Source organism: Callospermophilus lateralis, chromosome 6 (genome assembly GCF_048772815.1).
Source record: "Callospermophilus lateralis isolate mCalLat2 chromosome 6, mCalLat2.hap1, whole genome shotgun sequence".
NCBI classification, from domain to species: domain Eukaryota; kingdom Metazoa; phylum Chordata; class Mammalia; order Rodentia; family Sciuridae; genus Callospermophilus; species Callospermophilus lateralis.
In genome coordinates this window covers 120,277,908-120,416,318 of record NC_135310.1, presented here as the reverse complement: position 1 = coordinate 120,416,318, position 138,411 = coordinate 120,277,908, and the positions used below count along the sequence as shown (strand labels likewise).

General features: G+C 52.3%; 5 protein-coding genes and 1 non-coding gene across 9 annotated transcripts in view; 3 read left to right on the top strand and 3 right to left on the bottom strand.

Annotated features, from left to right (window-relative positions):
- Nucleotides 1–1,633: 1,633 nt before the first annotated feature.
- LOC143641844 (U6 spliceosomal RNA) lies at nt 1,634–1,743 on the top strand. Its single transcript, XR_013155528.1, has one exon. It is a non-coding gene; the product is annotated as a U6 spliceosomal RNA (small nuclear RNA).
- An 8,211-nt stretch (nt 1,744–9,954) lies between these two features.
- Nucleotides 9,955–17,262, bottom strand: Bak1 (BCL2 antagonist/killer 1). The gene is made up of 6 exons (XM_077109570.1): nt 17,051–17,262; nt 14,910–15,004; nt 13,679–13,814; nt 13,226–13,369; nt 11,415–11,595; nt 9,955–11,319 (listed from the first exon to the last, which is right to left on the bottom strand). Exons 2-6 carry the CDS (start codon nt 14,971–14,973, stop codon nt 11,215–11,217), a joined length of 630 nt encoding a protein of 209 aa, XP_076965685.1. The 5' UTR covers nt 14,974–15,004; nt 17,051–17,262; the 3' UTR covers nt 9,955–11,214.
- A 1,125-nt stretch (nt 17,263–18,387) lies between these two features.
- Nucleotides 18,388–25,527, top strand: LOC143641841 (gametogenetin-binding protein 1-like). Its single transcript, XM_077109735.1, has 6 exons — nt 18,388–18,875; nt 20,097–20,218; nt 20,555–20,646; nt 20,860–20,977; nt 23,699–23,838; nt 25,474–25,527. Exons 1-6 carry the CDS (start codon nt 18,388–18,390, stop codon nt 25,525–25,527), a joined length of 1,014 nt encoding a protein of 337 aa, XP_076965850.1.
- A 21,290-nt stretch (nt 25,528–46,817) lies between these two features.
- Nucleotides 46,818–109,864, top strand: Itpr3 (inositol 1,4,5-trisphosphate receptor type 3). Of its 3 annotated transcripts, none has more exons than XM_077109671.1 (58): nt 46,818–47,187; nt 62,056–62,126; nt 73,214–73,335; nt 74,949–75,035; nt 75,569–75,727; nt 75,894–75,992; nt 76,287–76,370; nt 78,788–78,934; nt 79,124–79,219; nt 79,706–79,756; nt 79,905–80,047; nt 81,026–81,125; nt 81,207–81,367; nt 81,597–81,738; nt 82,849–83,010; nt 83,594–83,766; nt 84,216–84,335; nt 84,651–84,833; nt 85,969–86,220; nt 86,306–86,450; nt 86,806–86,947; nt 87,161–87,360; nt 88,389–88,518; nt 88,973–89,030; nt 90,138–90,303; nt 91,203–91,367; nt 91,449–91,523; nt 91,931–92,056; nt 92,863–92,985; nt 93,065–93,265; nt 93,985–94,236; nt 94,360–94,485; nt 94,577–94,702; nt 95,439–95,559; nt 95,995–96,185; nt 96,631–96,779; nt 96,911–97,019; nt 97,129–97,219; nt 97,331–97,500; nt 98,502–98,676; nt 98,798–98,982; nt 99,200–99,400; nt 99,551–99,661; nt 100,090–100,185; nt 100,269–100,370; nt 100,449–100,535; nt 101,270–101,380; nt 101,457–101,649; nt 101,868–101,993; nt 102,438–102,610; nt 103,255–103,419; nt 104,091–104,283; nt 104,774–104,878; nt 104,963–105,090; nt 106,043–106,208; nt 106,849–107,009; nt 108,348–108,509; nt 109,029–109,864. In XM_077109671.1, the coding sequence occupies exons 1-58, from the start codon at nt 47,099–47,101 to the stop codon at nt 109,095–109,097; spliced, it is 8,016 nt and encodes a 2,671-aa protein (XP_076965786.1). In that variant the 5' UTR covers nt 46,818–47,098; the 3' UTR covers nt 109,098–109,864. The 3 variants fall into 3 exon arrangements, with proteins under 3 accessions (XP_076965786.1, XP_076965785.1, XP_076965787.1); XM_077109670.1 differs by having other exon boundaries at nt 104,774–104,887; XM_077109672.1 differs by lacking the exon at nt 62,056–62,126 and having other exon boundaries at nt 47,088–47,187; nt 104,774–104,887.
- An 893-nt stretch (nt 109,865–110,757) lies between these two features.
- On the bottom strand, nt 110,758–123,889 carry Uqcc2 (ubiquinol-cytochrome c reductase complex assembly factor 2). Its single transcript, XM_077109569.1, has 4 exons — nt 123,729–123,889; nt 114,281–114,355; nt 113,409–113,478; nt 110,758–110,943 (listed from the first exon to the last, which is right to left on the bottom strand). Exons 1-4 carry the CDS (start codon nt 123,864–123,866, stop codon nt 110,816–110,818), a joined length of 411 nt encoding a protein of 136 aa, XP_076965684.1. The 5' UTR covers nt 123,867–123,889; the 3' UTR covers nt 110,758–110,815.
- Nucleotides 123,890–133,927: 10,038 nt separating this feature from the next.
- Ip6k3 (inositol hexakisphosphate kinase 3) overlaps nt 133,928–138,411 on the bottom strand; it is a 22,686-nt gene continuing 18,202 nt past the window's right edge. For both annotated transcript variants that reach the window (XM_077109568.1, XM_077109567.1), the window contains exons 5-6: nt 137,543–137,718; nt 133,928–135,543 (exon numbers count right to left, since the gene is read on the bottom strand). In XM_077109568.1, the coding sequence (XP_076965683.1) occupies nt 135,076–135,543; nt 137,543–137,718 (644 nt within the window). In that variant the 3' untranslated portion in view covers nt 133,928–135,075. The remainder of the gene's footprint in view (nt 135,544–137,542; nt 137,719–138,411) is intronic.

The window sequence follows — 138,411 nt, the reverse complement described above, 5'->3', positions numbered from 1 at the left end:
TCTTCCCCAAGTTTATTGCCCTTGATAAACACCCACTATGAGAAGGAGAAGCCTGCAGAGGATCTGCAAGTGAATTCCTCCCAAATTAACAAGTGAATTCTAACTCGCCATCAAGGTGCCCAGGGACCCCCTACCAGAGCACACCTGGAAAGTAAACTTTGAAGAGTTCCTTTAAACACTCCACCTCCACCCCCCAGTCCCTCCAGATTGGGAGAGTTACAGCCTTTGGGACTGGAGTCCCCTGTGTTTCTCCTTTGCTAGCAAAGCAACAAATTTTCTTTTTTCCTTTTTCTCAAATCTGTACCCTCATTATTAAATTGTCATTGATTCTCATTGGGGACAGGAACCCAGCTTTCAGTTACAGGGACAGGAAATTTTAGCATGAGTGACTCCATTTGATTTTCAGCCTAGTTTATAGGGCCCTGTGCAGGAGCCCAGTCCAAAACCAATTTTTCCTGAAATGTTATTTAACATGATAAAAGACAGAGCCAGGTGAAAGAGTTCTCAGGAAGGAAAACATTTGACAACAGAATAGTCATGTCTAGGTGGGTGAACATCCTAGGACAGATATTTGAGAGCAAAAAGGACTATTCACAGTTGCTTATGTTGAAATTAATTTTCAATTTCTTAAGTTTGTAAATTTTAAAGCGGATTTTCCTAAATTCTTTTTTTTTTTTTTGAGAGAGAGAGAGAAAGAGAGAATTTTTTTAAAAAATATTTATTTTTTTGTTTTTTTAGGTGGACACAATATCTTTATTTATTTATATATGGTGCTGAGAATCGAACCCAGTGCCTCGCGCATGCCAGGCCAGCACGCTACCACTTGAGCCACATCCCCAGCCCCGAGAGAGAATTTTTAATATTTATTTTTTTAGTTTTCGGCAGACACAACATCTTTGTATGTGGTGCTGAGGATCGAACCCGGGCTGCACGCATGCCAGGCGAGCGCCCTACAGCTTGAGCCACATCCCCAGCCCAGATTTTCCTAAATTCGTAAGGTTAATTTGCATACCCTGATTTATTTAGAAATCTTATAAATTTTGTATAAAAATAAGAGCAATAACTTGTTCCCTGATTAATGTTCAATTAGCCCATGGGCTTGACATATTAAATTTGGCTGAACATTTTTCATACTATTTACAAACCTAGTTAATTAAATTCTCTTAAATATTTAAACTACATTTACAAATTTAACATACTTGATTTTTTTCCCAAGCACTTCAAATTCCTCAAAGGACAGATTTACAAGTCAAACGAGAAACAAAAAAATGTTAAACGTGTAAATAATTCTCATAAACCTAATAATTCAAGCTTTCAAATGTGGCAAATCAAGTCATCTTAAAGATTCCAATATTGTTTACAAACATAATCAAAATATCTTCAACGTTCAGCTTCCAGTCACAAGTCTAAAATAAATTACTAAATTCAATTTGATATCACAAGACTCATCTGTCAGATTCTTCAATATACAAATTAAGAAATAGGCACCTTAAGCTGGATCATGGTGGTGCATGCCTGTAATCCTATGAATTCTGGAAACTGAGGCACAAGGACTGCAAATTCAAGGGTAGCCTCAGCAATTTAGCAAGGCCCTAAACAAGTTAGCAAGACCCTATCTCAAAATAAAAAATAAGTGTTTCCTCCGGCAGCACATATACTAAAATTGGAATGATACAGAGAAGATTAGCATAGTCCCTGTGCAAGGATGACATGCAAATACTTCTGGTGGGGTGAGCTGAGTTGGGTGGGCCCTTTACCAAAATCTGGAACACTGAGAATACACCTCTGGGTTGGGGTATTGGGGTATAGTTTACTAGTAGAGCATTTGCTTAGCATGTGTGAGGACCTGGGTTCTATTCCTAGTATTATTAAAAAAAAAAAAAAAAAAAAAAAAAAAGCTTTTTTTTTTTTTGCTGCTGAGGATTAAACCCAGGGGTACTTGAACACCGAGTTACATCCTTTTTATTTTTTCTGTTTTGATACACATCTCACTAAATTGCTGAGGCTGGCCTTGAACTTGCAATCCTCCTACCTCAGCCTTGTCAGTAGCTGGTATTAGAACTGTGTGCCACTGCACCCAGTCAGGTATACCTTATTTTGTAGTATAGAGGATTAAACCCAGGGTTTAACCAGGGCCTGGTGGATGTTAGGCAAGAGCTCTACCATTGAGCTACATCCCCAGCCCAAGCTGGGATTGAACTCATGGTTTCAAGTGACCCTCCTGTCTCAGCCTCCTGCATAACTGGGGTTACAGGTATGCTCCACCACACCCGGCATAAAACAGGCATAAAACATTTAACTTAAAAGCCAGGTGTGGTGGCACATGCTAAACATGCCTGTGGTTCCAGCTACTCAGGAGGATCATTTGAGTCTACAGATCTAAGATCAGCTGGGGCAACAGAGCAAAATCCCCTTCTCCAAAAAAAATAAAATAAAATAAAAAAACAGAGAATACACCCCAAGGCCTTTGCAGTAGAAAAGTGGAAATGAGAAGTCAGAGATAGAAAGATGAGTAAGGAACGTATATCTGCCTCAGGGAGGCCAGAAGCGGAAGAGGCACAATGACAAGAAGCCTTGGTGCCAGGGCGGCCCCTGAGAAGCTAGGAGTCCGATGTAATAGGAGATCCCATCCTCCCACTGACCCCCTTTGCTCCAGCTCTCTCCATCATCTTCTACAAGTGACTTTTCACTTAGAATAAACTGTTCTAGGTCTCTCCCTGTCCCACACTGGATTTGACACAAATTATGCAGCATCACACAACCTGGTAATAGGCTATATTGGGTAAAGAGAAAACAAGTGGTCAGCCAAGTGTGATGATGCATGCCTGCAATCCCAGCAACTCTGGAGGCTGAGGCAGGAGGACCACAAGTTCACACCAGCTTCAGCAATTTGGTGAGACCCATCTCAAAATAAAGAAAAAAAAGGGCTGGGAATGTAGCTTAGTGGTACAGTGCCCTGGGTTTAACCCTCTCTCTCTCTCACACACATATACATATACATACACAAAAGTGCCCCTGGGTTTAATCCTCTGAGATGCGCGCGCGCGCGCGCGCGCGCGCGCACACACACACACACACACACACACACACACACACACACGGTGTCAGGAGGAAGGGGGGCTGCATGGGTTCCTGACCCTGCTCTCTTCCTGTGGGAGGCCACCAACACAGCAGCAGCTGGGTCCACAAAGGGCCTTCCTACCATCCCTCTACCTGTGAATAGGGCCAGCCTGAGAGAGTGACCTTGTAAACCTAGGAACATCAGGCTGCTTGGCACCCCACTGCCCACAGTCTGGGGTAGGGTGCCAGCCCACTACGAGAACTGTCTGAGACTATTGTCATTGAGCAAGGCTCACTGTCAGATGCACACAGGAGTCAATACCATGGCACACTGGTTTTTCTTTTTTGCAAAAATGTTTTTCTTTTTTCTTTTAAGTTTTTACAGTGCTGGGGATTGAATCCAGGGCCTTGTACATACTAGGTAGGTGCTGTATGTCCAGCCCAAAGAGGGATTGTGTGGCTTACTGGCAAGGAGAGCAGGAGCTATAAACTCAACTCTCCCTCCTAGATTGGATTAGTCAGTAGTGGGGGAATTTATAGGAAGGGAGGGAGGATAAGCAGCTTATTGGTTGAATGACAAGAAGGTACATATTTCTTGGGAAGGTTATGTTCAGCATGAAGGATTTCTTTTTTTTTTTTCACCTTTTTGTGGTGCTGGGGATTGAACCCAGGGCCTTGTGCATGCGAGGCAAGCACTCTACCAACTGAGCTGTATCCCCAACCCTGCATGAGGGATTTTGAATTTGTGATGTCATTAAATAGGACAAACTGGCATCTGCTCACGTCCATTTTTGAAAGGCTAATTTCAAACCCCTAAGAATTTTTTTTTTTTTTTTCCTTTGCAGTGCTGGAGACTTAACCCAGAACCTTGTACTTGCTAGGTAAGCACTCTATCACTGTGCTACATCCCTAGCCACAAACCCTAAGAATCCTTAGTAAGAGCCTGGAGGCTTTTCCTGGAAGACAACTTAAGAACTTTGTTATTGAAGGAATTTATGTCAAATGTGTCTAGGCCTCAGCTGATTTCCATGCCAGCCTGGACACTGTAGGCCTGTGCATATTATAGTGTTCCATGAGGGTAGGGATGATTCTCAGGGAAGGCAAAGCCATGTGTGGGATACTCAGAACAGTTTCCAGTCCTGTGGTAAGCTGAGTTTGGGAGTCTAGGTGTGGCTCCTCTCACTAGGAGAGTTAGGCCCTTGTTCAGGCCACCCAGAATGAAAGTCCAAGGTCATGTTAAGACAGTCTTGTTGTGTGTGATGGTGCACACCTGTAATTCCAGTGGCTCAGGAGGCTGAGGCAGGAGGATCGTAAATTCAAGGCCAGCCTCACACATTAAGCAAGGCCCTAAGCAACTTAGTTCAAAATAAAAAAAATTAAAAGGACTGGGGACTGGTTCAGTGTTGAGAGCCACAGCCGAAGGGGCCCCAGCAAACTTCCAGCTGCCAGCTGATGATTGGCTCACAGCCGCCCCAGCAACTTCTAGCTGATTGGCTCCTCTGTGGTGATGCTCATTGGGCTGTTTCCCCGCCCTTTCAGACTATGGAGCTGCTCATTGGGGGACTTTTTTGGCTCCGCCCATGTGACCCAGCCAATCGGCCTCAAGAGCAAGAGGAGTGGGGGAGGTGGAGAGGCTTGTGGGAAGCTGGTGGTGGCAGTTGGGCTCTGAAGGTTTTTCCTGAGGAGCTGTTTTGTTTGGAGCTTGTGGTTCTAAAAATAAAGTTCGTTTCTTTTGACAAGTGGCTCCTGAATTGTGCCCAGCCAGACTGTGGCAGTTCAATGGTTAAATGCCCTTGGCTTCGGGCCCTAGTACCAAAAAAAAAAAAAAAAAATCTTTCCCATTACACATTATTCTACACATATCACCAGGGTAATTCTCATAGTCCCTTACTAGGGAATCACTTGGATTTTAGTGCTCTCTATAGCCCTTCTTTACATTTTGTTGTTATTTTCTTTTTGCAGTACTGAGGATTGAACTGAGGGGTGAATTACCACTGAGCTACAACCCTAGTCCTTTTTTTATGTTGAGGTTAATCTAAGTTGCCAAGTTGGTTTCAAACTTGAGATCTTCCTTGCCTCAGCCTCTGGAGTTGCTGGGATAACAGGTATGTGTTACAACACCGGGCTCTTGTGTTTGTGTATGAGAGAGAGAGAGAGAGAGAGAAAGAGGGGAGAGATGGGGATTGAACCCAGGGCCTTGTGAATGTTAGGTAAGTGCTCTACCACAGAGCTACCTGCCCAGCCCAGTGTTCATATTCTTGAGGAAGCCCAACCATCCACTAGAAATAAATTGGAAAAGATGCCTTCTGCTGGGTTTTCTTCGTGACTAAAACACTTAGGGGTTATTCCAGGAGAACTGGGCTAACTGGGCTGCACGAAATAACCACACAAGAGACACAAATACCTGTTTCTTTGGGGTTGCTGTAACGGCTCCTCTGACCTTAAGGGTCCTCAGAAAAAGAGAGCCTGTACGTGCTGACCCCTTTTATTGAGGAGAAGCCATTCAAATGAGGCAAGGGGTCGTTTCAGGGGGCTGAGTCTAGATGATGTTCACTGTTAGCAGGTTGACTGACATCTAGGTAGGCCACACCCAAGGGCACAGTAAGAGAAGGGGACACTCAAAGGGTGTTTTCATGGAACATTCTATCCCAAACAGGGAAAGGAGTGATATTACAAAGGAACAGGTGAGCGTAGCTCCACCCATGGGGCTGTAGGAAGGCACGCCCACCATGCACAAGACACTGTCACTGGAACCCAAGAAGGACGGGGCAGTCTAGCAGCAGTTGCTGCCTGAAGCCTCATCACCCAGGCAGGGAGTGACTCAGTCATGTTAAAGTTTGGTCTCCCACAGCCTTCAATGGGATTAGAGGTCAGGTTAGAGAGAATTAGGTCAAAACATGAGAAAGTTGGTGAGTCCAGCTTCCATGTCACCAGTTATCACATAAGTCTGTGCCATGAACTTCACAGAATAGGTTCACCTGGTGATGTCTTGGAGCACACAGCTTTGAGCTGTCTTTATGCTGTGTCCTTAGCCAAAGCTGACTGGAAAAGGTTGAGGCACTGGGAACCAGGGGTAGTTCCAAGATTGCAAAGAAAGTGTTGAGAAAAATGGGGCTAAGAGTTGAATTGATTCCCACGTTGATTCTAACCATCAGTCCCTACTCCTTTTACTCACCAAATGTCACACACTCACTTTCACGCCCTCACATGCATACACTTGGTGCCTACCCCATCCATTGCAAAGTCACATACTCCAGGTGTAGGGAGATTCTGTGGTTTCAATATTTGTGTCAACCATTACCATTATATGACTTCATCTTGACATGACTGCAGCCATCTTGAGTCATAGCCATCAATCCCCCAAGTAACCCTACCTGGTTTTTCCTGCATAGTTTCTCAGCAAACCATAAATAGATAAAACCATTAGGGTCATATGTGGGACTTGATAATCGGACCCTAACTCTAGGTATGAGACTGCTTAAGATACACCAGGTTCATTCCAACCTAGATGAAGTTACCTTTTGTCCTAATGCAAATATGCCTCTCTTTCTAACCCAAATTGTGTGGCTCCAACTAGTCTCTCTGCTGCCCAGGGCCACACTTTCATCAGTAAGTCCCCCAAGAACTATGCAATCCAGGAACTGTCTGCCTTTCTTGGTCTCAGAGCACTCTGAGGCCAGTTCTCATAGTTATGAAGGGACTTTTCTCAAGTCTGGGTTTTGCCTGTTATACTCCATCACCTGATCTTGGTCATGCGAAATCCCCCCTCTAATGCATCATTCATCAAAATTTCCAGGGGATCTGCTTCTACTCACAGCTCTCTCAGTAGGTTAGTTCATTACTTTTTGTTCTATTACCCGGTGAACTGAATCCTCCTGGTGTCCACATCTTACTTTTATATCCCAGGAGCCTTGTGTTCATCTTTCCCCCTTATGTTTATTTTTAACATGTCCCAGCAGTTGGTGAGCACACCCCAGAAACTGGATTTTGCTGGTCTTCTGATCCCTGACTTTGAACACCTCCAGCAATCTTTGGTAACTCCATACACACACATCACACACACACACACACACCAGATGATGAGTATCTGTTTTGCTCAAACTGAATATGCATTTTATAAGTGTCTGGAATCAGGGGCCTTTGCATTTGATGTGTGTATAATTGGAACAGGATATGGTGTTTCCATTTATTTTAATTAACTAAATAATTCATTTTAATTTATTTTTATGGTATCCAGGTGGCTAGGATAAAAACTTGTTCAAATAAACTGAGTGGTTTTAGAAAAAGGATTTTTTCAAATTAAAGGATTTGAGTGGACATTCAGTGACTTAAAATCTACTTTCTTCAGAGCAGATAAAATAAATACATGCCTGGCGCAGTGGCATGAGGATCCCAAGTTCAAAGCCAGCCTTAGCAGTTTAGTGAGGCTCTAAGAAACTCAGCAAGACTGTTTCTAAATAAAATATATAAAAAGCTGGAGATGTTGCTCAGTGGTAAGCACCCCTGGGTTCAATCCCTGGTACAAAAAACAAAAACAAACAAAAAAACACATGAAGGTGAAACTTTGGGGGTGGGAGTTAGGAGAATGCAAGGCTGCTGTCAACAAGGAGAGATATTTATACTGAAACTGTAGAACTGAGCAGATGACAGCTAAACACTGCTCCTTTCCCATGGCTTCCCTGTGAGCTCAAGGGTACCAAACTACAAGGAATCAGACATATTGGTGGAAATAAGTCCCAATTTCAGAACAACTACAACTTTTGAGGAATAAAGTAAGTTCACTTGGGTTTTTTTTGAGGGGGGTGGGGGGTTATTGTTGCAATGTTGATTGAACATCCCCAGATATTTTTCATTTTTAGTTTGGAGACAGGTTTGGCTAAGTTACCCAGCTGGCCTCAAACTTGTGATTTTCCTGCCTCAGTCTCCTGAGTCACTCAGATCACAGTCGTGCCTCACTGGGTTCCCAACCCACAAGTTTCGTGATTCAATAGCCTTAATTCCTGCTCCCTTCTGTCCCCTAGCCCTTGGCTTATTCTGGCTAACCTAACTTTAACCCCCTTGTTTTTCACAACTCCAGAATGCATTGGATTTAGGTTTTTGAAACTTTATCTTGGTAGCAGAATAAAGGGTGTGGAGGGTGCCAGGCTAGGCAAAGACAAAAGCAAAAATAAATAAATAAATAAGTAAATAAATAAATAAAATGGTAGGGTGGGGGTTAGAGATGGAACTCAGAGGAAGAGTCCCAAGAAGCATGAGCATGGTTTCCGCCCACCAGCACCACAGGAAAAAAAATCCAACCCAATTAGGTGAAGGCCAAAAGGCAAAAATCTTTTGAGGCTCTCCAAGCCTTTCAGGATAGTGTTCCAAGTCCTTTCTTAAAGAAGCAGAGAAGACCACACAGTTCCTGCCACTGCCCACCTGGCTACATTCCCACCGGAAGTCATCCGCAGCTGTTCCCTCAGTGCCTCACGCTGTTATCATCCCCCCAAACGCAAAAGCAAGCGGAAAGGGACACGTCTTCGGAGACCCCGCCCACAAAAGGGTACGCTTGCGTGCTCGACCCAGCGGCGGCCATTTTGGCCTCGGGCAGCCGCGCACCCTGAGCCTCACTCTTTGAGATCGAGTGTGGCTCCGCGGCTGCACAGGGATAGCTAGAGGCCACCTGGCACCCTTTGCCACGGCGGGTGCAGGCCCGCGAGACCATGGGCTTCCTTGCCCTTCTGTCTCCAAGTAAAACCTATAGCCATTATTCAGATGGCCTATGTTAGCTGCCTGTCCTTTCCTTCCTGGGTGACTCTGGGGAGGCACCTGTTTCCTGATCTGTCAAGTGGACACTGGAGAACACATGCGTGCACCCTGTCCCATACCTTTTTAAAAATATATTTTTATTAATTATTGATGGACCTTTATTTACTTATATGTGGTGCCGAGAATCCAACCCAGTGCCTTGCACATGCTAGGCAAGTGCTCTACCACTGAGTCACAACCCCAGACCCCCTGCCCCCCATAACTTTAATTTTGGGCATTGATAATAAATTCTCAGCATAAAGCCTGGCACATAGTAACATAAATGTTGTGTATGAGCTCTTCCTGGTTGTAGCAGGTCTTGCAGCAACCATCCTTTCAGCCACTACTTTCCCAGCCTCTGCTTTTTCCTTTTTACCACTGATCGTACAGACTATTTAAGCCCTCATGGAGAGGAAAGGGGCTTGGCAAGCCAGCGCCAAGAGACAAAGAGAAGCAAGTGAAGGTCATGGGTCCTTTTGGACTCACATGTGACAGTTTTGGAAGGGTGTCAGAAACACAGACCAGGGTGCCCAGGACTGAAAAGACTTGGTAGATTTTGGAACATTTCAACGCCCCCATGCTTGTTATTTTTATCACCTCTGACTGCCTCCCTTTAGGGACTCCCATGCAGAATCAAGACTCCTAGAATGAAAAAAGCCCTGTGTGTGTGTGCGGTGTGTCTGTGGCGACATCAGGAAGGGGGAGCTGGGACATTGTGTCCCAGGCAGAACTAACATGGGGGAGAAGAGCCTTTTGAGCCAGCATAGGCAGCAGGCCCAGGGAGGGAGAGGAATTCAGGCCAGACTTGGGGTGGCCTAGGGAGTCCTCAGTCTTGTGTAGCTGCTGTACCTACTCAGTAGTCAAAGGGTCCCTGGCTTCTTAAAGGGTTGAGAAATGACCTGGAACCCAAAGGAATGGGAAGTCCATGGAGAAGGGCCTAGAGTTGGTGGGGAGGGACCAAGGTCTTCTAGTCCACGGGGTGGAGAATAAGGCAGAATTCTGGAGGCTTTCTGAGATCTTTTTCAATAATAAGACAGGAACCCGTCAGCATGCTCAGCTTCCTGCACCCCAGCCTGATGGAGAGAGGTAGCAGAGGATACAGAAATACCAGGTGGGGGATTGCACAGTTTATTTCCAAACACAGTCAGAGGACAGGGTGTCAGGTGGCCAGCAGTCTCCATCTGCATCCCCTCTCTGCATTTGGCTTAATCAACAACTTCCCTCCCCTTGTCCCCAAGTCCCTAGGCTGTGCAAGATAGAGAAGGTACTGCCACTGCCTCCAGGAGGAGCCTAGGCAGGCAAGGAGCATGGAGTGTGGGGTGGGGGTGGAGTTCAAGTATTCACAGTTCTCCCATTCAGATTACACTATGCCCAGGCCATGAGGCAATTCCAGCTTCAGGATGGCTCCTGATGATAAAGACCCCCTCCCACTCAGACACTGCCTCTGAGCTCTCCTTTTTCTTAAAATAAACCAAGCCCTAGGCCCTGCAACTGGCAAGTAGGGGCCTCAGCACACCTGCTTACCCAAGAACCCCAGGGAGGGTCTTTACCTGTAGTGACTGGATTAGAAGCAAGTGGTTTCAGGTGAGGGGAGGGGGAAGAACTGAGAGGACCTGGGGGTGGGTGGGTGGCAGGCTTGGAGGGTCCTGATGGATATGTTCAGAACATTCTAGTCTGCACTGCCACCTCCAATCCCACCTCTGCCTCACACCCCAGGCCCAGAATCCCTGAGAGTCCAACCACAAGGCCAACATGGAGTGGGGGAGTGGGGGAGTGGGAGCAGGAGGGGAGCTGAGCAGGTCCTTGACCCCCTACACCAACCAGTCCTGCTCCTGGGAGCCATGTTTAGGGAGGGCCAGGACTGTGCTCAAGTCCCACCTCTCACGCTCTGATCTTCCAGAAGAGCTGAGTCCTGGGGGCACAGGGCTGATCCACTGACCAGCATACCTTAGATATCCTGACCCTGGACAGAGTGGTGGGAAAGGGGATGGGTCCTCCCAAGGGTATGTAAAAAGCTAAAACCATTAGAACTTCCTGGGAAGAAGTGGTTCCCAGCCTCTTGCCTCCCTAAGGTATCAATCTCCCCAGCCCCCTAAAGACAGGACTAAGGGGGTCCCAGAGAACTGAGGAAAGAGGCTACAGCCTCTCTCTGACAGGATAGTGCCCAGAGAAGGGGCCCATTAGCACCATGCAATGTTGGGGCATCTGTGTAGCCTGAATGACCGCTGGACGGGGTCCACTGCTGGAATGCCCACTTGCTAAAGCTTCTGTACTCTTGGGGGGAACCCCTGCAGGGGAGAAGGGAGGGAGTTTTGGCTAAAATCCAATCAGGGGTCCCCACTTGAACCCCAAAGGGCCCCCCAGGAGTCATGACTTGAAGAATCTTCGTACCACAAACTGGCCCAGCAGAACCACAGCCAGAACCACCAGCACATTCCGGATTGGGCCGTTGCCCAAGTCCAGGGCGGCCACCTGCCAGAAGAGACAAGGTGGTTAAAGAGAGGCTGATACCGGGCCCCAGGGCAATCCCAGCAGCAGGAAGGATTGGGTGACCCCCAGGCACTCACCCAGCCTCCTCTCTGTGCGATCCACCGGGCAATGCAGCGATGCAACATGAAGTCGGCCACAAAGTGGGTCACCTGGCCCAGGAAGCCTGTCAGGCCATGCCGGTAGACGTGTAAGGCCAGGCGATAGCCAAAGCCCAGGAGAGCCACCACACGGCCCCAGTTGATGCCACTCTCAAACAGGCTGTGAGCAGAGCATGCCACAGGTCAGTGGAGAGCTCCTGGGGGCCCCTTCCACCTGCCCTCCCTCTCCTGCCTCCTTGTACCCCACCCCTCTCCCAGATGGGAAGCTAAATGGCTTAGCTAGTCTGGCCTTGATTTGGGAAGGGCCTGGGTCTCTGTGAAAGGAGAAATCTCAGAGGGCATAGGAGTTACTACTGGAGTGTAGCTTCCCAAGGCCACAGGCCAACAAGGCACAGAAAGGGCAGAGGGTAGATGAGCGGACAGAGGAAGCAGGGAGATTACCTGTGGGTGTTGCTGCTGGCCTGGCAGCCCGAGGGGACAGCAGAGAGAAAACGACAGAAGAGAGATTAGGACAGGTCCCAGAATTACAGCAGCATGGGGGCATGGGGGCTAGACATTTTAGCTCTGAGCACTAATTGTAAGTCTATGACCTACTCGCACCTTTACCACCTTTACATTTCCCTGACACTCCAGGTGCAGTGCGGTGGTGCACTCCTGTAATCCCAGCGGCTTGGGAGGCTGGGACAGAAGGATTGCAAGTTCAAAGCCAGCTTCGGCAACAGTGAGGTTCTAAGCAACTCAGTGAGACCCTGTCTCTAAATAAAATATAAAGTAGGGCTGGGGATATGGCTCAGTGGTTGAGTTTCCCCGAGTTCAATCTCCGGTACTAAAACCAAACCAAACCAAAACAAAAAAACCAAATTTCCCTGACACTGTTTCCCTACCTCATGTGGAAATGATGGCTGACACTTTGCAAAAGAGGACACTGTTCTAAGTATATTTTTCCTACTTCAAAGATCAAGAGACTGAGGGGTAGAAGTTTCACAACTGCAGTTAGAGACAAAGCTAGGATGAGGTTGGGTGTGGTGGCACATGCCTGTGATCCTATCAACTCAGGAGGTTGACGTTGGAGAATCACAAGTTCAAGGCCAGCCTTAGCAATTTAGTGAGGCCCTCAGCAACTTAGCAAGACCCTGCTTCAAAATAAAAAATAAAAAAGGGCTGGGATGTGGCTCAGTGGTAAAGCTTCCTGGGTTCAATCTCCAGTACCAAAAACAAAACAAAACAAACAAAAAACCACCACCAACAACAAAAAAACTGAGAGTTGAATCAGGATTTTTTTCTTTTTTTGAGGTTCTAAGAATTAAACCCAGGGCCTCACACATACTAAGCAAGCACTCTTCCACTGAGCTTTTGGTGGCTTTGCTCCCTATATGAGATTGCCTCTGAGGTACCAGATTATTGGGAGCCATTTCCAGGTCCTGGGGGGGGGGGTTAGTACCTTTAGCATCTCTGGGCCATCCTTAGGTGGCCCATCTTACCCTCCCAACCCAGGGCCCCCCACAGTGTCCTGATCTAACTGGTCAAGTCCTTGGTGTCGGAACTCATAAGAGCTGTGAGCTTATGCCCAAAAGACAAATCTGGAACCGAGAGAGAGAGAGAGAGAGAGAGAGAGAGAGAGAGAGAGAGGCAGGCCAAGACCACATGTGAGCTAACAGACACCAGGGACTGCACACATGTCCCCTGACACTGACAAGAAAGAGTGTGCCTGTCCATGCTGGGGAGACCATCACATATGCAGGGTGCAGCACAGTGGTGATGGGACGGCAGAACAGAGTGACAGCGGGTACCTGGAGGCGATCTTGGTGAAGAGTTCATAGGCATTCGCAGCTGTAGGTTGTAGTTGTTCAAGCATGCTCTGGAACTCAGAGTCGTAGCGCCGGTTGATGTCGTCACCAATCACAGCGAGCTGCCGACCCACCTGTCCCATGGTACTGCAGGAGTAGGAAGCAGTGGGACATGGGCTTATAGCAGAGGGGTTCTGCCCAAGGGGCCCCGGCCTTGTGTACCTCTCCTTGGAGGTCCCTGACAGTGTTAGCTGACATGAGGGCGGAGCTCAGGGACAAGGGGAAGGCATGTGTCAAAAAGGGTGCATGATCTTTTATGGGAGTGGGAACCCAAATGAGAAAGGAGTGGTAATGGGAGGAGAGAAGCCCCCCAGGCCTCCTGGCTCCCAGGACCCACACATAGCCCCATATGAGCCTCTGTCCCCTTAAAGATGTCCCTATGGGGCTAGGGCTTACCTGGTAGGTTCTAGGGCCAAGGCAACCATCTCTGGGTCAGCAGGGCCAGCTGCCCCCTCAGCCTCCTGCTCCTGCCGGTGACGGTAATAAACGTAGCTACGGAAAACCTCCTCCGTGTCCCGGGCTACCTGCTGCTCTGAGATCAAAGCTGGGAGTCAGCAAGGGAAGACTGGACCCTAGCAGTGCATCCTTTGTGGGGGGCTCTGTGTTCCTCAAAGCCATGACTGTCCTCATCCAAGATAGGAATGTTCCCACTCCGGCCCCGTGGTGGACACCTAGTGCTCACTCTGGGGTCCTCTGCTGGGATATTCACTCAGTCCTCACAATCAGCTGGGAAGGGGGAGAGTTCTAGTTTATAGAAACCACAGCAGAGGGTGACCAAGTAATGCACACAAGGTCACACAACTGGGACAAGCAGTGGAGCCAGGGAATAATTCCAGGCATGTGGGCTCCGGAGTTTACCTCTGTGTGCATGAGGCACCCAGGCCTTGGGGAGAAACAGAATTCCAAGTGGTAGCTTTGGGCCAAGAAAAGTCACAAAGGGAGATAGAGACATGAGACCTGAACCCCAAGTCCAAGGAACAGCCTCTAGTGAGCCTTAAGCTTGGCCTCCCTGCCATCCACTTGGTAGTTTGGTGTTTTTTGTTTTGTTTTGGTTTGGTTTTGGTTTTGGTGCTGGGGATTGAACCCAGGACCTTGTGCATGCAAGGCAAGCACTCTACCAACTGAGCTATATCCCCAGCCCCTGCCATCCACTTGGAAGAGAGAAGGCAGGCGGCCATATTACTTCCTCCCCCAAGTCACAACAATTGCGTTTTTGGCGGACTCCGCTCAGTGATAAGCCAGTTCACTTCCTTATTTCTCCTACTACAGGGATACAACAGCCAGGCCCCATCCTCCTGCCCTCCTCCCTCACCTTCAATCCCGCCCTCTGCGCAGGGAGGGCATTGTGCCCTCTTGCATGCTGGCTCCTGGGCCTCTCCCAACCTCTGGACCTTCCCAGCCCAGGCTCCACCCACTCAAGCTTGACTCAAGCTCCAACTCCAGCTCCCGCTTCTGAGCCCAAGGGGCCACCAGCCTTGGGCTGGGAGATGCTTTCCTCCTTTATTCAAGGAGCTGAGCTGAGGTAGGACCTCAGCCCTTAGTCCTCTCGGCCCTACCCACATCGGCTCCCTCCAGCCTCCAGATAACCCTTGTGTCTATGGGAGTTCATGGTCAAGAAGACCCTTACCAGAATCGGAGGTTGGCTCTCCACATTCCTCACTGGGAGGACCTGGGCCTTGCCCGGATGCCATTTTTCAGGTCTTAGTAGAGGACAGTGTCAGCCTGTGGGAATGGGTGAGAAAAAGCAGAGATAGTTATGGGCTCTGACCAGGGACCCGAGAGAGGCTGCCTCTACCTTGGGTCCCAGCGGTATCTTCCAAGAGGAAAGAGAACTCACTGAATGACTCACTGGCCATCTTTCTAAGGAGATGGGGTCAGAAAGGTGAGGCAGTTGGGGCTGGGAATACAGCTCAACTGGTAGAGTGCCTGCCTCACATGCCCAAGGCCCGGGGTCCAACCTCCAGCACCACCAAGAAAAAAAAAAAAAGAAAAGAAAGGTGAGGCATTAGGGAGAGACCAAGGTATCTAGGTATCTGTACTGGCAATCAGGACCTTTTGGAGGGGTAAGGTCACAGCCATGCCCTGGTGGCTCTTGTGTCCCATTTCACATCACTAGTTTCAGAGGTTGAGGTTTCTTTCAGTTACTCCTAGGGCCACCTGCAGGCTCTCCAGCCCACACTACCACAGGTTGACCCCTCCCAGCCAGTGACCCTTGAAGGCCCTCCTCAAGGGCCCACTTCCCCCTGGCTGGCAGAAACATACTTTTTTTCCAACTCAGGCCTTTCAGCAAATACCTCCCGAGAACTTGCTGTGTAGTCCTACCACTTATGTATTGAAAACCCACCTACCCCAGTGAGATAAAGCATCACCACCCTCATGGACAGGTGGGAAAAGGAAGGCGAGGTGAGGATAGTGCCTGAGGCCATACAGCTAGTCCGGGCAGGTCAGGTCAGGAGGGTTATCTGATCTCCAGGAGTGCACACATCTTCTCTTCCAGTTTTCGGATTTGGGATTTCAGAGGGTGTCCTGTTCCCCGGGGCAGCTCTCTCCATCTGGCAACTCCCCGTCTGTGCCCTCCCCACTCCTGCCTTCAGAAGGACCTCAGGAGTCAGCGTGACACAGCCCCCAACCTGCCTCACACCACGCAGCTCTGCCACACACCTGTGCTCCGGTTCCCAGCCCCAGTTTTCCTCTTTGCCCAGCCCGGGCATGGCCTCGATTCCGGCTGAGGGAGTATTTCCTGATTTCAACGGTTTCACTTTCAGTTTGCGCCCCTTCCAGAGCCCCACTTCTTTCCAAGTGTCCTCCATCACCCTGGCAGGAAGCGCCCCTCTTCCCGTCCTTGAAGAGGACTCAGCCCCACCCTGTACCCAGGGCTGCAGACCCCTACCTGGCCCCAGGCCCACATTCCCTCGCTCACCCTCCTTCCTCTTAGGCCTGGGATCATTTTTGAAAGTTACCTAAGAGCTCCCTGAGAAGAGGTAGCGGAGCGCTGACCCACCTGTACACTCAGTTTTTCCTACCTCTACCCTCTTAGGGCCAAGGATGAGGCAAAGGCAGACCCTCCCCTCCCCCACCCCTGGGCGCCAGGCCTTGTACAGCTCTTTGCCTGCACACCTCACCCCCCAGCTCCTTCCTAAGATGCCCTTTCCTCTTCTCTGGTCTCCAAAATCTGGTCCCCCTGGGACAGCACTGCCAGGGGATGCTGATGGAATCACCAACTCCCTCTAACTTCTTCCTCCCCAGGGGCTCACTGCTGGAGAGCAGACGGAGTCTCAGAACAGCCCCCAAAGCCGGCGGCCTGTGCTCACCAGGGCCTCTGCCTACCCCCACCATCCCAGTGGCCTAACTTCCCATTCCACCCCCTTCTCCTTGGCTTGCTGGGCCTACGAAAGATGTTCCCCAGGAAGATACGCGTGGCCTGGCCCCAGACCCAGTCTAGAGATCCCGGGGCAGCAGAAAGCTCTGTGAAAGTATTATTCCCTACCCTTGACCTTGGCTCTGATCTCCTCTCCCAACCCCCCAGATTGCTAAATTGCCTGGTTCTCTGGCATTCAGGGCCATCCAGGGCCGGGGCTAGAGGGGGAGCTATCTGGGAGAGGGGAGCCAGAGGTAGCCTGTCGCGACCAGACCCCCAGCGGGGCATGGGGACCTGCCTGGGCAAGTCTCGAGACTTCTCCTCCCTAGCCGGCTCTCGGTGGGCTCTCTGCCCCACGCTGGGGCTGAAACTGGCAGGATTAGGGAAGATGGAGGGAACTGCCGGCTTACCTGTCCAGTTTCTGGTCCAGAGCCGGAGAGCTCGGCAGGGCCAAGGCCGAAGATCCCCAAGGGCTGGTGGCTGCTCCCAGCGGCAGGGTTTTGGGCTCAGCTTCCAGGAACCGGCGTCAGTGCATTCCTGGTGTCAGGATGCAGCCCTTGCTTGTCCTGGTGCGGCCCCGGGGACCCGCGCGGCTCCACCGGTCCTAGAGGTGCCGGCAGCACCCAGCTGCAATCAGCTCCCTCTAGAGGAAGTTGCTTGGTGGCCACCGGATGCGGATGCACAGGCCTACAGCCTGGAGGCACGGGCTGGGCGGGCTGGGGGGAAGCTGGTCCTCACCCTCTCCCCCTCCTCTCCCCCCTCCCCCCACCCACTTCCCAGCCAGGCCGAGAGGCTTCCTGGGGCTCACTGCTTTTCCCATCCCTTATTCCACTCCTCCTTGATTTTCCCTCTCTTCCCTCAGTTAACACTAATAAAAAAACACGATTGAGAAGTTTCTTAAGCGCCTCAGCTTAGCAGTGCAGTTTAGAAACCATTCTTTCCTTGTATCTTCTCTGCACCTTTGGAAGTCGGGATGGTTGACTAGGCCCATTTTACAAATGGACAAAGCGAGGCTGGCTCTACTGGTTTGAGGAACTCTCCCAAGGTCACCGACCTGGGTTCATGGTCAGATTCGTGGGTGCTGCGGGGAACACTACTACTAAACTGGGATTCAATATGCAATCAAATCTGGGCAACGAGGCACCTTGGAAATCTCTGGGATCTCAAATCTTGAAGGTGACCTGCAGGGAAGCAGAGATGTAGACCCTGGAGTCTGTGCTACCACCTAGACCTGGGCAGGCCAGTGGGGACAAGAGGGAGGACAGAAACTGTGTGGCTTCAGGAATGTTCCCAAGCACAGAATAAACTACAGAAGGACAGAAGTGTGTGCAGAGTCCCCAACAGCCCCCCCCCCTCCTCCTTAGGGTCCCTTCCCTCACAGTCTTCCTGTCCATCCCCTGCCAGGCCTTCTGGGCTCTCAAAAACCTCTTCTCCTTCCAGTCTTGACCTGGACTCCAGCCCCATTGCCACCCCCAGCTTGTCCCCATGCTCCCTGGAGCCTGGTCAACCTGGAGCTCAGCTAGACTGCGCCCACTCCTCTGCTCGTCCACCCCGTCCTCTCTGTCTCCAGTGAACACATCCCCCTCTGTGTCCCCCACCCCATACTGAGCCCCCACCCCCGCCTCATCTTTGCCTTCTAGAACTCCTGGAAGTCTCCAACTGGAGGTTTTAATTTGAAAACTCCCTGTTCTTAAGCAGTTGGTCCTGGGCTGCTGCAACTCTTCCTTGAGTCAGGGTCCCTCTCAGGATGGAGGCCCCAGCTCGAACCTCGAGATCACGGTCACGGACTTTGGGCCGTTCTCCTATGTTCCGCTTTTTCCAAAGCTTGGTGGGCAGCAAGGGCAACCCAAAGAGCTCGGACAAGGCCCTGGCCAGGGGCCAGTTGTGCCTGCTACAAGAACAGGACACCACCTCCCCGAAGACGGGCCTCCAGGGGGACTCCGGGTGGAGGGAGCCAGGGCCCCTTGCCTCGCTGCCCTGTACCCTCTCAGTGGCCGTGCCCAGGGCCTCCGCACACCTGTTACAGCACGAGGCCTTTGGGCTGGGCATGGGGGACAGGGGCTCCCAGACCACTAACCCCAAGGAGGTCCTGAGGCTTACAGCCCAGTGCGTAGAAGTGAAGCCATTCCTTCCCGGAAGAAGCCTGGAGGTGCTGGGCAACATGTCAGAGAAGAAAGAGAACCGAGAGGAGGAAGAGGAGCCAGCAGGGGAGGCCTCGGGGGATTCAGGGGAGAGGTGAGGTGCTGGGGTCAAGGAGGGTGGTTGTGTTGGGGACCCGGATGGGGCGGGAGCCTAAGGTAGAGGTACTGGGAAGAGGCCTGAACATAATGCCTGGCATGGTGGCTCAGGCCTGTAATCCCAGTGATTTAGGAGGCCGAGGCAGGAGGATTGAAAGTTTGAGGCCAGCCTCAACAACTTAGAAAGAACTTACCTCAAAAGAAAAAATTAAAAAAGGGACTGGAATATAGATCAGTGGTGAAGTTCCCTGGGTTCAGTCCCCAGTACAAAAAACAAAACAAAACAAAACAAAACAAAGGTGGGGGAAGTACATAGGCCTGAGATGAGGGAACCCAAGTTGGGGAGGGTCTGTGAGCAGAGTCAGTGGATGGATAAAGGGTCTAGAAGAACACTAAGGTGTGAAGGCAGAGATGGAGTAGGACTAAGGGATGGGAGCATCAGGAGCTGGGGAGTCTGCGCTGGGCCTGGAGGCACATGCCTGTGATCCCAGCCACTCAGGAGACTGAGAAGGGAGGATGGCCAGTTTGAGAGCAGCCTCAGAAATGTATGGAGGCCCTAAGTAACTTAGTGAGATCCTGTCTCAAAATAAAAAATAAAAGGGGCTGAGGATGAACTCAGTGGTAAATGACTTCAATCCCTGGTACCAAAAAAAAAGAAAGAGTGGGGAGGTCTATAGATGACGGTTTGGAGGGGAGACCCATGGGGTCCTCCACAAGTACAGGGTTGTGGATGAAAGGGTGATGAAGGGTGCGGTTGGGGGTGTGGCTTTGTAGTGGAGGGCTTGCCTAGCACTTGAGGCCTGGACTTGGACCCCAGCATTGCTAGGGAAACCATGAGAGAGGGGGAGGGGCTAAGGGCTGGAGGGAGTACCCAGGTGGGCTCAGCTCCCTCCGCCTCCCTCTCCTATTCAGGCCCTCCTCCCCGCTGCCTGCCCTCCAGACTCTCTCCTTCTGGTTCCCCACTCCCCCTGGGCCCGGGCCTTCTGTGTGACAAAGGGGGACCGCCTCTCAGTCTCCTTCTTTCCTCAACACTGACTTTCTTGGGGTGGGGGGAAAGCTCCTTCCATGACGAAGACCCCAGGGGGCCCACAGGAGAGGGCCAATGGAGGGGGCCAGGCAGGCCTGTGGGAAAGCCTTGCCCGGAGGTTTGGGGTGGGAAGGTCACTGCCCCTTCTCTGGGCCCACCTGCCTCCCCTAGCTGACTGTGCTTTGGGATTAGGAGCCACCTTGCCCAGGCCCTGGAGGAGGAGCAAGGATGCCTGAGGTACAGGGAGCTGCTGGAAGTCAGCCCCCAGGCCTTCAGCAGGGAGGAGGAGGAGGAGGAGACGTGCCTACTTGATGGTGAGTAATGGTGGCCCTGGGCAGAGGGGTGCAGGGCCTGGCAGCCCACAGGACCCGTTCTGAGGAACGCTGAAGTCAGACTGCTTGGGTTCGAAGCCCGCTTCCGTCAGGCTGTGGGATGGTGGCGTGTTGTTAACCTCAGCAGTTTCCTCATCTATAAAAGGAGAATCAATCAGTTGCAAGGATTGACCAAGGTGGCTTCCTCGGGGGCCTAAAACTGGGCCTGGCACACAGCAAGGGTTTGGTAACCCTGCCCTCAGCTCAGCCTGCCCCACCTCCTTGGCCCGGGACCCCTCCTTCCTCCCAGCCTCCTGCTCATCATCTGTCCTTTCACAGGAGACCTCAGGCTGGCCTCTTCCAAGGCAGGAACTCCCTGGAACCGCCTCCTTGGTTTGTACAAGCAGCTCCAGAAATCAGCCATTGTCAAGGTCTGTGGGGGGTGGGGTCCTGGCTGAGCCCAGGCTATGTGGCTTGGTCCCTTGGGAACAGTCCCCTTTCTTCACCTTCGGGGACTGTTCTCTCCTACTTTCTGTGTTCTTGAGGGAGGGTGGGGGCTGCAGGCCCGGGGTCCTGGCCCTCCGCACCTGCTCAGAGACTTGGCGGGCCATCAGTTTCCTCTCAAGGAAGGCTTGCCCCTCCAGGAGAAAGGGGAGGAAGAGGAAACGGAGGAAGAGGACAATTCATTCAAGCTCTGTGTCCCAAGAATTATTGGCTTCCAGTCACCACTGCACAAAACTTTTAGGTCCACAGATACCGTGGGTAAGACTCTCCACCCGACCCCTCGCCTCCCAGATTGTTCCCAGACCCCGGAAGCCCCCCTTATATTGCACTCAGTCCTAGAGTACAATGTAAGCATTGACCACCAGATGGCATCAGAGGACCTAAGATGACCAACAGGGATGGGGGACCTGTGTGTTATGGGGCTGGAGGTCTCTAGGTCCAACAAGGGTCCCTCAGGGTTTCTGAGGCTGCAGGGTTGGGGTGGGGCCACTCGAGCACCGTACTTTCTCCAGCCCAGAGGTTTTATTTCTTTGGGAGGAGTCCCTGGTTCATGCACTGCTGTGTCTGAGCCCTAGAGAGTCCTCTCTCCTACTACAGCCCCAAACATGAAGGACAGTTGGTTCAGAATTGGTAAGAATGTATGGCAGGGGCTGGGGATCTACTCAGTTGGTAGAGTACTTGCCTTGCATGCCCAAGGCCCTGGGTTCAATCCCCAGCACCAAAACCAAAAAAGAATATATGACAGAAATCATTGTTGGTCTGTAATCCCAGCTGCTTGGAAGCCTGAGGTAGGAGGATCGACTGAAAGAAGGATTGACCACAAGTTCAAGGCCATCCTGGACAACTTATGGAGCCCCTTTCTCAAAATAAAATTTAAACAAAGCACTGGGATTAGAGATACAGCTCGATGGTAGAGGGCTTATCTAGCATGCATGAAGCCCTGCATTCAACACCCAGGGCCACAAAAAGAAAACAAATGAAAGAAAAAATTGTTGAGCCAGGGTGTAGCTCAGTGGTAGAGGGAGTACTTAGCATGTATGAGGCCTCTGGGTTCAATTTCCAGCACCAATGTTCACCTCCCAAACCCCCGCCCCAAAAAACCCAAAAAGTCATTGTTGACATTTACTTAGCCATCACTGGGTGACCAGACCCTCACATAAGCACTTTTCATAAAATGGTAGATTACAACTCTGAAGTAGGTCCTGTTATCATCATCACTTATAGCAGGGAAGCACAGAGACATTAGATAATATGTCCAAGGTCACACAGCTAGTAATGAGCAGAGCTGGAATTGAACTAACAGATTCAGGCTTTTTTTTGTGTGTGTGTGTGGTACCTGGGCACTTGACCACTGAGCCACATCCCCAGCCCTTTTTATTTTATTTTTATTTATTTATTTATTTATTTTTAAAGAGAGAGAGAAAATTTTAATATTTATTATTTCTTAGTTTTCGGCGGACACAACATCTTTGTTTATATGTGGTGCTGAGGATTGAACCCGGGCCGCATGCACGCTTGAGCCACATCCCCAGCCCCACCCCAGCCCTTTTTAATATTTTATTTAGACAGGGTCTCACTAAATTGCTTAGGGCCTTATTAAGTTGCTGAGGCTGGCTTTGAACTTCTGATCCTTCTGCCTCAGCCTCCTGAGCCTCTGGGATTACAGGCTCCTGTCACGGGGGCTGGGTCCAAGCTCTTTAGTATGTGGGTGAAGAGATCTACCCCTGCCTCATGCTCTGCCCAGGAGCAGCCTCACATCTCTGCTTTGCAGGAGGAGCCCCCCTTCCTGGAGTAGGAGGGCCTGGCTGGTTCCCAGTAACTGAAGAGCTTTGAGGGGGCGTTCTTGGGTGGCCGAGCTGGAGTGAGGTTAGAAAAGCAGCCTCCCCCTCTTGGTCCTTGGGTCCCTGGCACCTGGTTCCACTCTGCTCCTGCATTCTCACGCTCTGGGAATATTGGAATAGCAAACTCGGTTTCTCCTACGCTGTCATAACACAAAATACTGTGATACAGATGTGTGGCAGTACATCCCCACACTCGAAGCCATCTAGCAGCTCCCTAGGTTCTGCAGGGGAAACCACCCAGGGTCCTCCAGTCTATTTGGCTCTAACACTGTTTACCTAGAGAGAGCATCAGATCCCACGGGTTGAGGACTTAGTGCCACAAGACTGTCCTCCACATTATTTATTTGCGATACTGGAGATTGAACCCAGGGGTACTCTACTACTGCACTATACCCCCAGCTCTTTTGATTTTTTTACTTCAGCCACTGGCTAAATTGCCAAGGCTGGCCTGGAACATCTGATCCTCCTCCCTTAGGCTCCTGGGTTGCTAGAATTATAGGCACAGGCCACCGTACCTGGCACGTCCCCCAATTTAAATGCCAATCTCAAGTGCCAGGTTGTTTTATCTGTGCTTCTGACCAACCAGCTACCAGTCAGGGTTCCTGTGACCCCCTCCCCAAGCTCAACTTGCTTGAGCAGCTCACAGAACAGAGGAGACATTTGACTTACCTTTACCTGTTTATTATGAAGGATATCACAAAGGGTACAGGTGAAGCCTAGGGCAGGGCATGGGGGTTTCACACCCTCTCCTGGCCACCGGCCACTGCACCCCAGCTACCCAGCAGTTCAGCCACCCGGAAGTTCTCCAAGATCCATCCTTTTTCTTTTTCATAGGTATGATTGACTAAATCTTTGGCCACTGGTGATCCATTTAACCCTCATCCCCTCTCCCCTCCCTGGAGGCTGGATTTGCAGAGGTCAAAGTCCCAACCCTCTGAAACCACCTTGGTCTCTCAGGTGACAGCTGGCATCCCCAAGCTGCAGAAGGGCTGTCGGCTCTCAGTCATCCATCCGCATACCCAAAGACACTTACCACTTTGAAGATGCCAAGGATTTCAGGAGTTGCACGCCAGGAAACAGGATGAAGACCAAATATATATTTCACAATCTCACATATGCCCATCTCTCTGACTCTCAGGTTTTGTGGAGTCGGAGTTGAAGAAACTTCTGGCAGTACAGCGAGAGGCTCGCCTCTGGAAGATGGGCAGCCTAGAGGGCCGGGAGCTGCTGACCCAGCCAGAGATCACCCTGGAGGAGGCTGGCATGGTGGATGGCCAGGTATGCCTGGCCACCCCAGACCGCCAAGGCCCCTGCCTGAGGGCGTTGGTGAAAGAGGCTTCCCACCTCCTCAGGGCTCAGCCCCCACTGCCTGGGTAGGGTTGGGGAAGACCCCTTTTTAGTTGTAGCATTTCTGAATTCAGGACCCTGCGACCCTGAACTCACATGCACAGGCACAGACGCACATATGTGTGCATCCTCACCCACCCCCACACACTTCCTCAGTCATCTCTCACTTGAACCAGAGTCATGAACAATGAGGGGATGTGTCTAGACAGGCTGAAATCATGTTAGAGCGCGATATTGCTCTTCTTCTATTCTCTCCCCTGTTCTCACCCACTCTCACAAGCACCCAGAGGCTCTAGGGAGCAACCCCACTGGGCAGACCAAGGACCAGCCACTGCTCACCCTCCTTGACACCCACCATGAAAGCTTAGTCCTGTCTCAGCTCCCCTGCGAGCCTGGATGGATCTCTTGTTGGAACACCTGTCAGTGCTCTTTTGAGTTGATTTCTCCCCTGCCATGTCCATGTGGCTTCCAGAAGGAATGAGCCCAAGGTTGAGAGGCCAACATCTCTAAGCAAAGTCTCAACTCTGGCATTGACTTGCTCTATGACATTGACTCTAAGCCTTCAAGGGTCTACAGTTAAAGGCCCTGCCGCCCTGGGGACAGTGGCATATGCCTCGCCTCCTGGGGTGGTGATTACCATAAACACTGGGCACTGGGGTCACTCTCCCATTGTCCTGAACCTCCCTGAATGCCTAGGTCATGGGAGGCCCCATGTCCCCTCATCCCTAACACACAAGTTTGCCAGGAGCGTTGGCTCACGCCTGTAATCCCAGTGGCTTGGGAGACTGAGGCAGGAGGATCAAGCATTCAAAGCCAGCCTCAGCAATGGCGAGGCGCTAAGCAACTCAGTGAGACCCTACTCTAAATAAAATACAAAATAGGGCTGGGGATGGGGCTTAGTACTTGAGTGTCCCGGATTCAATCCCTGGTACCCGCCCCCCCCCAAAAAAAGAACAAAGAACACACAAGTTCCCCTTTTAAAGGGCAGGCCCCTCATTTTTTTCCCTTTCATGCTAAAGGGCTCTACTCTTGGGACTCCCCTTCACCTTCCTTCCCTCTTCTTCTGAACTGTCCCTTGAGCCAGGCTGTCCTGTCCCAGGGCTCCCGGTCCTGGGGTAGGCTGAGCAGCAGAGCAGCATGGAAGGACCCTGAGGAGATTCTGGGTGATATAAGTGGGGTCCCAGCCAGTCCTTGCTTTGGGGCCAGAGTTGCATCCACAATGTTTCAGGGTCCCATCCTCACCACCCCCACTTTCTCCTTCTCTGCCCTTAGGGACACCAAGCTGAGGGGGAACGAATCCACCTCCTGGCCTTTGGAGAATGCTGGGGGCCTGGGGGAGGGAAGGGTGCAGAGTACCTGGGTCCTGGGGTTTGCAGGGACCCCCCCCCCAAGTTGAAGGGAGAATGGAGTCTCCATTTTATGGCAAGGAGGTAGCTGGGGTTGGTGGCACCCAGCCAGCCTTGGGATTCTGGAACAGGTGGCTCTGGGGTGCTTCTTTCCTGAGCAGGGGAGGGAAGGAGCCCACAGGTGCGGAGGCATCTCCTTTTCTCCGTTTCTGCCCCTCAGCATCTGCTCCTGGAGGAGATCGATGAGATGGGAAACTGGCCTCCTCCGGAGTGAGGCCCCCGCTGGCCAGAGTCTGTCCTGTCTCACCCCCTGGGCCCACATGTAGTAGGAACACGTCGCTCTTCCAGGACACATCCGAGAAGCCCCTAGAGCCTGGGGGGGCTTTGGAATGAACAGTGTCCACGCATCTGGAGGGTGGCTCAACATACTGTCCCCACCCGTAAGACTCGGGCCTATGATGTTATTAATAAAAACCTGGTTTGCCTTTGGCCTCCGTGGCTTTTGTCTCTGGACCTTGCCCCTCATCCCTGACCAGTCTACTGGGGTCTCACTTGGGTGCCCAGTCTGTGCCCAGAGATGCTAGCACAGTGCTGACTGCAGAGCCTCTGGGTGGGGAGAGCGGGGAGGCCTGTCCTGGGGTGGGGAAGAACCCCCAGCCCTGGGCTCCTCGCTGCCTGCAAGTTCTGCCCTGTTAGGAGGAATATCTCTGAATTCCCTCCCTCGCTGCTCCCAGCCATGCTGTGGCCTCACAGGGAGGATCCGGGAATTCTCCAACAGGAAGTTCCTGCCCAGCCAGCTCAGGGACAAAGCCAGGAAAGGGGCCCTGGAACTGTGGGGACCAGCCTTAGGAGGACTGGGCTGGGGGGCAGGCGAGGGAGGGGGTCCCTGGGTTTGTTTTTTTGTTTTTTTTTTTTTTGTTTTTTGTCCTGGGGATTGAACCCAGGGGCACTTAACCACTGAGCCATGTCTGCAGCCCCTTTTTGTGTTTCATTTAGAGACAGGGTCTCAGTTGCTTAGGGCCTTGCTAAGTTGCCAAGGCTGGCTTTCAACTCACGATCCTCCTGCCTCCACCTCATGAGCTTCTGGGATTACAGGCGTGCCCCCACTGCACCTGGCTAGTCCCTGGGTTTGATGTAGGAGGGGTGACTCCTCAGGCTGCAAGTCCATGGTATGGGGTTAGGGCAGGGCCCACGCTGTGCCAGGCTCACGGCTGGGCACCTCTGGGTATTCCAGGCAGGACAGGTCAAAGGGGTGTGGCATGGCCTCAGGAGAGGTCCAGATTGCTGGAGGGCCCAGTGCTGCCTAATTCCAGAAGTGAGGGGAGGCTTGGGATGAGGGTGCATAATCATGTGTCCTTATGGTCTATGGAAGGGTCAGGCCTGGCTTTCCTGGATCTGATGGGCAGGAAGGCCAGGCCTCTTTTGGACACCAGGGGGTGCTGTTCTCCAGGAGGTCTTGCTGATCCCAGAGGGGCCCCTAATTCTTCCTTTTCCACAGTCCCAGGCTCTGAGCAGCCCCAATATATGTATAAGAAAGCTCAGTTGCCTGCATTCTTTCCAGAGTGACAGCTATCCAAGGAAGCTGGTCTGGTGTTTCCCGTGTGTCCCCACTGTGTCCAGTCTGGGGCCTGGTGTGGAACTGAAGTTCAACATAGAACTAGGTGACCACTGTTTTTTTTTTTTTTTTTTGTTGTTGTTGTTGTTGTTTTTTGTACTGGGGATTGAGTCCAGGGATATTCTACCACTGAGCTGTATCCCCAGTCCTTTTTATTTTTTGAGACCGCATTCACTAAATTGCTGTGGCTTTCCTTGAATTTGTCATCCTCCTGACTCAGCCTCCTGAGTTGCTGGAATTATAGGCCTGTGCCACTGCCTTCAGGCCACCCTTAATAATCACTGTGATTGAGAACAACAGCTGTTAGGTGACTGGCCCTGTGGCCACATGTTAGGGTAGAGGGAAGGAAACTGCAGCAGCTGATGTCCTGGCCCAACCCAACCTGCTGAAAGTCCAAAATCCCGCTTCCCATCCGCAACCTGCAGAGGGCTGGGGATGTTAGCAAGGGTTAGTTTCTCATGGGTTGTAGTGTGTGGGGGTCTCTCTCCTGGGCTTCTTGGCCAGGAACCCTGGAGCCCTTGACTCAGAGTGGAGCAGGGCTGGTGGAAGGGCATCTGCAGCCTCTGAGTCAGCCAGGAGGCTGCCTTGTGACCAGATGACTCACCTGTGCCCTAATGGCCCTGCTAATCATTTCCTCCCAGAGTGCAGGCTCTCGGGAAGGGTGGGGGCCTGGAGGGCAGATGGTGGGTCCTCTGGATCCTTGAAGCCCGTTTCCTCTCTGCTCCTTGTCTCCCAGTCTGTGGTGCAGACTGTGGCACATCCTCTCAGTTCCTGGGATTCCCAGCTGTGGCACGCTGGTGCTGTCCCTGCCGCAGGACAAGGATCTGTGTGCTGGTGCAGGAGCGAGGGCCTCCTCCCCGCCCCACAGTCCTGGGCAGTTTTCTGTGAATGACCTGGCTTGGCACTCGTGGGGACCATGGCAGGGGTGACCTGGTGCAAGGACTTACTCTGGGGGAAGACCCCATGGGTGAGTGCAGAGGTTCAAGGTCAGTTTCAAAGTTGCCTTCCCCCGGTGCGTCTTCCGGGCACACCATGTAGGTTGGGCCCTGGGCCAGGGTCTTGGCTGAAGGTCCAGGGGGCTCTGAAACCCAGCCCACCAGGCTCAGCTCACCACGTCCTGCTCCCTGGCACAGGGCGGTGTCCTCCAGAGTGGTGCCTTTCTGATTTGCTCATCAGGGCCATCTGGGTTGGCAGTGGCTCTGGCCAGGTCCATGAGGACAGGAATGTCCTCCTCGCTCTCCTTGTTCCTCCCTTCTCTTCCATCGTCCCCTACTCTCTCTGTTGGTCTACGTGAATCTGTGTGTTCCTGTCTGTTTCTCTCTGTTGCCAAATGTCACCCTCTCTCACTGCCTCACCCCTGATGTATTGTGGAATGAGGGCAGAAAAGCCGCCCCCCACCCCAGTCCACTCAGAGGATATTTTTGGGATTCAGTGGAAGCTGAAAGAAAGGCTGAAAGGATATTTTGGGATGCATTTGGAATTGGGGGCCAGGGTGGGTCTTAATGGGGAAATATGGATGGGATCAAAGGTGGGCCTGTTGACCTCAGGAGATGCATGAGAACTCTCTTTGTGGACCCGGGATCTACAAGGGAGACGGTGCCTCTGGCCCTGTGTGGGAGCCCAGCCAAGGGTCAGCCTTGCCTGTCCTGGAGTGAGGGAGGGCAAAGCCACCTGCATTATTCCACAGCTGGACAATGAGTTAGATGGAGAGTAGAAAGGCAGGGGAGAGACTCAATGGAGGCTCTAGACCAGTCTCTGAATCTGTTTCCACATCTGCAAAATGGGTGAATCACAGGCTTCTCATGTAGGCCGAATGAAGAGTTCTTGGCTCTTTAATCCTCAGCACCAAAACCAAACAAATCAAAAACAAAACAAACAAAAATTGCTGCTTGGCTTAGAATGTTCCCAAAGAATCCATGGAACCAAAAAAAAAAAAAAAATGTTTTTCCTTAAGCGTCTGCTATATCTGATCTTATTCTGGGCACTAAACAAAGCATAAGAAACCTCTACTTTTGGGTTGGAGATTTAGCTTTGTGGCAAAGTGCTTGCCTAGCACGTCTGAATTCCGACCTCAGCCTTGGGTAGGGGGCGGGGAGGAAAACCTCCACTTTTCAGGGCCTTGTTATTGCTGGTGGAACAAACAATAAACTAATATGTCAGAGGGTGACTAGGAGGAAAGACAGGTGACTAGGAGGAAAGATGAGGTGGGACAGTGGGATAGGGCTTTAGAGATGGTGTTTTAGAGAGGGTGACAGGATGGGAGGGTCTCTTTGAGGAGGTTGTATGTAGGGAGGGATCTGTAGGAAGCAATGGAGGGAGCCCTGGGAATATCCAGGAGAAGGGCATTACAGGTAAAGGGGGGGGGGGAAGCAAGTGCAAATGCCCTGAGGTAGGAGGGGGGAATGGATGTCTTTGAGAAGCCTGAAGGAGATCCCTGTGGCTCAAAGGGAGTGAATGGGAGAGGGAGGAATCAGGGGTGAGGTTGGAAGGAAAGTGAGGAGGTGATTGATGTACTTTGCTAATCAGTGATTTGGGAGTTTCTTTTATCAGAGTAGGGCAGTGTGGTTTACACTTTGAAAGCCTCCCTTGCCAGAGGCGGGGCCTGGATAGGGAAACCAGTTAGGGTGGCATGGCTGGCCCTCTCCATTGTGGTTGCTACTGTATGGAAAAGGGATTGGGGGTGCAAGCCGTCCCTGAGGTCTTCATCGCTAGGGGGCAGCCCTGGGTCCGCACCTCTCAAGTGACAATCTGGTCCCCTCGCGGTGGTACCTCCCACCCAGAGGGTGGGGCGGGGAGGTCCGGGGCGTGGAGTCCAGGAAGGGCTGGTTCAAGGCCTGTGGGCTGCCGGGTCACGCGTGGGTGCCCGCGGTGGGAGGCCGGGACCAGGCGGTTGGCACCCGCAGGCGGGCTGGGTGTGTGTGCGCCCAAGCGCAGCAAATGAGTCCTGGCCACGCCAGTCGGTCCGCGAGGCTCCCACGGAGCGTGCGCACCTGGGACTCGCTGAACTGTGCGCAGTTTCCGCTCCCCCCCCCCGCCCCCCCCAGCCTCGCTCTCCGCCCGCGGCGGGGCTCCGCGCCTCCGCGGCTTAATGGAACCTGCCAGGATCCCAGGGAGGAGATCCGGGAGGGACCGTGCAGGGGACCCCAGCCGGGGATGTTGCTAGAGCATAAGCTGGGGGAGCGCAGAGGAGGGAGCAGGGAGGAATCCAGACGGCTTCCAGGAGGAGGCGCCTTTGCCATGTGGACTTGCAGCAGATCCTTTGACAGGCGAAGCCCAGGGGAGCAGGGCCAGCCTGCCAGGGGAGCGGTATGATATGGGAAAGCCCCCAGTCTGCGCCAGGACCCCACTTCGCATCTTCTTGGCCAAGGCAGAGCCAGCCCTGAGTCGGCTCTCAACCCGGGCCTCCTTGCTTGGTCCACCTATTTGTTTACCAATCCCGCTCCACACCCCACTCCCTGCCCTCCCTGGGGCCTTAAATCACCTGCAGAGCTTCCCTGTCCTCCCATACATCCGCCCTGCCCGGTGCCAGGATGCCCTTTGCTCTCTTCTGGGCTCCCCCTCCATCACCCCATCCTATGCAGCTCAGCTGCAGCAGCGCCCCCACCCTGGGTGTCCTTAAGCTCCCTGGCACCAGGGCTAACAGGACCCACAGCATGTGTTTACTTGCTCTCCCCCGGTGTGGACAAACAGCAGGAAGGCAGGTTTGCTCCTTCGTGCATAGCCCTGTCCAGCACAGTGGCAGGTCCGATGGATGGTACTAGAATGAGTGAGCAGAGTGGCTAGCAGGAGGAGGGGGCTCAAGGAAAAGTGTGAGTGGTGAGAATTAGGCAGGGACTGGATTTCATGGGGCCACTTCCTCCCATCTGAGTGGCTTGGCAGTTATCCTCAGGGCAGTGGGAGCCACAGAGGGCTGTAAATCGTAGCATGGTATGGTAAGGTGTACAGTGGAGGACGGAGGAGCCTGACTTGGGACAGTGGCAGATGGGGTGGACAGGACACTTGAACAGTCCTGTTCAAATGGTGGGGGAGGCACATTTTGTCTCTTGGGAAACATTTAGCATTGTCTGGGGACATGTCTGGGGTCACAGCTGGAAGAGTCCTGCTGACATTTACTGGTAGAAGCCTGGGATGCGGCTCACCATCCTACAGTGATAGGACAGCCCCCCCTCTGACCCCCGCAAAGGGTCATCTAGCTCAACGTGTCAACAGTGCTGAGACATGCCACCCTGGAGGAAATCTGGTCCTCTGACTCTCCTTACCCCTTCAACCCTGTCTCCTATTGGCACTCCTTCTTACTCCACGCACTCTGTGCACACTGGTTTCTGGGCTGTCTCCTGGGCATACTTCACTCACTCCTGCCTCTGGGCCTTTGCACTTGCTCTTCTCTCTGCCTTGGAGACTCTTCCTGTAGGAATCAGTGTCACCCACTACCACCCCCCTGGACTGCTCAGCTGTCACCTTCTCAGGAGGATATTTCTTTTCTTTATTCTTTCTTTCCTTTTTTTTTGGTACTGGGGATTGATCCCAGGAGTGCTTTATCACTGAGCTATATTGCTAGCCCCCCCCTTTTTTTTTTTTATTTTGAGACAGGGTCTTGCTACGTTGTTGGGGCTGACCTGGAACCTGCGATTCCCTTGCCTTAGCCTCCTCAATTGCTGGGATTACAGGTGTGCACCACCACGCCCAGCTAGGATATTTCTTAACCACTTTTGAGGAAGGAAAGCAAGCAAGCACCTGTTTTTTTTTTTTTTTCTGCTCTATTTTTAATTTTAATTAATTTATTTTTGGGGTATTGGCAATTCATTTTGGAATCCAGGGGCACTCTACCACTGAGTTAGATCCCAAGCCCTTTACATTTTTTTTTTTTTTTTTTTTTTTAGAGACAGGGTCTCACTAGGTTGCCCAGGCTGGCCTCGAACTTGCCATCCTCCTGCCTTGGCCTCCTGAGTTCCTGGGGGTAACCAGAGGAGCTCCACTGTGCCCTGCAATTTTTATTTTTGTATTTTATTTTCCCTGCTTTATCGTTCCTTGGATCACTTTTGTTATCTCACATGGTGTTTGTTACTCGTGTGCTTTCTTTCTGTCTCTCTCAACTGGAACAAAAGCTTCCTGGGGGCAAGTGTTGTGGCCTGCTTTGTTTGCTACTGTGGGCCCAGAGCCAAGAGCTTGACCTGGCACCTACAAGTCATTCCTGAAACATTGCTTGAATGGCTGGGCATAGTCAGGAGGTTGAGGCAGGAGGATGACAAGTTTGGGATAATGCATGTTTATGTGTCTTGAAAAGCTCCACCAGGAGTCCCAGGTGGGAGGGGATGGAGAAGGTGGGATTGTAGAAAGGAGGGGCAGGGTCCTCATGTGACCTGGGGCACAGCTTTGCTCACCCCCCCCCAGGGGCTCTGTTCCCTGGGGTTCCCTTGCCAGGGCTTGGACATGGCTCCTCCACCAGAGGCAGTGGCCGGGCCTGAACAAAGTGTCCTTTTCTCTTGGATAAGTTGCTCCTTTCGGGGCCTGAAGGACAGGATGTGTTCTGCTGCTCAGGAAGTACCCAGAGGGCCTGGGCGGGCCTCGGGCATGGGCTTGGAGCTGGGCATTTGTTACCTTGGCAGCTACTCTGCATGGAGGCCAGTCACAAGGAAGCCAGGGGCAGGGGCTGGAACACATCCTGGCTGCCCCCCCCCATTCATAAACAAATCTTTCTTGAGAGCTCTTGTGTGTACCTGAACAGGTCACTGTTGTGGGAGGGCTGGAGGGTCAGGGGTGACTGGCTGCCGCTCACTGGGACACTGGCCTGCCTTGGGCTCTTTGGCCCTGGGCTAAGGTGGTTGGGGGTTGGGCTGGCTGGGAGGTTAGAGCAGTTGGGAGACAGCTGGACAGGCTGAATTCTGTGAAGGGCATGCAGAATGCCCCCGGACCTCAAGGAGGGGACTGCAGACCATGTGTTACCAGGGCTTTCTGGTCCTCCAAGTCCCCCACGGGAAGTCTCTGAGGTGCTTCCATGCCCACCACGGGCTGCCAGGAAGATTGGCTGCGGCTTGGCCTCTCTTGAACCCAAGACCAGGTGCAGAGTCCCAGTCCCTCCCCTCACTTCCTTCCAGACACATACTTCCGATTCTCCATGGCCCTCACTGTCCCCGACAGGTAGGGCAGGGCAGGGACAGGTGCTGGAGCCAGGCCTGGCCCTGTGGGCTCTGGCACCCAAATTGGAACCTGGAAGGACCTTGGAGGGAGACCTAAGGTCTCTTAGTGTCCTCTAAGCCACCAGGAAGGCTGTTTGCCAATGTGTTTGGCAATCTCTGCCTGAAGGCCTTTGATCTGGCTATGGCAAGTCCATTGGTCACAGCCATTAGGTTTGATGAAGGACAAGGGATGAGTTAAATCTCTAGAAGCAGCCCTCGAGCAGTGACCGGTCACCAGGAGTTGGTGAACAAACACCTGGGCTGCCTGGCTGACGGCAGAGGCTGTGGTGACCCTGCTCCCCAGGTCCCAGAGAAGCGGGCTCTCTTGGCCACCATGATGACGGCTTAGGCAGCAAGACTGTTCTGGTGTCTTCCCTCGAGTCCTCCACCTTTGCATCTGGGGAAACTTAAACCAAGACCGAGCTGATGAGATTAAGTCTTCAGTGCACTTATACTCGGGTGGGGAGGGGAAATCCATACAGCTATGATAAGGAGGGACCCATGAGAGTATATGTAAGGGGCTGGGGCTGGGGCTTAGAGACAGAGCACTTGCCTTGCATAGGTGAGGCCCTGGGTTCGATCCTCAGCAACACAAAATAAATAAACAAAGATACTGGGCCCAGGTATAAATAAAAAAATATAAAAAAAAAGAATATATGTAAGAAATTAGCAATGGTGACCCTCTGTTAAGGGCCAGCCCTGTGCGAGGGTGGGGTTTGATGTCTGCTGTCTCACTGAATACGCATCACATCTCCACACTTGCTACTTCCTCTCCCCACTTGGTAGATAAGGAAGCTGAGGTTTAAGGAAGTTGTGTGTTCAAGATTAGGAGGTAGGAAGTGGCAGGGTGGCCTGTTGATCCCTGTGCTAACCATCTTGTGGGGAACAGAAAAGAGGTAGGCCTGAGGTCCTTGACCTCTCAGGAGGTGGGGCATTAAGCCAAGCCTTGAAGAATGAACAAACATCAGGGAGATGGAGAGTCCTGGGAGACTCTTGGGCCTAGTTTTCCCATCTGCCAAGTGGGTACAACAGCACCCCTCCCATAGGGCGTTTGGGGAGTAACTGAGTTGATACAGACATAAAGAACCTGTGGTAAGTGTTCAGTAAATGCTCATTGTTGTTGGGCATGGTGGTGCATCTATATTCCCAGCAACTTGGATTGTGAGTTAAGGCCAACTGGGTAATTTAGAACTGATCTCTAAAAAAAAAGACCCAAAACAAAACAAAGTAATTGTTATTGACCTTGAATGGGAACAGTGTGAGCTGTGGGGTGTGGTCCTGATTGGAGGTCTAAACAAGTTCTACAGGTGACCTTGCAGCTTGTGTTCCCACACCAAGGCTCTGAAAGCAGAGATCTGGAAAAAACAGAAGTTATAGTCTGGAGCCCCTAAATTTGGGATTTTACACAGGCAGCCGGGCATAGTCCTCTTTTAAAGAACTGCACAACCTCTGCCACCCAAGCCTTCATCTCCGTTTCTGACAACTTGAAAGAACTTCTTGCTGTCTAACCTCCTTTCCTACTGCTGTGCATTTTGTCTCTGGGGATAAAAGAAGAGATATAAACTGCAGGGATTGGTGTTGGAATCTGCTGGAATCGTGCAGGTGGAACCTGTGTGTGGTTCCCAGACTGTGCCCAGAGAGCCCACCGCTGAGTGCCGAGGCCAAGACGGAGGGAGTGTGCCAGGCACCCCCCCTGGGAGGTGGAGCCCTGGAGGATGGAGACACAGGCCTTGACTGAATCCCTGTCCCAACTTTGGGGCTCCTCCCAGCCACTGCTAAGGAGGTGTTTGGAGCAGGACCTTGAAGGGCAGGAGAACCATGCTCTGCCTTGCCTTTGGGAATAACCCCTGAGTGTGTGAGACTCTCTCCTCGATTTCCTGTCTGCCACCCTTCTGCAATGCGGAGATGAAACTTGCGGGCTCTGCCGTTAGGCGGATCCAAGTTTGATTCCCACTTCTGTCACTAATCTATTTGAAACATTGAATGAATCCCTTTACCTCAGTGAGCTTTCCTTATGTGAAAAGCAAGAACACCTTACGAGCTGCCCAAACTTCACCAACCCGTTAAGTAGCTGAGTTCCCACCCCCATCTATGGAATGTCATGATTCATTAGCTGGTTTGCTTTCAATTCCGAGTGACTCTGAGTGCCTCAGTTTCCTTATCTGTAAAATGGGACTAGGGTGAGTGAAGACTGGTGCTCTAACATAGCCATAGGAGTGGCCACAGGGTTGGCCATGGGTGGTTCCTCCTTTCTGAATCCCTGCAGGCACCTGGCCTTGGGCAGCCTCCCTCTGCTCTCCAGGCAACCCTGGACAACTCCAGAGGGCCCACTGATGTGCCTGGGGCCACTCCTGGGAGTAGCCATGCTTAGCAATAGAGCACAGGACCAGGGCAGTGCCACCCAAAGGAAGGAGCCACTAGGTTCACTGGGTGCCCACCCCAGGTCTGTGAAAGGCCTTCAGGGGGTCAGGAGCTGAGTGGGAACTAGGGGCCAAGTAACCAGGGGCACGTCGGTCCTTGGGAAGACCTCACCCTCATGTCCCTGCTTTAGCTGGGAAGAAGTGGGGAGATGTGGCAAGAGGGTCCCAATGTCCTTTAGGGATAGGTTCATCCCTGGTCACACCTGAGCAGGGCAGTACTTGGTGGGAATCCACCTCCAGGAACACACCCCTTGGGCCTCGAGGAGGCTGATCACAGGTCCTCCCAGCCCCAGGACTCCCCTTCTGGGGACCCTGGGGTTCTATGCTCTAGAGCTTTCTGTAGCAGCATGTTGCCTGTCACACACTGGGCTGGCACCCAGCAAGCACCCAAAAGGGTTTGAAGGATGAATGATTGAGGAAAAAGCAGAGGACCTAGGCTGCCCTCGCCTACCTCTGACTTCTACAGGCCCTTGCAGCGTTCTGTGCTCTGGGCCTCCTCACTCTCCGCAGGGAGATAAACATACTGGGAGTAAAATCCCTAGGATGGTCCCGAGCCACAGAGAGGGCAGGAGTTAGTGGGTGAATACCTGCTCCCCACAGAGTGTCGCCAGCAGGTAAGTCACAGGTACCCGTGGGGCTTCCACTTGCTGGGATCTTCCCCTAAGCCCTGGCCTCAGGGTCTGCTTTAAGGGAACCCAAAGGAAGCCAGGGTCTCAGCTTGGTCACTACCGCCATGTGACCTTGAGCAGATTAAATGACTAATCTCTCTGAGACTTGATTTCCTCATCCATCAAGCGTCTCCATGGTGACCATTCTCAATGGTGGTGAGGATAACATCTCCCAAGAGGTGAAGAGCGCTCTGGGGGCTGCAGAGCACTGGCTGGAACTTGCTTGGAGTCGCTCTCCCAGGGCGGTGAAAGCCTTCGGTGGGATACTGTGATGGCGAACGCAGGGCCTTCAGCATTTGTCCCGACCCCTGGAATGTGCACCATTCAGAGGGGAGCCTGAGGATGGATGAAGTCCAAATCTAGAATTTTAGTTTTATTTTATTTTCTAAAATTAAGACAAGAGGGGCTGGGGCTGGGTCTGGGGTTCAGTGGCAGAGTGCTTGCCTAGCATGGGGAGGCACTGGCTTCGATTCTCAGCACTACATAAATAAAACAAAGGTCCATCAACAACTAAAAAATAAAAATTTAAAAATTTAAAACAAGAGTAATCTACACAATGCCTTTATTTTTATGTGGTGCTGAGGATCGAACCCAGGTCCTGCTTGTGCTAGGTGAGTGCTCTACCGCTGAGCCACAATCCCAGCCCCAAAGCAAGGGTAATCTGTAGAAGTAATATATATAATAAGCAATTGACTTTTCCCATGCATGTAATGGAATAAAACTCTAAACCTGAAAAAAAAAAGAGGGGCACCTGATGTAAATTATGAGCTTCAGTGAGTTAGTAATCTATCAATATTGCTTCATCACTGTAACCAATGTGCCACATGCATGCAGGACGGCAACAATAGGGAAAACCGAGAGCTGAGGTATATGGGAACCTTCTACATTATCTGCTCAATTATTCTATAAACAAACCGTTCTCCCAAAATGAAGTCCATTAGTGGAAAAAGAAAAAGAGCAACCTATGGGCTAGAAAGCAGAGCTGGAACTTTCTGTGGAATTGCCCGCCCAGGGGCTCCACCCACCATGGGATGAGGTCAGGACTGAGAGGACGTCAGCAGGGCAATGATTCAACCCCTGGACTCTCCCCACCCCCGGGGCTCAGGATTCCAAAAGAGACGAGTTAGGCCAAAGCAGGGACCCAGAAGCTTAGAATCTTCCTGTGAAGCAGGTGGACACCTTGTGAGATGCCAGGCCCCCGGAGGCTGGAGCGGGGAAAGCCAATGTGGAAGGGGATGGAAGCTCCCTCCCCACTCACAATGGCCTGTCTGGTTGTCATCTCCCATGTTGAGACATGTCCCAGGACACCCTCAGGTTGGGGGACCCTGAGGGCAGAGAAGTCGTCTTCATCTTCCATAACTTGTTAAATCCAAGGACATCTGTCACTTGCTCTGGACTCTTGCTGCTGTTTCTCTCTACTCCTGTTTCCCTCCCTCCCACCCAGCACCTCCTGCCTGGACCCGGCTGCAGCTCCTGTAAGCAGTGCTGCATTCAGATGCTGAGCGGTGGGTTTCAAAACCCAGGTGCCAGTCAGTCAGCTAGCCCTCCCAGGGAAAGCCCTCAACGGTGTCTTGCTTCTTCTCTTTCTTCTTTTCTTTTTTTTGTGGTGCTAGGGATCAATGCCTCACATGTTCTAGGCAAATCCCTCTATCACTGAACTATATCCCAGGCCCTTTTTATTTTATTTTGAGACAGGGTCTTGCTAAGTTGCCCAGGTTGGCCTCGACCTCCCATCTTCCTGCCTCAGCCTTCCCAGTAACTGGGGTTACAGGTTTGCACCACCATGCCCAGCACCCAAAGTCTGAGGCCAGACAGTACCTTCTAAAAAAAAAAAAAAAAAAGCTGGTGCAGACCTGGAGAGGTTTTGCAGCATCTGGGCCTCAGCAAGGCAGCACTTGGCTGAGCACATAGAGATGCCTGCGCACCCTGGCTGCCCCAGCTGTCCTGGTAGGCTGAGGTGGGGGCTGCACTCCACCAGGCCTCAGGAAGGCCCCCTCTGTTCCTCTTAGACTGTCCCAAGGGCCGGTGGGGGTGTGGGAGGAAGAAGCAGACTCTCAATCCAGGCCGGCTGCTCTCCATCTGGCCAGCAGCCTCCCCCGCTGCCCCAGGACAAGGGCCCCAGTGTCTGCTCCACTCTTGTGCAAACAGCAGTCCTTTCTCTCTCTCCCTGCTCCAGAGTGCCTCAGCTGTGACCCCGTCCTGCCCCCTTAGAAGGGCATGGCACACCCATCCATGCACAACCTCTTCCTTCTGAATGATCCAGAAACAGCCTGACCCTCCCAGCGTGAGAGCCGGTCACGCTTGGTGGGTGAACCCCCATGTTTTAGCTGTTCCAAGCTCCGGCCAGGCAGCCTGGGCAAGGACTGGCTGACCAGGCTTCAGGCCTGCCGAGGTGGGTGTGGGTGTGACTGGAGGCCAAGGTCCCGCCCAGGTAGACTTGACGTCATCCTCTTCATCTCCCATCAGACAGCCGGCTCCCGCCTGGCCCTGCCCCGGGGAGGTTTTTCACACTCTCCCTCTTTCCCACAAAATTGTGGGGTTGTGCTCCCCACCTTCTAACCCCTCCTTCTTGTTAATAGGTGAGGCACCGGCCTGGGCACACACGCAGAGGCCTGCACAGCTTTCCTCCAGGGGCAAGGCCTCCCTTAGCCGGGAGCCCCCTGTCCTGGAGCTCCTGCCAAGCTGCTGACCTGGGCATCTGGCTGAGGTGACCTCAGAGGGGGACAGAACAGCACTCAGCCTTCACTGCAGCCTGTGCCCCTCCCCCTCTGGAAATGGGGACAGGGATTCAGCTCAACCCAGCCTCCCAGCCAGTGGTGGGAGAGCCTCTCAGGAACTGATGGTGGGGAGGGGACTTGGAGGCCTGATTTGTGGAAAAACTTGATAATCTTCTGCCTGGGCGGATTGCTTGAGCCCAAGGGTTCAAGGCCAGAGTGAGTAATATCTCGAGACCCCATCTTAAAAAAAAAAAAAAAAAATCTTGTTATACATGCCCTATCCTTGGTCATCCACATAAACCCAAATCCCACCATTAGATTGCCATTTCTTCAGATCTACTAGTACTTAGTACTTTTTCAGAAGTACTCAGGACCAGGCAATAAGGACAATCACGGAGAATATTTACTGACCAGGCCAAGTGCTTTGCAAAGTAGTTCCTGAGGCTACGTGTTTCCATTCTGCCCTGCAGACCCACTGCCCTCTTCTGTTCTTGCTCTGTACCTCAGGAGGCTGGCCTGTGTGGCCTGAGTCACAGAGCTCCTTTGCCACGGGTTTCCCATTAGATTTTGCCAACCAGAGGCACTGGTAGGAAACCAGAGGGCTGGAGGAGAGAGGTAGTGACGTTGGTTCCATGAGTGTCCTCACCAGGGTGGCAGTGGGTGGGGCTTGCTCTTTGGAGACCTTACTGCCCTTTTTGACCTTTCCAGGCCTGAGTGGGGACGTCTCCCTACAGTTGCCAGCTCTGGGCACTGCACCATCCTTGCTGGTTCTGACCCTGCCCACACCACTCCAAGTTGGGCCGGTCCTTGGCCTGCCCCTCTTCAGTCACTCACTAGGGAGGTGTGGCCAGTTTCCTGCCAGGACCTGACAGGGCTGCTCTGTATTCTCATTTCACACATAATAAAACTGAGACCCAGAGAGATTGGGAGCTTTTCCATCCAATCAGTAAGTGGTCAGAGCCGGGTCTCCAGAGGTTCTGCTCCGGGACTTGGGAAGGTGTTCTGGGTGGGAAATGTCACAGGGTACCTACCAGCTCCTCAGCAGAGGGGAGGAGGTGATGCCTGGTGATGGGATGTCATCTGGAGAAGCCCCGGGGTAGAGTCCCTTTGGTTTCAGGCCCCTTGTTTCCAGAACCAGGGGCTTCACTCCAAGAAGGCCCACGTGTGAAGGCGAGGAAGCCAGGCCTTTTTCTGTGAGCCGTGGAATCTCCGTGGCAGATTGCTTTCATCTCTTGCTTTACTAGACCAGGACCATGTGGTCGGGTTGTCTGGCTGCTTTCCAACAGTCTGTTTCCCCTCCTTGCATATGGTAGGTGGTCAACAAATGTCTGAAATAAATAGATACGGCATCGCCGATGGGTGGGTGTGGGTGCGGGCCTAAAGAAAACATGGCAGTTCCGGCTCCTTTTTAGGCTTCCCAGAGGCTGAGAGGGCGTCTCAGTGTGTGGTAAGAGGACAAGGGAAAGTGTCTGCGCTGAGCCGGGCGTGTGTGAGGGAGGGTGTGAGAGGGCTCCTGGGCCAGGCATCCCTGCAGCCTTCCCGGCTGAGGCTAAGTGGCTGCTGTGGGCTGGGGTGCCCGCCCAGGGCAGCTGATGGCATGGGGAAGGAATTCACTGGGAACCCCAGCGGGCCTGGGCTGGCACCCCACCCACAGTAGTGACCCGGCTGGGTGGCGGTGACACTGAGTCAGCCTTTCTGCCTGACTCCACCCCACCCATCCTGGCCCTGTTGTCGTCAGGAGTGAGGGGCAGAGGAAGCCCTTGGGAACTGTCTCTCTCTCTCCTCTGCCCCCAAGCACAAGACTGTCACAGCTAACATGAGGAGATGTTCCTGTCCTCCCCAGCCCCAGTCTGAGGGGGTCCGTGGAGAGGGTCAGTCAGAGCCTAAAGAACACTCAGAGCCAATGGTGAACTAGGACTGGGATGTGAACCCCACTTATAAGGAGGACCCTGAGACCCAGAGAGGTCTGTGCTTTGTGTAAGTCACACAGCAGACCTGTCCCCAGGTTGAGGCTGAGGCAGTAGAGGAAGCCTAGGGTTCAGAGCTGGTGGCCCTTCTGCATATATCACCCTCCCATCCCCGTGTACCCTCCCAAGTCCTGGGAGAAGTCTGAGCACCACCCTCCTCCTTCCCTTGCCTCCCCAGGCCTGGGCTGGGTGCAGAGTGCAGGGCTGGTTTCTTGGGGGGTCTTTCTGATGGTATTTAGAGCTTGGGGTTGATGCTTTGAACATCTTTATTTTTATAGTTATATATCACATTGTCTGAATTCAAAATTTGAATAAGGATATGGTGAGCTGGGCATGGCGACCCACACCAGTTATCCTAGCTACTTGGGAGGCTGAGGCAGGAGGATTCTGACTTGGAGGCTAGCCTGGGAAATTGAGTGTTCCAAAATAAAAAGGGCTGGTTAGTGGTAGACTGCTTGCCTAGCATGTGCGAATCCTTGGGTTCAACCCCTAGGACTGAGCGAGAAGGAGAGAGAGTGAACAGTAATCTCCTCACCCAGTCACTGCCCCTCAGTTCCCCTATGAGAAGTCCCTGAAGCCTCTGTTTTCTGGGGGATCCTGAGTTGGGGGTTTCTGGTCTGAGCTTCCCATCCTCTCTGTTCTCTCTCTGGGAGAGGCTTCCCTGGAGATGGGGTTAGTGGGTGCTAGGAGACACCCAGCCATTGAGGTTAGGGCCTGGGCCAGGCACACCAGTTGCTACAGGGAGGGTGGTGACCTCCTTCCTGGGCCTGAACTTGGCCTCAGCCTAACAGTGTCCCATTCAAGCCCCTCAGGAGAGGTGGGTCCTCCTTAGAGCATCCTCAGAAGCTCTTCACTTCCTACCTGGGGGACTCAGGCACCTGACACCTCAAGCCGGGGTTCCTGCAGTCTCCCTGTGTATTTATTTCCTGGTGGAATGTATATACTTTCCCACTCTTTCTTCTTCACATAGATTTACTAAACACTTACTATGTGCCTTCCTGGTCTGGGGATACAGTGAAGTAGACACAACCTCCTTCATCCAGGAGCTCACAGTCAACCGAAGTGCGGGAAAGAAGATAGATCATGATGATCCACGACTTGTACTCTAATAGTGGGGGAATAAAGAAATTGCATGTTCAGCTGGTCACAGTGCACCTGTCTATAACCCCAGTGGCTCAGGAGGCTGAAACAGGAGGATCTTAAGTTCAAAGCCAGCCTCAGCAATTTAACAAGACCCTGTCTCTAAATAAAATATAAAAAGGGCTGGGGATGTGGCTCAGTGGTTAAGTGGATTCAAATCTCTGGTACCAGGGGGAAAAAATAAAAATAAAAAAAGAAATTGCATGTTCAAAAACTGGAAAATAGCCAGGTACAGTGGCAGACACTGTAATCCCAGAAACTGGGAAGGCTGAGAAGGAGGATTGCAAGTTTGAGGCCAGCTTCAAATTTGCCATCAAGGTAGTTGACAATACTCTGTCCTTATGACCCAACAATTCCATTCTCTAAGATTTTACTCTAGATTAGGGGTTTTTGAACTTTTTGACAAGTATCCTTGGTAAGATATAATAACTGTGACCCAGAATATACACACAATACACCCACGACAGACAACTTTCACCTTAATAGTGACTTTAATAATGCCTGACACATGCTGATATTTTCTAATCAATTTTGAGTTTTAAAAATGCTGATCTTCACCCACTCAATTAATTTCATAACCCATAAACTAGGCTTCAGTCCATAGTCTGAACAAAAGGACCCTTGGGACACTTATGAATGTACACAAGGACAAAAGAATGTTTACTCCAACATTGTTGAGTAGCAAAAACTTGAATAGGTCTTTTTTCTTTTGGGGTGCTGGGGACTGAACCCAGGACCTTGAGCATGCTGGGCAAATACTCTACCACTGAGGTACATCTGCAGCCCTTAAATAAGTCTTTATCACCAGTGGAACTAATAAACAGTAATGTGGTCAGGAAAGGGACTATCACATGGAGAGACACGTATCAAAGGCCGTACACAGGGTGATAGTGTTTATGTGAAAGGTAGCCACTACAAAGTGATAGCAAGCATTGTTTCTGGTATATTGGTATGCGGGACAAGCATAAAAACCTACACCAACTGCTACTCAGCCAAATCAGGACAATGGCTACCTCTTGGGGGAGAGGGAGGGGAGGGAATGTAGCTGGAGAAGGGTACGCAAGGATCTGCAGCTGAACTGAAAAGGTTTAGTTCTTAAAAAAACAACAACAACAACAAAAAAAAAAAACATTGGAACTAAATTCTGCAAAATGCAAGCATTTGGACAAAGTTGGAGGAAAGGTACAAGAATATATATTCATGCAACACATATACATATGCACATACATATGTACATATATGGGTATACATATATATAACATTTACTTATTTATTTTTGAGGTTTTGGGGAGTTGAACCCAGGGTCTCACACATATTAGGCAAGTGCTCTACCAGTGAGTTACACCCTCAGCCCAAAAAATATATATAAAATTTTTTTCCTACTGTACCCATCCTGGGGACTGGACCCAAGATGTCATAGATGCTAGGCAAGTGCTCTGCCACTGAGGTACATTCCCAGCCCCCAATGTATTGTATCTTAAAATATTCATGATAATACTTACAGATTGGTGTCCAGCGCTTCAGGAAAGGAGGCTTTGTTCTGACCGTGGGGAGTAGAAAGGGGTGATGGTAGAGAGAGAACAGAAGCCCCAGGGCAGAGGTATGTGTGCAACTTGAGCCGATCTTTCCTGGGACTGCTGTGTTGGTGTGAGGCTCTCCCCATTCAACAGAGGGGGAAGCCTGGGTTCAAAGAACTGCCACTAGAACACAGCAGGACTTGCCTGCACTATTTTTTTTTTTTTTTTTTTTTTTTTACTGTGCATTATTGGGGATCAAACCCAGGGCACTCCACCACTGAGCTACATGTCCAGCCCTTTTTATTTTGAAACAGACTCTTACTAAGTTGTACGGGTTGGCCTTGAACTTGAGATCCTCCTGCTTCAGCTTCCTGAAGAGCTGGGATTACAGGATTGTGCCATGCGCCTGGCTTCATGCCTGCACTCTTGATCTGCCACAGCATGGTTCCTCCTCGAGGGACACACTTGTTGTCTGTAGAGGGGAGGGGGGTGGGAGGGGTGGGGACAGACAGGCAGACTGTGAGGGTCTGGTGTGCTGGGGTAGGGCCTGCAGACTCCTTCTGTGGGCAGCAAGGCAATGCAGGAGATCTTCAAGTAGCAGAGCAAGAGAATGAACTCACTAGAGTTGCACCATCTGTTTCTTTCTTCAAAAAAAATCCTTTTGGTTTTGGGATTGAACCTAGGGCTTCACACATGCTAAGCACGTGCTACACCCCCAGCCTTACCATCTGTTTCTTAAACTTTTTTTTTTTTTAATCAACTAAACTTTTCTTTAAACAAACTCTAACTCAGAACCCAGATATATAAAGAGCTTACAGTGGAGTTGACTTGGCAGAAGCAGGTGACTGGGGCCTAGAACACAGGGGTGGCTCCTTATGTTTCTGAAAAATTCCTAGAAGAAGGAGGCTGGCTTCTCAGTCGGCGAGGAGGGAAGCCATACTCTCCATCTCTGAGTCCTTCTGATGGGCCTGGTGGGCACAAACACAGAGACTGGGGTAGGAAGAACCAGGGAAGGTGCTTTGGGCACATACACCCAGAGTGGCGTGACCTCTGCTTCCTGGCTTGAGACCTTGAGTGAATATGGAAACATCTACTTGAATCTCAGGAGAGGAAGGACATGGACCCAGGAGACATTGGGGACACAAAGGAGGCACAAGTCTGAGTATGGCCACTGAGTGTTTTTGACTCATCTCTCTTCATCTCATTGTGAAGGAGATAAGGCGGTGAGGCTCAGGCTAGCACCTTGATCAGAGCCTGGTGCCCAAGAGAGGTCTGAAGCGTGGAAGGCCTTCAATAGATGCTGACATGAGTGAATGCATACCTTCCCTTTCTAACCCCAGGGAAAGAAGGGGTGGCTTGAATTCTGGGAGCAAGGGAAACCACCTTCCCAGTGAGGCTCCAAAGATGAACAGGGGCAGGTGAGGCAGCTCAATCAGTGTTGGATAGTGGAGAGTCCTGGGCCAAGAGAGGAACTTTGAGTCTGCCTCCAGTTGGGAGGAACCTTCTGTGAACTCCATAGTTGACACTCCTTCTCTGGGCTTTGGTCATCCCTTTTTGGTAGAGTAGAATGTGTAAAGTTTTTCAAACTGCAGTTTGCAGCTCTTTGAAACATTTTTTTTTTTTGGTAGAGTAGAATGTGTAAAGTTTTTCAAACTGCAGTTTGCAGCTCTTTAAACATTTTTTTTTTTTTTTTTTTTTTTGGTAGAGTAGAATGTGTAAAGTTTTTCAAACTGCAGTTTGCAGCTCTTTGAAACATTTTTTTTTTTTAATAAGTAAGTTTTTGCCCTATTGGGGATTGAATCCAGTGGTGCTCTACCACTGAGTCTTATTCCCAGCACTTTTTATTTTTCATGTTGAGACAGGGTCTCCCTAAGTTGCTCAGGCTGGACTCAAACCTGCTGTTCTCCTTACTCAGCCTCCAGAATCATTGGGATTACAGGCCTGGGACACTTGGCCTGCTTCTTTGATACATTTTTTTTTTAAAAAAAGCAATTTATCGGATTACAACCAACATTTAAAACAATTGAAAAAGACTAGAAAATATCGGACTGCATCACAGGTCATAAGGGTAAGTATTGTTTTGTGAAACTATTGTTTTTTATATACACAGATTTGGTTATTGTGGGCCCTGGTGGAAAAGCTATGAAACACCGGACTCAGCGATTCTGGAGGTGTGCTGCCTGCCTACATTTTAAGTTTTTTATTAGAAAAAATACACACCCAAGGGGCTTTTCTCCTCCAGCCGGGGTCAGCAGCGGGCTCTCGGCTCTGAGTTGTCTCCACCCTCCCTGGGTCTCTGTTCTTCCTGCTTCAGTCTCCGAGTTCCCACCTCCCTTTCTCCCAGGGACAAACGTCCCCCTCCCACCCCTCAGGAAATGGGGGGGGGTGTCGGAAGGGAGTAAATGTGATCGAATGGGGGTGGCAGTGGGCACTCTATCTCGGGAGTTCAGATAAAAGCACTAGGAAGCAAACACCCCAGCATCCGCACCACAGAACAGAAAGTAGGCGAGCTGGGGACGACAGTTTGAGGGCAGGACCTCTGGCGGAGGCGCCGCAGCCGGTCACTTCCAGAGGGCCGGCAGCCGGACTTGTCAGTTCAGCGCTTGGGTGCGCTATTAACTAGCCAAGGTAATTTTCTCCCCCTCAACTCCATTTTTTTTTTTTTTTTTTTAAAGGAAAGACAGAAGAAGCCAACAGTTTTGGAGCCAACTCCTGGAGAGGGAGCGGCTGAACTGATTCGGAAGTTGGATCCCTTTGTACACAGGAATGCGGAGAGAAAAAACAAAACCCACCCCATTGCTTCATTTCCCCTCCAAGTCCGAGCACTTTATATTGTGCAATGAAAAGTCTTTTCACACTGAGAAAAACGAATCCCGATTTTCGCTGCAAAGGGATGAGCGCACCCGTAGGCGCTAGACGCCCCTCAGCTGGGCGCTCTGCGGCGCGTCCTTCGCGAGCCGCTCGCGGCAGCGCCCGCGGGAGCGCTGGACTCCCCCTCCCGGGGGCGCCTGCACTGGTTCTCCGCGACCCGCGGGCCGAAGAGTAGTCAGTTCGGGAAACTCCGAGGGCGGAGAAGCCCCTACAACTGCTGGGCTTCCCGGGGACGGAGGTTCCTCGAGCCTGCAGGAGCTCCGGGACTCCCCAGAGTCTCTGGAGCGTCTTTGGGGGTCAGGAGGCAGGCGGTGCGGTCCTGGAGGCCGGGCCCGGACGCGCGAGGGACGCGGAGCCCGGGAGGCGGGCCGGTGCACATGGGTGCTGGCGGGCGGGCCGCGGCGGGGCGCGGGGGGGCCGGGGTGTGGTCTCCCCGCCTCCCGGGCGGGATTTGCATGTGTGTGTGACGGCCCTAGACTTCCTGCTCCTTCTACGCCGCAGGTACGAGCGGGCCGGGCCGGGCTGGCGGGCGGCGGGCGCGCCAAGACGCGGGCACCTCCTCACCCGGACCCGGGGCCGCGCGGCGCCTCCTCCCGCTCCCGTGGCCCCCAGCCCGCCCCGGCCGCCCGGAGTGCCGGGCTCTGAGGTGGGAGTGCGCCCCTGGTAGCTCCCCGGACGCCTCCGTCCTCGGCACACAGCCTGGCCGCACGCCCCTGGGCAGTCTTGCTGCCCCGGGCCCCGGAGGGCTGCAGCCATGAGCGAAATGTCCAGCTTTCTCCACATCGGGGACATCGTCTCTCTGTACGCCGAGGGCTCGGTCAATGGCTTCATCAGCACTTTGGGGTGAGTGAGCTGAGCTGAAGTGGGGCGCGGGCAGGGAGGGGACGCCGAGGGCCCGGGTGCCAGCTGCGAGTGTCCTGCCGCCGCGGCCCGCTACCTCTCAACAGAGGACCTGGACTCCCCCAGACTTAAGGAGCGAGGGAAGGGCTCGCCTCCTTTTATATAAAGGAAGTGAAATGTTTGTTCAGGTAGGAGTCGGGCGCCCGGCGGGAGTTGGCAGGAGGCGGCCGGTCGGCGGAGCTTCCACCCGCGGGCGCACGCCTTTCTTCCGAGGGGCCAAGGTTTGCTCTCAGGTGGACCCGCTGGCGAGCAGGTGGGTGGCTGGGACGGGAGGTGGGGAAGGCATTGGGCCTGGACGTGCTCGGCTCGGGGGTGGGGCCCAGCTGTGGGGGGTGCGCAGGCTCCCCCTGGAAACAGGAATCCTCTAGCTACCCACCCAGTGGCGCCTTTGAGGGGTCGCACCTTCTCCTCCCCGCTCTCTCCCGTCCCGCCTCTTTCAGTAGGACCGTTCTCAGCCCTCCCCTTCCAGGCGACCCAGGTTCTGGCCGGCTGCCCACCTTCTCCCCGCCTCTACTCGTCAATTTCCTGTTCGGCTCATCTGGCGCCCCTGGGTCCCTGATCCCAGGTTCTCTAGAGCGCTTTACAAACATTAATTAATTCAGGTCGCCACCCCCTAGGGTCCCGGATAAACAGGGAATCAATTCTTGCCCCTGGAGACATGTAGCAGGGATGATGCAGGGGCAGAATTAGGCAGAGAGAATGGGTTTATCTTTAGAGCAGTTGGTCCACTGTAGCCTTGGGTCGGGTAGAGCAGTTTGTCCCCCTCTCCTTCCAGGCTCCAGGGCAGGGCCTGCTCCTTTTGTCCCATTTGCAGTCTGGGGGCCTGTGTTCAATTCTCTCATCCTACCAGCCACACCCACCTATCCTTTACAGTCAACCCATTCTACTCTGCTGACCCCACTCTGCTGGACACCAGCCAGCCCCCAGGAGGTGTCTCCTCTTTGGGGGCTTTGAAGTCAGTGCTGGCACCCTTAGTCCAGGGGTGGCTCTGGACTGGGCTTGGGTCAACCTGCTGTTGGGAGGTGGGAGGCACCTAGCTCCCTTGGTATTTTCCAGGGTTGATGGGAGTTTAGCTTTAGCTGCTGGAAAGGGAATCCTCGAGGGCCTGCTCTGCCCGCAGTGAATTCCGACTGGGAATTCCTGCACATCCTGCTCCTTTATCTCTGCATTACCCAGGCTCTCCTAGTCCGCTCCTGGGTCAGGTGTGATCTACCCACTACCCACTCAGTTGGATTCCTCCTGTTCAATTTCATGGAGAATAGGGGTGGAGCCACATCTGGGCCAGCATTTGTGCAGGCCTCCCCCAAAGAGCACCGCCAGGCCCTGACTGCCCCTAGGCTAGGGCCTACACATATTAGGTACACAGTTGACACCTCAGAGAATGCTGAGGGAAGGACAGTGCATGGGAGGTGAGGGGGAGAATGGTCGCCAGAGGTGGAAGATCCCCCCTTCTTGCATCTGAAGGACTCTGAGGACCTCTGGAGACTTTTGGGAATTCACTGTCTCTTCTGTTGCTTAGTGCCTAACTCAGGGCAGACCACACAGTGGGTGTTTTTTAAGTTTCTTGAGGATACCCTCCCCTTATGTATTTTGCAGTACTGGGGCCTGCATGAACAGTACATGAATCTAAAGGCTCATGCATGCTGGGTAGGAGCTCTAACACTGAGCTACATTCCCCAACTCTTTTTATTTTGAGACGGGGTCTCACCAAGTTGTTCAGGTTGGGCTTGAACTCTCAATCCTCTTGCCTCAGCCTCCTGAGGGATTACATATGTACCACTGAGCCCAATACCCATGAGACTTAACAGAGACAAAGAAAACATCTTATTTTCCTCTCATATGGGGTTCCCTCTGTTATCTCTGTAACCCTCTGTTACCTCCTGATTTAACTTCCTCCTACCGTGACCCTTCATGCACCAGGAACAGCTTTTTCCAGTCCACCTCTATCCCAAGGCAGGTACTGTGACCTGAGAGCCCTTCTATTCCAGGACCCCTCCCTCTGCAAACACCTTCAACATTGATGGACATCCACTCTACCAGCCTGGCCCTCTTTCACCAGAACGTGCAGGCCCCAACTTACTCTTGGGTTTTTCCTCTTCTCCCTCTGCATATACCTGAGAGTCCAGGTGCAGTTCCTGGAACCTATCCCTGTACTCTTCTCTTTACCTTTGCTCCTGTGATGCCCTGCCATGTCATTCAGCTGCTAGTTTCCACCTGAGTAAGTCTGTCCCACCCTCTAAGACCTACTGCAAAGTGGCCTCTTGAAAGATCAGCTTCCTCACCCATTCCAGGGAAGAATTAACCCTTTTTCCTCTATGTTTTCAAACTGTTCTGTACACTGCTCTCTGGTGTTATTCAGATTTTGTCTGAGGGTTCCCTGTAGGCTCATCTAATGATGGGCACTTTGCCAGAATTAACTTATTAATTACACCATCCATTTGGCACCTGTTATGGGACAGGCAGAGTACTGGGTGCCAGAGACTTGGTGGTGAATAGGAAGCTGTGCTTCCCACCTTTTTCAAACTTAGAGTCAATGAAGGCATGGTTTGTAAGTGGTGTAAATCATGGACACCTTGCAGTTTTACCATCACTGAGAAACTTGGGGGAAATACTGAATCTCAGACCCTGCACTCAAGTCCTACTGAATCAAAGCCTGCATTTTAATAAGATTCCCAGGGGACTGGTGGACCACAGTGTGAAGAGCATGCTGTAGATGATTCTTTGCTCTGTTCCCTCCACAATCTTTCTGCCTCCATTCCTAACTCTAGCCCCTGCTGCCTTTCCTGGGGCTATTCATGGGTCTTGAACCCAGGAAACTGATATGACTGAGGTCCTGGGCTGGTGCGGTGCCCAGTGCCTGCTGTCTGGGAGATTGCATAAGAGTTGGGTGAGATGGATTTGTTGAGGACAAGGGTGACCTTAGTGGATAGAGGGCTGGGTCAATTGGTGACCTTCGGTGGGGTAGGGAAGCTGAGGCAGCCTTCAGATTCCCACCAGAACTCTTCAGGGTAAAGTGAAGGTGACCAGTTACATTCTCCTGGATAATTTGAGCTCCGTGAAGATTGTACATTAACTCTGGAGGGAGGGTGGGAGGGGTCTGGGGAGTGGATCCTGCAGTGGGCTGATACTGCTGGCCGGCAGGGAAAGCAGGCCCACACCTGTTCTTGGCAGGAACGTGTGGTCAAGGCTCTGCCTCGTCCCTCACCTAGGTGGAGGCAGTGGAGGCAGGGCTGGAACAGCTAATCAGGTCCAGCAAGTGGTGGAGGATTTGATGTGGCTCCAGGCCAGCAGCTAAGGAGAACTGGTCATAGGAATATAGAGTGGACCCTTCAGTATCTCATGTCCAGTCCCCTGAAGATCTCTGTTGAGTGGCTAGAGGGGTAGCCCCAGACCCTCAAGGAGTGAGCTGGGGGAGTGCAGGTGAACTTGGTCTTGAAGGTAAGTGCCCAGCACTTATCAAGGAGCTTCTGCCCACCCAGGGCTGGCCTGGAACACCACTGGGGCACTCTCAGGGCCTCTGGACCTGGATCACCTAGACTGGGTGACTAATGAGTAGGGTCAGAAGGGTCCCTGCCTCCTTCCATGGGGTTCCCTGTCCCTCTTCCATCCTGACCTGCTTCCTAGGAAGGTGGGTGCTAGAGATCAGGACCCAAGAAATGTGGGAGTTAATGTGGAGAAGCCCCAGGGTCCCCAGGGTTGGGATACCCACAGAGGGAGCCCCAGGGCTTGGTTCTCGCAAGGGGGTCTATTTCAGTTCTATCACTAACTTGCTGGATGTTTTTGACAAGGCCCTGCCTCCTCAGAATATGTTTCTGTCATCCTGTATATCCTCTAAGGTGCTCCGGCTGTACCTGAGAAACTGCTGGGGATCTTTCAGAAAATTTTAGCTTTCAAGTCCCATGCCATATCAGCTGTATCAGCATCTCTAGGGGTAGGATCTGGGTGTTGGATTCTTTAAAAATTCCCCAGGTGATTTTAATGTGTACCCAGGTCTTGGATCCCTGAATGGAAAGTCTTCCCAGACTGACAGGCTATGACAAAGCCAGCCTGCTGGGTCTCCTGCCCTTTGAGTCCAGAGAGCCACTCTGTCCTCATCAGATTTCATTAAGCTATTCAGTGATCAGTTATGGAGCACCTACTATTGCCAGACATTGTTTTAGGCACTGGGGAATCAGTAGTAATCAACCTGAGTGCCAGATTGTTGCATTCTGTGCAGTGGGGAGAGTTAGAGGATTCACAAGGGCCTTTGAGCCTAAAGTCTCTGAGACACATGTAATTCCACGAGGAGGGACTGCCCCTCCCAAGCTGACCGCATTCCCCAGGCAGATTTCAGACCTGCCTTGGCTTTCATTTAATTGTGATTTCACTGGAACAAGATGTTAGACTTCTGTTCTATAGCTCGAGGCAGGGGCTTGGCCTTCGTTAGCCTGATCCATGCAACTCGTTTTATGAAAATATGTATTTTTTTCTGATTAAAAAATAATTCATGTTTCATGGAGAAAACTTGAAAAGCTCAAATAAAAAAAATTACCTAGAATACCACTGTGACTTACAGTAATTAATATCCTATATAGATCTTCTAGTCTTTTATATAACCAAATAAACATTTGCAAACATATCAAGCTGCACATACGGCTTCGTATCCTGGCTTTTTTTGGATACAGCAATCTGTCTCTTCCCATGCCAACTCACCATTGTATGGCTGCGTAGCATCCATGATATGACGTTCCTTAATTGATTTAAGCAACTCTCGCATTCAGAGTAGGTTTGTGTTGTTGTAGACAATTCGCCCTGAACATCCTGGTGCACATGTGTTTAGACACTGTTCAGTTATCCTCTGAGGGTAACATCTCAGGATGGAGATCAAGGAGGAGGCACATCTTTTGCCTCACAGGCTCCAGAGCTGCGTGTTTCTCTGGTAGTGGAGGGGGTGCGGAGAAGGAACTCTGTGCCACCGAGGGTCTGACCCATTTCATGTCAGCGTTTGTGAGTGTTGCATTAGGGGGTGGGGAGAGAGAGAGACCAGCCTTCACCCTGGGGGTTGGGTGTGGTGGAGGTTCCAGACAGCAGGATGGAGAGATGGGGAGAAGGAGGGCATGGGGTTGGCTGAGGATAAAAATGGTCCCAAGCTTCCACCTGGGACTCCTTGCCTTAAAGAATCCTGTTCTAGTCACTTGCCCACACTCTGCCCTGCCCTACATTCCTGACCCCACATCCCTTCCCTGGTTTGGCCCATGGGGCGGTGGCTTGGGTTGGGGGTGGGGAGAAACATGCTGGGTTAGGGTGGGGACACAGCAGCTTTTGGCTCTCAGCTTGAGGGGAGGTTTCTGGGTTTCACAGTGCTCTCGCACACTCTGGAATCCTTGCATGGCCACCTCCAGCCCTGCTCTCTACACCTTATCCAGGTTAGGGTTAGGGTGGGAGTGGAGTTGAGAGGGGAGGGGAGGAATCCTGGGGAAGGGAGCAGAGCAAAGCCCGACTCTTCACTAAGTTCATTTCAAGCCTCTGAATGTGAGCTCTGAGCCCCCCTCCCTCCCTCCAGCCCCCAGTATCAGGCTGGTTAAGCACCCAGGGATGCTTAACCACTGAGCCATATCCTCAGCCCTTTTTTGTATTTTATTTAGAGACAGGGGCTCACTGAGTTGCTTAGGGTCTTACTAAGTTGCTGAGACTGTCTTTGAACTCATGATTCCTCCTGCCTCAGCCTCCTGAGTTACTGGGATTACAGCATGCACTACCATGCCTGACCGTTCTGAACTTTAAGCTTTCTGGGGCCAATGGTACCCAGCATCAGTGCTTGAAGTCACACTTCCCTGCAGTCAGGACCCCTGGGGTTACATAGCTGGGGTTCAGGGAGAGGAGGTTATAGGGTCTTTCAGATCAGGGCAGGTGGGAGAGAAGTGGTCTGAGCAGAAATGAGACTGGGCTTCACCACAGCTAGCTCCAGATGTGGGGTGGGGATGGGATCCAGTGGCGCCACATTGCAGGGGGGCTTCTCTTTGGGGAGACAGGCAGGAAGAACTCATTGCAGGTGCTTCATTGAGGAAATCAGATGGTCACAGGGACCAGGTGAGCAGAGCCAGAATGGGCAGCAAACATAAATCTCAGCTCAGGGCCAGCTGCAGGTGCTGGAGGCAGACACCTGTGCATATTTGGTTAGCAAATACCTTTCCTAGCCTCCGTCAGCCAACCCATGGCCCGTCCTCCAGCCTGCAGGAGAGCCAGCATGTGAGTCTCCAGCATCTGAGTCCAGACCTTGATGACAGGAATGATATGGGTCATGGCAAGGAGAATTAAGTCCATCTCAGAGAAGATGACGATGATGATGATGGTGACTGCCGTTGGAGTTTACAGATCATTTACAGGTGGCTCTGGCCTTCACCTATGCTGTCCCTTGGACTTCTTACCACCAGCTGAGGCCTAAGTATGATTCAGGAAAAGGACAGAGACCCACTTAGAACACTCATTTTTCCACCACCTAGTCTTAATAATTGTCCCCATTTCCCCATAGTTGCTACATTTTTTTTTTGTAGTACTGGGGATTGAACCCAGAATATTCTACCACTGAGCCTTATCACTAGCCCTTTATATTTTCAAGGTTGCTAAGTTGCTCAGATTTGTGATCCTTTTGGCATTGTGCGTGCACCCACTACACTTGGTTGTTATACTTCTTTTTTGCTGAAGTATTTTATAGTAAATTATACACATTCCATCTTTTCACCTCCAAATACTTCATTCAAAGGTATGCTTCTATTTAACCACAGTGCTGTGACTATACCAGTCATTTCCTAATAGCATCTGGTGCACAATCCATGGTAAAATTGTCCCCAGTCTGTTTTTGATCACTGGTTTCTTTAAATCAGCGCCCTGTCAAGGTCCATTTGTTACATTTGGCACTTAAAACCTCTAGAGTCTCTTTTCATATAAAACAGCTCCCCCCACCAGCTCCCCTACCATGATTCTGAGTTCCTGATGAGGTGGGAACTACCCAGGCTGCTTCACTCTCTGGATCTGTCAGGTCACTTTGCTGCTTTGCTTCCCAGAGAGCTCTGTGGAGGTCTAGAGCCAGGTGGCCTGGGCCAGAGGGTCTGCCCTGCTGAGGCTCATACAATCTTGGTTCATCCATCAAGTGGCACAGGTTGAGTGTCCAGTTCTGGGTGGAGAGGCCTGGACCTCGTAGGCCAGTATGTGAGGCAAGGGTAGGCTGAGTGGCCCATGGTCACTTCTTTTTCCTGTCTCTTCTCAGCATTCCCTCTTGCCTCCTGTTCCTTCTCCTTTGCCCTTATGGATATGTCTTCCTGTGCCCCTAGCAGCACTGTAGAAACCCTAGGAGTTGCCATAGCCCACCTAATCTTGAGCCAGAGGCCCAGACTTGGCTGGTACACTTGCTGGGGACCTTTATTTCTGTTGGGCCAAATTTGGTTGTTGTTGCTGTCCTTGGGGTTCTCTGGTATGCAATTTACTGTATCTTCTGGGCTTTAAGCATTTTTCTTTTTCTTTCTTTCTTTTTTTTTTTTTTTTTTCAGTACCAGGGATTAAACCAATGGGGTGCTTAACCACTGAGCCACCTCCCCAGCCCTTTTTGTATTTTATTTAGAGACAGGGCTCACTGAGTTGCTTAGGGCTTACTAAGTTGCTGAGGTAGTCTTTGAACTTGTGATCCCCCTGCCTCAGCCTCCTGAGTCGCTAGGATTACAGCATGCACCACCATGCCTGGCCCTTCTGAGCTTTAAGCTTTCTGAAAGCATGAGCCATGCCTTTGTTTAAATTCCATATATTCCCTCTGGTGGCACAGGATGGATGCTGGGTAAAGATTCGTAGAGGTAAAGGGTGCTTTTATTGGGATGTAGAAATTAATTTCTTTTCTCTTGTGATCCAGAGAGAGACACCAGCCAGTGCATATGTTTCCTTTTCCCAATACTCTGAGTATCTGGAGAGAGTCCCTTGGGCCCCCTCTATCTACCACCAGCCCATTAGTGCACTTCTGTTGGAAATGGCCTTCCTCAGGGCTGGTCTAGATGTGTGGGAGGTGGCTGGTATCTCTGGGAAGTGGCCAGTGGCCCAGGCTGGTAGTCAGGAGACCTGGATCTGGAATAGCTATTCCATCAACCCATATGACCACAGCTGGTCAGTACCTCCATGTCCCAGTTTCTACAGCTGGATGGAGGAGGGGGCTTTTCAGGGTCCCTCGGGATTTCCCCAGTCTGTGATTTCCCCTCCCTTGGCTGCTGTGATGGTGGCCAAGCTGGTAGGTGCAGGTTTTGAGTCAGGCTCTGTGATAGTCACCTATCCCACTTCTATATGGCTCCCTTCTTCCTCCTCCTTATCTAATCTTTCCAGACACACTGACCTGCCCCACTTCCTTTCCCAGGCTTTTACCTGGATATCAAAGTCCACCCTGGGCATTTGTCTTCCTTTCTTCCTTCAGATCAAGGTCTTGGGGAGTGGACCATTTCAGGGACAGCACCCTCTTCCACACCCTTCTAGAGCATGCTATCAGCCAGCTCCTCTCCTTACCATTTAGACTGGTCCTGCTCCCAGGTGATCTTCCAGGACCTCACTCACACCCCACCTCCATGCCCTAGCAGGGCCTGGACAGGTCAGACTCCAACTGGTCTTGTGCCTCCCAGTAGATGAAGGACTCACAATAGGGACTATCCTCAGGATTCTGAGTGGCTGATGTCCTCGAGTTTGGAAAATCTGATGCACAGATATAGACCTGTGGCTCATGTTCTCTGAGCATTCAGCCTGGTGGGCATTAGCTTTCTGAGGGTGGGAACCCCACCCAGCGCCCCAGGATTGCTGACTTGGAATAAGGGTTTTTTGAATAGATGGAGTCTGGGTTGTTTAAGTGCCATCATCCAGCCCTCTGTGTGGCCCAGGTGGATCCTTCCACTTTGTGGGATTCACATGGGACTATCATAAGAATAGAATGAGATATTGGATGTAAAATTGATTTATAGGGTTCCACACATAAGGGCGTGGGTTTTTCCTAAGCGATCTTGGTGGGGTGCCTACGGCCAGTAAACAGGAGCATACCTGTGGAGGGAATGGCCAGAAAACCCTGCAGGAACCTAGCTGGAGGCCTTGAAGAGAGCAGGATGCATCTGGGGTTTTCAGCATGAGTGAAAGGCTAGAGGCAGAGGGTGAGACTGGTGGGCGTTGGCCTTCTCTGGGACTTTGAGCCTAGGGACCCTGCAGGGGTGAATAAAGCATGTGCCACTTCACCCTGGAGATCTCAGCTCTGGTTACAGCCCCAGAGCCAGGTGCGCGCCTGTGGCAGGGCTATTTTAATAAACACAGATGCTCCCTAGGAGGCGAAATGTCCGGGGTAGGGGGAGGGATTACGACGGGAGGGGTTGTGCCACCCCGTGGGGAGGGGTCCCCTGGGGCCTCCCTCCGCGAGTATCCGGGTATCCGAGGAAAGCGCGGGCGCGGGCAGCTCGACACCGCCCCTCCCGGGGCGCGCCTGGCGGAGGCCCAGCGTCCCGGCGGCGGCTGGCAGTCGGAGGCAGGCCGGGGCGAGGCCGCGCTCGCCCTCCCTCGGCGGCGGCTACACGTGGGGCGGCAAGTTTCGCTCCGCCGCGGGGGCGAGGGCGGGCCGAGAAGAGCGCGCGAGGGCAGCGCCGGGGCGCGGGCGGGAGGGACGCCCGGCCCCATTAGGGCTCCGCCACCGGCGCCCCGGACGCTCTGACTGCGACCTTGCCCTCCCAGAACTCACCTGTCTGGAGTCTTAGGGCCTCCTGGTCCGGGGTCTGGCAGCCCAACTGATGAGGGCTTCCCTGTTTATCTGCCTTTGGCTTTATGCTAGTCCCTTTCCACCCTCGCTCACCAGGGCGCACCTACAGGGTATGCATTGGTCTTAAAGAGTGCACAGAAGAATGGGTGCAAGGCTTGTGGAGGGCGCTTGGGCCACTCTGGGACCCTGCAAGCATCTCTTGAATGGCCACCTTCTTTGGCCACAACTAGGTGGGGGTAGGAGGACTGTGCCAAGTCCCACGTGGAGAATAAAAATAGGAAGGCAAGTTGCCACTCTGAGAGGGTCTTGGGAGGAGTACAGATTGGAGCCCCGTGTGGCCAGGTGGTAGTGACTTTGCTCAGAAGGCAGCTCTGATGGTTAGGTGGTCCTTTCTCTGGCCTTTCAAGCCTTCACTACTGGGCTCAGGGTAGAATGCTTGCCTAGCATGTATGAGACCCTGGGTTCCAGCCCTGGCACTGCAAAGAAGAAGAAGAAGAAGAAAAAAAAAAAAAGAATCAAGAAATCAAGTCTTCACTACTGACCTCCATACTCTCGGGGTCCTATCTACCCCTGCGCATTGCTTGCAGCTTGCTTTGCTTTTTGACCCTGCTCCCTCATACAGCCATGCCTGACTCTTGCAGCTGCAAGCTTGGCATTTTTCTTCCCAGCCTTGTCTGCACACTCTGGAGGCCTCACTCCTCTTTCCACACCTTTCCCTTCTCTAAGTGAGTTCACTTTGCACTCTTTCACTGGATATGGAAGAGGGGACTTCAGAAGCTCTGCCAATCTGGGCAGTGGCAGATGAACATCCACCTAACCACCAGGTGGGTTTGTGCCAGGGAGGTAGGAAAAGCAGGTGAATATCCACATTTGCATGTCTTTTCCTAGGAGGAGTGATCCAGACAAGGGGCAACAGGAGCAGGCATGGAGGGGTCCTGGATTAGGATGGGTTTTCCAAAGACAGAACATCTCTGTGGAAGAGGACTATGGCCTCTTTCTCTTTCCTCCTCCACAAGACCTAGTGCAATGGCCAAGTGGGGGGCTTGTGGGGATGCCCCCATCTCCCCTCAGAGACAGGATTTCCACCCCTGGCAGGGCTCAGTCCCAGGCCCTGGCCAGTGCTTTCTCTCCTCCACCAAGATGGATTCATCTTGTGTCCTCTCCTCTTAGATTTTGCCAAGAGAAAACTGATTCACTAATGTCTTACAGGAAATTCTATGCATTATTCAAGGCCCTGAGCTGCTGCCGCTTCTGTGCCTTGTCTGATTGGCCATACTCTGACCTCTCCCACCCCCAAACCTGGACAAAACCTACAGCGGTACTGCCAGTTGGCACCAATGCATATTCCTGATATCATTATTCTTCTGAGTATGTGACTTGTCTTCCCAATGAGATTTTCGGCTCCCTGAGGCAGGGACCTTATCTTTTGCTTCTCATGTACTTCCCTCCACAGCTAATAAAATGAATTAATTTACTCACTCAATATGTATTTCGTGTTGGCCGCTCGGCTCTGCTGGTCTGGGTGCTGCGGATACAGCAGGGAGCAAAACACACATCCCTGTCCTTGTGGAACTTACATCCCATGGGGCGGGAGTGAGGGACAGTAAGCAAAATAAGGACAATTCTATAGAGCTGGCTGAGTGGTGATGTAGATGCGGTGGGAGAACAAGAGAGCAAGAGGGGCCTGAGGAGTGTGGAGGAAGGAGTGCACAATTTTAAAAGCGATGGAGAGGGAGTGTTCACATGGGTAGGGGTATCTGAGTTGAGATGTGCAGGAAGTGAGGGGGTCTAGAGGAAGAGGTTCCAAGCAGAGGAAAGAGCCAGTCCAAGCCACCTGGGAGGCTTGAGGAGCCTGGGGGAAGCTGTGGGGCTAGGGCATGGTGGACCGGGGAGGAGAGGAGATGAGGTCACTGAGATGAGGGGGAGGATCACGTGCCATCTTTGGTGTCACTCTCAGATGGGTGGTTTCTGAGCAGAGTGCTGTCCTTATTTTTTTTTTTTTAATGTTTATGTTTTGGATCTGAGGATCAAATCCCAGTGGTCCCGGGAATTAAACCCAGGGGTGCTTTACCACTGAGCTACATCCCAGCCCTTTTTATTTATTTATTTTTTATTTTGAGACAGGGTTTCACTAATTTGTTTAGGGCCTCATTACGTTACTGAGACTGTTCTTGATTTTGTGATCCTCCTGCCTCAGCCTCCTGAATTGCTGGGATTACAGGCGTGTGCCACTTTAAAATTTGACTTTTAAAGGGATCCCTGTGTTACTTTGTGGAGTTCAGGGTTAGGGGGCAAAGAGGAAGCCCAGAGACCAGTGAGGAGGCAGTTATTGCAGTGCAGGTGAGAGTGTGGGGCCTGGCCCAGGAGGGTGGTGGAAGTGACAGGAAGTTGTTCTCATGTATTTTGAAGCCAGATCCCACAGGGTTTCCCAGCAGGTTGAACGTGAGGTGTGGGTGGTAGAGGATTGGTCTGAGGTTTCTGACCCAAGCCCTTGGAGGGATGGAGTTGCCAGACAGAGACGGGGACATCTTCAGGAGAAACACTTTTAGGTGGAAGATTAGGAGTTTGGTTTTGAGCTGCTAGTGGATTCCTGAGCAGAGATGTCCAGTAAGCAGTTTAGGGGAGGATGGACTTGGGAGTCATCAATGGGAATATTAGTAATACTTCTAAGCCCGTGAGTGTGGCCAAGATGTGCTGGAATGTGAGTGCAGATGAAGGGAAGAGTGCTGGAAGGGGAAAGGAGTTTGAGGGCCCTCACCTCCCACCCCTCCTCGTGAGGTCCCCACAGTACCTGCTGTCGCTGGCTAGCCTGGCTTCAGAGCCCAGCTCTGCAGTCTATCCTTTAACCTCTCCATGCTCTACTTTCCCTGCCTTTCAAATGAAAGTAATAACTAAGTAGATTTAGAAAATTAAGCAGCAATATATGAAAACATTAGGTAACTTTCCAGTTCTCCGCAGACACCAACTGGATGTTCCACATTCAATTTAATTCTGACACTGTCTGCCAGGAGTTGGTGCCAGATCCCAACTGCATCCCAGGATGCCACTCAGGTCAGCCAGATGGAGGAGGTGCCTAGGATGAGGCAAGGGACGGGGTAGAGCTTCCACCCCTTCTGGGCCTTACCACCCTCTGGCATCTCTCTGTGGTCATTGGGAAGTGCTCTGAACTTGTCTTTTGGATTTTCCTGGAGCTTCATTGCCCGTTGGTGATGAAGTCAACCTCCTGTCAATCTCCAGCTCCTTCTTCCACTTCAGAGGAGGTTGTAATGGCTGGTGGGGCTAAAGTTTCCACCTCTCCAATCATGTGGTTAGTTCCACTGGCAATCAGCACCTCACCCCCATCCTTAGGGGCTTTCCAAAAGGCCCCTCATTAACATAAATTTAGGTGTAGTTGAAAGAGACTTGAGATGAACAAAATTTATACCATTTCACCCTTATTGCTCTGGAACTATTCCAAGAAAGGGAAACAGAAAATTCAAATGTTATAACAAAAGATAATCTTATCTGTCTTATCACTTAAGAAGTTAAAAGGGTCTTAGGAGCTGTGGCCAGGAGCTGGGATGAAGCCCAAATGTCTATTTTTTATTGTATCATTATTCCCCAGGACTGTATTGTGCAAAAGATTCCAGATGGAAAAATACAGTGGTCCCAGCTGCATGGAACTCAATAGCCAGTGTAGAAAAGTAGAGAGGCCAGGACCAAGTGCCGAGGGAACAGGGGAGCGAGCGGTGCCCGCCAGGAGGGGAAAGGACACCTTCACATAGTAGGAGGGAGGAATTGAGGGGGAAGGAAGGAGATCTTCTAGGCTTAGGCTCTGGGGTTAGAGGGTTGGGGTGGGCATGAAGGCCTTGTAGGCTGTCAGAACTGCCTGTGGCGACATGAGAGATCCCAGGAAGGGGACTTGGGATGACTTGAAGGTTTAGAACAGCTGTATCAGGAAGTAGACCAGCTAAGAAGTGGAAGGAGGTTAGATCAGAAAAGACCTTGTTAGCCAACCCAAGGGGGAGGTGTGGGAGGAACATGGGCTATCAGCCTGGTCTCAGCTCTGTGATTTCAGGCAAATTATTTTATATATATATATATATATATATATATATATATATATATATATATATATATATATATTTTTTTTTTTTTTTTTTTTTTTTTTTGGTACTGGGATTGAACCCAATACAGGCCGTCCTGGCACCCTACAAGGCCTTCAAGTAAAATGGTGCTAATGACTAGCCCCTTGCAGGGAAGTTGCTGAGAATGTAGGGGCAATGGATATGAAGTGCTGAGATAGAGTGGGCCTTGGAGATGACTATCACATTATCCTGGAGATGCATTGAAGAATTTTAAATGCAGAAGTGGAATAGATGAATGGGTAGATGGAGGGAAGGATGGATAGAAGGATGCAGAGATGGGTGCGTGGATGGACGGATAGAGGGATGGATAAGTTTTTGGATGGATGGGTGCCCTCAGGGACTGTGGGATTAACCCCAGCCACAGCTGTAACGGGGAAATTTCTGGCCTTAGGGTAGATAGAAGAGGACAGTCTGGAAAGGGACCCTGGGCTGGGGAGGCATGAGGCTCCTTGTCCTGTCTTGGAGACTGCAAGGCTCACGCCCCTGGCTTGGAGTCTCGTAGACTTCTCTCATTGGTTGTCTCCGGTCCCTTGCAGCTCCTGGGTCTTGTCTCTGTTTCTCTCTGTCTTGCTCTAATTCTCCTTCCTCTCTCTCTTTGTCTCCCTTCGCCTTTGTCTCCCCGTTCTTTTGGTCAGGGCAGTAGGGTCTCGGGGATAAGGTCTGCAGTGTGTGACAGCCCAGACAGGTGTCCTGTGAGGACAGGAGAGCTCCAGTGCCAGTCAGGGAGTTGGGGTGGGCTGGGGTCTCTGCGTGCTTCCTGGAGGGTCTCTGTTCCAACCCAGGGGATCTTGCCTTTTACAGTGGTTCCAGACAGGGAATGACGTGGTGCAGGGGATGGAGGGAGTTTCAAGGAGCCCTCACTGTTGCCCTGGAATCCCCCATTCCTAAGGGAAGGGTGCTGTGGAACCTCTTCTTTCCCACTGACTGAGCTGCCTTGTCCCCCAGGCTGGTGGACGACCGCTGTGTGGTGGAACCTGCAGCTGGGGACCTGGACAACCCCCCTAAGAAGTTCCGAGGTAAGACCACCTCTCCCACTGTCCTTGTCCCTCCAGGCTCCTGAGTCCTGGACCTGGGTTTGAATTTATTCAGCCTTATTTGGCCTCAGTGGCCAGATTAGACTGGACCCTTTGCTCTGGGGGGTCCCCCTCGGCCTGCGTGCTGCCATCTTGGCCCAGTACCTTCTCCCTTTCTGCGGCCACGCCCCCTTCTCAGGCACACCCACTTCTGGACAGGGGCCCATTCTTTCCCTAAGTCCCTGCCGGCCACAGGGCTTTCTTTGTCTATGTGAGTGAACTTTTTCTGAGGGATTAGAGGTGGAAGAGAGTCGCCTTGGGCGGTAGGAGATCCGGGAGACAGCGCTTCCCTGTGCCTCAGTTTCCCATCTGTGGGGTAAAGGGATTGGACCTGATGGTTTCCAGGAAATGCTGACCCTGACTGTATCCTCGGGCCTTGGCCCTGAGCTCTATGGGCGACTCCTGCTGGAGGGGCCTCCTGAACCCTGACCTGGCTCAGTGCTGTGACCTGAGCCAGTGGCTGCCTGCCTGGGGCCTCCATGACCCTCACCGTCAGTGGTCTTCTCAGGCCAGCCCAGCAGGCCCCAGGGCTTTGTGAGGATGGAAGGATGTCCTGCCAAACTGTTATTGTTGTGATTACCTGTGAGTTGGGACAGAAAGAGAGACAGACAGACAAATCCTGGGCGTGGTGGGCAGGGTGGGAGCAGGCAAGAACACGCCTGCCGGTTGCTGCCACCAGTCGGCCCTGTGGTTGCTCCTCTCCCCTTGGGGGAGGCTAGCTGGGATGCCCTCAAGGGGACTGCAGGGGATGGAGGGGACGTGCTGCAGCCTTGGCTGGCGTGTGCTGGGGGCTTTGCCCATCTGTTGGGGTGTAGGGAGAGACGGAGGGGCTCCTCCAGCTCGCAGTGGGCCCCACGTCTGCTCTTCTGTTCCTACTATCATGGGATTCTGAGCGGGGGCTGTGCCTCGGGTGGGGTCCTGGGTGGAGATGTGGCTGGACCGGGTATGTGGGAACTGCTGTGGGCTCGGCTCCCTCCTCACCATCCGGCCCCGCTGCCCCCCACATCTGGCTCCACTGCCTTCTGCCTCACCCCCTACACCTTCCCCTGTCCCTCCAGCTGTGCCAGCCTCCTGCAGCCTTGCACTCCGTTCCCCACCTCTCCCGCTGGGCTCTCTGTCAGCCGCCTCAGGTCTCATGGCTTCAGCGAGTCCTTCCCCCACCCGCCGCAGGAGACTGCGCCCCAACCTGTCTTTTTCACCTCCTTTGTTTTGGTCCATAGCTTGAGTCTGACATGCTGCATGTATTTGACTAATTTTTAAGTCAGGGGTCTTCTTCGCTGGAGTGGAGCTCCACGGGGCAGGGATCTCTGTGTTTTTCTTGTTCCCAGTTTCATTCAAGGGCTGCTGCCTCGTTCTCTCTGAACAACTCAGAGGCTGTGTGGTGAGGGTCCCCAGGGGGCCTCTGCCAGTCTGGAGGGGACTGGGCTGAGAGGGGCAGGTGGTGCGTGAGTTGAGGAGTGACAGGCTGGCGGCAGGGAGGTGGGTGTGGCAGGGGAAGATTTGCCCTAGGCTTCCAGTGGGAAGAGTTTGGGGCCAATTTTTGACAACAAAAAGCCACTTAGCAGAACAAATGCTCCTTTGATTTCTTTCTTTCCTCCCTTATTGCTTCTTCCCACACCCCCTGTCTCTTCCTCTCCATTTTCTCAAAGCCTGTGAGGTTCTCCCCCACCCTCAGCCTCTGCCAAGGATCCCTGGGCCCTGTCAAGGTCTCCGTGGCCTCTGTGGGCCCATCCCTCAGAGTGAGGTAGAAGAGATGGATTCACACTGTCCCGGCCTCCCTCTTGTCTGCCCCAGGCTTTGGTGTCTTGATGAGGTGCAGAGGCCACTCCAGACTCCCCGAGGTCCTCTTTGGTCCTGAGAGGAGCTGAGGTTGGGCAGGTTCCTGTCCTAGCACTTGCAGCTGGTGGGTACAAGTTCTAGCGCCTGACTTGGGGCCAGAGAGAGATGTGGATCTCAACGTCCTGTTCCCAGCCTGGAGGCCTCATTTTCATTGTTTCTGTGTCTTTCCCATAAACACCCTGACCCTGGAGGGGAGGACCCAGAAAGGGTATGGAGGCTGAGCAGGCATTTTAGAAGTTGGCTGGTGATCATCAAAGATGGCCTTGCCCTGAGACAAGAAGTTCTGTCCCTGCTGTCTTGGGGGTAAGTCTGCCATTGCAGGGGACTCCACAGCTCACCATTCAATGCCCTGCCAGATCCCCCTGTACCTGCTGTCCCTGGAGGTCCCCAGCAGGGTTGGCAAAGCCTCCATCAGTCCCTATTTAGTTTCTGGCATGTGGTTTCAGTTCTGTCCCCTTCTGATGCCACCTCAAGCTCCATCATGTTCAGGGAGTTCTTTCCAGACCTGGCAAGGCCCTGGGAAGCCCAGGCTGCTGGTGCCTGAGTGTGTGGCACCCCATGCCAGCCCAGCCTCCTAACTCTGCTTTGCTGCAGGTTTTGGGGTATGGCTGCTGTGAGTCCTGCATGCTGACTGGGTCTGGGGTGGGGGCACACTGCCTTCCTTGGCCCTTTCTCTTCCCCTCCATGCTGGGGCAAGGGGAGACCCAGTGGAGGGACTTGGCAGCCCTCACTTCCAAATGTACCTTGGGGAAGGTGATGAGGTGGCCTCCCTCTGTGTGCACAGCTGGGCACCTCTTCTCCAGCCTCCTCCTCTGCTTAACAGAGCATCTTCCAAACCCAGCTTATTGCTGTTATAATTATTATTAAGACACATTCCAACTGCATACAAAAGTAAAGAGGGACTGGGCTTGTAGCTCAATGCTAGAGTGCTTGCCTAGCACATGGGAAGCATTGGGTTTGATCCTGAGCACCACATAAAAATAAATCGATGAAATAAAGGTATCGTGTCCATCTACAACTAAAAAATATTTGAAAAAAAAAGTAAAGAGAAAAGTAACACACACCCCATGGACCCACTACCGAGCCACGTAAACCCTTTTTTGCCACATTTATTTCAGATCTTTTTACTTTTAAAGAAATAACATAGCTGTAGTGGAAGTGCACTGTGCCTTCCTCCTTCCCCTTCTCCCCCACCCTCTCCAGAGGAAAGTAATGCTCAGGAATCGTGGGCCTGTTTCAAGGCATTTGCCATTAGCACAGAGGGAAATATCCATGAACAATGTAGGGTAGTTTCAGTTTTTCGAACTCTGCCTGTTAAAGATAGTCTTCTTTCTACAGTGGTTTTTGAGATTTATCATGTTGATACATGCGGCTGTGGTTCATCTGTTTAATTGCTGGGTGACTCTCCACTGGGTGAGTCAACTTCAGTCCATGGATAGGTGCTCCTGGTGATGATGGGCATTTAGCACATTTCCAGTTCTTGGCAATCGCCCACGTTGCTGCATGGAGTGTTCTTGTACGGGGCTCCTCAGGCTTGTTTCTCTGGTATGTTCCCATGAGGGTCGTGCTGGGTGGCAGGAAGGCTCCTCCATCTAGTGAGAAATGACCTCATTGCCTTCTGCAGGGGCTGTCACCTTCACACTCCACAGGCCGTGGGTGGAGCTCCCAGGCTCCACCTGCATCCTCGGCAGGATTGCTTTTGTCCCACCCGACTTTCTTTCAACCTGCTGGGTGTGAAATGACATCTTATTCTGGGTTTTTAAAAAAATAGTTTAATTTTTTTCAGTGCTGGGGATGGAAGATTCATGTATTAATGGCTAACTTATGGGAATAACCCAGAAATCAGACAAAACAAGTACTTGTCCTTAGGGCAGGGCAGAAAAATCTATAGCGTGAATGGAATCTCCTGTGGGGTAAAAGTGCTCCAGACGCCCTCCAGTTGCCATCAGTAAGAAATATACTTGTTAAAAAAAAAAAAAAGAAAAAGAAAAAAAAAAAATCCAGGCACTAGCATTGTCCAGAAAAATCTAACAGATTAATTTACAGTTGTTATAAAGTTGAACTGCTGAAACTTGTTCATGGAAACATTTTGGCTTGCATGAATGGTTTACGTCCTTGCATTTATAGTTTTTAAAAATTCACATGTGGTCGTCCAGGGAGGTGGTAGTAGCCTGTGCTCTAAGCTACTTTGAGGCAGGAGGATCACTTGAGCCCAGGAGTTTGAGGACAGCCTGGGCAATACAGTGAGACCTGTCTCATCCCCACCCCACCCCCCCAAAAAAAATTCACCCATGAATGAAAATGGAAAAAATGCCAGCACCTGAATTTTAAAAAATATTTATTTTTCAGTTGTAGTTGGACGCAATAGATTTACTTATTTTCTTTTTTAAATTTTTATGTGGTGCTGAGGATTGAACCTAGGGCCTCACACGTGGTAGGCGAATGCTCTTCCACTGAGCCGCAACCCCAGACCCTCCCAATACCTGCTTTCTGTCACTTATTTGATTTGTTCACTCACATCATACATTTAGGTATCTTTAGGCTCCATGGAGTGGCAGGGGGCTATGAATCTAATGTTCAGAACTATCAAGAAGAGCAAGAAGAGAATTTGTAAATTTTTTGAGAATGAAATATTTCCCATCATAGTGAATTTTTGTGTGTGTATTGGGAATTGAACCCAGGGCTTTACGCTTGCTAAGCAAGAGCTGTACCACTGGGCCACACCTCTGGTCTGATAGTGCATTCTTTTTTGTTATTGTTGTTGCTGGAGATTGAACCCAGGGGCACTTTACCACTGAGCTATATCTCCAGCCCTTATATATATTTTATATATATATTGTCAATGGACCTTTATTTAATTTATTTATTTGCAGTGCTGAGGATAGAACCCAGTTCCTCACACATGCTAGGCAAGTGCTTTACCACTGAGCCCCAGCTCTAGCCCCAGCCCCAGCTGTTTTCATTTTTTATTTTAATACAGGGTCCTGCTAAGTTGCTAAGGCTGGCTTCCAACTTTGGATTCTCCTGCCTCAGACTTCAAGTTGCTGGGATTACAGGTGTGCGCCACGGTGCCCAGTCAAATATAATTCCTATTGTGGTTTAATTTGAATTTATGAGGCCAATAGTGAGGTTGAGCATCTTTTTACATGTGTACTGGCCACTTATATTTTTGTTCTCTGGTTGGGATTGTAGACTCAGTGGTAGAGCATATGCTTTGCATATGTGATCCCAGCTCTGCAAGACAAAAACAGAAAAACAAAACAAAAGCCCTGTTTTGATTCGTTTTATAAAAGCCATATTAACATATGCTGTAAGATCAAGATGAAAGCATTGTCCCCAACCTCAACCTGTTCCCATCCTCAGTGGCCCCCTATTAGAAAATGTGACTAGGTAGTTTATTTATATGATTAAAACATCAAAATGTTATGCAGCCAGGCATAGTGGTACCAGCGACTCAGGAAGCTGAGGCAGGAGGATCACAGGTTCAAGGCCAGCCTGGGAAACTTAGTGAGCTCTTGTCTTGAAATAAAACAATAAAAAAATAAAAAGGGCTGGGGATGTGGCTTCATGGTAGAGCACTTGCCCTGCACATGTGAGGTCCTAGTTCCAATCCCCAATACCACAAAAGAACAAAAGCATTTATATAAATATACATTGAAAATCTTGTTCCCACTCTGTCCCTGCTCACCCCCACTGCCCCTTCAGGGAATTATTTTAGTTTCTTATGTGTCTTCTAGTGTTTATTTTCCCTTTTTGGTACTGGGGATTGAAACCAGAGGTGCTTCCACTGAGCTATATCCCCAACCCTTTTTATTTCTTTTTAAATTTTGAAACAGGGCTTCACTAAGCTGTTTAGGGCCTTGATAAATTGCGGAGGCTGGTCTTGAACTTGCAGTCTTCTTGCCTCAGCCTCCCAAGTTGTTGGGATTACAGCTTCGTGCCACTGTGCCCCGCTTCCGTATTTCACATTTCTTCTCTTTCTCGCACAAAGGCCCTGTTCTGTATCACTGTCCGGTTCTTCACTGCTTTCCCTTTGTCTGTCATACTATGGCTAAAGGGTGGGAGTGGAGATTCAAGATTCCCATCAGTACTACCACTAGCTGCCCCCACCTCCGCCCAAAGAGCTTGTGCCATCTTATACCCTGACAGCTTTGCAACAGAACAACCCCTCTGAACTCTTTTCATTGTTCTGCTAGCTAACCCCACATCTTCAAATGTTATACTCATTCCACTATTTCCTGATTTATCAATTTTAAATAGCATCCATTCATTCATGTCTTTTTTTTTTTTTTTTTGGTAGCAGGAATTGAACCCAGGAGTGCTTAACCACTGAGTCACATCCTCAGTAGGCCCCAATATTTTTTTTTTTGAGTCAGGATCTCACTAAGTTGCTTAGGGCCTTGCTAAGACACTGAGGCTGGCTTTGAACTCTCGATCCTCCTGCCTCAGCCTTCCGAGTGGCTGGGATTACAGGTGTGCACCAGCATGCCTGGCCTGTTTGTGTCCTTCTAAGATAGATGAAGATTTAGCTTGTGTGGCCCACTTCTCCATCCCCACTCCTGCATCCTCCCCAAAGTATCCTGATTCGTCCTTGTCACCTTTATAAATCCAAGTATCCCATTTACCCCTCTTTAAAATGGCCCGTTCCCATAGGCTGGGAATGTATATAGCTCTGTGGTCGAGTGCCTATGGCATACCCAAGGCCCTGGCTTCAATCCCAGCACAGGTAGAGAGAGAAGCACATGCCTAGTCACCCCTCAGCTACCCCTAGCCAGTCCCCCACACTAGGGAGTTTGCGTTGTTTGCCATACCCCAGGCCAGGGATGGTTCTGTGTGGTAGGCATGGGCTTTTGGTTGAACGCATCTTGTTTAGTTTCGGGTGATTGTGGATCCTGCCGCAGCCTCACAAGCTGTGCTTCTCACTCACAGGCACACGCAGTCCTCAGCCGTTTCTCTTGGCCTGATGCTGCGGCTCCTGCCTGCCCAATCTCCTGGCTTCCCTTCCCCCTTTCCTCTGTCTGCCCTTCAGCCCTGCAGTTTGATGAGAAAGAAGCTTCTGGGGTTCTGACAGAGCTGCCTGTGGGCAAAGCACACAGCCCAGTAGAAGAGTGGAGATATTCGTTTGCTTATTTATTCCATGAGCATCTTCTGACATGTACCGTGGGTGGGCAGGGCTCTGAGCGAGGACCTGTGCAGAGGCCAAGATGGAGCTGACAGCTTTCAGGCAGTGAATTTCCATGCGAGTGCAGAGAGGTGGGGAGCAGGAGGGGTCCCTTCTGGCTTCAGCCCTCTCCCTGGCATGCTGTGGGGCAAGTCTCTGCGTGCAAACACAGGCTCCGACCCTTCAGTGGCTTATAAAGTCCCTTTAACAGGGCTCAACTGGCCTTTAAAGTATCGGGTAGGATGGATTTAGAATGTGCAGATCATACTCGGCGTTGCCGTTGCTTCATTAATTGTTCTCTTCGTCTCTGGCTATTCTCCTTAAATATGTTCAGTGAGTTTTCAATCTTGGTTATTGGAGCTTTTTTATTTCTAGAAACTCCATTTGGTTCTTTTTTAGTCTGTGGTGTTACTTTTACAGTGCCCTGTGCTCTGCAGGGATCTTCAAGCTCTTCATTTATTGATGGAGTGGAGAAGGCCTCTCTGCTCCACAGGACGTCTTGTCTGAAGTCTCTGCACGTCTGTTTCTGGGTCTACTTTGCGGATTGTCTCCCTGATGGAGTTGGCTTCCAGGGGCTCTGGTTGTCTGATTGTTGTTATTGCATTTGAAGTCGGCTGTGGGTGGTGGCGGACCAGGACAAGGGAGCTGTCCTCCAGAGAGGTCTGTCAGGCCGCCCACTGCCACACACCTGGAGGCATCACGGATCTAAGCCCACCTGAAACCCAGCTCCAGTGTAGGGTTTCTTGAGCCATCCAGGAGATTCCACCTGGGCTGGTAGAGGCTGTTGGACTCTGGGCTCAGCCTTGCTTGTGAGCACAGCCCCCTAGGGTCTCGGTCTCCTGTTAGAACCTGGTCCTTCTCCCTGATGAAAGCTGTCAAAATGTATGTTTTCTGGCAGGGTCCTGGGAGGTTGAGGCAGGAGGATCCGTGATCAGCAAGGGTGAGGCACTAAGTAACTCAGTGACACCCTGTCTCTAAATAAAACACAAAATAGGGCTGGGGATGTGGCTCAGTGGTCGAGTGCCCCTGAGTTCAATCCCTGGTACCAAAAAAAAAGTATGTTTTCTGGAATCTGCAGGTATCCTCAGGGTGTTTTCTCTGTCTGGTTTCCTACTTCAACCCACTGCCCTCCATACTGAGGATTGAACCCAGGGGCGCCCTCCCACTAAGCTACATCCCCGGCCCTTTTTACTTTTATTTTGAGACAGGGTCTTGCTAAGTTGTCCAGGCTGACCTTGGACTTGGGATTCTCCTGCCTCAGCTCTGGAGTGGCTGGATTCGGGTGTGTGCCACTGCTCCTGGTTTTGGTTCCCTTTTGATTGTCACTTCTGTCTGGAGAGTTCCCCACTAACTTGTCAATCCAGGAATTCTTAAGATAACATATATTTTAAAAATCCAGTGGTTTTAGTGATCTGGTTGGGTTGGTCCAGACAGATCGTGACCATGGATCTTAGCCCTTTCAGACTTGGACCCCATGCAACCAGGACAGGGAATCGCACGCTGTTCTGTGGCAAGGTGATCTCAAGTGTGTTTCTTAGGTGGGACAAAGTCAAAGAGCTTGAGACCCCTGCTCTGGAGCCTCACCTGTCTCTGCCCCTTCTCTCCTCTCTGGATCAGAGGTGATGGGGGGATGCGTGTGTGCAGACCAAGGAGGGATGATTGATGGTCAAGGCCTTGGGCTCCTGGCTCTGCCTTCCCCTGGCTCCAGGTTCACCCAGACTCAGGGCCTGAACCTCTCCCACCGCCTTAGCCTAGGTCATCAATCTGATGGATGACCAGCAGGAGTTTCACAGTTTCTGCCACTTCCCCTGCCTGACCCCTGTTCCCATATGTGCTCCCTGCTCCTGCCAGGAGGGCCCTGTCCTGTTCCTAGACACGCCATGTTCTTCCCTACCTTTGGCTCTTATTCCAGTTGTAGAATCCATCCCTCTTCCTGCCCCCCCCCTCTCTCCCTCTTTTTTTTTTTTTTTTTAGTACCGGGGATTGAACCCAGTGGCGCTTGACTGCTGAGCCACGTGCCCAGCCCTTTTGTATATTTTATTTAGAGACAGGGTCTCACTGAGTTGTTTAGAACCTTGCTAACTTGCTGAGTCTGGCTTTGACAATCCTCCTGTCTCAGCCTCCTCAGCTTCTGGGATTACAGGCATGTACCACTGTGCCCAGCCCATCTTTCTCTCTTAAAAGCTAACTTCAAGCCAGGTCCAGTGTACACATCTGTAATCCCAGCACCTTGGGAGGTGAGGCAGGAAGATCTCGAGTTCAAACCTAGCCTCAGCTACTTAGTGAGGCCTTAAGCAACTAAGCAAGACCCTGTCTCTAAATAAAATGTAAAAAAGGGCTGGGGATGTGGCTCAGTGGTTAAGTGCCCCTTGGTTCAATTCCTGGTACAAAAAAAAAAGCTTACTTCAGGCTTGCCTCATCCACGAGGGCTTCGTTTCTAGATTTATCTATTAATCTGGCAGACATTTACTGAGCCCCAGGCTCAGCAGTTCAGTAAGGACCTGTCTGGCTGCCCCTGAGTCTGATGAGGGCATCAAAGAACACAGATCAGCCTGTCAGAACCAGAGCTCCCTTTAAAATTATGGAGTGGAATTCATAAATGATAAAAGATGTCCATGCTTATGTAATATGAAATGATATCAGTCCAGGGCCAGTGCGCTTAGAGCCAGAGGAGAAATGAGGCCAGAATAATGCCCTAGATGTGAAAGAGGAGAAAAATAAAATAAAGAAAAAGCAATTTATAATAATATAACATTCCCCCATCCCAGGTACTGGGGATTGAACCCAGGGGCACTTTACCACATTCCCAAGGTCGCACTAAGTTGCTGAGGGTCTGGCTAAGTTGCCCAGGCTGACCTTGCCCAGGCTGACCTTGAACTTGCCATCTTCCTGTCATGGTGCCTGGCAGGATAACATTTATTTAAAAAATAAACGTTGAAGGGCTGGGGCTGCTGCACAGTGGCTTGCCTGGCATGGGTGAGAGCCCTGGGTTCAATCCCCATCATTGGCTGCGTGTGTGCCCCGGGAAAAAAAACCAAAGAAGTAAATGTTGGGCACAACTAGAAGCCCCAGCGAAGCAGTCACACCCCTGCCTGAGTCATGAATGTGGGTGGCACCCACAAATGCACATGTGTAAAAATGTTCTAAACAGCAAAAAACGACATTCAAACAATGCAAAGGACAGTCTCCCCTCGTTTATAGCCAAGCCACCTTCCTGGAAAATTCAGTGTTTGTTTCTGTGTATCACTCCAGGCCCAGAGCCCCGCCCACTGGTACCCCCCTGCAGGTGTCTGGGGCAGGACATTCATAGGCAGGACAACCTCGTGGCGCAGGTGTCCAGCATCCTCGCCCTGCCCATTAGGTGCCAGCTGTGACCATTGTTAGGACAACCAAAAACCCTCTGCACAATTACCAGGGACCTGCTCACAGCCGAGCCGGGCTGCGTCAGGTCTGCGTATGGCCTGGGCCAGCTCGTCACCAGCACCTAGAGTCCTTCCTCTCTTCCACCACACTTGAGGATTGTCCAACTGTGGTTCCTATTGATGAGCAGGAAAATCTGACATTCTTTCTGGAGGTTGGGATTATGAGAATGATATGCATTTCGTCTCTTGGCCACAATAAAAGTTGTCAGAATGGATGAGTTTATGGAATTTTGATTTGCCCTGCTGTGGTCAAGAGCCTAAGAAGCTGAGTTGCTGCAGGGTCTAGAGACCAGAGTGGGATGCATCTTACTCTCTCATGTAGGCTCAGGCCGGGATCTGGTTTCAGGGGAGGACAAGCCCAGTCTGACCCCATCCCCCCGGGAGCTCTGGAGTGTGACCTGTCCTTCAGAGAGTCCCCTCCAGGGGCTGGGCAACTGTTATATTCAGCAGAATCCAGGATACTCCATATTCTATGGGATTCTCCCAACCACTTCTCTAGTCCCAGGGGGCAGGAGGGTGGGAAGGGCTGGGAGAACAGGGCTGCAGGCTGGGGGTTCTTCAAGGAGGCTTGGAGCCCCAGATGAACCCTGTGACCCCCATCCCCGCAGACTGCCTCTTCAAGGTGTGCCCCATGAACCGCTACTCGGCCCAAAAGCAGTACTGGAAGGCCAAGCAGACCAAGCAGGACAAGGAGAAGATCGCCGACGTGGTGTTGCTGCAGAAGCTGCAGGTATGTGCGCCCCTGTGGGCACCAGGAGTATGGGTGCGCACGTAGGACCTTTGATTGTCAGAGCCAGTGGGGGCCCTGGGATGCAGAGTGGCTTTTAAAACCCCAGTGAAAGAGACTGGTGTGAATGAGGGAAGGCTGGGGAGCAGAGTGCCCTTCTGGTGACCAGTAGTGTGTATAGCTCCTTTGTACCAATTAGAAGGTGCCCTTTCCTCCGGGCTGGCGTAGTCCTGTGCCAGGGCACATGGCTCAGATAGTGGGTGCGGACACCACAGTGCAGTGAGCAACGTGTACAGCTGTACGTGGACTTACCAGTGGCTCCTGGAGATGTAGCTCCAGAGAATCCTGTGTCTGGTCTTAACCTCCCACTATGTTTTATAGAGCTGGATCTTGGCCCTTAGATGGGACCTGTCTGTCCTCAGCCATCTATGAATTTTCAGTAGATCCAAGAGTGTCTCCAGGTCTCTGACTCACCTTGGGTTTCTTGGACGCATGGACAGTGTCACCGTGCTGGGTCCTGATGGGCTCAGTTCACACCCTGGGCAGGCTTCTTGGGACAATGCTCAGTCCCCAGTCCCCCAAGTGCTGATGGCTGTGATTGGAGCTTTGTGGCTCTTCTGAGACCCTCCCTTGGCCTGGCGTCATGTAGACTTTGTTTTCCTCTGTCCCCTTCTCCTGAGGCCCCTGCTCCTGGCTCCTCAAGCAGCCCTTCTGTGACCTGGGCTGGCAAGAGGGCCACAGAGGGGCTGCCTGAGCTCTGGTCCAAGTGACCCATCTCTCTTCTGGGAGCAGGATTGTCACAGACGCTGGGGCTGGCCTGGGGTCTGGCCAGGGCAGGGCATTCACACCTGCACAGCCACATACTCAGTCACACGTGCTCGCAGACACACTGCGGCTATGTGCAATGTCACAGGGTGTGTGGCGTGGCTCCCACTGAGTGGGAGGAGGGGACAGAGGGACTCTGCTCTCAGAGAGTGCCAGTCTGATGGAGACGAGCACCTATCCTCAGGCAGCTTTCCCTTTAATGGGACAGAAGTGCTTAAAAAGGCATCCCTAGGGCTGACACGACTCAGCTGGTAGAGAGCTCACTCCCATGCACAGGACTGGGTTCAATCCCGGCACCACAAAAAAGAAAAAAAAAGAAAAAGAAAAAAAAAGGCATCACTAATGGGAGGTCAGACAAATCCCTCTGGCCACCAGAGCTGAACACATTGGAGTTGCATGTGGCCAGTTGGGGACACTCCCTGGAGGCAGTGTCCTCGAAGCCACTCAGCCTCCAGGGCCTTGGCGGAGTGAAAGCGGGAGGTGAGGGGGCAGGAAATAGCACCAAACATGCCCCTGCCAGGGTCAAGTCTGGTGAGATGGGGGTGGTGGTGAGGTAGAGTTTAAGTTGCTGGGGGTGTCAGGGGACATGAGGGGATCAAGGGCCTGCTGGCGTGGCCCCTTCAGGGGTGGCGCAGGTGAGGGCTGTGGCTCCTGAGCTGGGTGTGCTCTGGGGCCTTGGGCTGCCCCTCTGCCCTCTGAGCCCCAAGTCCTCATCAATCACGAGTTAGGGGAGGAGTCTCAAGGGGTCCTGGGTGAACGTGCCCCCTTCACCTCCCTGTGTGTCTGTCCAGCACGCGGCCCAGATGGAGCAGAAGCAAAACGACACTGAGAACAAGAAGGTGCACGGGGACGTGGTGAAGTACGGCAGCGTGATCCAGGTGCGGCTGCGGGGGGGCCTCCCTCCCTCCCTCCCTCCCTCCCTCCGAGCTCAAGAGGCAGGGCTGGGGCTGGGGACTGGTGCCAGCAGACAGTGTCCTCTGGGTGTGTGTGTGCCCTAGTGGGTGGCTCCGGGACTGCACCTGAGGCTGTGTGTGGCCTGAGCTCTGTGCCCAGGGAGCACATCTGGGGCTCCCTTGTCTGCTCTCAAATCTTGGCTCTGCCACCTTAATGGTGTGACCTCAGGCAAGTGGCTTATCTTCCTGGTGCCTCTGTTTCCCCGTCTGCCTGGGGCTGCCGTAAGACTGCAAGTGCCATTGCCTGTCAGCTTTCCAGAACAGCCGCTTTTCTGTGCTCACCTGGCTGCCCTGCGGGATGCGCACGTTTGTGGCCTCGGTCTGTGTTAGTGACAGTGTCTGACTCTACATGCATTGAGGCTGTGACCCAGGGTCCAGTGGCCCCCCCAGCGCCCTCCTTTCTGAGGGGCTGGCCTCCTGGGGCCCGGTGGCCTCACTGCTGCCTCACCTGCCCCCAGCTCCTGCACATGAAGAGCAACAAGTACCTGACCGTGAACAAGCGGCTGCCCGCCCTGCTGGAGAAGAACGCGATGCGCGTGACCCTGGACGCCACGGGCAACGAGGGCTCCTGGCTCTTCATCCAGCCCTTCTGGAAGCTGCGGAGCAATGGGGACAACGTGAGCACAGGGCTGGGACAGCAGGATCCTGGGCCACACCAGAGGGGCTGAGGAGGCTGTGCCCATTTCTTAGACGGACAGACTGAGGTCCCGAGGGAGGTCTGGGGGCCTGGCATTGAGAGATGCCCCTGCCCTTTCCACCCTCACCCTCTGCCTGTCCCCCAAGGTGGTCGTGGGGGACAAGGTGATCCTGAATCCTGTCAACGCCGGGCAACCTCTGCATGCCAGCAATTATGAGCTCAGTGACAATGCAGGCTGCAAGGAGGTGAGTGGGGCAGGGCAGCAGAGGGACCCCACAACCCTGGCTCTCCACCCCTCCCACCTCCACTCTGCCTCCTGGCTGGCCGCTGGAGGGGTCTCACTGTGCCCCCACCTGTCTCCCAGTCTTGGCTCTGTCCTCCACCCCACAGGCTGGGCCCTGGGGGACTCTGGCTGGAGAAGCCACCCTGACCTTGTGCTGTAGAGGGGGCTGGCTTGTTCCTCCCTGCAGCCTGGCTGGGTCCTCAGCATTGGCCACTGCTGGGTCTGGCCCGCTGTCATGTGCCTCTGTGCTCCCCAGGTCAACTCCGTGAACTGCAACACCAGCTGGAAGATCAACCTGTTCATGCAGTTCCGGGACCACCTGGAGGAGGTGTTGAAGGGGGTAAGGATGCAGACCCCCACATCCTGCTGCCTGGCCCCTCCCTGTCCATCCCCTTCTTCCTTCTTTCTGCACCCGCAGGCCCCAGGCCCCTGACCACCCTGACTTTGCACCCCTCCAGCCTCCCTGCACCCACCCAGTGTCCCAGCTGAAGCCCTTCCCTGGTCTCTGGCCACAGCTCTCCTCACCTCCTCTCCTCCCTGGCTGACCTCAGTCTTCTGTTAAAGCTGAGTCAGTGGACTGCAGTCCTTCTCCTCCACCTTGGGGCAGCCCAGATACTTTGTCCCCTCCTCTTCCCTTGCTCCACTATTCATTCTGGTTCCCACCTGTGTCCCTCTTTGGCAAGGAGGAGGGGCTGCTGGTCCCCTGGTCCCAGACAGGCTGGTTGGGCTCTAGGAGAGGAGGGGCTTGCCAGGCCCCAGGGGGATGGGCCTGCAGGGTCAGGGCGACCTGGGACATTCAGCATACAAAGACCAGGTGGGGCCAGCTCTGAGGGCGGAGAAACCCTGAAAATGAGATGTGGGGGAGGGAGGGGAGTGCAGAGGGTCTCAGTAGTTGCAGGGGTGCAGCCAACCTGTGGGCGGCAGATGGGAGGAGCTGATTTGGGGAACAGCAGAGTGTGGGGGCCCAGCTAGGGAATCAGGCAGGTACTCCTGGCTAACACCTATTAAAGGGACAAGCGACAGTCTTGAGAGCATGCCCATGGTGGCTCCCCTCGCCCTCCTCGGCCAGGATGCTCTTTTGGACTTCCTGGCACTGCAGCCACTTGCCTGCCCTCCTCACCCTCCCAGGCTGTCCCTGTCCACCTGTGCTCTGCCCAGATGCCGCCTCCCTCCCTCCCTCCTTTGAGTCTGCACAGTCTGCCCTTCAGTCAGAACCCGTCCCCTGCACCCCTCTCCCCAGAGCCCCTCTGCTGACACCCGCCAGCGCCAGCCCTGACCACAGCCTCAGGAGGTGGAGCAGCGCTCAGCCTCACCTCCTCCTGAGCCGCTTCCAGTGTGTGGGGGGGGGGTCGTCAGGACCCTGTGACTAGATTCCAGGCAACTCAGAGACTTTCCCGCCCCTGCACTCACCCTGCACTGCCTGGGCAAGGGTGTCACTAGATTCTGCCCCAGTGACTGTCACCATTACTCACCCCTTCCCTCCCGTGGCCACTCACAGGGTTTCACTGAGTATTTTGTGTTTAGTGCCACCTTCAGTGGAGGGGAGGCTGCTAATGCCATGGTGGCCATCATCCAGAACCTTGGGTGGCAGGCTCATGGGAAGAGGAAGTGTGCAGGAGGATGGAGGTGTGAGCCCGGGAACCCAGGAGGGAAAATCATGTCTCATTTGCCACTAGCTGGGGGGCCCTTGGCAGGGCATTTATCTTCTCTGAACCGAATTTCCCTACCCATAAAATGGGGAGAATGATGTCCTACTACCCAGTAGTTGTATAGACTCAGGCTAGGAAGTCCTCAACAGTGTTTGCACAGGGACTGCATGGTAAGGGACAGTGCTATTTCATTAAACATCTAATCCTCACAATTTCTGCAAGGAGGGCAGAATAATCCCATTTTACACAAGAGGCAGGTGAGGTTCAGAGAGGTTAAGCTGCTGGGTGCAGTTGGTACACGTGTGAAATCCCAGCAACTCAGGGAGGCTGAGGTAGGAGGATCGCAAGTTTGAGGCCAGCCTGGGCAACTTAGTGAGACCCCGTCTCAAAATAAAAAATAAAAAGTGTTGGGGATGTAGCTCAGAGATAGAGCACCCTGGGTTCAGTCCTCAGTACTTAGGAAAAACAAACAAACATACAAACAAAAAACAAAACAGAGGTTTAAGGAGGTCACACAGCTTTTATAAAAACAGAGCCAGGGTCTAAGCTTTGGTCTCTTTCCAAAGCTATTGAGATGAACAGGCCACACCCCCTGCCTTCTAGCAGCTCAGGGGAGGAGGAAACAATGGGCATGAACTGCCCAGATGCCGCCTCCCTCCTTCCCTCTCTCCCTCCCTTGAGTCTGCACACAGTCCACAGTTCAGTCGGAGCCCGTCCCCTGCACCCCTCTCCCCAGAGCCCCTCTGATAACATGGCTGCCCTCTCCTAGGGCCTTTGCTGCCCTAGGAGAGGGCAGCAAAGGCCCTAGGAGAGGGCAGCCATGGCCTGGGGTCACCAGGGGGTGGGATTCCGCCTGCCTTCTTGGAGAGGTGACTGGAGATGGCTGTTAGAGGCCAGACAGAGCGTCTAGGGGGACAGATAGGGAGGGATGTGGTCAGGGGTGAGTTTAAACATGGCTTGGGGGTTTTGGGGGGCTGTGGACAGTGCTGGCTGTGTGGTGCTGGGCTCCGGCGGTCTGGCGCTGGCCCTGGAAGCAGGAAGAAGGGCCCTGAGTCACTGAGAAGGCAGGGGCTGTGTCTATCCTAAAGCCACACCGCCCCGCCTGCAGGGAGACGTGGTGCGGCTGTTCCACGCAGAGCAGGAGAAGTTCCTGACGTGTGACGAGTACAAGGGCAAGCTGCAGGTGTTCCTGCGCACCACCCTGCGCCAGTCCGCCACTTCGGCCACCAGCTCCAACGCCCTCTGGGAGGTGGAGGTCAGAGCCCTGCACCCGGACCCTCCCCTCCCCTCCCCTCCCCTCTGCATGCTGGAGGCTGGGCTGCTCACCCTACCCCTCCTCTGAGTCCCTCTGGAGCAAGAGGCACCCACTTGCCCAGCAACCTCCAGGCCTCCTGGGGTCTGGGCTCCCCTCCCTGGTCAGCCTCTCATCCCTGCATGTCCCCAGGTGGTCCACCACGACCCCTGCCGAGGAGGAGCTGGCCACTGGAACGGCCTGTATCGCTTCAAGCATCTGGCCACGGGCAACTACCTGGCTGCTGAGGTGAGCGGGGAGGCAGGGGCGTTCTGGGAGCTCTGGCTGTGTGTGTGCCCCGGGTGCATGCGGGAGTGCATGTGCACACCTCTGCATGCACAGATGCCTGTGCCTGTGGGCCCTGGCTTGGCTGCATCATGCATTTATTTATCAAATATGATCAAAGAGATGTACAACTACAGGTGAGCCGGTGTGCGCCGGCCACGAACCAGGCACCATTCTAGACCCTGGGGCTACCGCAGGGAGCAAAAGTAACTGTCTGTCCATATGCTTGTGTGTAGGGGACACTGGTGTGTGCTGGTTGTCTGTGTGTGTGTTCACATGTGTCTGTGGAGAGGGGCCATGAAGAGATCCCAGGGTGGCTCCTCAGGAGTGACATGGGCTTTGGGGCTGCAGTGGGCATTGTCTGCCCTCTGGGGATGACCTTGTTTTGGGTGAGGTCCTGGGAGTATAGCCTGGTGACCCGTAGCTCCCCAATCTTATACTTGTGTCCAGGAGAACCCCAGCTACAAAGGCGATGCCTCAGACCCCAAGGCAGCGGGAATGGTGAGGACCAAGACGGGGCTGCCGAGCCCGGCAAGCGTGAGCCTGTCCTGGGGGTGGACGGGGGCAGGAGAGGCCATGGAGCCTGGGTGACAGGCTGCAGGGAGGTCTCTCAGGTGGGTTCCCAGGTGACACGGAGTCCTCACCCCAGGGGCCCCAGGGTCGCGCAGGCCGCAGGAATGCGGGGGAGAAGATCAAGTACCGCCTGGTAGCTGTCCCCCACGGCAACGACATCGCCTCGCTCTTTGAGCTGGACCCCACCACATTGCAGAAAACTGACTCCTTTGTGCCCCGGTGGGTGCGCGCCATGTGCTTGGGGGCTGGCTGGGCCATCCTGTCCCTAGGACTCTCTGAATGTCCTGAGGTCTTTGGGGCCTCTGGGGTCCCGGCAGGTCGTGCCTCTCTGGGGGTGCACCTCTGACCGCCATTGCTTGCCATGTGCCCAACCCTGGGCTCTGCACACAGTGGGTGCTGCCCTGGGCTGGTTCCATTATCACCAAGCCTCCTCTCCAGTGTCACTTATCCATGGCCTGCCCCAGCCAGTCTGGGTGATCAATCACAGGCTGCACCATAGTTCATCCGAGGCCCAGAAGCACTGGAAACCCAAATACTGTCTGGGGAGGTCAGGCTTCCGACCTGCAAGATTCTGCCACCTCTGAGATGACAGGACATAACATTAAGAAACTTCCAGAGCACCAGTTCAGGCCTTAGTATTTCCTAGCTCTATGCCCTCAGGCAGCTGACACATCACTCTTCCTCAGTCTTCTCATCTGTGAAGTGGGACTGTCAGGTTTACCTGTCAACCAGGCTGCTGAGAGAATTAATTAAGTCACTTAATTAAGTGATTAGTTAATTAATTAAGTCACAATTAAGTAGTCTCACATCCTTTACCTGAAACTTTTGGGGCTTGGTGCATTTTGAAATTTAAATTATATTTCATCTCAGAAGCATGACCTTACATTTCATAATCAGAGACAAGAGTAGTTATATGAATCAAATGCATCTTACATTAAATGGGATAAATAGTCGCAATAGCCTCCTTTGTCCAAGTGAGTTCCGGTCCCAGGTTTACCAGAAGGCTTGGTTGGGGAGTGCAGTGAGGCCTGCGGGCCTGGGGGTGGACAGAGGCAGGAGAGGCTGTTAGCTTGCTCCTCTCTCCCCGGGCCTCAGGCGCCCCCAGGGTCACTGGTGGGACCTGCCCCATGGCTGTTGAGGTGTGGAGTGAGGTGGGAGGTGATTGTCACACACTCCCGCCCTCCCTCCTGCCTGCAGGAACTCCTACGTGCGTCTGCGGCACCTCTGCACCAACACGTGGATCCAGAGCACCAACGTGCCCATCGACATCGAGGAGGAGCGGCCCATCAGGCTCATGGTGCGGGTCACCCGGGGCTGGGGGGATGGGGACAGGGCTGGAGCTTGTCCCCAGCTGCCCTGCTGATCCCTGTCCTTGCAGCTTGGCACTTGCCCCACCAAGGAGGACAAGGAGGCTTTTGCCATCGTGTCAGTGCCCGTGTCTGAGATCCGAGACCTGGACTTTGCCAATGACGCCAGCTCCATGCTGGCCAGTGCTGTGGAGAAGCTCAACGAGGGCTTTATCAGCCAGAATGACCGCAGGTGGGTCGCAGGGGAGGGTCTGGGAGCGCTGGGAGTCCAGGGTGGGTGGGTCCTGGGTGTTGGGGAGAGCCAGGGAGAGAGGCTGTAGGCTGATAAGGGCTCTGTACTTGGGGCAGCAGGGCTGGCAGGTGACTCCAGGCCTTGGGCAGGGCTGGTTGCCTGCAGGTGGGCCCTGGGAAAGCTGCCTAGACTCCCCACAGCACTTGTCATCCCTCTTGTCTCTCACCAGGTTTGTCATCCAGCTGCTGGAGGACCTGGTGTTTTTTGTTAGCGATGTCCCCAACAATGGGCAGAATGTCCTGGACATTATGGTCACCAAGCCCAACCGGGAACGGCAGAAGCTGATGAGAGAGCAGAACATCCTCAAACAGGTGCTGTGTGCATCCGACCGACAGGGAGGGGCTGGGTGGTGGGGACAGGATGCCTGCTTCATGCTGAGTTTGCCTTTTCCTGTTTCCACCTGTGGTTTCTCAGCACCCACTTTTAAAATTGATTATCAGGCCGGAGATGTGGCTCAGTGGTGGAGGCTTTGGTTGGGGAGTGCACAAGGCTTGGGGCCTGCACCAGGCACCAGGCACATGCCAGGTGCTTCCCCAAGTGCCCTCCTGTATGGACTTACTTGGTCCTCCCTGCCTGGAGGAGGCGCTATTTTCATTACCCCCATTTTACTGATGAGGAATTTGAAGCACACAGGCTGTAACTTGACCTGAGCACATAGCTTGGCAGCAGGGCCAGGATTTGAACTTAATGGATGTTGGATCCAGAACTTGTGCTTTAAAATATTTTTCTAAATTTTTACTATGAGAATTTTTAAATACTGAGGAAGTATAGTACAACGTACAATATAATGAGTATATAGTACATAGTACAATGAGCATGGTACGTCCACTCCTGGCTCTCGTTGCATTTCCAGTTTGACTTTATGTGCCTCTGCTGTGCATCCTGCCCCCTTTCCATCCATGCATTTCCAGACAGATTGCTCTTTACCCCAAAATTGTGCACCGTGCATCTCCTGATGATGACGTGGTTCTCCATCACAGAACCATCATCACACCTGAGACAGTTAGCAGCGATTTCTAGTCCACATCAAATGTCTTGTCTTTCCCAAAAGCGTGTTGTTGTTTTACCCAGAATCCAACTATGGCCTTTTGCATTCCCTTTAGCTGCGTTGTCTCCTTCATTTCTCTTCTAGAAGTGGTTTTCATCCACCCAGCCCCCAACTTTTAAAATTTTTTTTATAATTGCATTAGTTTTCTTTTTGGCAAGGAGGCGGGGGGCTGAGGTTGGCACTGGGATTCTGGCCAGGAGTAGGGAGAGTTAAGGTGATGGCGGGGGGATGGGATTGTGGTTCAGTTTGGAATCATTTGGGGTTAACGTCAAGGGTGCCTTTGAGGACTGTCTGTTGGGGCTTGGGGTTCTTGGGGTGACTAGGGGTGTGAGCCCATGTGGGAGAATCCCTCCTCATATTCTGTGTCCCCCAGATCTTTGGCATCCTGAAGGCCCCTTTCCGGGACAAGGGGGGTGAGGGCCCCTTGGTGCGGCTGGAGGAGCTGTCAGACCAGAAGAATGCCCCCTACCAGCACATGTTCCGCCTCTGCTACCGTGTGCTGCGGCACTCCCAGGAGGACTACCGTAAGAACCAGGTGCGTCCCACCCCCACCTGGGTGCTCATTCACTCTGTGTTCACCTGGTGCACACATGTGTGCTAGGCAGGCCTGGCTTCATGGGCATATGACTTGGCAGGTGATCAAAGGGCCTTGCTCTGGCTTTAGCGATATGTTGTCTTGAAGTTCTTCTTTTTTTAAAAAATTTTTAAGTTGTCAGTGGCTCTCTTATTTTGTTCACTTATTTATATGCATCGCTGAGGATTGAACCCAGGGCCTCATGCATGCCAGGCAAGCGCTCTACCACTGAGCCACAACTCCCATCTTGAGATTCTTAATTTTTGAACAGAGTATTTACTATTTCCTTTTGCACTGGGCACCACAAATTGTGTGCTGGTCCTGCCCTCCCGGAGGTTTCCCTCAGGCTGGGAGACAGACGATGAGCTGAATAACAGTACAGTAGAAAGCCACCCTTCTGCCTGGGCTGGCTGTTTCCGACACACCACCCCCTCCTGAGGTACAGGTCCCCTGCCTGTTGGGTCCCTATCTCTGGGTCCAGGCAGTGTTTTTACCCCATGCCTTTCTGGTGGCTCCCCGTGACCCCTAGCTCATCTGTCCCCAGGAGCACATCGCCAAGCAGTTTGGGATGATGCAGTCCCAGATTGGCTATGACATCCTGGCGGAGGACACCATCACGGCCCTGCTGCACAACAACCGCAAGCTGCTGGAGAAGCACATCACCAAGACCGAAGTGGAGACCTTCGTCAGCCTTGTGCGGAAGAACCGGGAGCCCAGGTGGGACCCCCTCCCCTCCACTCCTGCTGCCCTCTCTCCCTTCCCCGCCCAGTGTGGAAAGTCGGCTGGTGCTGGTTGTTAAAATACTGAAACATTCCTGCACTGTTGGTAAATCACGTCCTCCCCAGCCCCTCTCTGGGTTTCTCCCAAATTTGGCCCAATCTAGCCACAGGAGGAGTGCCTCCTGGTGCAGCAGGAGGCCCCTACCTTCTCCGGTGACACCAGTGCCTATACTGAGCTAATGGTTAAACATTTTGAATATTGCCACTGCCTTTGTGCCTCCCCCTGCCCCTCTAGACCCCCATGTCATCTTCCCTCTGCCCCAGGGTGATGCTCATGGGCTGTGGTCTGCTGGCTCCAGAGAGGCTGCTGCTTCCAGCTGGGGAAGGGGAAAGTTTTCTCTCTGTGGCCACTAAGCCCCCTTCCTCGTCCTGCTGTCACCACCCCAGGTTCCTGGACTACCTCTCAGACCTGTGTGTGTCCAACCACATTGCTATCCCCGTCACCCAGGAGCTCATCTGTAAGTGCGTGCTGGACCCCAAGAACAGCGACATTCTCATCCAGACTGAGTGAGTGGCTGCGCTGCCCTGTCCACAGCCCTTGCAGCCCACCCAGCGGCCTTAGAGCTTGGGCCCCGCTGGGGTGCAGGCGAGAGCTGGCCCCTTGCTCTCTGTGGCTCTGCCACACCCAGCTCTGTGCCTGGCACTGTGGGAGGTGGAATTCGGGCACAGAGGCGAACGAGCCACGGTCCCTGCCCTCGAGGAGCTCACAGGCTGTGCTGGGCACGGAGGTGGCATGGGCGCCTGAGCTGGTACTCAGGAGAGAGAGCTCCGTGTGGCTCAGGAGCCCCGCTTGGCTCTGCAAGATGGTGTGTTGGTCTGCAGGCTCCGGCCGGTGAAGGAGATGGCCCAGTCGCACGAGTACCTGAGCATCGAGTACTCTGAGGAGGAAGTGTGGCTCACGTGGACCGACAAGAACAACGAGCACCATGAGAAGAGCGTGAGGCAGCTGGCGCAGGAGGCGCGGGCCGGCAATGCCCACGATGAGAATGTGCTCAGTTACTACAGGTGCTCTGGCCCTCTGCTCGTCCTGCACCCGTGGGCGATGGCTGCGGGAGGTGGTGGGGTTCTCCTGCCTCCACAGCAGTGCCCTCACTGCTCACTACCCTCACGCCCCTGCCCTGCACACAGCCTTCCTCCCAGGACAGTGACAGAAGGACCGCTGTCTTCTTGAATAGCCCTGGGTGGCCTCGAGGCCAGGCTTGGCACAGCGGCCAGGCTTCAGGGAAACCACATCTGTCTCCAAACATATGCACTTCATTATTATTATTTATAAAATTGTTTTTTGTAGTTGTAGATGGACAGCATGCCTTTATTTTATTTGTGCTGAGGATCAAACCCAGTGCCTCACGTGCATGCTAGGCAAGCGCTCTACCACCGAGCTACAGCCCCAGCCCATGTACTTCATTATTTTTTTAAAATATTTTTAGTTGTATCAATACCTTTCTTTTATTTTATTGTACCCAGTGCCTCACACATGCTAGGCAGTCGCTCTACCACTGAGCCACATCCCCAGCCCACACATGTGGACTTTAAGTCATGGTGCTGGTGGCCCTCTGAGTGGCTGTTTGCAGCCCAGGCACTGTTCTGAGCACTTCCCTGAGCACACATTTATGCCTCACAGCACAGGAAGTAGGTGCCGTCATTGCGCTCAGTGTACAGTGGGGAAATGAAAGAGCAGAGAGGTAAAGGAACTCTCCAGAGCTTACATAGCTGTTAAGTGGGGAGCCTCGGTTCACACCAGGCTGCTGCCTCCATGGGAGGAAGTGTGGTCTCTGAGGAGGATGCAGAGGCCATGACCTCACCCACTGCAGGGCAGAGCCAAGCCTCCTACAGTGCTGCCCTGATCTCTCCCCAGCTGGTTCCTCCCACCGCACTTCCTCACCCTCTCCAGCCTTCCCCTCATCTCTCAGCCACTCATTTCCTGTAAGCACCTCTCCTGGCTGAGCCAGAAAGTCTTTTTCCTCCTCAGCCAAGAAGGAATTGCAAATCCTCATCATCACAGATGGGGTTCCTTCCATCTTAAGTTGTGTCCTTTCTATACAGTGGCCAATGTCCCTTAGCCACTTTACGGAGTCCTCACCAAGCCCGAGTGCTAGCAGCCCCAGTCCCCGCTGTCCTCACCATCTTCCCTGTCCCGTAGGTACCAGCTGAAGCTCTTTGCTCGCATGTGCCTGGACCGGCAGTACCTGGCCATTGACGAAATCTCCCAGCAGCTGGGTGTGGACCTGATCTTCCTGTGCATGGCTGATGAGATGCTGCCCTTCGACCTGCGCGCCTCCTTCTGTCATCTGATGCTGCACGTGCACGTGGACCGCGACCCCCAGGAGCTGGTCACGCCTGTCAAGTTCGCTCGCCTCTGGACCGAGATCCCCACAGCCATCACCATCAAGGAGTGAGAGAGAGTGGCTGGGGCAGGCAAGGGCAGAGGCCGGGGTGGGCGGGTCAGGGATCCTGATGCCTCTGCCCTCCACCCCCAGCTATGATTCCAACCTCAACGCTTCCCGGGACGACAAGAAGAACAAGTTCGCCAGCACCATGGAGTTCGTGGAGGACTACCTCAACAATGTGGTCAGCGAGGCTGTGCCCTTTGCCAACGAGGAGAAGAACAAGCTGACCTATGAGGTGGGCTGGGGGCGCCCAGGGTTGGGGGTTACTGGGGCTCTGGCTTGCACCCTCACTGGGTCTCAGTCTGCACCCAGGGGTGGGTTGTAGAATCTTTGATCCCACTTTCCTCAGTGCCCCAGTAGATGGCTGGGACTCCCACAGCGGGAGCCTTCCGCTCTGATGCCTGGGGGAGGGCTGTCTCTTCCTGGTCCACTCACCTCAGCAGCTTAGGGTCTGCCTTTCCCAAGAACCCACCCTCCTGGGAACCCGACTCTCATTATAACCTTTTCCTGCCTTGGCCACACCCTCCATGAAACCACGCCTCTGCATGCATTAGCCCCGCCCACCCTCACTCAGCCACACCCCTTCACAGGTGGTCAGCCTGGCGCACAATCTCATCTACTTCGGCTTCTACAGCTTCAGCGAGCTGCTGAGGCTCACGCGCACCCTGCTCGGCATCATCGACTGTGTGCAGGGGCCCCCGGCCATGCTGCAGGCCTACGAGGACTCAGGCGGTGAGGCTTTGCCTGCGGGCCACCCGCTGCCCTTGGGTTCCTCAGCCCCCTCTGAGCGTGGAAAGTTCTCTCCAATCACCCTCAGCTGCCACCTGCTTCCTGTCTTTGTGAGGGGTGTCATAAACAGTGTGTGTGCTCTGCCTCTCCTGTCACATGGGGACCCTGCTGTGCACACCCTGTGACTTCCTCCTGGGCACCCTCTGTAACCCACAGGCAAGAATGTGCGGAGGTCCATCCAGGGCGTGGGACACATGATGTCCACCATGGTGCTGAGCCGGAAGCAGTCTGTCTTTGGCACTCCCAACCTGCCTGCTGGGGCCGGGGCCACTGAACCTCTGGACAGAAGCAAGTTTGAGGAGAATGAAGACATTGTGGTGATGGAGACCAAGCTGAAGATTCTGGAAATCCTGCAGGTGGCTGAGCCAAGACCATGGTGGGAGGTGTTGGGAATAGGGACAGATGCAGGGGAACCCTTTTGATCTCAGTATTTCATGCTGGAAGGTTCTACAGTGATTGCTGACTAGCCTGGTAGTCCTCAGGGCTAATCCCCTGGACCAGCAGCATCACCATCAGCAGGGGATGTTCCTAGGCCCCACTCCAGACCTACTGAATCAGGGTCACTGGAGGTGTGGCCATGTCTATTGTGACAAGCCCTTCCGGGGACTCCAATGGGAGTCTAGGTCAATCCTCCCATTTTATGGATGAGGAAAGTAAAGGGGAAGGCGACCTTCCCAAGGTCACAGGGATTTTTGGAGCAGAGGTAGAGGTGGGAGAGCCTGTTTCTCTGTGAGGTAGATATGGTCATGCCTGTTCTGGGTCTTGCCTGAGAATCCCTACCACCCCAGGGGAAGGGGCTTGTGGGTTTCTGAGTTGGGCTGAGGTCCTGAGGTCCCCAGAAGACAGGAGGGTAATGCAGTCATTGGCATGGGGGACCTATTCTGGCCAGGATCTGATTGGGGGAATCAGAGGAGGGGCTTCTGACTCATTCTGGAAGCTGGGGCTGTCTGTATTAGGGGTGTGGCCAGAGACTCTTCATCTTGGGGATAGAGTCCAGTCAGGTGAACCTTCAAATCTTGTCTTCGTGCCTCAGTTTCTCCTCTGCTTGGGAGCCCCAGGTCTGCTTGGCTGAGCGGGATGGGAGTGCAGGAGTCGGCCCTGGACCTGGGGAGCTTCATTCGCTTTCCCGTCAGTGTCCAGCCTGGCAGGAGGGCCTGGGTGGGCTGGTCGGGCACTCGCCTCGTGCTGGAGAGGCACCAACCGTCTCACATGCCTGTGCACTTGGGCAAGAGCATCCCTGAGAGAGGGATCTTGATTTTTTTGTTGTGACATCCGAGAAGCCCTGGAGTGCTAGAGGCCAGTCAGGGTCGCCCTCACCCCTCATGGAGCAGGCAGGCCTCCTGACCCCAGGCCGGCCCTCTCTCCATCCTCTGCCCGTCTCCAGTTCATCCTCAACGTGCGCCTGGATTACCGCATCTCCTACCTGCTGTCGGTCTTCAAGAAGGAGTTCGTGGAGGTATTTCCCATGCAGGACAGTGGCGCCGATGGCACAGCGCCAGCCTTCGACTCCACCAGTGCGTACCTGGCTTGTGCCCCACCTGCAGGCAGTGGCCCAGGGACACACGGGGTAGCGCAGTGGAATGGGGACACTGGGCAGCTTCCCTTCCCCGCCCTTTCCCAGCCTAAACAGGTGGTTCCTCTCCATTGTCCCATTTGATTGCCACAAGAGGGGAAGGGCAGGGATCCTTCCCTACTCCTAGGTGGGGAAACCGAGGGCTGTGGGGGGCAGGATTTGCCTAAAGTCACAGCCGATCGGACTGAGCCCGGTCAGATCCCAGTCTCCTCACTCCCTGGGCGACAAGCTGCTGTGGTCCTCCCCTGCGTGATTTCCAACCCCGGAACTGCACCTGTGCCTGGGAAGGGGCAGGCGGGGGGCTACCAGCTAGCCAGTGCAGCCAGGGGGTGATTCTGCTCCCCACCCCTGTGCCCTGTGCCCTGTGCCCCACCTGCTCCTCTTACTTCCCCCAGCTGCCAACATGAACCTGGACCGAATTGGGGAGCAGGCGGAGGCCATGTTTGGAGTAGGGTGAGGCCAGGGTTGAGTGTGGGGCTGGGTGGGAGTTGGGTGGGTGATGAGGACTCAGGCCTGATGCCTGCTCCTGGGGCAGTCAGGGTTTCTGGGGCTGAGTGCTGGCTGCTCCCTCTTCCTTTGCAGACCCTCACCAGTGTGCACCCTCTGACCCTCCCCTGCCTGCCCAGCCCCAGCCATGTAGGGACCACCTGGGTCTCAGTCATCCTGGTCATTCCCCTGCCTCCAATCAGGGCTGTTGTGCCTCTACTTGTGCATCAGGGATTGGGCCAGGTGACTGGCAAATGTCCTCCTGTCCCACAGCAGGGAGGGCCTCTGGGGGTTTTGCAACCTGCCCCACCCCCATGCTGGTGGTCTGGGATGGGCCCGGACACCAGGAGCTCCTGCCATTTGTGAGCCCTGCCCTCCTTGAGGTCTAGTGTAGCCCGCGGGCCCCTTCTCAGGACAGTGTTTTACATTCATAAAATAAAGCACATTAAATTACAAAGGAAACCTATGGCAATTGAGAAGCAGTTATCAAAATATTGAAGCAAACCAAGTTGAAGTGACAGTTATATATGGGCCTCTTTATTAACACATTAAATAGCACGCTGCGCCGGTGGGTGTAATTAGCGCCGTCACTTCGAAGCAGTGGCGAATGTAAACAATATTTCACAATTTCTGTTAACAACTCTGAGGTGATGTGAAAACATCTGTTGATTTTCATTGGTGACAAACTCACGAAATATGGCTAGTATTTCCTCATGGAAGGAAGTGTTCCATTTTGGTTAGAGATTGGTAAAAATAAAGATCATGTTTTCCCACTTCTGTTCCATCTAAGTCCTCTTGGGTGGGGTGGTGAGGTCTGTGGGTCCCATTAGAAGGGTTCCCTGCTTAATCCAGGGAGGGCCTGAGGGAGCCCAGGGGACACAGATCCCTCGAGGGCCTCAGGCGGGGGGGCTATTTGCACACGGGTGGGAAAAACATCAGTATCTTGAACAAATGTCATACTGGGTGCTGCTTCTGCTGAATGGGGGTAGAGAGCGTGCCTGTGCCAGGTCTGAGTCCCCTCGGGAGGCAGGTGTGTGCTAGCACACCGACACCCCGGCACCCTGGTGTCCGCAGGAAGACCAGCAGCATGCTGGAGGTGGACGATGAGGGTGGCCGCATGTTCCTGCGTGTGCTCATCCACCTGACCATGCACGACTACGCACCACTGGTCTCGGGAGCCCTCCAGCTGCTCTTCAAGCACTTCAGCCAGCGACAGGAGGCCATGCACACCTTCAAGCAGGTGACGGAGGATCCCCTGGCCCTGCCTGCACTGCGTCCTGGGCCTACCTGGGCAACTGGGGGTTCAGTGATTAAGGAGCTCACAGCTCAGGGGAACTTGGGGTGCACATTGGGTTTCCAGCCTTGCTGAGCTCCTTCAACACAAGGACCAAGTTGTGGCCACCTTTGTCCCTCCCGGCCTGGCTCAGTGCTGCCCCTTCTTATGCTGTGGGCAGCGCTTGACAGTGTGCAAATTCTATTGTGCACATCAGTGCTGAGTGTTCCGAACCCTGCCTGGCTCGCAGGCAGCCCTAGCCAAGTGCCTGGTGTTTGTGACTGACGTCACGGCCCCTTGACAGTTCCCCGTGAGATACCTGTGCCAGGTGGGGTTGGTGGTTGACAAGTGCTCACTTGACGTCTCATTATGTCCTGGAATTCTCATAGTAGCCTGACAGTATGGTACCACCGTCATTCCTTTTTTTGAGGGGGATGGAAATCGAGGCTCAGGGAGTCTTTCATCCTGGCCTCCTGGCCCAGAGTGAGAGGGGCAGGAGTTAGACGCAGGCACCTCCTCTTTCAGCCAGTGATCATTGATATGGATACACTTTGCCCTGCCTGTGGAAGGTCTGGTGAGCTAATGACAGGCCACAGTAATAGTGACATGAGTCAGAGCAGCTGAAGCCAGGTGACGTGGCAGTGCAGACAGAGTGCCCTTGGCTCCAGAGAAGGCTTCCTGGAGGTGGTGGGCTTGTGGCAGGATGGCAAATGGGAGTAGGATTTGGCTTGATGGAGAAGAACAGGTGGTGATGGGTGGCACTGGGAGAGGCATCACTAGGTGGGTGATACTAGGGAAGGCCCTGGGGTTCTCCAGGTGGACCTGGAGGTGCCCATCCACCAGCCAAGACCATCCCCCACCTTCAGGTGCAGCTGCTGATCTCGGCCCAGGACGTGGAGAACTACAAGGTGATCAAATCAGAGCTGGACCGGCTGCGGATGATGGTGGAGAAATCGGAGCTATGGGTGGACAAGAAGGGCAGTGGCAAGGGCGAGGAGGGGGAGGCAGGCACCGCCAAGGACAAGAAGGAGGTGAGCCTGGTGGCAGGAAGCTGGGGTGGGGAGCCCGGGAGAGCTGGGCCTGGCTGACCCCGATCCTCTCTGTGTCCCCAGCGGCCCACGGACGAGGAGGGCTTTCTGCATCCACCAGGGGAGAAGAGCAGTGAGAACTATCAGATCGTCAAGGGCGTGAGTGGCAGAGGGTCCCTGAGGATCTGGGCTCTGCAGACCTCTGTGCCCCGAGGCTTCGGCTGGTTGGCTCTTCCGCCTCCGCCCTCCTGGCCCTCCAGATAGATATCTTCCAGCTTTTCTGGCATGTTCAAAACAACCCTGCCAAGGTCCAGATGGAATTATTTTAAAGCCGAAGGAATTTAATGAAATTCCATTTCACAGTCATATTGTTCTATTTACTTTTATGGGTGGAATTGGTTTTTTTAGTGCTTCCCTGGCTTGTTGTGATGGACTGATTCAACAGCTGTGACCTCCTTCCCCCTTCCTGTCCTGGATGAGGCTGGGACTTGGTCATGGAGGGCTGGGCAGAGGGGTCCTGGGGAGGGGCAAAGGGCTTTGGGCCCACTCGTCTCCTCCTACCCCAGATCCTGGAGAGGCTGAACAAGATGTGTGGGGTCGGGGAGCAGATGAGGAAGAAGCAGCAGCGGCTCCTCAAGAACATGGATGCCCACAAGGTCATGCTGGACCTGCTGCAGATCCCCTATGACAAGGTGACCCTGACCTCCGACCTCTGGCTCCAGGGCGCAGCTCCATCCTGAACCCTGACCCAGTCCAAGTTGTGCACTGGTCCCCACTGCTGACCTAACTCAGCCTCACCCTGACCTTTGACTCTGTCCTGTGCCCCGACTTACCTTGACCCTGAGTCCACTCTTAGTATCCTCTCATCTTTGCCCTTCCGCCCCTCATCCTGATCCACCTTGACGTTGATTTGACCCAGCCTCATCCCACTTCATAATCTGACCCCGATTTCCTTCCCCTCTTCTAGGCTAACCCTGATTATCACAGTTCCATCTCAACCTTTGACCTTTAGCTCCTTAACTTCACTATATTGACCCTGGTTTGACCCATCCTCTCCTTGACCTGTGATATCAGCTCTGATCTTGTCCCAAACTCTGCTTTTGATTTCCTACCCCAGCATCATCTGGACATCTTCCCCTGATTTGTCTCCAGGCCCACTGGGCCCCTGACCCCAGTCTTAGCCTCATCCTGAGTTCTGACCGTCACCTTAGCTGCTGTTGATCTTAATAGGTTCCTAGCTCCATCCTGACTCTGAGTGTGACATCACCCAGCTCTTCTTGACCCTGACCGCTTTGCCCTCTCCCTGCCCTCCAACGGCACCTCCCCCTCTGCTCCTCAGCCCCTCACTCTTTTCCATCCTGGCCTCGAGGCCCAGCTCCCACTCTGGCCTCCTCGTGAGCCCCATCCCAAACCCTGACCACACCGTGCCTGTCCAGCTTGGGCCCAGGCTCCCTTGCTCCTTGGTGGGCCCAGCACCCTCTCCCCTTCCCACGCCCAGAGCGACACCAAGATGCTGGAGATCCTGCGCTACACACACCAGTTCCTGCAGAAGTTCTGCGCGGGGAACCCCGGCAACCAGGCCCTGCTGCACAAGAACCTGCACCTCTTCCTCACGCCGGGGGTGAGGGCACGGGGGGAGCACCAGGGCAGGTGGGGCATGGTGCCCAGACCCTTCCTGACCCCTGCGCATCCTGGCACAGCTCCTGGAGGCGGAGACCATGCAGCACATCTTCCTCAACAACTACCAGCTGTGCTCCGAGATCAGCGAGCCTGTGCTGCAGCACTTCGTGCACCTGCTGGCCACCCACGGGCGCCACGTGCAGTACCTGGACTTCCTGCATACCGTCATCAAGGCCGAGGGCAAGTACGTCAAGAAGTGCCAGGACATGATCATGACTGAGGTGAGGGCGGGTGAGGGGAGGTGCCGGGGAAATGGGGTGGCGGGCTGCAGAGTTAGGAGTCCGACAGGGTTGGGAGGCGCTGGAGAGAGAACTAAGGCTGCAGGTCTGGTAGAACTCAGGCGTTTGATGCACAGTGGGTACTCAACAAATACCTGCTCACTGAAGGCATGCAGCCTGCGGGGCTGAGTCTACATCTGGGACAGCCGTGGTCTCCGCCCTGGAGCATCTTGCAGTGTGGGACGGGGAAGAAGGGAGTCACTGCAGCAAGAGTAGAGACGTCAGAAATGAGGCTGGGGGGCTGGAAGTGTTTGCAGTGCTAACTGCTAATTGCCATTATTATTTCACATAATTGCTGCCACAGAGGGACACGTGTGTGCTCTGTGAGGGTTTTGATTACCTGCTGTGGGAGCCCAGGGGAGGGAGGGGTCAGCCCAGGGTGAGAGTAGAGGGGTGGTCTCTGAGACCAGCATGGGTGGGGCATCTTTCCCACAGTGGGGACGGGGGCTTTCTGGGTCCTGGTGAGTGTTTCTGATGACTGAGGGCCTGAGCTGTCAGAGCTTCCAGAATGCAGGCAGGGGAGGGTTTTCTTGGTGCTGGGCAAACGCTGGGTCTGGGTCCCTGAAAAACCGCTGGGTTTTCTCCCTGGAAAGCGCAGAGTGGGGAAGGGCCAGGGCCTGCTGGACTGAGGGGTCTGATGCCCGCCCACCTCCCACCTGCAGCTGACAAATGCAGGCGACGACGTGGTCGTGTTCTACAATGACAAGGCCTCACTGGCCCACCTGCTGGACATGATGAAGGCTGCCCGAGATGGCGTGGAGGACCACAGCCCCCTCATGTACCACATCTCCCTGGTGGACCTGCTGGCCGCCTGCGCCGAGGGCAAGAACGTCTACACTGAGATCAAGTGCACCTCCCTGCTGCCACTGGAGGATGTGGTGTCCGTGGTGACCCATGAGGACTGCATCACCGAGGTGGGGAGGAAGGGGGTGAGGTAGACAGCCACCACGAGGCCAGGGGTGGAGTGGGCATCGCATAAGTGGGAGGTCCTGGGCCCAGCCCCACTGGCTCCTGACCCTTGCCCACCCACTGCCCAGGTGAAGATGGCCTACGTGAACTTCGTGAACCACTGCTACGTGGACACGGAGGTGGAGATGAAGGAGATCTATACCAGCAACCACATCTGGACACTCTTTGAGAGCTTCACCCTGGACATGGCACGGGTGAGTGGGGGCTGGGGGGCCGGGGCAGCCTCCCACCAGGGAGTGAAGGGATCCCCGTGAGGACCGCTGGGACTCCTCTCTCCTCCTCCAGGTCTGCAGCAAGCGTGAAAAGCGCCTGGCAGACCCCACCCTGGAGAAGTACGTGCTGACCGTGGTGCTGGATACCATCAACGCCTTCTTCAGCTCCCCGTTCTCGGAGAACAGCACCTCGCTGCAGGTGAGCCTCTTAGCGCCAGGTGGGCGGGGCTGTCCTGGTGTAGGGAAGTGGGGATGAGAATGGAGGGTTTGGCGCACAGGCCTGTAATCCTCGTGACTCGTGAGGCTGAGGCAGGAGGATCCCAAGTTCAGTGCCAGCCTCAGCAACTTAGTGAGGCCTTAAGCAACTCAGGGAGACCCTGTTTCCAAATAAAATATAAAATATGGCTGGGGATGTGGCTCAGTGGTTAAGTGCCCTTGGGTTCAATCCCCAGTACCAAAAAAAAAGAAGAAAGAAAAAGAAAGTGTACCTTCTAACAACCTTTGGCTTTTGAACTATGTAAATACATCATTTTTCCCCTTTAATTAACTTATTTAAGAATTTTTTTGGGGGGGGGCTGGGGATATAGTTCAGTGGTACAGTGCTTGCCTAACATGTGCAAAGCCCTGAGTGCTTGCCTAACATGTCCTCAGCACCGCCAAAAAAGAAGTTAGTAAAAATTAGTAAAAAAAAAAAAAAAGGTACAAAAGAGTAAGTGATATGACTGTGAGCCCAGATTTGGACCTTATGGAGTAACTCAGCTGCTGTGTACGTTAGCCAGAACATTTAGGGATTGGGGTTTGGGGATTGGGGATGATTCTGTTGGATACAGATGTAGGTGGTGGCTAATGAAGGCTTGGTCCTTGGACCTTGGCCACTGGGCTGGGGCCTTCCCAGGGGAGGGTGGCTGAGCAAGGGATCGTGTGGCCTCTTGTAGACACACCAGACAATCGTGGTGCAGCTGCTGCAGTCCACCACACGGCTGCTTGAGTGCCCATGGCTGCAGCAGCAACACAAAGGCTCCGTGGAGGCCTGCATCCGAACCCTCGCCATGGTGGGTGAGTATGCCAGGCGCGGGCCAGCTCCAGGCCACTGTTCCCTCCTTTCACCACAGGGGCACCTGCCTTACAGCACTTCACCCTAACCTCTCCCATCACCTACTCCCAGGTGATTCTGTAAGTCCTTCTGGGTGTCTACCTGGCATCCCAGCAATTAAGAGAAGCTGTTTTCTCCTTGAGGCAGCTCCCCAGAGGAACAGCACAGTGACATTCCCCAACTCAAGTTCTGTGTGTGCGCATGTGCAAATGATCTCAGGCAGAGGGAGCCAGTCTGTGGTTAGGAATAGGTGGAGAAGAGGCAGTAGTGGGCAGAATCAGAGACACTCAGGTGGGAGCCAGGGCGGGATCCTCGCACCTTGGTCTGGTTTGTCCTGTCCCACCATGTGGCAGCTCCTGGCAGTCCGAGCCTGGCCTCCAGCCCCTCCCCTCCCCCAGCTAAGGGCCGGGCCATCTTGCTGCCCATGGACCTGGATGCCCACATCAGCTCCCTGCTCAGCAGCGGAGCCAGCTGTGCCGCCGCCGCCCAGCGGAACGCCTCCAACTACAAGTCAGCCACGCGGACCTTCCCCCGGGTCACCCCCACCGCCAACCAGTGGGACTACAAGAACATCATCGAGAAGCTGCAGGTGGGAGTGGGTGCCTGGCCTCCTATGAAGGGCCGCACCCTGTGGCCAGGGACTGAGGTGTCAGCAGAGCCCAGAGGCGAGTGGGTGGGGCTGAAGCTCCTGGAGGGTCGGGACCACCTCTCAACAGCACCTTTCTGTGTGTCCATGGTTCTCTCTTCTTGTCTGTGGAGGGAGCACTGGGAGTGGGGTGGGGGGCGGCTATTGTCTCCACATGGAGGGAGACTGAGGCTCAGAGAGGGCAAGGAGTTGATTCAAGGCCACACAGAACTAGAAGGAGATAAGTCGGGTCTTGGGGATCTCAGCCAGGCGCTCAGGGAGTCTGGGGGTGCAGGGGCCTCCGACAGGCACAGGCCCGTCTGCAGGGCTGTTTGGTGTTTAGGTGGGGGAGTGGTGGTCAGGCCCTGACCCTCTCTTGAGCCATGGTGACCCTGCCTGGCTCTTCCAGGACATCATCACGGCCCTGGAAGAGAGGCTGAAGCCGCTGGTGCAGGCAGAGCTGTCTGTGCTGGTCGACGTCCTGCACTGGCCCGAGCTGCTCTTCCTGGAGGGCAGCGAGGCCTATCAGCGCTGTGAGAGCGGGGGCTTCCTGTCCAAGTGAGTGGGACTCTGGGACACCGTGGCATGGTGGCCTGGGCCAGGGGAGGGTCTGGTGGGTACCGGATGGGTCCTGATTGGGGATGTGGCCGGATGGAGGGAGGCCCCCTGAGCCGCCCTCACTGGTCCAGGCTGATCCAGCACACGAAGGACCTCATGGAGCCCGAGGAGAAGCTGTGCATCAAGGTGCTGCGGACCCTGCAGCAGATGCTGCTCAAGAAGAGCAAGTACGGGGACCGGGTAAGTGCTGGGCTGGGGCGCACCAGGGGAGCTGGACACCGGCAGGCCAGGCCCAGGGTGCAGGGGTGCAGGAGGACCCTCGGGCAACCTCACTCCCATCCTCCCCCAGGGCAACCAGCTACGCAAGATGCTGCTACAAAACTACCTCCAGAACCGGAAGTCCAACTCTCGCGGGGACCTTCCGGACCCCATGGGCACTGGTCAGTGCTGCCTTCTCCTCCTGTATCTCTGGGTGGCCTGTTCTCCCAGTCCTGGGCCCTTCCCCCACACCCCCTGCCCACCAGCTTTCCCTCAAGTGAGTCCCCACCCAGGTCTGGACCAAGACTGGTCAGCAATCGCTGCCACCCAGTGCCGGCTGGACAAGGAGGGGGCCACCAAGCTGGTGTGTGACCTCATCACCAGCACCAAGAATGAGAAGATCTTCCAGGAGAGCATTGGTCTGGCCATCCGCCTGCTGGATGGGGGCAACACCGAGATCCAGGTGTGCAGTGGGCGGGGACCGCACCTCTACCTCCTCTGGGTGGCACGTGCTGTGGGGGAGGCGGGTCACTGAGGCTTGAGGGCTTGGCTGCAGGACTGGGTGCTGGTGGCCACCCAGGATGTCTCCACCTCCCCCATGTGCACCCCTTTCTCCCTGAACCAGGCCTGAGCACTCTCCTTACTGCCCACCCCCATGGTGTCCCCGCATCCTGGCCTCTCAGCCTCTCCTAGGCCTCCTTGCCTCCCTCCTCTCCCACAGCCTCCAGGTCTGGCTCCTCCACAGGCCCTCCCCACTTAGCTTCACTATCCAAACATTCACCATTTGATAAATCACTGGTGAGCGCCATCTGTGTGCCTGGCAGTGGTCTAGAACCGAGGGTTTATCAGCAAAGAGACAAAATCTGCATTCTCTTGGTGCTCGTGTCCTAGAGAGGACACGGGTGATGAGTTAACTGCATGCAGGATGGAGGGCATGGCTCAGGTCAGGGGCTCTGGGGTGCAGGCATGGGGTTGTGTTAAAGGGAGTGGCAGGCCAGGCCCCAGAGGGCACGGGAATGGGGACCTGAGGTGAGCCTGGGAATACCTGGGGAGACTCTGGGTGAAGGGGCACCTGTGCAAGGGTGGAAGAGGAGGAGGAGGGTTGGGCCATTACATGGGGAGGCCATGACTTCTCTTAGGAACCTCTGCTAGATTTCAAGCACAGCAGGAACTTTGCTTAGACTTCAAAGGGGAGCCCTCTGGCTGGCTGGTGTGGGGGGTGGGAAATGCAGGAGCCACAGGCACTGCAGGGGCTGAGGAGGGGGTGTAGGCCTCCAGCAGAGCAGCTGGCCCTTCCCTGTCCCCCTCTGATGCCCCTACCTGCTCTGCGGGCCTCAGTCCCAGGGCAGGAGCGTCTCTGCTTCCCCCGCTTCAGTGTGCTGGAACTGGGCCTGGCTCTCAGTGGCCCTCTGAAAGCCAGGCCCAGTGCTGAGGCTGCTCCCCTTCTTCACTGTCCACCTCCAGAAGTCCTTCTACAACCTGATGACAAGCGACAAGAAATCAGAGCGCTTCTTTAAGGTCCTGCATGACCGCATGAAGCGGGCCCAGCAGGAGACCAAATCCACAGTAGCCGTCAACATGAATGACCTGGGCAGCCAGTCCCGTGAGGACCGTGAGCCGACAGACCCCACTGCCAAAGGTCAGGGGTGCAAAGCAGGGGCACAGGGTGCATGGTGGCGGGGGGCTCAGGCAAGGGACAGAGGTGAGGGTGAGGGGTTGGCAGCTCCCAGAGGCCCAGCCCCACCTGGTCTCCCCCGCAGGCCGCGTGGCCTCCTTCTCCATGCCTGGCTCCTCGTACCGCTATTCCCTGGGCCCCAGCCTGGGCCGGGGACATGAGGCGGGTGAGCGCGTGCAGAGCAGCGAGATGGGCCTGTCTGTGCTCATCATGCAGCCCATCCTGCGCTTTCTGCAGCTGCTGTGCGAGAACCACAACCGCGACCTGCAGGTGAGCACCTGACCTGCACCTGCCCCGGCCCTCTGTCCAGCCAGCCCTTGGGCCTTGCCTGCTCCCTGGCCGTGCCCTATGGCTGGTGCCCATCGTCTGGCTGGCCACCCTGCTCTGTGCTGGCGATTCCCCTGCCCCTGCGGCACACGGGACCATGGTCCTCAGATGGGCCTCCCCCAGCAGCTGGAGCCCCGCCGTACCCATCTGTGTTCTGCAGAATTTCCTGCGCTGTCAGAACAACAAGACCAACTACAACCTGGTGTGTGAGACGCTGCAGTTCCTGGACATCATGTGTGGCAGCACCACTGGGGGCCTGGGGCTGCTGGGGCTCTACATCAATGAGGACAATGTGGGCCTTGTCATCCAGACCTTGGAGACCCTCACTGAGTACTGCCAGGGCCCCTGCCACGAGAACCAAGTGAGCTGCCTGGCCGGGTGGGCGGCAGTTGGGGTGGCAGGTGAACATGTAGGTGGGCGGAGCCGGTGGGGTAGGGAAAGAGGCTGAGGCCGCTGAAGCCACCACAGTTCCTAGGGGTCTGGACCCTGTGTCTCCCACTGCTTCCTTTAGACCTGCATCGTAACTCACGAGTCCAATGGCATAGACATCATCACAGCACTGATTCTCAATGACATCAGCCCCCTGTGCAAGTACCGGATGGATCTGGTGCTGCAACTCAAGGTGAGGCCCGTGGCAGGCTCACGTGAGCATGCCCAGGAGGATGCCTGTGCACACGTGCGTGTGTGGCTTGGTGTTGAGTGTGATAGTGGAGTGGAGTGGGGGCATTGTGTGTGTGTGTGAGCGTGTCATGATGTGCACACACATGCCTATAATATGTGCACGTTTACATTCCTCAAGAGTACACGTGAGCAAACACGCTGGGTTCACACTTAAGAGGCAAGTGCATTCTTGGTTCACCCAAGGACTTCCTATGTGCCGGCTGTTTGGGGGTTGGTGTGCATTTTTCACAGGGTGGGGTGAGCATAGGCCTGGGTGGGGGATTGGAAGGGCATGGCACATTTGGGGACTGGCTAGTGTGAGGAAAGGTTGTTGGGGGTGTGGAGGGTGCTCTCAGACTGGGGCCTGCTTCCCTGGCCTTTCCCACCCAGGACAATGCGTCCAAGCTGCTCCTGGCTCTGATGGAGAGCCGTCATGACAGTGAAAATGCCGAGCGCATCCTCATCAGCCTGCGGCCCCAGGAGCTGGTGAGGGGGACAGGTGGGATGACAGCCCTGGGCAGGGTGTGCTGGGCAGGAGGAGGGCCTTCAAGCAGGCCCTGCCCCTCCAGGTGGACGTCATCAAGAAGGCCTACCTGCAGGAAGAGGAGCGGGAGAATTCGGAGGTGAGCCCACGTGAAGTGGGCCACAACATCTACATCCTGGCCCTACAGGTACTGACCCCACCTGGCCCCACCCCTGCGGCCATGCCCCCATAGACCTTGCCAATAATCACGCTGCCCTCTGCTTAGCTTTCCAGGCACAACAAACAGCTGCAGCACCTGCTGAGACCTGTGAGGCGCATCCAAGAGGAGGAGGCTGAGGGCATCTCTTCAATGGTGGGTGTACTGGGAAAGTAGGGGTGGGTGGGGCTTAGACCTAGGAACTGGGACTCAGGCCTAGCAGGTTGGCCTGGCAGGAGATTGGATGGCATCTATCTAGGGGCCTGGTTGGGATGAGGGCAGAGGTGGGAATTTGGGAAGAGCAAAATATGGGGCCTGGAACCAAGAGGAGAGGCTTGGTACTAGGGAGGAGCTTGGAGCTGAGTTGGGCTACAACTTGGGGTCAAGGCTTGGGATGGGAGTTGGCCAGATAAAACCTGGATTTAAAAGTAGAAGCAAGCTGACACCATGGAGCACCAGTGTAATCCAGAGACTTGGAAGGCTGAGGCAGGAGGATTGCAAGATCAAGGCCAGCCTCAGAAATTTATAAATAAAAAACAGAAATGTCTGGAGATGTAGCTCAGTGGAATAGCACCCCTGGGTTCAATCCCAGAGCTGGAAAAAAAAAATGTGCACGCAATACCAGGGTGGATCTGGGGTGGGTCTGGTCACACCTGGACATGACGGAAGGTGCCCATTGTCCTATAGGAGTCTCTGGCTGTGGTTCTTTTACCTCTAGATGCTCTGAGCTGGATCCTAGTTGGGAAGGCCTGGTCTGGGCTGCTGCAGGGGCAGGGGGCATTCCTTGGGGTTTAGTTGGAACTGGGACTCAGGCCTAGCAGATTGGGGTTGGTGCCAGGCCTGGCTGTGGGAGCTGTGGGGCCTGACCAGGGCATCCTCCCTGACCTCAGCTCAGCCTCAACAACAAGCAGCTGTCACAGATGCTCAAGTCCTCAGCGCCTGCTCAGGAGGAGGAGGAGGACCCCCTGGCCTATTATGAGAACCATACCTCACAGATTGAGGTGAGCCCAGAGGGCACTGGGGCTGGGCTGAGGGAGGGCCTCACCCAGGTGTGACTCGAGGCTTGTGTGCACCCAGATCGTGAGACAGGACCGCAGCATGGAGCAGATCGTGTTCCCAGTGCCCGGCATCTGCCAGTTCCTGACGGAGGAGACCAAGCATCGGCTCTTCACCACCACTGAGCAGGACGAGCAGGGCAGCAAAGTGAGCGACTTCTTTGACCAGTCCTCCTTCCTGCACAACGAGATGGAGTGGCAGCGCAAGCTCCGCAGTAAGGACCTGGTGGGGCAGAGCAGGGCAGGCGGCCCCCGCGTCCTTTGCTGAGGCTCCCTAGGCCCCCCTGGCACCCCACCCCCACCTTGGAGAGGGGCTCTTCCAATCACAGCTCTCTCTGGAGTGGGGCCTGGAGCTTGGAGGGCCCCACGTGGAGCGGGGTGGGCAGGTGTCAGTGAGAGATCCCCTTCCACCAACGTGCCGCACCCTCCCCAGGCATGCCGCTGATCTACTGGTTCTCCCGCCGCATGACCCTGTGGGGCAGCATCTCCTTCAACCTGGCGGTGTTCATCAACATCATCATCGCCTTCTTCTACCCTTATGTGGAGGGGGCATCCACAGGTGAGGACCAGGGGTCAGTCAGCAGGGCCTGGGAGTCCACCGTGGCCCTCCTCGGGCTAAGCCAGAGCCTCAGGGCCAGCCAGGCTCTGAGGGGACCAGGTGCAGATGGGGAAGAAACGCCCTGCACTACCCTCTGGGCTCGTGGGCCATCCTGGGGAGTCAGGTGTGGCCAGAGGGACAGGCAGCATCTTTGGTCTCCTGGGAGGTGGCACATGGACATGCAGGCATACACACAACCATGTGAGCCAGAAGCCTGATGTGGAGGCTGCAGCTGGATAGGGCACCTCCCCTGGGCCCAGAGATGCAGGAGTAAAGGAGGCTAAAACCAGGCAATGGGAACTTAAAAGGAAAGGCTTTCAGAACCGGGAGAGTCTTGGGTTCCTGAGACCTGCGTCGGGCTGGGTGGGCATGCGCGAGCCCTGTTCACCCCTGCTGCGCCCCCAGGTGTGCTGGGTTCCCCGCTCATCTCGCTGCTCTTCTGGATCCTCATCTGCTTCTCCATCGCGGCTCTGTTCACCAAGCGCTACAGCGTCCGTCCCCTGATTGTGGCGCTCATCCTGCGCTCCATCTACTACCTGGGCATTGGGCCCACGCTCAACATCCTGGGTGCCCTCAATGTGAGTGCCCGAGGGGGCCCCTTCCTGAGTCAGACCCGGGGCTGGCCTACTGTTCCCAGGCCTGCTCTGCTCCACACCCCTTCTCTGTTGGAGTCCCAGGCTCATTGCAGACTAGCGGTTGGGTCCATTCTGTACCTTTTCTCTCTCCCTCAGCAGCTGGGGGAATCTGGTACTCAGAGACAGACAGGCAGACAGGAAGCACTTTGGAGCAGTGGCTTCAGGGCTGTCATGCATTGTGCTGGCTCTGCACAGCCCAAAGCCACTGCTCACAGGTAGCCATCAAAATTTATATATTATGACAATTTCCTGACATAAATAAATAAAGTGTCTTAAGCAAGGCACTAACCCAGTCCCTGTAAAGGCCAGGGAGATCTTCTCTGTCCCTTTCCTCCTTTACTTGAACCTCAGTTTCTTCCTGGAGCTGGAGCACCCAGGGGTTTGTCTTCTGCTCTGAGTCCCAGGATCCCATGCATTTTTGGAAACAGTTCCATTAATGCCACGCCTCCCATGCTGAGCAGGGTCAGCTCCCGTTCACCACGCTGGAGGCCCAGCCTTTGATTTGGGCATGGGGTGAGCTGGAGGCAGGAGTAGAGAGTTCAGGTAGGTGGTGGGCACTGATCTTAGTCTCCTTCACTTGTCCCCAGCTGACCAACAAGATCGTGTTTGTGGTGAGCTTCGTGGGCAACCGTGGCACCTTCATCCGGGGTTATAAGGCCATGGTCATGGACATGGAGTTCCTCTACCACGTGGGCTACATCCTGACTAGTGTCCTTGGCCTCTTCGCCCATGAGCTCTTCTATAGCATCCTGGTGAGCCTGCTGGGTGGGAGGGGGCTGAACAGGGGTGGGGAGCAGTTGAGGGGCTTCTCATGAGCTGCTAGGGCGTCCCCAGCACTCATGTCTCTGTCAGCCATTTTGCTTCTGGGCTGGGAGGATTTTCAGAGTCTTCTGCACCCGACTCCAGCCTGGCCCCCATCTGCCCCCGCTCTCCCGGACAAGGAGGGTCAAGCCTGGACTTGGGAGCCAGACCAGGGTCTGCATGCCAGCTTGGCTGCTCCTAGTGTGTAACTTTGGATAAGTTTCTTATCTGCCCATGGCTCAGTTTCCCTATCTGTAAAATGGAGGTGACAGCCTCTACTTTCTAGAATTACTGTGAGAATGCACGAAAACAAATTAATCCTTGAAAAGCACTTAGAGTATTTCCTAGTGCATGGCGAATGTATTTTGTGTGGCTGTCCTTCTCCCTCTCTGGCTGGCATCTGCCTGCCTATGCCACCTTCTCACTGTCCTTGGGCCACTATACTTTCATGGTCTTAGGACTCCAGGTTCCTTCCAGAAGCCTCCCCCTGACAAGGCCATCAGCTCAGTTACTCCTGCCTGAGCCCAGGCCCCACTGGCAGAGCCGGTGGGAAATCATCCAGAGCCCAGGCAGCCCTTGGGGGTCTGGCAAGGTCCCCAGGGAGATTCTCCCTGCCCTGCAGCTCTTTGACCTCATCTACCGAGAGGAGACGCTGTTCAACGTCATCAAGAGTGTGACCCGTAATGGCCGCTCCATCCTGCTGACTGCCCTGCTGGCCCTCATCCTTGTCTACCTCTTCTCCATTGTGGGCTTCCTCTTCCTCAAGGATGACTTCATCCTCGAGGTGGACCGGCTGCCAGGCAACCACTCCAGAGGTCTCAGGGGCTTCCTCTGAGGGCAGGGATGTGTGAAGGGACTGGGCCATCCAGGGCAGGACAGACCTGAGGTGCTTATGCCCACCAGGCTCCCTGCCTTTTCCTGCTGATGGATTCTGGGAAGGTCTAGCTCACACCAGTCAGCCTCCCAACTGGTCTAGCTCACACCAATCTGATCGATGGAGGGGAGGAATGCCTTGGGAGGCACTTGGTTGAGTGCTAAAGCCCCTTATGACCTGTCATTTGTGTTAGGCCTGTATGCAAGGGCTCCCTGTGTGCCAGGCTCAGGGGTACAGAGATGCCTCCCTGCCCTTAGTGAACAGCCCAGTGGGGGCAGAGGCATGAGGACCCTGCAGCGTGGCCAGACACAGTAGGGAGCACACAGAAACAAGGGAGGTCTTCTGGAGGAAGTAATGCTGGGGACAGACCCAAGGGGCTGATAAGGCTGGGCATTTGGACTTCCTTATGACGTTGTCCTTATCCCCTATAGCCAGTCCCCTAGGGATGCCACATGGAGCGGCTGCATTTATGGGCACGTGTCATGCAGACCAGGTGGACTGTGTCTCTGGGGTGGCAATGGCTGAGGCCCTCAAAGGTGAGGGAGGTATGTTTGTGGGAGTCTGGGTGGGGACTGGGCAGAGGCAGGTGGCCTGGGTCTGAGCATGCTCTCCACTCACAGAGGATGAGGAGCTGGATAGCACAGAGCGGGCCTGTGACACTCTGCTGATGTGTATTGTCACTGTCATGAACCACGGGCTACGCAATGGTGGTGGCGTGGGTGACATTCTCCGCAAGCCCTCCAAAGATGTGAGTACCCTCTGTCCCACTCCCGAATCCATGAGGCCCAAACCCTGTCCAGATCAGCATCTGTGAAGAGTCCTGCCTTTGGGTCACAGCCAGTCAGCAGCCCGGTTCTGCTGGGACCACCAGTGGTGGCTGCCCCCCAACCCCGCCCAGTTCTGTGCCAGTTTCTCTGCTTTCTGTGGCCGCCAATTCCAGCTAAGCTGTTCCTGAGCTGTCCAGTTCCCACCTCTGCCCCGCCCCCAGCTCACTGTAGATGCCACAAGGAAAGACCTTGGCAAACAAACTTCGCCCCAGGGCTAGGGAAGGTGTGAGTCAGGCTGTGGCCTCTGCTGGGCACACTGCAGGCCGGCAGCAGGGTGGGGGCGGGCGGGGACACAGGGAAGCTGAGTCGGCTTCATCAGGAGGCCTCATGATTTGGCTCAGGCAGTCAGCCCTGAATGCAGTCCACCCCCAGCTGCTTGGGAGTGAGAAGCTACCTCCCAGCCAGAAAGAGCTTTCTAGAATGTGTGAGGCCAGGCATCCTGAGGGTGGGGCAGAGAAGTGCAGAGCTGATATTTTTCTTTTTTGCAGTGCTGGGGATGGAACCCAGGGCCCTGCACATGCTAGGCAAGCACTTTATCACTGAGCCCCAGCCCCAGCTCTGCAGAGCTGCTTCTTCCCCTCACTAAAAGTTAGGGGCAGAAACAAGCCTAGACCTGCAGCCCCCGCTCCCTATGCCAGCCTCCTTCTGCAGGGCTCCCTCCTGCTGTCCTGTCTGGGCCCGCTCTTCCCAACTCCAAACTCAGGGCTTCTACTTGCAGTTCTCACTCCACAGAGCGGGGTGGGGGTCCACTGCCATCCGTCCAGCCTCTGGGAGCCAGAGACCTTCATTTTCCCTGTCGGTCCCCCACTACCACAGCCCTGACCTGGTGAACTTGGGGACTACTGCCCCAGCCTCGCTGTCTCGCCTCTGCAGGAGTCTCTCTTCCCAGCCCGAGTGGTGTACGACCTCCTGTTTTTCTTCATTGTCATCATCATCGTGCTGAACCTCATCTTTGGGGTGATCATTGACACATTTGCTGACCTGCGCAGCGAGAAACAGAAGAAGGAAGAGATTCTCAAGACCACATGCTTCATCTGTGGTGAGGCCTGCTTCCTGCTGCGGTGTTGCGCAGCTGGTGGCCCAGGGGCTAGGTTGTCTTCTGAGGCTGCTGGCAGCCTCAGTTCTACCCCTCCTGTAGCCACTGGAGAGCTTGTCATGAGCGGATGGCCTGAGGCTGCCTGCTAATCCTGAAACTGAGAGCTGGCCTTGTCTGCATTAGGAGTGATAGAAAGGAATGAAAAGGGGCCCCAGGAGCCATTACTTTAAACCTTAGTTAACAGATGAGGAACCTGAAGCCATCAGTGACCTTGATCTTCTGATTTCAGTCCAGTGCTTTTCCCCTCACCAGCCACCTGAGACTGAGGGGCAGAACACCTACAGGACACATCCCTTACCCAGCTATTTCTGCTTCCCCTGGGCTCAGGGATTCTGGCATTGGCTCCGAATCTCCAGCGGCCACTGCTGGAGGGCTGCAGCTGGGCAGGGGAGGATCTCCATGGATAAGTGGCTGGTGCTTTAAATAGAGTGACCTAAATAGTCCAGAGTGGGCTGCTGGAAGTGTTTATCGAAAGAACTAATGTCCCCACTGCCTTGAGAGGCCCTGTCCCCTCCACAAGGTGGCCCCACCATGGCTCTTGGAGGATGATGGCTTCATTCTCACTCTCTGCACCCTCCCTCAGGTCTGGAGAGGGACAAGTTTGACAATAAGACAGTGTCCTTTGAGGAGCACATCAAGCTGGAGCACAACATGTGGAACTACCTGTACTTCATCGTGCTGGTCCGTGTGAAGAACAGGACGGACTACACGGGCCCTGAGAGCTACGTGGCCCAGATGATCAAGGTGAGAAGAAAGGCTGTGTGGGGCCGAAGGGTCTCTGCCCCAGGGCTCCAAGCCAGGCTTTCTAGAGTCAAAATGGCTGTGCACCAGAGGCCTTCCTGGCCACGCACGGCTTCCCATGGCCCCCAGGCCCTGGAGAGGAGTGGCCACATCTGATTGCACTGTGCTGGGAGGCCTGGAGGGTGACAGCTGTAGACACTTGTTGGAAGGCTAGCAGGGAGCAAGGAGCAGCTGGAGCCAGCTCTTGGCTGCACAGAGCCCTGCCAGCTGCCCACTGCTGTAAGGGACCTTCTCGCTCTCTGGTGTCAGGAGAAAGCACTCCACGGCAAACCTGTCCACCCAAACAAGGACAAGTGTTGCCCTAGGCCTGGGGTTTGGTGATACTGAGCAGCTGTGGGAGTGGGAAGACTTCCTGGGGCTGCTGCTTTGTGGGTCACTCTGAGGGGGACTTTTTTCTTTTTTTTATGGATGGTCCTGGAGGCTGAACCCAGAGGTGCTCTATCACTAAGCTTCATCCCCAGCCCTTTTTTTCTTTTTTTGAGATAGTATTTTGCTAAGTTGCCCAGGCTGGCCTCAAATTTGTGATTCTGCTTCAGCCAGCGGGAGTTGCTGGGATTATGAGTGGGCCTTTTCTAGCTTGGCAAGAGGGAGGGCAGCTTCCTTGGCCCCAGGTCACGAAGGAGTAGGGGAAAAGCTCAAAATAGCAGGCTTAGAGGAATCCAGTATTGTTCAATTTCCACAGTCATGGGGGAGTGCAGACAGCGGCGATGGGAGTTCTATTTGTCTCTTGCGTCCATGGTTTGAAGGGGGCTTGGAGTACAGGTTTATCTGTTAGGCTGAGAATTCACCGCTCGCAACAAGAGCCAGAAAACTGGCTTGCTCCCCTCCCCCCCTTTCTCCTGTCCTGGAAATGTGGCTTTGCCTGGCATGTGTCTGATGCCAGCCCTCCTCAGCAGAGCCATTTGCTCCCTCAGTTGGCCATTTGTCTGACTCGAGTCTTCCTGGGGCCTGGGGTGTGTATGTCAGGAAGGCAGGAAGGAGATTCGGGCTCTGGGTGCAGAGGCCTTTGCTGTACCCTCGGGTAACAGATGGCACTGGTATCAGCAAAGGACTCAGACTGTCAACAGGCTAATGGAAGGCCGACTGTCATGGTGGCAGAGGTTCACTGCTGGCTCCCTCTGGCTGGGAAGGACGGAGGTCAATTCATATTTTCCCGTGACACATCCCTGGCAAACAATTTGTCCAGGGTGTGGCAAAAGCCTCCTGTGGAAACACTGTTTTCCTAGGCAAGGCCTCGGCACTAGGCTCAAGCCTGCTCACCCCACTGGTGGTCTCTTCCAGAACAAGAACTTGGACTGGTTCCCACGGATGCGGGCCATGTCCTTGGTGAGCAACGAAGGCGAGGGGGAGCAGAATGAGATCCGGATTCTCCAGGACAAGCTCACCTCCACCATGAAACTGGTGTCCCACCTCACAGCCCAGCTCAATGAGCTCAAGGAGCAGGTGTGTATCTGCCCTGCCCTGCCCAGCTCTGGGGTCTGATGGAAGCCCAGCCATAAAGTGGGTGGGGAGCAAAGTGTCGCAGCGCCTCCCCAACTTGGGATGTGAAGGTAGATCCCAAATATTCCTTTGTGAATTGGCTTGGGGTCACCCCTGCCCCACGCCCCTGGAAGACAAAGCCAAGTGGAAGCTTGGGGCCCTTCCTCCTCCTCCAGCAGCCAGTTCCTCCCAGGGTCAGCTGGTGAGGGGGTCTGAAGCACCTTAGATGTCCCCTCGCCCAGAGCTTCCTCCTCTGCACCTGGCAGTGACTGCACGATAAGGCAACGCCTCCTCCAGTGTGGGGTGGTCTCCCAGCTGCACCAAATCAGGGGGTTGTGACACACTAATTGAGAATGAGGGTTTGAAAGCTGACATCTGTGCAGCACCCTGAGCGGCCCTGGCCTGTCACCAGTGTTGAACAGCAGCTGGGCCCACAGTGGGAGGGGGGCTGGGCGGCCTGACCAGGCATCTGTTTAACCCCAGATGACAGAGCAGCGGAAACGCAGGCAGCGCCTGGGCTTCGTGGATGTCCAGAACTGTATGAGCCGCTGAGGAGAGCCGTGGAAGCCCCAACAGGGGATCTTTGTCACTGGAGACTGTGACTGGGAACAACACTGCCCCTTCCCTTGGGTCAGGTGCCTGATGGGCCCATCAGCCTCTCAAGGCGAGGTGCCCACCCAGCCTCCTGCTCCTTCTCCGCCAGTTGCCCCCTCTCTCGCCCAGGCTTTGACCAGCAGGAGGGGAGCCTAGAGCTGACAGTCCTGCCTAGAGCCCATAAGAGACTCGGAAATTCACCGGGACTCAGTTTACCTTAATGCCTTAGGGGAAGTCCTTGAGACCTCTGTTCCTCAAAGCAATAACTGACATTCCTTTGTAGTCCTCTTTGCGGGTTAGCAGTGGGGTCACCTCTTTATCTCCAAGCACTACATTTTGGTTGCTGCCTGCCTGTGCGGGCGGTGGTGGCAATGCTGTTCCTAGCAATTTTAGGGCTTTGTTATTTAACTTATTCCAGGTGTGTGTCCAGCCCAAGTGGCTGCACGGCTCCCCCTGTGCCTTGATTTGCTGGGACAGTGTGCAGACCTCACAACCCTGTCTGGGCAGCCTGATGACTCAAGGATGGACGGCCTTCCTCCTGGGCCTCACCCTGAGCTTCCTGGGGAAGTTGTGTGCAGGGGACAAGGTCGGACCTGTGTGAGAGTGGCTGTTTTTTGACTGCTTGTTTTTTCTCCTTTTGGTGTAATGTTTTACAAAGCCTTTATCCCAAGAACTAATATGTTAATTTCCTTAAATAAATTAATAGAAATCTAGTCCATTGAAAAGGATGTGTTTGTTGTACTCACTTGGGGACTATGGGGATTAACTGGCAGAGGACAGGAACATGATCTGTTCTCTTGGACTTCTAGGAGATGCTCTGAGCGACATCTGTGATTTCTAAAAGGGCTCCCCGGACAAAACTATATTTCTGGTTTCCACTGGGATTCTTTGTAACTTACTCTGTGTATTTCAAAACACCCCAAGGTCTCTAGGAGCCCAGTCCTGTTTTGTACCTAGAGGGGTGTTACTCCCTGCCTCGCCCCTCCTCTCAGCAGTGGGAATGGGAATGTCTACTAGTACAAGCCAAGATACCCTGGGGTAGTATAGCCTTCTGTCCATAGCCTGCAGGGCCTCTTCCTGTGGCCTTCCACGGAACCTGTCCTATACTGAATCACAACCTGAGGCTCCACCTGGCCATGGCGTGTCGAGACTTTGCTGTCCCTTATGATGACTGAGTATGCGGGCCAGGGGCAGAGGTTTGTGCTGCATCCTTCTCTGAGCCAGCGGGTACACACAGCAGCGGGTACACACAGGATTCACATCTCTTGGCTGTCCCTCTCCCAGCTGCTGTGTCTGCAGCACGATGCCCTTTTAGATATTTGCTGCTGGTTTTGGCTTCCTCCCAGCAGCTCCTATAACAATAGGGAAACTGAGAACCCCACTGGGGCCACCAGACCCTGCTGGCAAGGTGCAGCTCCCAGGGCTGTCAAGAAGCACCTATGTGGAGGCCTTGCCAGCCCCCTCCCAGGCCCACGAGGGACCTGCACTTCCTCTCCCCAGGAGCTCTCCCTCCCTGTCCCCTTCTGGTGGACACTCACACAGCATCTCTGCTTGGACAGAAACCTGCCTTACTATGGAGGGGTCTTCCTTTTCGTGACAGCTGAGTGAGATTTCCAAATTGTGGGTCGGGGGAAGTCGGGTGGTTTTATTAACAATGGCGACATATGAAACTCCACTTAGGTACGTGGGCGAGATAAGACCCGGGCCCAGGTCTTGTGCTTCTCCTCAGGACTCTTGGGGGCAAACTTCTCCTGCAGTTTCTTCCACATGCCCTTATTCATCTCCTTAAACTCTTCCAAAGTGTCTGCACAAGGAGGCAAAGAGAGAAAGAGAGATGCTGAAGTCTATAACTTGACTACGTGGATGGCCCCTCGTGCTTTCCCCCGACAAGCACACACTGCTTCCACAGAGTGTGTTCCTAAAAAGAGAAGTGTGGACCAGCCTCTGAAGGCCAGGTTACATGGGATTAATAAGGAAATGACTGCTCATGGTGACTGAGCATAGCACACACAGTGGTCACCTGTGCCTCTTCACCCTCAGAATCTAAGCAGGTCATGCCTGTTCCACAGAAGGAAAAGAAATGGTACCGTAGTGTCAGCTATGCAGCCCGTGACTTTATTGCCACACCTGCCCACTCCACATAGACCTTGCTATCGCCATACTTCAGATTGGAAACTGAGGCAGAGGGAGGATAAGTAACTTGCTCAGGTCACACAGCTAGGAAGTTGGGCAGCTGAATCCAGCCCTGGAGGTGTGGGTCCACTGCATGCTGCGGAGTGAGCAACATGGGGAGGGGAGTGGACTTGGACCCGAATCCCTGACTGTCATTGCCCTCCGGGGCCCTCAAGCAAATCCCTGAACCCTCTGAGGCTCGGGTTCCTGATCTATAAAATGAGGACAAAGCACAAACATCAAAAGTTGTAAGGATTAAAGAAATACTGGAGGCAACGACTCTAAAAGCAGGAGGGCGGGTGAGAGCTGGGGGGACCCTTGTTTGAGAAGACACCCCTACACTCACACCTAGCAGGGTCTCGGCCTTCACACTGTTGACTTTTTGAACCGGGTAATTTTTTTTGTGGCTGGCTGTCCTGTATGTTGTAGGATGTGTAGCAGCATCCTGACCTCTACTCACTAGACGCCATTGTATCCCTGCTCTCACCAGCTGTGACAACTATTCTCCCCCAGCAGAAGGTCCCTGGTCTATGGTGTCTTCAGGACTGTTTCATGATAACTAGTTTCACCTGTATTTTAGATTTAGGTAACCTAATTCCCATATATGCTTTGACTCTCATAGTCCAAATTTTCATCTATTAACAAAGCTTCCAGAGAAAAATAATTTCTTTTTTGAACAAAAGAGGCAACATAAATATTCATTACCATTTGTGGTCAGTGGGCTCTTGACTAAATTGGGACATGCACTATACTTCAGCTGTGAGTACAGCCTCTCCCCCGGGGACTTTTGGTGACACTGCAGGATCCCTGTCTACCTACATGGCTGCTGGGCCCTCAAAGTATATCACTATTCGGTGCTACAGGTCTCTTCTTGTCCCATCAGAAGAAACATCTGATAAGCTTACTCTAAAAAGTTGCAACAAAAATATGAGGCTTGCCTGAAAACAAATTATCAGCAAATTTCCTAGGGCCGAATTCCCCGCCAGAACAGGTTGCAGCTCAGCGGGAGCAGCATCTCCCAGGCCTTGTTTCTGCCTGTGGCCCACTTGGAGGCCTCCTGAAGGCTAACGGGCAGAGGCAGGGCCTCTGGAACTTATTCCCATCCTAATTTCAAGCTCAAACTTTGCTTAAGCTCTCTGGGCCTTCTCAGTGACAGTGGGCACCTGGTAATTATATGGACAAGGACATAGAAGTAAATTTAGAAATTAGGGGAAAAAATGCCAATAAAGAGATTCTGCCTGGTCAAAATTATCCTGATTTTTCTGAGAGTCAACACACAACAAACAGCAGGTGACACCGCCAAATTTTAATCTGCTGCAAAGGGTAAGAGTTTTCTAGAAGGTCAAATCCCCAAAACTTAGTTTCTGAAAGCTGCCAGAAGAGAAGGAAAAAGAAATTTCTAGAGTACCAGATGGCAAATGTTTCAGGGCCATGCCCTCCCAGAAAAGGTTAGCCTATTTTTGTATATAATATCCTTGGCAATAAAAATAGTAATTTTCCAGTACCTGCCTACTTTGACCCTGGCTCCCCCACCCCCACCTCCTTTCAGTGACAATGGATATGGGGAAGTAGGGAGGGGCTGGGCTGGGCAGGGGGTTTCCTTTCTTGTTAACTGGGGTCTATCAATAACTCCAAAACATACAGTCGGGACCCCTATCTAACCCACAGATTGTGTCCCCTGGGTCAGATAACTCATAAGCGGATATCCCCATACACGTTTATTGAATGGCTTTTTGTTTTAATTAAAACCCTCATTGTTTATAAGACCCCCTTAGGACCATAAAAATAAAATTATTTTCCTTCCATCCTGATTTCAATGACTTCCATTTGGCAAATAAGTATTCCCCTGCTCTCTGCTGCCCAGCTTTGAAATTAACAGCACTAAAGATAGATTTTCTTTTCCAAATCATGTCTTTGACCTTCTTTACATTCTATAGCCAAAAAACGTGGGCCCTGTAGCTTCAGAATTTCCTCTGGGCTATTCCACAAAGGCTTTCCATCACCTTGGCTTTGTCTTATAAATAATTCCTCTAGGCGTCTCAAACTCAAAAGAATCACTTATAAACCAACCAGAAAGGGTAACTGTGCTTTCAATACCTGTGGACAGGATCAGTTTGTACTCTTCCACGGACAGGCCACTGAAGGTAGTGTCTCTGGGGCGGGGGTACTGGCACAGGGGCAGGAGAAAGAATGGAGGGAGAAGATTAGTTCTGCAGCACACCAGCTTTGCTCTCTGACCACAGTTCATCAGGGCCCTGGACATCCAGAGGCAAGAAGAGCAGCGCCACCTTGAGGTCAACACTAGTTCTTGCTAGAACCAGCAGGGTCCTGAGCAGGCAGCTTGAATGTACAAACAAATCCCCTAGAAAATGCATTCAACTCCTTGGGTGAGGCCCAGGGTTCTGGGTGGGGCCCCTGAATCTGCTTTTCTAACTCATTCCCAGGTGATGCTCAAGTTGCTGCTCACCGATCACATTTTAGTAGAGAGGATTTAGAGAAGAATGTAGGCTTTCCATTTGGCCATGTCTATTTGTGGAGTTACTGAACATATTTTTCAAGTCTGGGAAAACCGTACTAAGTAGAATTCGACAGTAGTCACATCAGGGCTGAGCAAAAGCACAGCTCTGTCTGCTGGGGCTTTCCCAGCCACCCCATCTTCATCACAGAGTGTGAAGTATCAGTTCCATCAACGTGGATGGGAAAATACGTAAGAGATCCAATGGCTGTCACACACTCCCAGGAGCACACAATGGCATATAAAATATATGGCTGTTATTCATAATTTTAAAAAGCTTTTATTTAGGTGACCTAAAACCTCTACAAGGCACCTTTGTTAGCCTGGTTGAAATTGCTGGTTACATTTGAAAGTAGGAAAACCACCATTCTTTACAAAACATTGTATAATCAGATTTTCAATGTTCTTGGCCCACCAACAGAGGCTGGGATGTAAAAGCCCGCAGCCCACTCACCTTGTGTTTGTAGTAGTTTGAATGGAGTCGTGCTAAGCTCTCGTACATCTGATCACAGGCCTCAGGCTCTGCAATCTGAAAGACAAAGAGGCCCAGAGAAGTGAGCACAGGAGTCCAGCCCCACACAGATCTGTACCTGGAAGGAGGGCCATAGGTAATGAGGTATTCATAGGAAGCTGCCTGCAGTTGGCACAGCCTCTCTGCTCTGTGGGGAGCACACCTGGCCTATAGCTCCTGTTGTTCGGAGTCACCTTTCCGGAAGAAGGGTTCCACCTCATCAACCTCCAAACCTCAGAAAACCCCCATCAATCAACCAGCAAACAAACATGTGCTGAACATCTGTGGCTAGTGACCCCCTAGGCCAGCACAACAAAAACCCTAGGCTTGGAAAGACAAACTTAACAAAGGGAATGCCAGGGGCAGTGTGGACTCCGGGAATCCTGAAGAGAGCCTAGCAGGAATGAGGGAGGCCTCATTGATGGAGGGGAGGAGGTTAGGGAGGCAGGATGCTGGGTACACCGCAGACCAGTCCAGTCTATCTGAGGTCTAGGCTGAAAAAAGAAAGCTTTTTGTATTAAACCTTCAATATGAAATGTAGTAAACAGAGATTCTTTAATAAAGAAGAAAATAGAGATTCTTTAATGAAAGACAAAAAAAAAAAAAAATCACCTTCACTTCCATTGGTGGTAAGTGGAGCTCCTGAAACTATGAGGGAAACCTGCAGGAGGCAGGATTTCAGATGGGACAGTTGAGCTGAGGGGGCCCAAGATGGAGACTCCAGCTGGGCCCTGCCAGAAAGGAGATGGTCCAGGACAAAGGCCTTGAGGACAGAGGGGAGAAATTACAGGTCCTCTGGGTGCCTGAGGCAGCGGTGCCCCTGCTGGAAATTCCTGGAAAGATAGGCAATGTACTCAGGAAAAGAGGGTTCTCCCCTCATACCTCTTTTAATCTTCCCATTCCTCTATCTTTGCTCCTATTTATCTATATAGTTCCTTACATTTTTTTTTGTTCAAGAATTGTGAAAGCTCACTAAAATAAAACTTTCTTTTATATTTTTTTCCCAGAATTCAAATGATGGATTTTTCCTAACTTGCATTCTTTCTTGAAGAAGACAGTATATGAATAAGTCAGGAATTAAGTGTTTTAATAAGGCCACTCTGCTTCTGCCTCTGTATGCATGTCAAATGAGGTTCCACTTTACAGCAAATAAAGACAGCCCATCATTTCGTTCCGCCCGACCCACCCTTGGTTCAGGCTACTGTCAGGAGAATGCCCAGGAAGTTGCATGACAAGAAGAAGGATGATGGCTGCGCACTGGACAGTGTCTATTGAATAACAATCAAAGGCAGGATCTGGGTGTACAAAACTGAGCGAGGTGTGAGGCCAGTGTCTGCCAGTAGGCATCTGGGTGGGAAGGGCCAAGAAGACAGAAGTGGGCAGCCACACCTTGGAGGAACACCTTTGGCACATTAATTCTTCAGGAAGCACACACAGCCAAGGGCCTCTACAGACAACAGAACTCCAGGTTTGGTGCACACCTGTAGCCAGCTGCTTGGGAAGTACAAGCAGACGAGGTTGCAAGTTAGAGGCCAGACAGGGCAATTTAACAGCCCTGTCCCAAAATTTAAAACAGCGCTGGTACTGTAGCTCAGTGGAACGCGCTTGCCTGGCACGGCAGGACCTGGGTTCAATCACTAGCACCACTTTCTCAACACCAACACATACTTTAAAAATAATAATTGCCACATTCCCTTTATTGCTCTCTATCTGAATACATGTATTTTTCTTTGGCAAATCCATTAAGAGTAAAAGCATAAGGCCAATTGGCCCCATGATATCTTCTAAGAACAAGGACATTCTCTTAGTGACCACAGCTGGATGATCATACTGAGGACACCTGACACTATTATCTAATCCTCTGTCCACATTCCAATTGTGGCCAACAACTCCATCCACCTCTTGCAGAGCAGAGGGCCCCCTACTGCAATCCACTGTCATGCACCTCCAGCCTCCTTTCATCTGGGACAGGTCCTCAGTCCTCCTTTGTCCCCATACGTTGCCATTTTTGGGGTAGGCTGGTTGACTTAACCTTTCTTTTTAAAGAAAAGATAATAATAGCCCCTACTTTCCAGGGTGGTGTGAGGGTAAATGAGGTAATGCCTGGACTGTTCTGAATTCCAGGCCTGGAACGCTGGTGGTGGGGTAGTGTTTGTTACCATCATTAGCAGTAAACAGCCGTAGTAGCAGACACAGGTCCCTACCTCACAAACTAAAAGGGGAAAGAGGCTGTTCAGAACAAACCTGGTGTTGGTGCATAAAGGGAGGGTGTATGGGGTGCCGTGGGCCTGCGCAGGGGCACCAATCCTGCTGGAGAGCCAAGGGAGAGGTACTAGAGAATGGCTAAAAGGTACCAAGAAGAAAGGGTGCACTCCAGGCAGGGACCAGGTGAAACAGGAGGCAGCAGTCACGGGTCAAGGCAGCAGGGCGTGGGTCAGAGTGGCTGGTGCACACTAGAGTACTGCGCTGGAGGAGGGAATGAAGATGGAAGAACCATGGAGGCCTCGTCTGGACCGACCCAGACAACTCCTGGTGGGCCACTGGGTACTCCATGGTCAGACCCGAGGGGTTCATGACCCCTGCTGTCTGAATGAGCAACTGTCAGCTGCTCTCTGATGGCCACTCATATGCACCTTCCTATCACTGTCCCAGCCCAGCACTCAGGAAAGGCATCCCTTGCTGCCTGCCTTCTTCCAGCACTTCCGGGGTTCCCATCCCCCGCTTCCTGATCAAACTCATGTTCCACCAGATCTGCGCCTCAGCAATCTTGACCGCGGAGGTGCCCCTCTGCTCCTCCTTCAACTGCTCTGCTGGTGAGGTGCCAGAGGGCTGCCTAGCTCCTTCCCTCCACACTTTCAGGATGCTGAAGAAGGTGTCATTCTTCCCACTTCTAACTGGTGGCAGTGCAGAAAAGAGGGATGCAAGGTGGTAGTGGGGGTGCACCCTTACAGATAGCTGTTCCTGTGAGAGAAAACTGCAAGAAGGCCTAAGTGCAAAAATAGAGGACCCTCTGGACTCCCTCAACCTCTTAAAGGCCATCAGTGTCTTCTTGACAGTTGACATAATGCCTGGAGCTCAACTCATTATCTGAGAAGGAGCTAAACACCTCCGAGTCCTAAAAATGGACTTGTCATCCAATGTACCATTTGAGGTCAGAAAGTGCCTACATGAAGCTTTAAAAGTAGCTCAGAGGAGATGATGGGACTTTGAGGTATACCAATTTCTAGAAGTTCTTGTTGCCTAAGGAGAGATGGAGCCATGGCCATGGGTCCACAGTCACACTAGCCCCAGGTCAGCAACTGAACAAGTCTTGTTTCCTACTTAAAAGGCTATCAATGGAGACAACAGATTCCAGAAGCCTTGCCACACACATACATCTTACACTTTATTCAGACTCTAGCACAAACACTCCTGAATTTCGAAATATACAGTTTTCTGATATATTCTGTATTCTTAGAAGTAGTCTTATTGACAAGGTTTAAATTACCTGGTTTTGCATTCACACCTAATGAGATTACAGACATTTTTAGGACTAATAGCAGTGCTGGGTCTGAAAAAGGTAGCAGTAGGAACATTATGAAAAATTCAGCACTGCTCCCTAAATGTGAATAAAATAGATGTTCAACTGACAAAGTGTCCTTTATAGCTCTATTTTTGCTCCTTTTGCATTTCCCCTGCTCAGTCGTCAGTAAATTTCTCTTTACCATATTAAACTTTTATACATACAAATCTACATCAGTGCCGCAGGCACTGATTTCGATTTTCAAAATTGAATTTTGGGTAGTGACAGCAATTGGTACAGCAGACCCTATTCTAGTCACACAAAGGGACACATAAGCACTTTTGGGAAAGGGTGTTGCAAATTGCTTTGCTAATTAAGGTAGAGCTGGATTTGGTCCAGGAGGATCTATGAAAAAAAGGTTTTCATGACTTGGTAATGAACTTCTGAAATGAGTTCATTCTGTTATGGAGCTTACTCCTTTCAATTCAATTGGATTATCTATTTCTTGAGTACCTACTATGGAGAAAATATTCTGCTTAGGGACTGTAGGGGACACAAAAAAGACCTAGCCTTGGCTCTAGAGAAAGCTGAGAGTCAAGTTGAGGATAGAAGATGCATATACATAAAAAAAACAGCCATGCCCTGGTTATGTGGAACTAAGTGGTACAGCTACACAACACTGGCACTGCATATCTGGGAGTGGGACAGGAGCTGTTGCCAGGCCAGGCTGACTGGGCAGGTGGGTGGGAGGGATGGAGTTTGATCACAGCATAGAATAAGGGGTATGCAGTCCTTATCTCTGGACTTCAGCCTGAGTGACCTGTGGATCAGACAAGTGACTGGGAAGACAAGGCACAAAGAGGCTCAGGACAAGGGCCAAGGTAGGCAGGGCTCTTAAGTGGAATCCAGGGAGGACTTCAAGGGCCTGAGATGCCACAAAATTCTTCTTAAACTTTGTGTGTTTGGGTTTTTGGCATGTGGGGTAGAGTGGCTCACAGGTACGAGTCTCCAAGGTTAAGAACCACTTGTGTTACAGCCAGTTTAGGAGACAATGAGGACACCTTTGCTGGGGCTTCTGGTGGGGTGGTGAGAAGCAGGGCTGGAAACAGTCTGGACCCTTGGACATTAAGGATCAGAGGGCACTGAAGGCTCACAAAGTTGCCTGCCACTTGTCTGGGAGGCAGCAAGCAGATTCTAAAGCTCTTTTGAGTAAAGTAGTGACCACTAGAAGCGGTCAAGAATTCACCCCTTTAGGAGGAGCACCTGCATCTTTAAAGATGCACAGATGAACAGAGCTTCTTGGTCTGAATATTATCTTACTCATTCTGCCCCCAGAGTTGGAAGAGAAAAATGACGGAAATGGTTCCATTCATTCCTAGAGATGATTCTTCTCACAATCCTACTTTGTAGTGGGCTCAAGATCTAACTACAAACAGCATAACCTGTTCTTAGGCCACTCCTCAAAAACCTGACTTCAGGAGCCAATATATAGGAGTGAGCAACACTGAGATGGCTTCACTACAGCCAGGACGTGCCAAGCAGCTGGGGGATAAATTCCCTGCCACTTTGAGATGTCAAAGACTAGGCTTCCATTGGATAGCTACAGAAAAACCTTTAAATTCTCCTTTGAAAAGGTGGAAGTATCATTTATATTGCTAGAAACTCAAGACAAAGTTTAACTTCTTTCAAACAGCACCAATTATTTAATCCTGGATACAACTGCAATGGCTCACCTAGCAGGCACGCCCTCTCTGGACAGCAGTATTTCCGGGCTGTCCCCAGAGCTGGCCCGTGCTGAGGTTGGTGTGCAGTCAAGATCTTTCAGGAAGCTTCTTGTGCACATAATAAACTCATTAGAAAGATCTGCTCCTTTCCCTGTTGTTAAGTCAACAATCACAGTTGTTCTGCCACCTTCCCCCATGTTGTGATTCTTTTATGATGCTCTCAGTGCTATAGGGAACATGTATTCTTTTAAGGAAATTGTATTTAAAGAGGTCAAAACCCATAAGCATGCACTTTAAAAACTGAACAATAAGATAAAGGGTGTAAGAGGTGTTACGTGCTCCTGCTTCCCACTGCTACCTCCCTTCCTGGTGGGTCAGGGTGGACCATGAGACTCCCCAAAGGGCAATCTGGGGTGGAATAATTGGAGGCAGCGGTATTCGTGAATTATTGTATTCTAGTAGGCCGGTCTTTTCTTCACTGGTGTCCCACTGAGGTCCATCTTTCTTCTCATCCACATTGGGGAGGTAGTAGGTGTGGCAAAGAAAAGCAGGTGGGCAAGGACAGGGAGATGTTGAATTTTTTTTGTCTAAACTAACCATGGACCAAAATGGTTAGAGCAGGGAATGAGGGGAAGGCAGAGGCCTGCTGCTCACGGAACAAGAGATTGTTCTAGCAAGATATAACTCAGAAGTGGCAGCTGAAGAATGGCCAAGCTCAACGGAGACACTGCCAGACCAGTGCTAGGACACCTGGCCCGTTTCTTACTTGACCAGCTACAGGGGGACCCCAAGTGGTTTATTTTTCTGATTTTGTTCCCTTCTCTATAGAATGGGAATAGTAGTAGCTACCTCAGATGGCTACATGAAGGATTAAATTAAATCTCTTTCCATGTCTGCACCTCTAAGTTACAAAGGAAGTCAGGGCACCAAAAGGCCTGCCTGCTTCTTTCCTCAAAAAGATTGCTTCAACAGAGCTGCCCTCCCCAGCTGAAGTCTTCTTCCTGGCAAGTGGCATAACCAAGGTGGGGGGGACACATACTTCCACTTCCTGCCAGTTTCATGAAGAGTCAACCAGAACCACCTTTCTTTCTCAAGGTCTTTATATATGACCTGGGGGGTGTCAGTGAGTGTGTCTCACAGTACTGTTCTCAACTCCAGCAAGGGGCTGTTTTCTCCAAAAATGATCACAAAGATTTACTAAGCCCAGGCGCATTTTTCAGGTGACATCAGGATGAGGTACTATGACAGCAGTTCTGAGTAATGTGCCTGCTGGCATCATGATGCACTGGTTCACTCTACCAGGAACGCATTCATCAACTGCTAAGGAACTATCAGCGGAGCCATGACTTGCATCTGGAGCTATGACTCAAATCTGTGTGGGCCTTCAACTGATCAGGAACTGTCTTCCTGGGTGATGTTTAACTCCTGAAGAGAAAGCTCTCCCCTCCTTGCTGGCTGCTCTTACACTAACAATCAAATAGATGACTGTTATACTCTTGCTTCCCCAGGAATCTAGCCTCTGACTGCCCATCTATAAGATCTTTGTTCCTAAGGATTAGGTTGTCCCTCTTATGTAGTTCCTGCAGTTCCACATGAAAGTTCCAAACTGATTCTTTTTTTGGGGGGCGGGGGGGGAATAACAGGAATTGAACTCAGGGGCACTCAAGCACTGAGCCACATCCCCAGCACTATTTTGTATTTTATTTAACGACAGGGTCTCACTGAGTTGCCTTGCTTTTGCTGAGGCTGGCTTTGAACTCACAATCCTCTTACCTCACCCTCCCCTGCTACTGGGATCACAGGTGTGCACCACCAGACCCAGCCCAAACTGATTCTTAATACTCATGACATAGAAATAAATATTCCTTCTCACTCTTCACTATTTCTTTCCATCTAGTTTTGAACCATAATCAATTATTTATTTATTCAGACATTTAATGATTTTTTTTTTTTAATGTACCAAAAATCATACTACAGATTGAGGGTAAGGGAGATAAAAATGGCATCCTGGGGCTCAGGATGTAGCTCAAGTGGTAGCGCGCTGGCCTGGCATGTGTGAGGCACCGGGTTTGATCCTCAGCACCACATAAAAATAAAGATATTGGGTACACCCAAAACTAAAAAATAAACATTAAAAAAAATGGCATCCTTTCTATTCTCAGGAAGTTCAAACAAAAAATATATAGGGAGCCAGTGAAATCTAGATGGTGTAAGGATCCTGAGTGTAGCATGACCCTCCCCACCTCCCAGAAGTCCTGGGCTAAACGTTCCATCCATGCCACAATTCAATCAGTGTGCTCTTGCTTTATTAGGTGGCTGGTTTGGATCTGTATAGGTCTAAGGTGCAGAAAATCATGTCCTGTTTTGACAGGCCAAGCTCCACAAGTCATTTCTTCCAATTATATGGGTTATATATCTCACTTCATACCTCTGACCTCTTGCCTGAGTCCAGGCTCAAGTATCCCATGGCCTACTTGACATTTCCAATTGGAAGTCAATCCACTTAGCATCTCAAGTTTTATGTTCTAACGTCAAACTGGTTATGTTCTTGCCACACCCCACATGTTCCTCTTCTAGTCTTTCCCACTTTAGTAAACGACACCCAGATGCTCAGTCCAAAAAAAATAAAAATCTAGGTGTTGACCCTCGGCCTCTCTTTCCTTTTACCTCACATGGGATAAGATAAACAAGTGAATTAGTCCCATTGACATGATTTGCACATTACAACCCGAATCCTCCTACTTCCATTTCCTGGGCTGCCATCTTCATCTAAGCCACCTCCATCTCTTGCCTAGAGTCCCAAAGTGGGTTTCCCTCCAGCCTCAGTGTTTCAGTCCTTGCTCTCTATAATCCCATACAACCAAATCAACCCTTTAAAAAAATGAGTAAATTAAGATCCAGGTATGGTGGTATACGTCCACAATCCAGCAACTTGGGAGACTGAGGCAGGAGTATTGCCAAATTCAAGGTCAGATTCATCAAGTTAGCCAGGGCATGGCTCAAAAGATTACAAAAAAAACCCAAAAAACAGCAGGGCAGGGGGTGGCGCCGGACTAGGGGATGTATGTAGCATGGTGGTAGAGCACCCCTGGTTCAATCCCCAGTACTGGAAGAAAAAAAAGTAAATTAGGTCAAATCAATTCCAGACTAAATGTCCCCAATGATTTTCCCTTCCCTGTGATAAGACCTAACTCCTAATCAGAGCCTTTAAGAAGCTCTAGTGCCTGGCTCCTGATCACTTTGGACTCAAAAATCTTACCAAAGTCCACCTCACTCACCACTCTCCAGTCATCTGGGCTTTCTTTCTGTTAACATGCCCGTCTAATTTCCTTCTTCCCAGTGCCTAGAACGCCATTCCCTCCCAAGTGCACACCATGGTTCATCCTCCTTCCTTAGGTCTCACCCATGTGCCACCTCCTCAGAAAGGCCTATGGAGGCTAATATTTCCTTTATCATGCTACCCTATTTTATATCCATCACAGTACTTGTCTGAACTGTTTTATTTAGGTCTACTTGTTCACTTTGTGCTGAACTAGATTGTAAAATCATGAGGGTAAGATCCTACCTAATTCACTGTTGTCTCCCCAGCACTCAGGATAGTTTCTGGCACATGGTAGGTGCTCAATGCTGTATTAATGAATGAATGAATGAAATCCAGAGCACAGCACCAACCTAGATGAAGGCCTACTACTCACAGACAAGGTCCTGAGTAGAGGACCCAAACCTGCTGCACAAGCGTACAAGGGCTCAGGAAGGCAGCAAAGGTCTAGTGGAGATCATTGGGGATCGGCTAAAAAATGTACACATTACGAAGTAACCGCACCATATTATAACTGCATCACCACTTGAGACAGGTGCTGGGGGGTTTCAAACCTGACAGCATCTTGAATCCCGTGGGGCGCTTTTGAAAAATACCAAGGTCTTACCCCCAGCTATTCTGATTCAATAAGGGCATCTGAATTTTTAAAATCCTCCCTCGGTAATTCCAAAGTGCAGCTAGGTGGGAGCGCTGAGTGGAAAGAGGGGGCGCTTTGCTCCTAATTCCAGGGCTTCAGTGGACCGCACGTGTGCTCCGTGGGAGGAACGCGCATGCGCAGGACCGCCACTCTCCCGCCCCTGGCTTGTCCTTTCCTCCCCTCGCCCCAACCGTCTCCCGACCGGTCACCTGAGTGTTTTCTCCCTCCCGAAAGGCCTGTGCTACCCGCTGCCGCAGGTAAGCGCCCAAGTCCCGGCCCCGTTTGGTCTCGTCCACTGGCCATTCCTCACAGAGCTTAAGGAAACGGCGGTAGCGGCTAGCCGCCATTTTGGGCGCCGCTTGTCCCCGCCCCTAGGGGAGGAGTCAGCAGGCCGGCTGGCGCTTGCGCACTAAAACTCGCCGGTCTGCCCCGGTGGGCATGCGCAGCTCTGCGGAGGCCCACCGCTCTCCGGGAAGGGGCGCTGCTTCCCTGTTATCTGCAAACTCAACCAATTCAGTCTTCGTTCTCCTGGAACTCGCCCAGCTCCCAGGGGCGAGGCAGACGCGGAGTACCCTAGGGACAGCTTTTCTTTTCTTTTTCAATGACTGCACAAGCTTGAGACTAAAGAACTGTCCTCAGAGACCTTTGCTGTTTTGCATAAGCGAATACATTTGCATGTAAATACAGGTTGTTATTGGATGAAGATGTGTTTGAACTTAATCTCGTAGCGCACACATGCTGTTCGTCCCCCATCCCTTCTCCTCACTGCCCCCTCATCGGTCAATACCACTTGGAACTCTGCCACAGTTCCTTCTTCTGCGAATCTCAGCTACCGCCCCCACACCGCCCCATTAGTATCCTTTGTAAAACGCCGCCAGCCCCATCTCCAAGTCAGGCGCTTTTTCCTGGAATGAACAAGTTTCCTAACTGAGCAATGTAAGCTAGGTTGCTTAGATCTGGACAAACTTTTTTTTTTTTTTAAATAGTGTATTATTTTGATTGTGGTGAAATACCTATAACATAAAATTTACTATCTTACCCATTTTTAAATATATAGTTCAACGGTATTAAGTAGATTCCTAATATTGTGCAACCATTACACCGTCCATCTCTACAATTCTTTATCTTGTGAGTTGAAGCCCTATACTGATTAAACAATAACTCTATATTTCCTCCCTCCCCCCCACCCCACCCGGCCCCTGGAAGCTACCATTCTATTTTGTGTCTATGATTCTGACCACCCTGGGTACCTTATGTAAATGGAATCATGTATTATTTGTCTTATTTTTGTGTCAGGATTATTTCATTTAGCATAATGCCCTCAAAGTTCATCTATGATCTAACATATGTCAGAATTCCCCTAATTTTTAAGGCTGAATAATATTTCATTTGTGGATGTGGATATGTGTGTGCTTGTCATATTGCTTAGATAGTTCATTTGTCCATAGATACCTGGATTGCTTTCATATTTTAGCTGTTTCGAATCATACTATTGTGAATGTAGATCTACGAATATCTTGTGGAGTTCCTACTTTCACTTCTTTTGAGAACATATCCAGAAGTGGAACTGCTGGATGATATAGTAATTCTATTTTTTTATTTGTTGAGAAACTTCTGTATTGTTTTCCATAGTGGTTGCACCCTTTTACATTGTCACCAGCAATAGTCCACAAAGATTCCAATTTTTCCACATCCTTACCAACATTGTTTAAATTGGGTTTGTTTGTTTGTTTTTGGTAGTAGCCATCCTTTTGGGTATGAGTTGGTATCTTTTTAAAAATTTTTTTTGGTTGTTGATAGACGCGTATTTTATTCATTTATTTATATGTTAGTGCTGAGAATCCAAGCCAGTGCCTCCCACATGTCAGGCAAGCGCTCTACTGCTGAGCCACAATCCCAGCCCTGAGTTGGTATCTTATTGTAGCTTTGATTTGTATTTCTATAAAGATTAGTGATATTGAGCATGATTTCATATGCTTATTAGTCATTTGTGTATCTTCTTTAGAGAAATGTCTATTCAAGTCCTTTGTCCATTTTTGTTTGTTTGTTTGTTGTGGTGCTGGAGATGGAATCCAGGGGTGTTCTATCCCTGAGCTGCATTCCCATCCCATTTTATTTTTTTCGTCTGAGACAGGATCTCACTTAATTGCCCAGGGTAGCCTCAAACTTACCATCCTCTTGCCTCCCAAGCAACTGAGTTTATAGGCACACACCACCCTGCCCAACCCTTTGTCCTTTTTTTTTTAATACTTGGAATTTAACCCAGGGGCACTTCACCACTGAGCTACATCCCAGCCCTTTTTTATTTTTTAAAATTTCAAGCTAAGGTCTCATTGAGTTGCTTAGGGTCTTGCTAAGTTGCTGAGGCTGGCCTTGAACTTATAGTTCTCCTGTCGCAGCCTTTCAAGTATCTGGGGTTCCCGGCATGTGCCACTGCACCTTGCTTATCCATTTTTTAAATTGGATGTGTTGTTGTTATTCAGTTTTAGTAATTCTTATATTCTGGATATTAAACCCTTTCAGATATATGATTTGCAAATACTTTCGCCCATTATGATTTGTTTTACTAAGTCTTAAACATCTCTCTCTTCATCACCCACATTGGCTGATTTTTCTTTTCAAAAGATTGCCCTACCATTCAGATTTTCCTCAGGAAAGCGAGCAGGTACTGCATCTTCATTGTCCTCCAGTGAGCCAAGACCATGCATTCAACAATCTCCCACAAGCCTCTCCCTTCTTGCCCTGAATGTCTGTATAGGTGAATCTAGGAGATTCCTGCTTCCAAAGAGTTGGCTGTTAGCTGAGTGCGGTGGTGCGTGCCTGTAATCCTGTGGCTTGGGAGGCTGATGCAGGACGATGGGGAGTTCAAGGCCAACCTCAGCAATTTATCAAGGCTCTAAGCAACTTAGTGACACCCTCTGTCTAAATAAAATATAAAAATCCTGGGTATGCAGCTCACTCAGTGGTTAAGCACTGGGTTTAATTCCAGGTACCAGAAAAAAAAAAAAAAAAAAAAAAAGATTTAACTGTTGAATCTGGGAGTGCACGAATAAGCAAAATGCAAAGTTAAAGGGACAGTTTCTCTGTAGTACAGTCATGGTCTGTATAATGATGTTTCAATACCATATATACAAGGATGGTCCTGTAAGATGGTATTGCCTGGTGATGTCACAGCTTTCTTAGTTCGTGAACCTGCACTGTATGATGTTGACACTATGAAATCACTGTGTGATCCACAGAATGTATCTCGGTTGTGAAGTAGCACGTGACATTCGGGCACATGGAATTTGGAGAAAGAAATATTACTGCTAGCTATTCAGGGAAATAGGGGGACAAAGATCAGGGGTGGCTTCAGGAGCATCAAGAGGCTGGCCTGGGTGTGGAGGACTGGGAGAGAGGACAAGGGAGGAGTTTATGGGTGTTTGTAACAGGGAAGGACTTCTCACTGATGTGAAGGTGTTAGGAGGGAAGGCAGGACAAGGAGAACCCGCAGGCCTTAGGGTGTTCAGTGCCCACCTGAGGTGAGGGAGTTCTGGGATGGAAAATGAGGTGCTGTGGGTGGGGGGAGGAAAGGCCTCCAGGAAGCTGCCCTGCTCACCCAGCGAGGTTCCCAGCCCAATCACAGCCTCACTTCAGCTCTATTTATAGCCACAAACTTTTGGTGGCTTTCTTGAGGCCCAGAGGGAAAGGATTTGTCCATCTGCTGTTAGACCAGACACCTAGGGCTGTGTTGGGGGCCCCTGAGTCCTTACGCTGCCTGAGGCCTCACCACAACTGTGGCTTTGAAGAGCATCCGGCTGGCTGCCAGCTGTCCTGGGAGGTAGGGACAGTTTCCTCTGTCTTAGGCAACAGGAAGAGAAACGTGAGGTGTCAGCAAGTGGTTTTCACTCCACTTGAGATACAAGTGCAAGAGAAGTTGAAGAGAATGACTGGAAGCCAGGGAAGCTCAGACAAATGCCTCCTTCCAGCTCTTCCTCCCCCACCCAGCTTCAGCTTGTGTTTATTTTGTCTCAGGTTCAGACCACCCTGTCCACCTGTCTTTCCCCATCGGGAGGCTTGTTTGGCTTTGGAATCTGACAGGCCTGGGTTGGAATGTGGGCTTGCTCACTCACGCATCCATTCATCCATCCATCCATTCATCTAGGACCATCCATATAATTTTTGAAGCATGGGGAGAAAGTCAACCACCAAGCAAACATACAATAACAATAGTGCATTATACATATTAACTCACTTACTGAGTGAAGAAGGTAATTTCAGATGGGATAGGTGCCAGGGGAAGATCAAGACAGGGGGCCGGGTCCACACAGATGGGGATGGAGTCTGGAAGTCATCCCAGAAGGGCTTGTGGTTGACAGAGACCTGAGTCACCAAGGAGACAGCCACATGAAGGTAGGCCAGGGGGGTTGTCCAGGAGGAGGGCAGCCAAGGCCCTCAGAGCAGCCAGCCTTGGGTGGGTGGGCATCTCAGTCACTCTAAGCTCCATCTTGCTTCATCTTAAAACCCATTAAATCCCATTGTCCTACATATAGGACACCTATAAAAACTTAATTTGAACAATTTTATAGGTCTCCCGTAAACTGTAATAGGTCTTTATAGGTGTCCTATATATAGGCCAGTGGACCATAATGGGTTTTTTAAATGGGACTTATAATGATAAATTAAAACCGGGTATTCGCTCCATGCCAGTTAGTGTTATAAATGCCTTACACAAATTGACTCATTTAGTCCTCACGATGGCTCAAGGACCACTATTACCCCCATTTTTATAGAGGTGGAAAAGGTAGGACTTGTCAGGGTCACCAGCTGGGAGGTGGCAGGGCCAGGATTTGAACCCAGGCTGGGTGGCTCCAGAGCCTGCACCCTTACCTCCTCCTGTCTTGCCGTGTTCCCTTGCAAACCACCAGCATGTGTCTCTAAGCCTGTTACAGGGCTTAGCCACTGCTGGCCAGGAGTGGGTCAACAAATTATAACGGCTCTTATATGTCATTTCCAAGGGGCCCTGGGTTCCTCCTGGCCTTGTTTTACCCAGGCCCCCTCTTCCTTTCACTGTGCTGTGGGTGGTTTGAGCCAGAGTCTGGGCTCACTAGCTTGTCAATCACCCAGTGCCATTCTGGGCACATTAATAGGCACTGCCTGGAATGCTGCTCAGTGGTGCCAACCCCTCGGGGAGTTGATGACCATTTTAACGCCCACCTGCAGGCTGTCACTCATTCCACTCTGAATGCAGCCTCCTCTGGCTTATTGAAAACCCCCACCAGGGCTGCCCCTCCCTAACCATTTGGAATGGGTATTTGGGCTTTCTGGAGCCCTGATTATTCTTTAGAGAAAGGAGGCGTTCGCAGGGAGAGGAGACAGGAGGGAGGCGCTGCTTCCGTTTTTTAAGTTATAATGATCCTAGTAATTGAGACACTAAATTGCACATTTAAATTGCTCGAAAGTAAAGATATCGTTTTGTAATGCTGGTGTTAATAATGTAAACATTAAAAAGGAATTAAATACTTAGCTTCATTGTGGGGCATGATTTCCTGATTTTTCCTCTTTCAACTTATTCAACTGGAGAGACTCATTGGCTCCAATACCTGGATATGTTACCAAAAAGTGTGGGCCTGGACTTGAATCAAGATAGTTAGTCGTTTAATGACCTGGGGGCAAAGACAGTCAAGAGGGTAACACTGAACACTAGACTACTGCCTTACTGTGGGGTGAACTTTTTTAAAAAGACACATAAGAGTTTGAGGTAAAAAAGACATGTAAGGGTTTGGACAGGCCTTTGTGGGGTCTTTTTTATGTTTTGGGTACTGGGGATTTGAAGTCAGGGGCATTCGACTACTGAGCCACATCCCCAGCCCTATTTTGTATTTTATTTAGAGACAGGGTCTCACTGAGTTGCTTAGTGCCTTGCTTTTGCTGAGGCTGGCTTTGAACTTGCAATTCTCCTGCCTCAGCCTCCCCAGCCGCTGGGATTATAAGCGTGCACCACTGTGCCCAGTTTGTGGGATCTTTAAGTGGCCTCATATATCTGAAGACCCTCAGCTGTCTTGAAATACTGAGTCCATCTGCCCCAGGGATCTGCCTTCCTCTCTGCACTTCATCTGCCCTGATGTCACTGCAGAGAGGCTCCCTGACCGCACTGGAGGCAGCAGCCCCTGTCATTTGTCCCCTTTTGCATTGAAGCACTATTGGACAGCAGGGCCTGGTGCACAGTAACCTCTCATGAAATGATTGTTGAGCAAATGAATCTGAAGAGAAAGACATTAGAACATAAAGCCAGGTCTCCTGGCCACCTGTCCCCGCCATAGCCCTGCCTCTCTAGCCGACTCATCTTGGATGGCTGAGGGAGAAAGGTTAGGGCAAACCAGGAACAGAGAGCTTCCTGGAGCCTGTTGCTGGGTTAGCAGTCCAATTCTCTATCCCATTTCTGGGCAGCTTAGCAACAGAAGGGGAGGTTCTGAGAAGAGCCTGATGAGAGGCCTGGAGCCTGGCTACGAGTCAGCCCGCCAGGCTGGGCTCGGCTGTCTGTCCCAGGGCTGCCCTTCCACCCCCGCCCTCCCCCTCTACTTCTTGGCACCCGTACTTTCATTTCAGTTCTCTCTCTCATCTTCTGTTTTATGTTTTTGGCCACAGAGGATGCAGATTTAAATCAAAAGTCAGAAGTTTAGATCATTTTGAAGAGCTGCTGATGAGCGGTCTCGCCTTGCCATTTGTTTTATTAGACTGCCGCCTGCCCTTTCCTCCGTGGTCTAAAAGCTCTGTGCAGCTGGGAAGAGTGATGGCGCTGCCAGGGCGCTGCCCAGAGGCCCAGGGCTTGCTGATGACATTGCATTATGGAAAAGCTGTAATAACATTCCACTCTTTAGCCTCCTCTTTAATCACACAGGGGACACCAGAGGGTCGGGGACGGGGCGATGACAGTCTCCCAGGCTGCCCTGTTCCTCTGCTGACTCTGGTGGTGGTGGTGGTGGCAATAGATGAGGAGAGGTCAGGCCAGAAGCAGGTTGCTTCATTGGGGGGGTGGGCAATGACCCCTGTTTGCTCTTCCATGTCACTTGTCTTAAGGACAGGTGTTCGATTCCCATGGGACTGATGAGGGGCTGAAGTGGGAGACTCTAAGCCCATCTCCCCGCACTCCCCAGCTCACTGCCTGTCAGAGGACACAGTCAGAGGGAGGATCTGGTCAGAACCTGCAGCGGAGACGCTGCCAGGCCCCTGCCGCCCCCTCATGCTCACTGTTTATTTCTCTCTTTCCCCCTCCTGAAGCCAGGTGTCATATTGACATGAGGATTATAGAGACACATTATTGCAGAGGCTGACTAGGTTCTCATCAAACCCATTTCCTCTTTCCGGGCCCGTCATTACATTCCATGTCAGCCCCTTGACATCTGGGGAAGGGCCACATGACTAATTCTTGCTCGTAGGGCGTGGGTGTGCCTTATCCACGCTGTCTAACTTTTACGTGTCACCAACAGCTGTCAGGACGGCGTGGCCTCTGAAGATGGAAGGAGTCAGGGTCCTGGTGACAGTGTGGGGAAGAGGCTCTCTGTTGACCGCGTTGGATTGTAATGCTCTGCTACTGATAGTTGGGGATTATTTATTATAGCAGTTAGCATCCTCTAATAGCTGTGTGTTCCTCAATTCAGGAGGAGAGCTACCCAGTGTGGGTAAGGGAGGCTGCCATCAGGCTCCTACAGTCTCCTGGGCAAGAGGCAGCAGCAGGAAGAGGGTCCAGAGGCCCTTTCTAGTTCTCTGGTTCATTGTCATCTCCCTTGGTGCCCATGCACACCCTCCCCCTGTGGCCCCCAGATCATTCCCTGTCGCCATGATTATCGATCCACCTGGAACATCTACCCTCCTTCATCATCGTCAGACCTGACTCCCTTTCTAGGCACAGCCTAGCATCACTTCCGGGACATGCCATGCCGCCCTCACTGCGTCCGCTCTGCTGGGCGGCAGTGTGCACATCTGATCACATGGCCCCCTGCCCTATTAAAGCACCTATGATATTTTTGTCTGGGATCTTAACTCTCTTGTGGCATCTTGGTGATGATGTCATGATCCTCACACTTCCTCGTTTCCCATTCAGGCCTGAGCATGGTGCTGTGTGTACCAGGAACTCAGTAAATGGGAGAAGGAAGGAAGGAAGGGAGGAAGGAAGGGAGGGAGGGAAGGACAAATTAATGAAATTACAAACACATGAATGAGCTCCTTGGCCAGATTTTCAAATATCTCTACCATCTGGGCTCTTTTCATTCCATTCTTCATTTCTACTCTTCCCAACCATGGCAACCTCATTCTGAATGGGTCGGTCTGTTCACAGGCACATGAGTTTGCTGGACTCTTACTCTCTCCTACTTCCCTTCCCTCACCTAACCCTAGTCCCTTCTCCATTCCTATTACCTTTCAGGACCCAGATGAAGCCGTTTCCTCCAACAGTCTCTGTGGTGACTATGCTAACAGCAAACTCCTTATTGTTTTTTTTTTTTTTTTGGTACCAGGAATCAAACCCAGGGGCATTGAACCACTGGGCCACATCCCCAGCCCTTTTAAAAAATATCTTATTTAGAGATAGGGTTTTGATAAGTTGCTTAGGCACTCCTTAAGTTGCTGAGTCTGTCTTTGAACCCAGATCCTCCTGCCTCAGCTTCCTGAGCTGCCTGGATTACAAGCATGGGTCACCCAGCTAAGCCTCTTTAGCTTAAAGGTGTTATAGTACTGATCACCTGCACCACACAGATGCATCCTCCATATCATTGACAGCAAATCCTCTTGTGTGGTTCGTTGTCAGTTCACATGTGTTACTCTTGCCTCCTCAACTAGAACCTAAGCTCCCCATGAGCTGCATCTTCCCTAGCATGAATAAAAAGACCAGAACAAATAGCTTCCGATTGCTGCATTATTTAGAGCTCCCTCACGCCTTCTGCTGTGGTGTGTGTGTGTGTGTGTGTGTGTGTGTGTGTGTGTGTGTTTGTGTTTCACTGGGGATTGAATCCAGAGGCACTCTATTACTGAGCTACATCCCTAGTGTTTTAACTTTCTCTTCTGATACAGGGACTTGCTAAGTTGCCCAGGCTGTCCTTGACTTTGCAATTCTCTTGCCTCGGTCTCCCCAGCACTGGGATTACAGGAGTATGCTACCATGCCTGGCCCTTTTGCCTTTTTTGAGTAAACTTGGATCTGTGACCCAAATACATAAATATCTCCTATTTTCCTTTCTCTGTGTACCTTGACCTTGTTTTGGTACAAGGGATTAAATTGGGTGCTTACCCACTGAGCCACCTCCCCAGCCCTTTTTATTTTTTATTTTGAGACAGGGCCTCACTAAGTTGCTGAGTCTGGCATTGAACTCAGATCCTCCTGCCTCTGCCCCCGGAGCAGCTGGGACTTCCGGGGTGCACCACCACACCTGGCTCTATGTACCTTTCTGTTCTTCTCCTTCTTCCCAGATTAGAATCAACTGGATGAGCTCATTCCTCAGAGATTCCAAATCTGCAGAGCAGATTCCAGACCACAGTGGCCCCCTTTGGGTCCAGCAGTCCAGTAAGAACAACCTAAAACCATTAGCAACTGTCCTCTTCTTACAATAAAGTGCAGTTTTGTTGGGGCCATCTTCAGGAGGAGATGGGAACTCAGGCCAGGCCTCAAATGGTTTGGAGAGGAGGGAGAAGCCCTCACAGGGGAAGCGGACCATGGGGAGAGGTGAGGTTAGAGGGACATTACGTGGAGAGGAGGAAGGACACAGACAGCAGCTGTGGCATGTTGTGACCAGGGTGGACCAGCCATAGATTTAGATTCCAGCTGGCCATCCGTCCCATCTGTGAGCAAGTCCCACATCACCCAGAGCTAGGAATGCGTGGGGGTGAGAAGCTAAGCCAGGGAGCTTTGAACTTGGTTGGTGCAGTACCAAGTTCTCAAGCAAGAAAGGGTTTAGGGCTCCGTTTTGTCATAGGCAAATATTTAGTTTGAAGTTGGCTCTCTTTTGCCACCTAACATGCTCTGGCTCCACTTTCCCCCATAAGCACAGTCTGCAAAAATAATTTTGTCATTACCTTGGCCAAACATAATTTGGGATTTTTAAATCCTACTTTAAAATCCAGGCAGTGTAACCCAGAATTAAAAATTTTTATGATCCAGGCCACTCTTTTCCTTCTGAGTATGGAAATTTTGGAAACTTGACAGCAGTTATCCATTAGAATCCAATAACTATTTAATTTTGTATTATATAAGTTTCAAGTGAAATGAAAGATCTGGTGCCTGCCTTGCAGATACATGCAAATATTTTATTAGCCACCATTTCCACCCGAGTTCCCTGAAGGATTGCAGGAAATCGGGGAGCTATTCTTGCTGTATACTCTGGTCGCTCATAAATTGGAACTACCATACAGTGTGCTGATCAGAATAAACAAACAGAAAGGGTAATAAGGCCCACCAATAATCACTGGTGACCTCAGCAATTTTATTAACAAATTTATTTCCCTAATTGGGGAACGTATCGCAGTGCTTGACCCAAGAGCATTGTAATAGGTTCCCACACTGCAGAAGAAGGAATTAATTAGAACTGTTTGCTCTTATTTTCTATTTACACTTGCCCACCAGTCTTGTAAACATTGCCCTGGTTTCCTCGGTCCTCTAGGTTCTTTTCTTTGGACTCCCCCCCCCCCTTCCCAAATAAATAAACAGAAAGCAGAGAGTAGAGTTTGACACCAGGAGTTCCTCCTCACGTGCATTCCACCCCCACCGGAAGATGCATTTCATGGTCACAGTCATTTTGTGGTCAGAATGTGGCAGAGTTTTCATCTCCCATAGGCAGTGGGAAGTCTATAAAGAGACCTTTCTCTCCATAGGCAAAAATGGAGAGGCAAGATCTTGGTTTACTAGTGCTCATGCCCGGGCGTGTCCTTGTCCATTTATTTAGATTATTATTATCTTGGTGCTGGGGATCCAAACCTACGGCCTGTGCATGTGAGGCACACTCTCAACAATCAGGGTGCACCCCCAGCCTGTGTCCTTGTCAGCGAGAACCTGGGTATAGAGCATGTGAGACAGGCAAGTGGGTTCCACCCACCCTGTCCCACCCATACCCACTCCTCTAGGAAGGTAAAAGGCACTGGTTGGCTCTGTGTGCCCATGGAGCCGGCAGCTCACACAGGCAGAAAAATCCTTGAACTTGGGAACTCATTCTTCAAGACTTCTTCCAGGAGGGTTTTTTTTTTTTTTTTTTTCTTCCCTCACAGCCGGGAGGACTGCAGCATGACAAGAAAGCATTTGTAGATGCAAATGCTCCAGACTCACTGCAGTGCTGGCCTCTGCCTCTGTTGCTCCTCCACGGTGCTGCCGACAGACGACCAGCATTACAGGAGGTGCCCGGCATGTGGAATTGCCTCCGGGGCGTATTTCTTTAGCAACCGTTAATATAGTCTGCCATGTATAGCGATGGCCTTTGAAGGTAGATCTGATTATTAAAAAAGACATCTAAGGGGTATCTACCCTACCCTAGCTACCAATAGGTCCCTTTTCAAAATCTGTAGCCCAGAAAACTCCAGATAGTGCCAAGAAGTTTCATTCTCCCTCCTGGATATCCTGCAGAATCCCAATGAGGTTTTCCAAGCCAAAAATATAGCCAGGATCTGGTCCATCGTAGGTGGTCCGCTCATCCCAGGAGCCCTTGTATGTCGTGTGGGCAAAGTCGATCATCCGAATGTCAACCTTGGCCAGAGCTCCTGGAGCACTGCCACGGGCCCTCTGAGGAGCTTCCTGAGGCTGCAGGCCACCTGGGGTTCTCTCGGGGAGCTCCTGCCCATCGTAGATGATAAGGAGAGAGCTGGAATAGAACCGGTATGAGCTCTGGCTCCGGATGACGGAGAGGAGGGCCTGGAGCTGGTGCAGGATGGGTTCCAAGAGCTCTGTCCGGAGACGGGTTCCGTTGTGCAGGAACTGGTAAAGGCTTTGTCTGAAGCCCTCCACTGAGAGCTTTCTTCCGTAGTACTTGTCTTTGCAGAGAAAGTGCTTCTTATCCGTTTGATAAACCTTACATTGAAAAGAAGAAAGAGAAAATGTGAAGAATTGGAATTGTAAACTTTAAAAAAATTGCCCCTTCTACAGTCAAGCTTCCATAGTCTATGAACAGATTTCCAGGAGATGGGGGGGGGGGCAAGAGGAACTGAAGAGAGCAGAAAATGATATTCCATCTCGCCCCAGTGTCACTTTTACTTTTTAAAATGTTCTCTCTGCAAGTCTTTAATAGTAATCCAAGGTCTAAAGATCCTTCACCCTACAGGGGTGACCCTCCACCCATGAGGCAAAGATTTGGATCTCTTCTCTGGTGAATTTCCAATGTCAACCTCCAAATGATGATTTAAGCCCTGGCTTCTGGCCTTCTTCAATTTAGATATTAGCAAACCCAAGCTAGAAAGCTTTAGGAGGAACCCGAAATCACAGCCAATGGCCTTGGATACCCAACTAGATTAAATTCTTCCCAACAAAGTTTATAAAGCCCTTTCTCTGCAGATTTTAAGGAAACAGTATTGGTTCTTGAGGTAGAGTGGGGCGAATTGCCTGGAGAAGACAGGCTAGGTCAGGTGTGGGCGGAGTTTGCAGGCAGACAGTGCAGCTGCTGGGTTGGGGGCGGGGCGAGGCCTGAGTGGAGGAGGGAGGCTTATAGCTGCTCTGTGTGGCTGGTGGTGCCTATCCTTGGCACCATCTCCCCTCCCCTCCCCTGTCATGTCTTGGCCACCAGAAGGGAGCAGATGGAAGAGAGATGCTGATGGGGGACCATGGCAGCCGCCCCCATTTCATTCAGATGGCATAGGCAATAGCAGAAACTAAGCCCAGGCCCATGGCTGGCACTGCCAGAGGACACTTGGCACACCTGGGCAAGGCCACCGTACCTGGCTAAGACAGCGTCTCAAGTCTTTCTTGCCTTCAGATTACATGATATGTTTACTGAAAACCAGTGTTGGGGGAAAAAAATCAGAGAGCTCTGATAAGCTTGGTGTCGCCTTTGGAGGGCTGGAGATCGGCTGCTAAATTAGCCATCATAAATACACGACAGGCATCACTTTCTAAATAAATCAGATCAATTTCCGAAGGTTTGAGGTCCGGAGAGAGATTCCATTTACACCACAAATCATCACACTCCATTCTCTTGAGGACTGCGTTCCAAGCCTTCCCAGGGACATCTGTGCAACGAATTTATAGACTCAACTTCCAGCTTCAAGGGGTGGCAGTTTCAATTAAGGAAAGCTATAACGTTTACCGTCAAATCGGTGTCTGGTTTTGCTTAGAGTAGACAGACTGAGAGAGTGAAGGAGTGGAGGCAGTTTATCCCCCCACCCTGCTCTCTGCCGCCCTGCCATGGCCATACTGAAACAGCAATGATGAAACGGGGGGTCTGGGCAAGAAGGAAAAGAACCATCCCTTGGTCTGGGCTTGGCAGGTTATGATCTGCTCACTTTGGTATCCAAACCAGGCATCAGAAGCAGAAAAGGTGGATGCAGAAGAGAGAATGGCTAATAAGAATTCCAAGAGCAGACTGATTCCCATATGAAGGACAGGATTCTGCTTCATCATTCAGAGGGCACGGGATCAGGAAGGCAGAGTGCACCCCCTCTCAGTTCTTTCCGCAGTCCCTGCCACACACTGTCATCAAAGGTCTCTCTCAACATGGGCAGGAACCACGGGGCCACTGCAGAAGGTTTCAGCTGCCAAAGATGGAGCTAAAAAATGGTGGGCTTCTGACATGACTATCCTGAAGGATGCTCTTAATAAAACCCAGTGTGTGGGCTGGAGGCAGAGCGCTTGCCTTGCATGCACAAGGCTCTGGGTTCTATCCCCAGCGCTGCAAAAGCAAGACCAAAACAACCAATGTGCCCCAGACCAAGAGATGCATGTCCTTGTTGCAAAAGTGGTCTCTGGCCTCCTCGGTTGCTCCCTAAAAGTGATGGGTTCTGTAGGGAGGGAGGGGTGTGGGGAGACATGCTCATCCACAGCAGACATGCCAAGATGCCCACCCCTGCTCTGCACCTACCTGCATGCCGCAGATGCGCACGCCCAGGCAGGCTGAGGTGCTCTGTGCACACTTCCTCATGTGACGGGCCTTCTTCTCCTCAGATGCATCGTCTCCGTGCTGCCGGGTCCCCATCTTCAGGTCCAGGATACAGGGATGTGTGTACTGTGACACTACGTTTTCCAGCAGCAAGAACCCTAGTCATGCTAAGTTAAGGAAAGACTCTGAGGACATCAAGGCTACTGTCCCTCTGAGGCAGTTAGCATGCCCTAGAAGCTGTCTGGAAATGCCTGCTTAGACTGTCATTCACTCACTCCGACTTCCTCCCTTACAGGCAAGCCCTTGCTATTACAAATGCAAGGTATTAGCTTTGCAGGCTGCTTTAATAAGTCCATTTATTTAGGGGGAGTTTATGAGTATGTGAGCCTTTTTTCTCTTTTCCATTTTGCTCTGAGATTGAAATTTAAATGCAGGCGTGAAATCCCTGGCAGGCCATGCCCAATTTACATTTTATGGCAGAAAATCATAAGGCTAAAACCTCCAGTCACTGAATGGGCCAATACCTTTTGGGAGAAGTGGGTTGATGTTCGCTTCGGAGATGAGTTGCAGGAATATTAATTTCAGTGGAGTAATTATCCTGCAAAAGCTTCTTAGGGATTAAGGTTGCAGATGTGTCTTAGTAAATACTGTGAAACCAGCAGCCTGTTTTCAGGCAGCAGCCCAGTGGTGATGGAGGGGCATTTCAAATCTAAATTTGCTCACTGAGGATATGGCCGCCTGTGTGTGGCGGGGAGGGGTGTCTGCCTCCTCTCAGAGTCCACCCCATGGGCACTTCCCTAAGGGAGGACCTGCCTGCTCTCCTTGCCCCAGGGGCCTATGGGAAGACACCT

Excerpts from the sequence above, each read along its gene's own strand:
- Bak1 (XM_077109570.1), bottom strand. The coding sequence starts at position 14,973 with ATGGCATCCGGGCAAGGCCCAGGTCCTCCCAGTGAGGAATGTGGAGAG. Across the intron at positions 13,815-14,909 it reads AGAGCCAACCTCCGATTCTG|AGCAGCAGGTAGCCCGGGAC; the intron begins GTAAGGGTCTTC and ends CTTTGATCTCAG. Across the intron at positions 11,320-11,414 it reads TCGCACAGAGAGGAGGCTGG|GTGGCCGCCCTGGACTTGGG; the intron begins GTGAGTGCCTGG and ends CTCTTCTGGCAG.
- Itpr3 (XM_077109670.1), top strand. The coding sequence starts at position 47,099 with ATGAGCGAAATGTCCAGCTTTCTCCACATCGGGGACATCGTCTCTCTG. Across the intron at positions 80,048-81,025 it reads ACTGACTCCTTTGTGCCCCG|GAACTCCTACGTGCGTCTGC; the intron begins GTGGGTGCGCGC and ends TCCTGCCTGCAG. Across the intron at positions 94,703-95,438 it reads AGAACAGCACCTCGCTGCAG|ACACACCAGACAATCGTGGT; the intron begins GTGAGCCTCTTA and ends GGCCTCTTGTAG.
- LOC143641841 (XM_077109735.1), top strand. The coding sequence starts at position 18,388 with ATGGAGGCCCCAGCTCGAACCTCGAGATCACGGTCACGGACTTTGGGC. Across the intron at positions 20,219-20,554 it reads GGAGACGTGCCTACTTGATG|GAGACCTCAGGCTGGCCTCT; the intron begins GTGAGTAATGGT and ends GTCCTTTCACAG. Across the intron at positions 23,839-25,473 it reads CTGGCATGGTGGATGGCCAG|CATCTGCTCCTGGAGGAGAT; the intron begins GTATGCCTGGCC and ends TCTGCCCCTCAG.
- Uqcc2 (XM_077109569.1), bottom strand. The coding sequence starts at position 123,866 with ATGGCGGCTAGCCGCTACCGCCGTTTCCTTAAGCTCTGTGAGGAATGG. Across the intron at positions 114,356-123,728 it reads GGGAGGGAGAAAACACTCAG|ATTGCAGAGCCTGAGGCCTG; the intron begins GTGACCGGTCGG and ends TTTGTCTTTCAG. Across the intron at positions 110,944-113,408 it reads CAAACTGATCCTGTCCACAG|ACACTTTGGAAGAGTTTAAG; the intron begins GTATTGAAAGCA and ends CTCCTTGTGCAG.